This window comes from Ixodes scapularis, unplaced genomic scaffold (genome assembly GCF_016920785.2).
Source record: "Ixodes scapularis isolate PalLabHiFi unplaced genomic scaffold, ASM1692078v2 PGA_scaffold4__175_contigs__length_147842914, whole genome shotgun sequence".
NCBI classification, from domain to species: Eukaryota; Metazoa; Arthropoda; class Arachnida; order Ixodida; family Ixodidae; genus Ixodes; species Ixodes scapularis.
In genome coordinates this window covers 120,052,027-120,184,478 of record NW_024609879.1, presented here as the reverse complement: position 1 = coordinate 120,184,478, position 132,452 = coordinate 120,052,027, and the positions used below count along the sequence as shown (strand labels likewise).

General features: G+C 43.7%; 5 protein-coding genes and 1 pseudogene across 7 annotated transcripts in view; 3 read left to right on the top strand and 3 right to left on the bottom strand.

Annotated features, from left to right (window-relative positions):
• Positions 1-10,768: 10,768 nt before the first annotated feature.
• Positions 10,769-21,121, top strand: LOC120836801. Its single transcript, XM_040205861.1, has 8 exons — positions 10,769-10,856; positions 12,574-12,683; positions 15,298-15,363; positions 15,450-15,583; positions 16,799-16,836; positions 18,211-18,322; positions 19,712-19,750; positions 21,055-21,121. The coding sequence occupies exons 1-8, from the start codon at positions 10,769-10,771 to the stop codon at positions 21,119-21,121; spliced, it is 654 nt and encodes a 217-aa protein (XP_040061795.1).
• A 2,558-nt stretch (positions 21,122-23,679) lies between these two features.
• Positions 23,680-24,783, top strand: LOC120836802 (annotated as a pseudogene).
• A 12,909-nt stretch (positions 24,784-37,692) lies between these two features.
• On the top strand, positions 37,693-69,288 carry LOC115331477. Its single transcript, XM_040205866.1, has 7 exons — positions 37,693-37,786; positions 49,848-49,963; positions 51,518-51,583; positions 51,665-51,798; positions 63,181-63,218; positions 68,688-68,799; positions 69,264-69,288. The coding sequence occupies exons 1-7, from the start codon at positions 37,693-37,695 to the stop codon at positions 69,286-69,288; spliced, it is 585 nt and encodes a 194-aa protein (XP_040061800.1).
• Positions 69,289-80,182: 10,894 nt separating this feature from the next.
• On the bottom strand, positions 80,183-89,323 carry LOC115311981 (sulfotransferase ssu-1-like). Its single transcript, XM_040205862.2, has 2 exons — positions 89,255-89,323; positions 80,183-81,705 (listed from the first exon to the last, which is right to left on the bottom strand). Exon 2 carries the CDS (start codon positions 81,685-81,687, stop codon positions 80,722-80,724), a length of 966 nt encoding a protein of 321 aa, XP_040061796.1. The 5' UTR covers positions 81,688-81,705; positions 89,255-89,323; the 3' UTR covers positions 80,183-80,721.
• A 2,865-nt stretch (positions 89,324-92,188) lies between these two features.
• On the bottom strand, positions 92,189-101,335 carry LOC115331440 (sulfotransferase ssu-1-like). Of its 2 annotated transcripts, XM_040205865.1 has the most exons (3): positions 101,124-101,335; positions 94,162-94,295; positions 92,189-93,723 (listed from the first exon to the last, which is right to left on the bottom strand). In XM_040205865.1, exons 2-3 carry the CDS (start codon positions 94,275-94,277, stop codon positions 93,312-93,314), a joined length of 528 nt encoding a protein of 175 aa, XP_040061799.1. In that variant the 5' UTR covers positions 94,278-94,295; positions 101,124-101,335; the 3' UTR covers positions 92,189-93,311. The 2 variants fall into 2 exon arrangements, with proteins under 2 accessions (XP_040061799.1, XP_029849419.2); XM_029993559.2 differs by having other exon boundaries at positions 92,189-94,295.
• Positions 101,336-125,052: 23,717 nt separating this feature from the next.
• LOC115331433 (sulfotransferase 1C2-like) overlaps positions 125,053-132,452 on the bottom strand; it is an 11,926-nt gene continuing 4,526 nt past the window's right edge. For both annotated transcript variants that reach the window (XM_029993556.2, XM_040205873.1), the window contains one exon: positions 125,053-126,211. In XM_029993556.2, the coding sequence (XP_029849416.2) occupies positions 125,228-126,193 (966 nt within the window). In that variant the 5' untranslated portion in view covers positions 126,194-126,211 and the 3' untranslated portion in view covers positions 125,053-125,227. The remainder of the gene's footprint in view (positions 126,212-132,452) is intronic.

The window sequence follows — 132,452 nt, the reverse complement described above, 5'->3', positions numbered from 1 at the left end:
CAGTGGCATTGCGTATGAGTATCTTTGAGTCCAGTTCACAGTTTATTATTCCGGGATCCGGTTCGGAATAATGGAGTTTATTATTCCGAACCGGGATCCGGTTCGGAATAATAAACTCCATTAACTCCGGACTCGCGCTGGATTTTCTCCGAACCCGGGATCCGGGTTCGGAGAAAATCCAGCGCGAGTCCGGAGTTAATGGAGTTTTCCTTCCCCTTGCCATTATGGTCAGGTAGCTGCGTCGGCCACAACCAACGGCGAGCAGCCATTAGGCGTTTACCGAGAAATCCCACGTTTGGAGGGGGGGGGGGGGGGGGGGGGGGGCGGGGATTCAGGCAGCACAGGCCATTGGGCCAATATTGGAAATATCTTGAAAAAAAAAAAAAACGACATTATTGACCTGTTGTGTCCTCTTTACCCAATATTAGAAATGTCTTGAAAAAATAAAGCCATGATTTTCCCACCTTGATTTTCTATTGGCGGCGAGATATTTTGGTGACGTCCTCCTAAGGTTTCCTCTACTAACGTCAGTAACTTACAAACAACAAGTTCGATGGTGTTTGTGAAGAGCATGGTGGAAGTTTGAAATCATTACACTCTCAAAATAACACTGCCAACACCGTCGAAATTGAAGTTCTTACATTGTTCTTATTTTTGATCATGATAAATCCTTTGCTAACGTCATAGTCAGCATTCGGCGAATTGTAGAAGGTCGATCACAGCAACACTTTCAATCGCTCACGTCGCCAATATCACCAATATCGAGAATCCATTAGAATCACATTGGATAAATTTGAAACCACTTTGTCACAGTCGCCCTCTCTAGAAGTTACAGGCGCGGTTACCCCTTTACAGTTCGCCCGCCGGCCCTTTACAATGAGTGTGAAAAACTTTTTTTTATTAGGGGGCAAACGCAAAGAGCTAAGACGGACACACATCGGTGGAACAAGGAAGAACAATACTTACATGGGAAAAACATGTATATATCCACGATTGGCGCACAGCCAACAATTGCAGAACAAATAAGTCAAGGTTTCAGTAGCACAATTATCACAATTCTGCGATAATGTTATGATCTTTCGAAAATTCGTTAACACAACTGGCAACAATATGCTCCATTACTTTGCATGGGACGGATGTGAGCGATATAGGACGATAATTCGAAACACAATCGATCACCTATCTTAAAGATAGGGACCACACGCGCTGAACACTAGTCTAGGCGAAGGCAACTGTTGCAAATTTCGAAATAATAAAACCAAAAACCTTGATAATGACTCAGCATACCGGATAAGGAGGGCATTTGGTATTTTATCACAACCACTGAATGACTTTGGTTTCAGATTCAGTAGCATGTTAGAAACATATTGAATGGATATAAAATCTTCGTCTAGAAAACTGCGAAAATCCGTAGCAACCGATCTTTTATCAGACTAGGAAAACACTGAGTGTACATACTGAATGGAAGACTGCACAATCTCAGTATCGTTTACGATTAAGGTGTAATATGTGTTAAGTAGCTGAACCGACTTTTTAGTATTAGAAAGGTATCGAAAAAAATGTTGGGGTTCACTTCTTATAAAACGGGATAGCGTATACGAAAAATAAAAGTTTCTAGCTTCGCGCACCTCAGGTGCAAGCTATTATTTCCCGTGCTTCTTCAATGCGGACATCGTCACAAGGTTTCCCTCTCTTCAATCTCATAAGTCGACGCCTCAATTGTATTATATCTCTGTTAAACCAAGGATTTGGCCTTTCTGGTCGTATGATTTTATCTGGAATAAATTTAGTTATGCAGTAATTAAAGATTGATTTAAATGTTTCCCACAGATCATTAACGTCGGACCCTACGCAAGAGTCAAGCTGAAATTCTAAATAATCCAGAACGCTTTCGTCGTTTGCTTTTGAATAATCTTTCACAATTTTGACCGGGCAAGGTCGTTTGACGGATCGCTCCATGGAGTAAAAAAAGGCCACCAAATTATGATCTGAAATACCTTCCTCAATAGTAACGTGAAAGTCTGCCAAGTTCTTGCTGATGAACACAAGATTTAAGTTTGAGCGTGAAGAACCCTCTTCACGGGTAAACGACTTAACTATTTGTGAAAGGTCGAAGGAAAACATCATATCAAAAATAATATTGGATGGCTGTGAAGGGCCATTTGAGGCCTCAACGCAATCTTAATCGGGAAGATGGAAGTCCCCAGCGATGATTAGTTACTTATTTTGAAACAGTGAAACATAATCATACTGTTTGTACAAAAAATCGATAATTGCTGGCGGAGCTCTGTATACAGCAGACAAAACAATCGTCTGACCCCAACAGTTTAATTCCAAACAAAGGCTTTCGTGGTCCCGGTTTTGGTCCAACACCATAACTTCAACGTTGGATTCCGTAATAATAGCAAACCCACTCCCCCCCCCCCCCCCCCCCCCCCCCCCCCGACTTCTCGCGATGTGCCTTCTGGCAAACTTCCTGTTTCGATTCAAAAAGTGTAAGCTTGCATAACATAAAATCGGATGTGAACACTGTTTCTACGCCAAACCTTTTCGCCGACGCTTTTATGTTATGGGAAATATCGTGAAAATACGGTATAGCAACTCGTCAGTTCCTCACAGTTGGTTCATTCCGCTTGTCTCTGATTTGAATAGAAAGTTGCCGTTTTAGAAAAGTTTCCTCATACCCCGCGTCCTCCAGTCTACCCCATTGTCTTTTTAAAGCTTGACTCATGAAATGGGTACATGACCTTTTTAGCGCATTACCGATTAATGATTTCGCAACTCCCGCCTTAATAATTTTAGAGTGACAACTTTGTCTCGGAAGCACCGGTTTAGCCATCTTCTTACCATATTCCCAACATAAGCCATTTTTTACCTGAATGCAACAGTCCAAAAACTGCAACATGTTCTCCTCTGGTTTTTCTACTGTGAAATGCAACTCCGGGGCTTACGCCATGCCAATGGCAAACAATTCTCTCTCCTCTTCATTATCTTAACAGAATTCAAGACTTGCGTTCGTTTGACATACCAGATCCTGTGGAACTGTGCCTTCGTGATGATGTCCCAGTGCTGGAACTCCTTGCGACGCCTGTAGTTCATTCTTAAGAGGAGGTCCCAAAGTCTGTTGCACGCCGTGTAGAGTTTTTGTATTCTCCTGGTGGCTCCTTCCCTGTAGAACTTGATAACTTTCTTCTTTGAACTCCAAGATAAACCACTTTTTGATAGGTGCCTGAACTGCGCTGGGTCGATGAAGTTTTTCCGCAACGATAGCCCATAGTACGCTACATCTGCTTCCAGTTCCGCCAAACGAAGTGCCAAGTTGTCCAGTACCATGTATGCTTGAAAAATTAGTATAGAAGACGACGTAGGAAGAGTGGATTCAGAAGAAAAAGGGATTAAGCCTGCTTCAGGTACGATTAACGAAAAAATAGTCAGAGTGCAGGCAAGCTGGTGTAAGTTGAACATGATTGTAAACCTGTAAACAGGTTTACAATCATGTTCAACTTACACCAGCTCGCCTGCTCTCTGACTATTTTTTCGTTAGTTACGCTGTCATTCAGCCAAGTTTCATTGATCACGGCTACGTGCGGATTGAGTTTCAACAGCGTCGACTCTTGGAGGTCTATCTTATTTACAAGATTTATCGAATTGAAGTTTACAAAACGCAGTTCTTTTTCTGCAGTCACAGGAGCCGGCGTCACTCATTCGGGCGGCTGCTGAGTTGAACTGACAGCGAGCCTAACACGCGAATTGGTTGAACTATCTCATACATACAGCTCGTCATCTATGCGTAAATTATCGCCCATTAAGCGCACCTTTTCCCCTTTCTTTTTCGGCCCTTGCACTTTCCCACAAACACTTCCTTCCGTGTTTGAAGGGAACTTTGGGAGAAGTTATTCTGAAGAAAAATTTTGGATCCTTTCAGTTTGTATGCATTTCGTAGAACCAGCTCCTTTTGATTGAAACTCTGAAAATGCAGGATAACGGATCTTTTTTTTGTTGTCATCTAATTTGTTTCCAATGCGATGAATACGAGCCACCGAAACACTAGGTGTACTTAGTTTAACACTAAAAGAGTCGTTGATGACTTTGGCTCGTAATTGCTCTCCTTCCTCGTTAGGTCTTTCATCTACCCCCAAAAACAAGAAGGTTTGCGCGGCGACCGCGGTCTTCTAAATCAGCAACTTTTTTGTTCTGTTGATTTATAGGTCTTTTAAGGACAGAAATTGTTGTATCCAGAAATTTCATTATTTTGGGCTCAATAACGATACCGTGGAAAGATCAATCGATTTCTTTTACTTCGTCGTCGATTTCAGCGACTACTGTTTCCGTTGCGTGATGCTGGGTTCTAAGATCTGCTATTTCTTTATGAATAGCCGTTTGTCCTTCTATTATACTTTGAAACATTTTAAAGTGGAATGACCTGGGTTAACTTCCACATCGCCACAAAGAAGAGACAAAACTCGTTTCGAATGAGCAACAGCTGCACACAGTAGCAACACCAAAAGAGGGTTATTACTACGGAACGTATAAGCACCTGCTTCAAACCAAACACAGGTTTTAGCATCCTGTTGGTGATGTAGCCACTGTGCCCACTGAAGCAAACTGGCCTATTGCGTCTTCTTATAGCCTCGATGATTGATGTTGATGACGACCACGCTTTAAGACCTCCGACAGCGTTGTAGGGATCGCTGCATACGGTGACGGTGGTGTTCCCCTTTGACTCATTGGTTGGAACGTCGGTGTCGCTGATAAAGCATGGCTGCTAGCAGCTGGCGTGGTCATAGAGCTGTTCGCACGCAACTAGCGGTCCGAGAAGCAGAAACTGGATCAAACAAATGACATTTTTAGCACCCTGGGTTGATGTAGCCGCTGTGCCCACTCTTGTGTTTTGTGCTGTTTTGTGATGTTGGTTGGTCTTGCCTCTTTCTTACTGCTTTAATTGAAAATAGTCACCAATGATTCAATACGTGCCTATAGCATAATATATTATATGACATGATAATTCAATGGTTACTCTTGTTTTCTTCAGCTTCTTCTTCGTTAGTTTTATTAAGGATGGATATGCGTCAACCGTGTGGATCTCTAGAAGTTTAACTCAAACGCCTAAATTAGAATACGTCCAGCGACGATTCGTCAGGCTATTGTAGGATTGTCATATCGGGCCATAATTTTAATATGAATATTTACTTCTTCTCCAAACACCCTCTCGCCTTTTTCAGCAGGGCATTTTTGTGACATTATATTCCTTTGCAAATTGAATAATGCCACAACTGAGTCTCCTTTTCTAATTACTAAGATTGTATTCAATGTTTCTCAACTTCAAAACAGGTTTAGGGCACTTTTATATCCATTTGATTTGCATATTGTGACACACTCTTGTCTAGGATTTGGCACACGTACAATAAGTCCGACAATACATACCTTGATTTCTCTGCTCCTTTTTAATTGTGAAACAAATCTTACGTGTCTGCCCTAACTAAGGTGTGACAATGTTTTCTTGTTGTTTTCTTTTATCTTGAGAAAGTGTACCTTTATTTAAACCTAATAGCTGTGTGGGAACACGCAATAAAACATGACTGGTTGATTCATTTTTACGGAGGTTTCATTGGTTGAATTACTGCATTCAGTAAAGGGAGGTATTTTTTCAAGTAAAAGATTTATAATTGGTTTGGGTTTTTCTCAAATAATGTATTCCTCAATTAATTTTTTTAATCAGTTTAATTTGCTTATCGGTGTCAACAATACCGTATACGCATTGGTAATTACTCTGTACATTATAAGACGCAGCTCCAGCAAAGTGTAGTGAATATTTATTTATTTATTTAGTTATTAGGTGATACCGCCAGCATTCTGTAGAACGCCCGGGCAGGAGGTGTACAAAAACAATATTCAAAAACAAGCGGCAGCAGGGAAAACAAACAGAGTCACTACTCAACAAAGTGTGAGAGTACTGCTTCACTAAGAGTATCTAATAATCTCAAATTTACAACACTTTCAGGAAGCTTATTCCACTCACATATGGGTCTAGCAAAAAAGGATGCTTTAAACAAAGCGGTTCGACACAAGGGTTCGACAAGTGTTAATTGGTGTTTGCCTCTCGAGGGGACTTGTTTCGTTAAATGAAGTGTAATCATAGAGACGCAGACCCCAATTACATTGTATCATATTATAAAGACACATCAGCCGTTCTGTTTTCCTCCGGTTTGCTAAATCACTCAATCCCGATCTTAGGTAGAAATCTAAAACGGATTACATAAACCGTAACGGTTGTACACAAACCGCAATGCTTTTTTTTTGCATAGTCTCTAAGATATCATTTGACAGCTTTGTATGAGGGTCCCATACAATACATGCATATCCTAGCATTGGTCTTATGATGGTTCTATAAGCAGCCAGTTTAGTTTTAGGTGAACAGAGGTTAATATTTCGTTTCAAAAACCAGAGTTTCCTCATTGCCTTACGAGCTATAAACTCAATATGTGCACTCCATGACAAATCAGAGGTAATTAAAACTATGAGGTATTGATATTGTTTAATAGTCTCGCGTGGTACTCTATTGATAGTATATGTTAAAAACAAAGGGTTGTTCTTCCGCGTCACGGCCATTTGAACGCACTTTTTACAGTTCAGAACCATATTCCATTTTAAACACCATGCATGAACCAAAGATAGACAATAATTTAATTCTTCTTGATCACACGGGTTGTTTACCTTAGGAAATGAAACACAATCGTCAGCAAGAAATCGGCTCTGTACATTGGGGTGGTGTATCTTTAAATAGTTAATAAAGATTAAAAACAAAAGCGGCTCAAGGACCGAGCCTTGGGGCACGCCTGAGAAAACGGGTGGCTCAAGGGAAAAACAGAGTCGACACTAACACACTGCGCACGGTTAATAAGATAGGAATCAAGCCATGGTATTATGTTCCCGTTATTGCTGATGTAGAGTAACTTATGCAATAGTTTGTCATGGGAGACGCGATCAAACGCTTTCGCAAAATCTAGAAAGATAACATCAGTCTGTCCGCCAATATCAATAACAACCGGAAGTTCGTGTATCGTATGAACAAGTTGTGTTACAGTTAAAAAACCACGTCTCAATCCATGCTGTTCATCCTGAAAAAAACGTACTGTCCTCAAAAAATGCTATAAGATGCTTGAATACGAAGTGCTCAAGAACTTTACTGGCCCTACACAAAAGTGAAACAGGTCTGTAGTTTTTGACGCATTAACTGTCACCCGATTTAAATATTGGTATCACCCTAGTCCTTGTCCATTCATCAGGCACGTCTTCCGTATTAAGACTATGCCAATAAATCAAATGCAAAAACTTTGCCGACCATTCAGCGTATCTAAACAAAAAAACATTCGGAATGTCGTCGGGGGCCGTGGTTCTTCCTAACGTCAAGGTTAAGAAGGGCCATAAAAACTCCTTCTTCAGTAATGCTGATGTCCGGTATCACTATTCTAGAGCTCTCATAACTTGGAACTATTCCCATTTCCGTAGTATACGTGAAGTACTTGGTGAAAGCATTTCAAATTAACAGCTTGTTATTTTTTAGGATATTGTACAGTTTTATATCCGAGAAAGAACATTTCTTTCGTTTCAAAAACCTCCAAAACTTTCGAGGATCACTAGACAGATAGTTATGCAAGGTGACGTTAAATAAAATTTAAAAAAAACGGTGTTTAGCATTTTTAACAGAAGACCTCAACTGTCTGCGCAAAAATGGTAGAGACGAAATGTTATTCCCGTTACCCAATTTAAGAACTCGCCGTATTTTACGCTTCAAATGTAGAATGTCACGTGTAATCCATGGCTTAAACTTTTTGACTCTCCTAATGAAGTATAAGTAAATTGTTTCTTGACTTACCTTCCTTCTGCTTTCGTTGATATTCTACGAACGGTCAGATTTCAAGTAGGGGTAAAACAAAACCATAATTCATACTTTTGTGAATTATGGTGTTATTTCAGTGATATGCGTATTTCGTCGCAAATCGCTATCAGGCATAAAAAAGAAAGCAACGCAGGGGCAGTCATGTAGATATTACTTTTGAAAAATTGATTATAATTACAATTACTCTGGGTTCAAAAGTATTCAATTCGATTGCTCGATTAATGAAGAGTAAAATTAATTGACCGTTACTCAAACAAGTAACCGCTACTTTTCTAATTACTTCATATTTGCGAAACGGTTTTCGGGCAGGTTTGAATGCGGGTTTTTCGTACTGTGATTTATTGGCTTATAATCACCGGATTACAAATTCGTGTACATCAACCACTTTATGTACACCAAACCCCTGCCCGAGACTTGATTCGAGAATTCGTTGGCAGATAGTGCAAACAAAGGGTGCCATTAGGAAAGGAAATGCAAATTAGTAACGGTTGCAAGTAATTTTATTACTCTCAAAAGTGATCATGTTACTCTTATGATTACTACCTAATAAAGTAATTCAAATTACTGCAAAATTACACCAAATAGTATTTATTTACGAGTAATTTTATTTCCTGTAATGAGTAATATGCAAGCAAGTCAGTGCACGTGTAGAGCATTACCTATAAATTTATTTCTCAGGATCCCGCGCGGGAACTTTAAAAAGAAGCTACATGTTCACTGTCCTATATTTTTCTGGAAGCTTTCTATGACATTTTTAGGCACAGTTGAAAATCCCGAGGCAGAGGAGGAAAACAATGTGCTCTAAACAATGTGTAGGAACCCCTTTCTTTAAATTTTATTTTCCAATGTTGTCTACCTTGTCAACACTATTTGTACTTGAAGAACCACGGTAGTATGGGCGCAATTGGTCCCTCCGAAATTGAGGCGTTTCGCTCAAACGAAATATGCAGTTCCAACAACTTGCTTTTCCAACAATACAAAATAATTACCTTTATTTATTTACTTATTTATTTACATACCCTCAACGCCCTGGGGGCGTTACGGAGGGAAGTGAGTGAAAAAAAAGAAGAAAACGAACAGTAATAGAAGACATGATAGGTCACGGGTCACGCCGGAAGGTGGTTTCACTCTGATGATGTCCTAGGAATGAAAGAATCGTGATAGGCTGAAGTTCGAGAATGAGGAACGCCGACTTTGTACTGATGATCAATGCGTGGAGAAACGCAAGATGGGTCGAGGAAGAGCTTTTTTTTAAGAATGGGGTTAGAATTGTATATTTTATAGAAAAGACATAGACGAGAACACTTACGGCGCAAAGAAAGCAGTGGCAAGGAGAGAAGAGATTTCATGAATTATACACTTGCAGTACGGTGATAATCATTAAGTATGAAACGAGCGCCGCGGTTCTGAACTGACTCAAGATGAGAAGTGAGCGTCGTCTGACCAGGATCCCAGATTGAAGCTGCATACTCTAATTTTGAGCGAACCAAGGATTTGAATAATATTAATTTGAGAGAAACTGGTGCCAGAGAAAAGTTACGTTTTAGGTAGCCTAGCATAGAATTGGCATTAGTAACGATGTGGTTAATATGAATATGCCAGGAGAGGTTAGAAGTAATATGCACACCGAGGCATTTATATGAAGTCACACATTCTAAAGAAACGTTATCAAGATGATAAATAAAAGGCGAAGTGTCACGGCGAGACACTTTCATGGTTTTACATTCTTTACTGTTAAGTTTCATAGACCACAGATTGCACCAATCAAGAACAGTATTTAAATTGTTTTGAAGAAGGAGAGGGTCAGAAACATTAGTAATCTTACGATAAATAACGCAGTCATCCGGGAACAAACTAAGCGGTGATGAGACATACAACGGCAAGTCATTGATGTAAATGAGGAATAAAAAAGGACCTAGAATGGAGCCTTGAGGGACGCCAGAAGTAACAGAAGACACCGAAGAATTAGAGTTATTTACATGAACAAACTGAGAACGATCTGTAAGAAAACACTCAATCAAAGTTAGTATTTGAGGGTCAAGGTTGAGTTTGCTAAGCTTGAAGAGTAGTAGCTGGTGAGAAACTTTATCAAATGCTTTGCAGAAATCAAGAAAAATACAGTCAACCTGGGATCCATGATCAAGTAATGAAAATAAATCGTTAGTAAAGACGAGAAGTTGTGTTTCACAAGAAAGAAATTTACGAAACCCCTGCAGTGAGGACGAGAAAAAAGAGTTGGATTCGAGATATTTAACAAGAAGTTAAATAATGTTTTGCTCTAACATTTTGTAAGGAGTACTGGTTATGAAAATGGGTCTATAATTATCGGGGCAGTGTTTGTCGTCTGATTTATGAGGTGGAACCACCTCGCTAGTTTTCCAATCTTTAGGAAGGACACCAGTATTCTTTAGAAACTTAGTGTTAATATTATACATACCACAAGATGAAGACACTTTGAGGTTGTCAAGCAGCTTGACAATGCCATCAAAATCAACACAAACGGGTTCATAGGAAAGAAATCATGATTACGGTAAGTAACAATAGAACAGCTTACATACCTAGAAAACGATTCCACAAAGAGCTCATTGAGGAATTTTGCAGAATCATCGTTAGACATAACAATGCCATCAGAGTCAGTTCCAACAACTTGCTTTTCCCAGAATACAAAGTAATTATCTTTTCCGGAAGCGATCTTCGCTTGATGCCGGAAACGAATTAATAGAATGGCGACAGGAGGCAATGCCTCTGGGCAATCGAATAATGTTTTCACAAAAAAACAACTGCGGTCTTCCGCATTGCACTGGAATAAAAAGTGCTCGCAATGTGCTCAAGTAATTGTCTTACAGGTACCACTCTTAGCGCTTCAAAATGAGGCTCTTTTTTGGAGCTCTGGCATTAGCATCACTTATGTTTTGTCTTGCTGCTGAACGCAAGTCAAAGCTTCCCAAGCATCGACGTAAGTAATTTGATATACTCACAGTTTTCAAAACTGCGTTGATTTGCATTAAATTAAACGGGATAAGGCTTCATGCATATTTCATCATTTGATGATGGTGGCTATTAGTGCCGCTTTCCGGTGAAATCTGGGAGCGTCAAAAAGCAAAAATTTACGTTATCGCGAGGCGCGGACAGCCACATCGCCGCCGCGCTATCGCTCTCTTCCTATCATCATCGCTCCTCCCACAAACACGTCACCTATGCCAAGATGCGCTGTTGCTCTTTCTTTTTTCTCTCTCGCATCCCCCTTTGTCACCTCCCTAACCGCACCCGCCGCCGCCACTTCGATGGTATGGAAGGTTCTTTGGGGCGTTTACAAAAAAGGCGTGGTCCCTACGGAACCTAGCTCAGTTTTCTCACTCCCAGACCCAGCCGCACTGCGAAAGGTTTTTTTTACCGTCCGGGGAGCGGGAATGACATGTGTACGACGCTGACCAGAGTAGACGGAGGGCAGAAATGCGCCTATCCTATCACAAAACCCTTACTGCACCTCTTTAACTTCTATTCCTTCTATTGCACCAAACACAAAGCTCCTAAACCCATATTCTAAAGCACATTAACTAAAAGCAAATATCCTAAAGCACATTTTTCTACAGCGGAGCCACCGCCTTTCTCAATCTTTGCACACTTTGCGTGGTTGTTCGCAACTCCATTTTTGGCTGTTGTGCTGGTACATCTTATCTCAAGCTTCAAAAAGTTGACTTTTAATTCTAGCGGAGTAAAAGGCATCAATGAATATAAAATAAACTTCTAAATGGTAGGTGTCGACTCACTCAAGCAGAAAAGTCTGTGTGGCAAAACGTCACATGCTCCCAGGAACTTTTAACTAGCCTCGTTTCAAATCACAACTTAAGCACTTCCGGCTAAAATATATTTAGCTGAGATATCAATTACTCTCGCGTATTTATTGAAAAAATGTACTTTAAACCAAGCGCGCTACATTAGAATATTGTGGAGATAGGGATTTCTATTCTGTCTTGAGATATTTTCTCACCAGTATTGTAGCGTCAAGCGGAGTCTAGAACAAAGACATTTTCAACAGCGGCGCTTCGACAACCCGTGCAAAGTGTGCCCCGGACTATAAGGACTATAGTTTTCTTAATTGTGTTTATCGCCTTTACCGCTGAAATAAAAAAGAGTATCATGCAAACTTCAAGGTCCAGTCGCTGTTATGGCGTTATGTTCGTTTTTTTCTTTGTTCTAAAATGTGCATTTACGCTCTATTAGCCCCGCAACCTATGTCAATACGCTGCTAAACAGGCAAAGTTTTGATCAAAGCAATTCAAAACAAACTCATTCGTTCGAGTTAGTGCTATGTAAACCGTGGAAACGCAAATTATAAGTTGAAGTGCTTTCGGTTCCACAGTCTATGGTTTCAGTTGCGTGGGAGCCGCAAACGAGTATTCTTGATAAAATGTTTTCTTTCTGACAACTTTTTTTTTCTTTCGTTATATATAGGTAATACGGTAAAAAATTATTCGTGTATTTGTTGACGAGCGTGGGATGTCATTTCTTTGTGATGCCGTATTTTTTTAGGCTCTGATTATATATATATCAAACACAAATGTTTCTAGTGCTTCTAAGTGGCACCTCAGTAATTTAGAGACTTCAGCAAGTCAAAAGTAAGGATATTCTTTTTGCATCTGATATAACATATTTTCAACGAATAACCATAGCTACAAGAATCATTACCAGTGCCTACCTCTTGGACGGGAAGGGATTTGATGCAGAAAATGCAACACTGGATTCTCAAGTGGGAAAATGGTTGAAGGGCGTCCAAGAAAAGGTAAGAAGTATCTCAGCTTTGTGATACATTAAAACTTTTGATGCAAACACTCTAACGTACTTTATAAGATAACCTTCTTTTCTAGGCATATATTCTAACGTTTAGTGTCGAGCAGGTTTCCACCCACAAAAAGTAAACGTGTTAATAGTACTTGTTCCCCAGATAACGCTTGGCGTTAAAGGTTCCCAAACAATAATCCTCAAAATGTATTCCACTTCTTCTTAGGAGAGGGGAGAGGAAGAAGTTGTCGTAACGCTCTTCCTCAATAACGTTTATTGTGCTAAAACACTACTCGAAAGTGCATTGGGCTAAAATATTCATTTGCAAACATTATGAAATCTTCTTTCCAGAGTTAAGTCTGGACCACAGTGTAAATCACCACAGTATGCCCTCGTCCGTGCCATATTTTACTTTGGACATCATGGTCACTTTATTGATATTTCTTCATTCTATCTTAAACACCCCATGCGGTGGTAACGACCATTCCCGATCTCTTCGAGAGAAATTGTCGTTGTATGCTACAATGTAAAAATTATTTTGGCCAAACATTTTTTTTTTATTTGAAATGTTGGATCACGTGAGTGGTCTCTGAAATTAGTGCTTCAAAGCCGAACTAGGCATAAGTTATAATTCTGAAAAATCGAAGTGATTCAAGTATGTTAGATATTATGCTTTTACATACTGTGCCGAGATTGTTATTCCATGTGGTGCCGGAGTTAATATTAAGTAATACATTTTACATAAATCTTTTTTTAAGTTAATAAGCGGAAAACGGGGCATGTCCACCATTTAAAACAGAAAACACTGTTAAATTTGAAGATATTTTAACGCCTTATCTTGGCTGGGCTGTTGCTATATTTAAGGTTAAAATTATTAGAGTGCAACAAAGGGAACGAATCTCTTGATTTTAAATCACTAGTGTCAAAAACTTACGTTTGTTGAAGATTTGCACACAAATTAAGCATCAAGGCCTTCGGATAAAAATATGCTGGACGGCTGATTAGATACAACAGCTTGTTACCTTGCCACTGATCTAAGCGATTTTTTTTTTTGCTTATTTGATTTTAGGCGATAAAAATTATTGAGCTCCCATGGTATCCGTTTTCGTGGTACCGTACTGTTCCTTTACTGCACAGCACAGATTTGCAGCTAGGAAATTCGAGACATGCCACATGCCTTCAGGCCCCAAGCGCATAGAGTTTCGGTCATATATTGCATGTACCTTGAACTGCTTTGTTGTGCCGTGAATGCTCCATACTGTACAACGAAAACAAATTACGCGGGTGCTGGACTTAAAATATTTGTCTCCTAAAACAAAATTTACTCTGATTTTTTCCTTTACAAGGAAACAATCTAATATATAAAATGAGCCATCCCGAATATTTTAAAGGTGTCGATGCAACAATTTTCGTACTTAGCGGAGATACCCTTAGAACGAATTACTGACGGTAATGACCTATGAAACACGTGTTGGTTTTTCACCACACGCAATCGAAGTCGCAGAGAAATCTAATAGAAAAAAGAGCAGCGTTCATCATCTCAACTCGCAGTTAGAGCAAGTGGCCCCTGATCTGAAGCCGATTATATCTCACCAATATGGATCGATCATAGCCACGCGCTGGGGTGGGCAAATCGCAGGACACGCGGTGAGTTTACAATCACTTTAAGTTGAGTTACTTCGTTTTAAGTAAAAATTACAAAAATTGACCTCCGAGATAACATACTGTTTCAAAAATGAGAAAACCCGTAATAGAGAGTGTTTAATATTGATTTGAACTATTTTTTTTTTATTATTAGAGGGTGTGAATTAGACGTGTTTTTTCGTCACCATGTATTTTTAGATCTGGAGAAATTAGATGTCAGGGATAGTCGTCAAGGTAAGTTAACTAAGGAACAAAATTGTTTTAATTGCCTATATGAATATTGGTTTTAGGGTCATGTTGCACTTTCGCGACCCTAAAAAAAATATTTTTTCAAGAGTCATTAACAGCAAGGACTGATAAGTTTTTTTTTCGCGCAATTTTTAAGTTGGTAAGTAAATTCGAAAATGTATTAATATCTTACAAACCATTACCTTATCTTAAAGTTATTTTAATTGATCTGGCCTCTAAGAGTAATCGCCGTTAATACTCTAATTCCAACATGACCCTTAACACCAATAATGAAAAAGTAAATGAATAAATAATAGTTAATCAGCCAACTTTTCATGACAAGTATCCGCTCAAACATCCGCCGAGCCTGATAAATGCATGGTGAAGGCAGCACCCTAACTTTCAGCCCCCTTTTATTTTATTATTTAGGAATTAAAATTATTCACTTGCCGCATATTGAGAACCTGGAATAATAAAGACCCGTTCTGCAAATAGGTTTAATTAATTATAACTTTATGGAATACTCGACAAATACTCTAGGACACCATTGCTGTATCAATGTATTGCTAATTTTGAAATAAACGAAGCTTTCATCGCAGTGATTATATTTCTTTACATTTGAATGGCGAAAATTTTCCAGTTTCTTTTAATTTGCTAATTACTTCAAATTGCATAAAAACAAGGACAGCAATACAAGTATATACCTAAATATTTTATTATATCAATTGTCAATATTTCCGCAGGCACAAGTGGATTTAAACAAAGAATTTAAGCTGGATATCACGTTTAATATTACGGAGATCAACATCGTAAGTGGCTTGGTTTCATACGCACTGTGTTACATTTACTGGTGTTAGTATGTATTTTAAATAATATTGATTTCGTTTTTGCATAGACTGATAACGACATAACCAACAAAATTCAGTACTGGTCCAGCGACAGTCTAATACACGGTCCTACGTTCCTGGATTACCTCGAAGAGTATTATCAGAACAGAGACAACCCAGATATTATCTGCGTTGTTACAAGGTTTGTACATCCTCTTAGTAAGATGTTAATGTACGCAGACCTAATTGAAAGACAACCAACTCTGTATACAAATTATCGTAACGCTAAACAATTTATCGTACAACTTTGATATTTAGGTGCTTCAAATGGCCTAAAACTTCAATTTGATATATATTACAATTATCTAGCAACGCCGTGGCCATACTTTTTGTATAGAACTCGGAGTGTCTTGTGCTTAGTGTCAGGACAGCTTGTCATGTTTTATAAGCTGGAAGACTTCTTTGTTGTCCTCAGTGCATGTTAATGTCCCCACAAGTACCCCGCCACTTTTCTTTTTAAATCGGCGTTTACATCTCCTGCGAGAAAGAGTTACGCACAATTGCAAAAACAACTTTACTTCATAAATACAAGAATCCTTCCCTCTTAGATTTCAGAAGAAATTATATTGTTAGAGGTGGTAAAAAGTACACGGTCTACTAAACGTGAAGACGCGGTAGTGGTCGTAACTGGCCGTTTGTGTTACAGAACAATTTGTCAAGATATCAAGACCTTGTAACACTAATCGTGACAACACAAAACTAGCGATGGGAAAACAGATCTTTTTGAGCGTTTTCATGCATTAATAATCCGCGCAGGGAGATATTCATTAGTTCAATAATATAACAATCGCACAATCGCAGGGCGATTGTTAAATGTATTTTCTTTAGAAGCCAAGAAATGTAGATGTAAAGAATAGGTTAAAAAATCCAGATTATAATTGATGTATCGGCCATCCTAACTCCAACGGAGCATTGTCAGTACCGCATCTCAACTTTAGGGTTTCCGGATATTAGCATGAAGATATCTTTTCTAGTGAAAACATAGCGCTGTGAATTGCTAGAACTCAAAGAAAACCAGAGACGGAGGAACACATAAAAAGATACAGCCCACAAGGGGTCTCAGACACCGTTGAAAGTTTCTTAACTTCAGCATACGTTCGATTTCGGAAACAAATGTTTGCTCAAGACCATATCCGCATTTTCAACGATCCACGCTCGAGAAGCTTTAACCAGCATACCCTAAAGATGTTTTCGAATAAGATTAAAAATGCTGAAAGCTATATTCACGAAGCAGTAGGCTTCGCTGTCTGAACCTAGCCATTCAACTAGCAAAATATCCACTCGCGTTAGTCTTTTTTAATACCTGCATAACCGTTTCTGTGTGAACATTTGAATATAACAGACTTTTTTTTTTCAGATACAGGATGTACGATTCAGAAGAAGTTAATTATTTGGGTAAGGGTTTCTTGCCAAATTAATGCGAGAATAACTAATATTGGTAAAAGCGAGTTAAAGCTAGGCGACTATATTTTATGAATGCGAAAGCTTGAATGTCGTTCTTCCGCTCCCTCAGTTCTTCTGCGGCGTAGTGGCGTAGACGGCGACCTTTCGCCAAAGGACGGCCGAGCGCGCGCTTTCGGGAAGTGGCCGCGCCCAGCTCGGCGGTGTGACCGCTCTGGACTCTGGACTTTGCCCGGGCGGGCTCTGACCCTGCCGCTACCTATCCCTTCTCTTTCAGACGGGCGAGCCGCTGCGTGCGCTGCGCCACCATGGAGAGGGCTCCTCTGGTGTCTTTTTTTTTGGGGGGAATTACGCTGCAGGAGAGCCAATGGGAGCCTTGTTCATTGATGACGCAAGCCAGCTAATGGGAGCATAATCAATCACAAATCGTCTTCACTAAAAAGGGGGATTTTAGGTGCCGTTTGGCCTGCGTTCGGCGCGGTTTCAAAGCTGATGACGTCAATTCGCTCCATGGGACCAGTTAATGCTTTCACATTAAAAATAAACTCTTTACGGGAACATCGGCCAGCCATGGCGGACGTCGGGGATCGCAGAAAGACAGTAATTAGCTAAACAATGATCTTAAACTTAACTAAATGTTTTATCTGTCAAAGCACGCGGTTTCAATGGGAAACTTGCTAAGCATCAAAATCGACTAATTTAAGAAAAACAGAAAGCACGTAGAGCAATTTATGACGCTGCGAAAAAACACTCGGAGCGCACTTTTGCGCCAACAATCCAAGGATTTCCCCCCCCCCCCCCCCCCCCTCCTTCCCCCACCCCTTGTGGCCGAGGAGCGCCGTACTTGCTTCCGTCCGTTGAGGGAGGCGGTGCGGGAGATCCGCGACAGTTCCACAAGTGGGAGGGGGAGGGGGTGGGGGACGGCGCTGCTGGCGTAAGAATGCGCTCTGATAGGATCGAAATATGAAACTAGAAACGCGTTCAAATTGAACGTTGATTGCAACACCCTAGAATGCTCTAAGTGTTCTACGTCCTTCTAAAATAAGTTGATTTATTTTTTGTGATGAAGTTCATCGAGTATCTGTATTGATCTATATCTTGTTTTCGCTCATTAAAACGTTAATTAATAAGTTTTAGAAATAATGTAGCCAATTATGATGTATTCTGCAATTTGGGACGTCCGCTGTGGCTTGCTGTTTTTTTCCCGAGAAATGTATTTTGCAATCACACTATTGATAGGAATTTATTTTTACATTCTGCGTACGAAAATCCGCTATATTGAGCGTAAAACCTGCACACTGATGAGCTGCCCTAGCATTAAATAATGTCCTGTTATAAGCATCTGTGTTACTAATGTTTATATTTAAGCCTATGTAAAACACACGACTCTGTACCACACCATGGTGCCAATGCTTTTGACATACGTTCCTGAAAAAGAAGCGAAGACCGGAGAGCTTTTGTTTAAACTTGTTCAAAGGAGGTGAGTCACCCCACGTGCTTCATCCCCTAAAGTTTGTTTTGTCGGACATGTCAACTCAAGTCGGTTCTTTTATTTTAGGCTTGTTTCAAGGCAATCGTTTTTAAGATTTCAGTGTTTTTGTTTTTCCGTATAGAGAAGTGCCGCTTTTTTATACTAGATTCTTATATCATAAAGGTGATTAATCCGCTACTGCTATGAGCTGGTACATGAGCTCTAAAAATATACACATTTCTGAACTCAATATATATTTTAGTGTTGCTTCTGATAACCATATTATGACCAATAATGGCCATGATAAATTATTTCATATCGAGAAAAACGCTATAGTTGCATTCAATCACTTTTGCCTTTCAAGTGAATTGATGTCCAGTGACCTATTTTTTTCTCTGTAACCAAGGAAAGCCGTCCACTTCATATTACTAGGAAGATTACTTTTGTTTGTGTATATCAGACTAAAACCAAATAAACCAGTTATTAAGCAGGTTAAAACATTGCTTAGCCACAATATCTACAGCAATTACTTTTATTAACTGTTTTTAAAACTGCCTAATTATTAGAAGTATCTTAGCCAAATTCTTAACCACCCAACTTAAAAAAAGGTACAAAAGTATCAGGAGATTATGGCATTCACATTGTGTTTTTATTTTTTTCGCCTGTGCGCTGCTTATTCATGTGTGCGATTCCCGGCATTTCACACTCTATAATTTAAAATAGAGCTTGCTTTGTACAGAGAGCAAGTGGTACCCTACTGCATTTATAGAAAATTATTGGGTATATATTTTGCAAAGCATAGTGCCAGAAAGCCATGAGAATAAACTAATGTTACACCTTTTAGTGGCCTTAAAAATGTACTTCTTAAATGTAAAAGGAAAACCCAAATGTCTTCTTATATTAACGGTTCTCAAAACACCAAAAGTTACAATCTCACGTCGCTTTCAACATCTAAAATTAACATGCAAATTACAAATTACCTGTTAAATTAAATCTGAGAGAAAACAAATTCTTGACCAGCCTCAGCGACGGGGAAGAGAGATGGGGTATGCGGATCCCTTGCAGAGGCGTCTCAAAACAAGGCGGGGATCCCCAATTTTAGGGTCACCTACAAGGGTGAGGGGCCCTTCTAAAGAAGACGTTGTTTCCATATGGAAATATTCCCATATGATCCACATAAAATCTCACCCCTCCCCTGAATCTGCCAGATGTGCTCAGTTCATTTGTCAGATAAACGTCTAAACATCAAAAATATGCTTCAATGACAATAGCAGTGCATGCATTTAAATGTATGCGACTTTGATCCGTCTAACCTTCAAATCGAAAAATAAGCATATGTATTATTTGAGCTGTGGTTTTACTTAATTGTGTTGCATTTGATACTAATTTATTTTACAGTATTACCTCGAATCAAGGTCGATGGGGAAAATACTTTAAGTAAGCGAATGATTCTCTGTTTTGAATGACACTTTTCGTGTTTTACTCGACAACTTTCGCATTAATAAACAAATTATAATTAGACAGCAAGCAGATGATGTGCACCTTCCACATTAGGTACCTTCCACATTAAGAAAATATTTTAGAGGCAGCGGTTTTATATTTATAATTAATTAAGGAATTCAGGGCAGAGCTTCTCATGCCTTTTACTAAAGTCCGCGGACGAACATTGTAGATAAACGCTGTAGTATGTAGAACAGTGTGTCTTAAGGTTAAGACAAAATACTTGTCTTGCTGAAGTTTAAAACTAGCGAGTATTTTCGTAGCGTGAGCTACCGTGGCTGAAATTGAGCAGTTTCGCGTGGCTCGCATAATGAGCCGTGCTCCGTGCTGCGCATGCGCGAGGAGCAGTGACGTCACACGGCGCACAGCTGGCGCGCCGGAGCCGCCGCCGCCGCGCGCTCCGCCACCGCCGCGACCGCCTCACCGGTCTGCGCATTCCAGAGGAGTGATGTCATAGCCGCGGCAGACGCACTGCCGCCGCCGCGTGCCCAGCTGTGCGCCTCCGTTGCGCAGTAGCCAAGTCTTACGCTGCACCGGAGCTGCTTGACAGTGCCCCTTATTTTGTGCGCATAAACTCATGCTGTGTATATTTTGGCATAGCCGAGCTAAGCCGCCGCAATTTTTTTTACGTATGTCTGTCTGTGTGGTCATTACATGGACACTTTGACTTTGTAGCATTCTGTACTTTTAAATACTTAGCATAAGTACAACCATGCCTGGTAAAGCGTATCCTGCTAAAATGAATGCAGCACTATTTAGACGATATTTTGGGAAAACGAACCGGGTAAACACTGGCATGCTCATCTTGTTATTATCCACAACAACTTACTTAATGAAGGCTTTCGGGAGGAACGGATATATTCATATTAACTAGACATCCCTGTAGGACGTTTAACAGAAAAATACCTACTGGGTGTTAAGTGAAAGGGTCAGATAGATTGCATTGATGCTTTTTGTACAGAAAGTAAATTTTCCTTAGAACGGCAACTTGTATTCCCGCTCTAAAATTACGATTTAAAAAAATCAGTACAATTCCATGCCATATATGTTTGACGGGCAGGCCGCTGTAGTCATTGCATGGATTATTTCTGCCTGCTTTAGTGGGACTTGAGCTCCTCACATTTCAGCGTACCGCGTGAGCTTTCGCTTCGCATGCTGCTCAGCAGCGGGGATTTAAAGCATGTGCTAGTAACGGGTATTTACTAATATCACGTGTCTTCACTCCTCTGTTTTCCTTTCAGAAATTGTAACAAACCCAAGAAAGTTAAAGAAATAAAATCAAGACAATCAATTCAATCTTCCCCTTAGCGGAAGTAAATAAAAGAACTTTTGGGATCTTTTGTGATGAAGATTCATGAAAGATAATTATCACTTTTTTCTGATGGCGTTAGCCCTAAATAACACACCCAAACAAATTCAGTACCTTTTTTCAGAATGAAGTTAACAACGCTGCTCATTAGCTGATATCTATATACGCTTAAATAATAAGAATAATAATTAGGGCTGGACGTCGAATAATATTTTAGCTGATTAATCATCTTCCCTCTACTCGATTAATAAAACCTTTAATCGGTCTCGTTCATTTTCATGCATATTATTTAATCATTTATTTTTCAAGCCAAGCTTTTTTTTTCTTTTGCTGAACACGTTTTAGGCAGCAGAACATATTGGGCCAAGGTTGGGCCTAGGTGATAACGCGCACCTTGAACAAAGTTGTTCCGGCTTCCTCAATATTTACCCAATATCGGTAAATGTTAGAGAAATCTTGCTATAATGGGCTAATATTACCCAGCATGCGCAATATTGGTAAATATTGGGAGAATCTTGGAATATAGCTGTCCAATATTATCCAGTGTGTGTCCAATATTGGTAAATACTGGGACAATCTTCGTACAGCTGGACAATATTAGCAATATTACACAGTGTGTGTGCCCAATATTGGTAAATATGGGAATACTTTTGATATAGTATAGTATATTTATCACGATGTGCTCAGTGTAAACAGTTTTAAACAGTTTTCTGCTTTTTTTTTCTTTTCGTTTTTTTTGGGGGGTTGGGGAGGGGGGAGGGGGATGGGGACCAGGCAGGCTTTGAATCAGACTTGAGCGAAGTTGAGTTGAGTTGGGGGGGGGGGGGGGTATATGTGTGTATAGTACCTCTTGTTGTTTATATTTCCATTTTTCTTTACGTCAGCTCACATTTCGCGACTTGCAGGGCCCCGTCCCACAAGCCACCATAGGCTTTGACGGGGCCGTGAGCATATTTGTACCACAACGTTGACAATAAAATTATAATTATTATTATTGGTAAATATTAGGACATGGTTGGTGTGGCTGAATAATATTACCAATAATATCCAGTATGTGCCCACTATTAGTAAATGTTATTATAATATTGGTCAGCTGGACAATATGGCATATATCACCCTGTATCTGCCTGATATTGATAAATATTCCAGTATACTTGGTATAGCTGTCCAAAATAGCCTAAAACGTGCCTAATATTGGTAAATATAGGCATAATCTTGCTATAAGCCTTTCTAGCGGAAGTCTCGAAAGAAGCAATTTACAGCGCGCGGCCCTTGTTTTGAAAGTACGTCAGTGTTGCCTGACTGCGCTGGGCTGTGGGTTTTCTCGTCAGTGGACTGTGGCCGCCAGTGCAGGCGCGATTCCGGACACTGTTGGAGGCTTTTAAAATAGCATTGTACCATTTTGGGCAACAAAACAAAAACAAGGAAATGAAAGGCCATTTTTGGTGGGATCGTGCGCGACAGGATAAATGCAAAAGAAATGTTCGTTTTATTTTATCATGATATTTACGACGCCATACACTAAGCCGTGTCAAGCTACGAAGGTCTTAACTGTTGAGATTTTTGGAGCTCACAAAATGGCCGAGAGGCATGTGTATTTCCCGCTCACATCATAAAATTCAACGATTCTTATCAATCAAACAACGCATTTTGTCCGTTCCCCACGGTGCCGCGTTATCCGAACAGGTTTGATTTGAGATTTTAAATAACACTGCATATTCAATACACAGTGCCAACGCCAGTCACTCCACGACGATGGCACGGAATCCGGCTTGATTTAGCGCATCGGTTGAAGAGAGTTTTTTTTTTTTTTTTGCACAACACAAAAACAAAACGAATAGTTGTGTCTGGTACGTCCCCTCAGACCCGATCGGATATTCTACGCGAATATTGGGTGCATAGCGGGGAAGACTAACACAGCACCGTTTACTTAGGCGCCGAAACATTCGTGTCTCGAATGACGCTTGCCAGGCTATCTTGATGGACTGGTTGCCACGCTTAATATAAAGTTAAGACGTACGGGGGATTTCTGGCGTAAACTTTCGAACGTAGCATATGCAAGAAAACATAGCTGTGTGAGCTAGCCTTAATAGGGAGCGCGACCGCAGTTGGCCGTTTAGTTTGCAGGGCTCGAAAAGGAGCAGTAACTAAGACTATGTTCTAATACCGCTCTCAGACAGTCACATTAACGATCTTCGAAACGAACTCATTTAAAGAATAGGCGAATGAGCACGCGATCTTCCGCTTATGGGCGTGCGCTGGTCCGCCCGCCCTGTAAAGGAGTTTGTTTTGAAGGCCTTTAATGTGCCCGTCCGACTGCGGTATAAAACGTTCTGCTGGTAGTCAGCCAAGTTCACCTCTACTGAGGAAACGCGTTCCCAGCACCAGCGAGAACGGTCAACTTCTCCGGGCTCCGCAAACCCCGGAGGAGAACGTGATCCCGGCATAAACACTACCCTGATCCGTCGGCCCGCCGCCGCCGCACGCCCGCGGAGAGATCGGCTTGCTCGAGGCTCGTTCTACGAACGGCGAATATCTGCCAGCCATTTGTTCCAACATGAATGTCGTCGTCGAAGGAGAAGTCATCGCCCCGGAGGACATCAAAACGAAGTGGATCCCAGTCCATACGGGCGAAAGGAGGCTCGACAGCCAAAAATATCCTCACTGAAGCCATCCAACCCAACCGAGCGTTCGGCTTCCCGCAGCTCGCCAGGGCCTGTATCCAATCCGCGCCCGCCATAGCTGCCAAGACAACCTGACGACGACTACAAGATCGTCATTTGTCTACGTGGTGGCCTCAACCTAAGCTCCATTAGCACAGGCCAGTTGCAAGACCTTACCTTCAACGCTGCCCAGACCAACTACGGCGCCGCACCCGCCGACCAAATCTGAATCGACGCAACTTAATACTAATCAGCACCCCCTCCAAAGAGCGGCCGCGCACGTACTTCAACCTACACACCACACGCATCGGGGGAGAGAACTATCCCCTGGCCACACACGTGGCAGATCCTGCAAACACTTCCCACGGCATCATATTTAATGAGTCAGGATATACGATATACCGGAGAACAACAGCCGATACCTAATCGAGTACAATCACGACCCGGCTATCCTCCTTGAACGCCGGATGGGAAAAAATAACTCCGTGCAAATAGTCTTCGACAGCCCGGAGGTGCCCCACTGGGTCAGCTACCACGGGGCCCCCTACCGCTGCGTACTCTTCAAACACAAGATGGAGGCCTGCAATATCTGAGCTGGAAGATCAGGCATTGTGTAGATGTTCGTCCCTCACCGAGAACCACTAAGTGCCCACGCTGCGGAACGGACAATCCGCCCACTGACCACGACTGTGATGTGTGAACGCGCCGTATGCCGAGGTCCCCACCCCATGGCAGCCCCGAGGTGCAAGAAACGTTTGCAAGAACACCCTGCCATTCCCCGCCGTCAGGCACAACGCCCGGTGGCCGATTCCAGCAAGAGTTCAACTCCATTGCCCCCCCCCCCCCCCCCCCTTTCCGTGGCAGGTCCGGGGAACGCAAATCAGTTGGCCAATTCCCACAGAGGGCGTGATCCGTTCTCGCGCCCCTCAGCCGGGCTAACGCTGTTCGAAGCACCAACCTCCTTGCTCGCGGCGGCGTGTCTTGCAACAGCCGTTTAAAACACGGCCGCAGCGGGCAAGAACAATGAAGCTTGAAACAGTATTTCCGAATCTAGGGGTTATCCGCTCAAAATGACATGTGTCGACGCATATCATAGAAAGGATCACGCACTCCGTGGGAGTTTGCCAACTCAGCTGATCGAGTAACGTTGGTGTTGCCAACGAAAGCTGCAATTATAGCGCGTCGTCTCACTTACCGAATCTTTTTCAGACTGCGCATCCTTCAAATATTGGGGAGGAGGACAGACCGTGACGCCCCAAGCGGTTAACTTAACAACTACACGGATGGGGACAACAAATACAATAGGGAGTTTTCGTAGATCGTTTTCGCCGTCCCGCAAGGCCCTCCGCAACCCGCTACGATAGCGGGAACTCCACAGTCAAGGCTATCGGCGCGCAGGCGCAGTAGCAACTTCTTCGCTGCGTAACGCTTAGCGGAGGGGGCAACGCGGTCTACGAAAACTCCCTAATGACGCAGCGCTCGGCCGACATAACCGAACGCGGCGTCAGCGTTCGGCTGGAGTTCGTGCTCTCCGGCGAGGGGGAGGAGGGGCTCTTTTGTTTCCACTAGGGCCTGCATGAACAATGCAGCATGCACGATCCCAGCTCAGCACAAAAGCCGAAGTGGGTCAAGCTCGCATTCTCTGAGGATAGATCCGGCACTTAACGTCGCTTCGTCGATTGTTAGTATTTTTTACATTAAACTGTGCCCCGCTCTCTATTGTAGAAGATGACATGCCCATGCCCATAAGGCCTGTCGGCATGTGCACAGGCCTTGTGTTGAGTAAACACCGAGCGTGGGGAAAACAAACGGGTCAGAGCGCCCCCTATAGTTCGATCTCCTGCCCAATAAGGGGCCCGTCTCACAATGGCAGGAGTTACGTTGCTGCGACACGCGCGCGTACTAATCTGAAAAACAAAGCATCGCATTAATGTAACAAACAAATATTTAGGAGTGATCTAAGGTTGAAAGGAAACAGCGATTCTTCAAAGATATTATTCTTGACTTTCCAACAAACCTGGCTTTGGTAGCTGAATATTGCGAATTTAGTATTGTTATGGAAGGAAGCATTTGAACTCTATGGTTATAATGCTACCAGCTTTTCAAAGGATATAGTATGCGCGTTCTGCACGCCGTGAGATCTCTTTATATTTTAACTCTACTTGCCGTTCACACATAATATAATGCAGTAAGATAATTACATGTCTACTTCACGCGGCCTATTTACCTAGAACTGGAATCCAAACATTTCTTTGTACTGTATGAATATAAAATAATTGTATTTATAGAAACTGTATTTGTCGTTTACAATCTAATGTATTTCTTATGTTACTCTCTAACATGACAATGGATCAATGCGCAGTAAAAAAAAATTAATCATTCATATGGAATTGATTAATAATGACCCCTCCTTTGACCCACACTACGCATATATTACAACCCGAGCTTGTTTTTTGTAGATAGGGACGAAGGAAAAGGTGTAGAATTTTATTACTAAATTGGGTTGGTTCCACCTTTTATTTTATTTTTTTATATATTTACGGACTGTGCCTAATCAAACCTTTCTATGTATATTTGTTTTAGCTCATGGTATGAGTTGCAGTGCCTAGGACGTAATATATTCGAACATAATGTGTTACACAATTGAAGGAATCTGTTTTGACCTGTCGTGTTCCACGCGCAAGCCTCATCGGCGTATGTGGCTGTTGAGCGAAATTCAGTTTGAAAAAAAGAAAATTGTACTGTATTGTGTTTCACGCGGACGGGCATCCCCCCCCAACCCACCAGTGACTGTTCTGATTGCATTACAACAATTGTTACAGCAATTCAGACGTATCTCTCTTACCATAGGGAACAAGGTATAACACGCGTTTCAACGTAATAAAACGCTGGCAATTGTATTTATAATTCAGAAGATAGTATATACCATCGCAATTCATGGGCGCATTATCTCCTTTACCCTGCAAGGGGCAGCTACGTGAGTAGGTGTTTGAGTGGCGTCACCACGGACATTGAGCCACGTGGTTTCACCCACCCACGACTGCCTGTGCGTGACGTAGCCGTGCCCAGGAAGAAACTTATTCTGGTGGTTGAGCTGAACTTGAGGATGATTCGGACCCTTAGGGGTTTCACTGGCGACGCACTACATCACCTCGTTTCTCGACTGTCATAGACGGGTGTCCTGGTAAGACCCGGCCAGGATGATTCAGTCAGTCTCCTTTTCTACCCTCTTCTTCCTTTCACTTTCGCCTCTACGCCCTTCTTATTTGAACTATGCTATCTTCCTTCCTCTTTTCACCTTCTTAGGTGGCAAGGGACAACGTTGGGTGGAAGCAGGTCCTGTCCCTGCAACCACACTTAGGTGTCGTGCCTGGGCAGCACTGGTAGTGCACTACTGTCAGCATGAGCAAACCCTTTTTTATCGCATAGTACCTATCCCCAGGTTCGGCTTCGTGGCACGGTGCACCCGGGGCACCGAATCGTTCTTCCGTCTTCTATGCTTCGTAAATCAAAACCTATTTATCGCATCCTGAAAACAGGTTGTATCGAAGTCCTTGTCATTAACACAATGTCAACCGATTTTTGTTTTATATTTTCTAGTTTTGCATTACGAGAGGAAAAATCCACTTGCTGAATCTTTAATATTTTTGATGACCAAAGTCAAGAAAGAGGTTGCCAGCGCAAACTTCAGTTCCAAAAATCTACAAGTCCAAAAGAAGCTCCGCCGTCCCCGTCTCACCACAGTCCCGTCTCCTTCGAGACGTCTGCGTCAGCCATACTTGAGGAACGTCAGCGAGACCATCGGACGCGTCCTTCAAAAACATGGGATTGCGGTCACACACAAACCAGTGTCCACCATCCGTCACCGACTTCCCTTCTTCAAGGACAGTCCTCATCTATCGCATCCCGTGCGCGGACTGCCTTGACGCCTACGTCGGGGACACGAAGAACTTTTCGGAACGCTTCCGCCGCCATGAATACGGCGTGAAGAACGACGTTCAAGCCAGCGCCCTCGCTGAACACGCAGCGAAACTGGGTCACAACCTCTCCTTCGACAAAAGCGAGATCCTGAGCATGAAACGACACTGGCATAAACGTTTGCACCTAGAATCCTGGTATATCCAGACAACAAAACAAAACATCAACAGGTCGTGAGACACTCTCCCAAGCGTCTATAGTCGGTGACAGGTCAAGAACGAAGTGGAAGCTCCTACCACCTCGTTCTACTTTTGTAGTGCGAAGGCTGGAGATGAGGCGACCTCCTCTCCACCATTCGCTCCGCTGAAGTGGAAAGGGGAGGGAAGAGCTTCCGCTTCGTACTTAACCTGTCACCGACTATAGACCTTTTCCACAAAGGCGCCGCCATCTTGAATTGTCGTCACTTCAAGTATGGGCAAAAACGTTGGTTTGCCGTCGCCACTCCAATAGAAGGCGTTTAGTATAAAAGCGTAACCGTCACACATTTTCGCTTTGCATCCCCTCTATTTGTTACTATTTGCAGGTTGAAACGTTTTAATATTTTTTTGTTGCCCATACCGGTTACGCTTATTAGGTGGCTGGGGATGAGAGTACACGAAAATGTCTATAGGTGCCAAAGCATCACCGCTGCATGGAAAAGCCCAAACGCTGCAATCGCAACCGGCCTACACAAGCGGCTTTCCAAACCGCCCAACGCACATTCACCCGTGACCAATGGACCGGGCTGGTCCCAAAACGTCGGAAAATTTTGTTTTGATTAAACTTTGGTTGGAGTTTCAAATTTCAGTCAGCCCACTGAAAAAAGGGGCATCAGAGGACTGCTTGGATACGGCCAAGGCAGGAGATTATATTGGAAGATTTCAGTATAATGTTTTGAGTATGCGTGAAATATGTATGACGCTAAAGTGTATCTTAGCACACCCCAACTCTGCATAATTCCAACCCTGCTTTTGCATGTCAAACAGCCTTGTTTTCTTAACATTTTATATTGTTTTATATATATTCGGGAATACAAAAAATTTACTAGGGGCAAGATTGGGACTGTAAGGTCTGTGGTCAAGCTCATCTGCGAAAACACTCTCTAATTAAACCCTGGAAAATACGAGGGGTATCGGTGGCCAAGTGGTCTGGCGCACACCAGCTCGGAGCACGTAAGGCGAAAGCTCGCGCTGCAGGACCCAGGGATCATGGGTTCGATCTAAACGCCTGCCCGTTTCGATCTGGATTAGCATCATACCGACGTGCTGTCGTGTGTCAACACTGCCAGGTTCACGTTAAAGACCCCAGGCTAGAGGTCGTGCCGCACTGGCAAAATTGCTCATCTAGAGATGGGAGACAAGTCGCTTGTTGAGGCACACTAAGTTTTAGGCTCTGCAAACATAGAAACAACCAAATCTTTTTTTGGACAATAAGATACTTGTGAGCGTTGCTCGCGCATGAGGAAGACTACTCTCGTTTTTTTTTTTTTGTTATTAACACGGTTTGAGACGGTTTGTGGGAAACGTTGGAATTATACTTGTCTGTAATTTTCTGTTGTTTTCCAAATCATCAATAAGCAGGATCTCATTTTCGTCGCAAAAAATTGCCGCAATCACTTTCCTCCCCTGGCGTTGCGTCTTGATTCTTTTTTCGGAAGGGGGCGGGGGAAGGAGGGGGGGGGGGGGGGGGGGTCCCGAACGCCTCCATTGCACAAGCAGTTTCTTTGTCTCTGGATGCCAATTGTAAAGCCACGCCTTTTATTCAGTCACAAGCTTTGAAACAAAATGTTCAGTGCTGCTTTCTTAGAGGCACAAGGGCTCCCTAGACGAATGCATGCGGTGGTGTCGATCTTGCGTAGAAAGGACCCTTCGCACCCGTCGTAGCAAGACCTTCGACATACCTGAAACATCATGAATGATTGTGAAAGCACTGCCATATAAAATGTTAAATTTTGCGTCAACTTCGGGTGATCTTGATTCGGTAATTCTCTATAATAAGGCTTTCAGCTCGGTTTCATTAATCGCAATCAGTTCAAGCGCTGGGCCACCTTGTCGTTGGGTCCTTTTTTACGTCTACATGACCGCGTTCAGACTCGTTTAACGAACGTGTTTCTGCAGCATATGAAGGGCAGTCACTGAAGGACATTCACCATTCTGCTGTGAATTTCTTAGACGCGTCAAAAAAATTCCACATTTCCACCTTTATTTGTGGCTCCAGGCAGGCAGTGCAATCTAGCCGGTGGCTGTCAGCTCAAGCCTAATTAATCCTGAAATACCCAGCTATGTGGCAGTGAAGGGAGACCTCGAAGCCGCGTCTCCTGCTGAGGCAGTCTTGGTTGCATTATGCTTCTACTTCATCTTTAACTATGAGTACCATCACCAGTTCAGGCGCAGATTATTGCACTAGAGTACTTAATTGTTCTGAAACACTCAAATGTGGAGTCACGTGCAACACATTGCTTTCAAACCTAAAAGAAATGCCAAAAAGTTTTTTTGTTTTTTTTAATGCCTTTTTATGCAGGTTTAGAATTTTTTATGTCGTTTGTTTAATGCTTTTCTTGTCTGACATAAGGCAGGATGGTTGATTCTGACAGTTACAGAAGGTCAATGATATTGCTTTCTAGTCACATTTTTGTAATTTCCCAAATCACACCTTTTTGCTTTGTGCAGCATTGACAGGCTTAATTTATTCAAGCCTACTTCATACTCGCTGTTTGATGGCATTCGAGGGTTGTGGTTCCATGTTCACAGTGATTTGTGCTTGCAAGATTTAAATACAAGATGTTTTTTGATGGCTTGGAGGGTTTAAGTACAAGATGGTCAAAACCAATTTTGGCGATTAATTTAAAGTGGGTTAGAATCCTTTGGCCCTCGCGGTTGTTTGTTGCAGCTCATTAGCAGCAAGAGATACGAGCCCTTTCTTCTTTCCACATTAGAGGAGCGAATCCCAGAGTCTGCTTTCCTCAACGTCAGCGTTCAATCCACTACTGTAGATAGGATGGGCATAGTGTACTGCTGTCCTTGAGTTGCAACGCACTAGTCATTGCTAGTCATGTTTTGGTTTGTATTACTGTTTTCAATATGTGTGATACAGATTCTATGTTATATCACAGTGCGTTCACTTTTATTCTGGTTTGTAAAAGACTCAGTCATTTCAGTTCACCCCGGGGAAGCTTCGCTATTCCAAGCAGTGTTCTAAGCATTCATTGTTATTTTCCGGGTAGACACTGATTGTTTATGCACTTTTTTGTGATAATTTTATTGGCTGTCGCGAACTAGAGCCCCGAAAGTGTTGTTCCAAATGCCTTTATTGCGCTTAGTGGTTTCATCTTAGAACTTTTATAAGATATCTAGTCACCCTACTTATAAAACTATTTGTATGAGAAATTTCTCATGTCCACTAAACACATGTGAATCATACAAGATATATAAGAACGTATAAGAACCATATAAAAATTGTACAAGAAGTATATAAGAACTAAATAAGATATATAAGAACCATATTAGCAGCTTATAAGAAACATCTCGCAAATTTCTTATATGGTTCTAATATGTTCTGATATCTCCTATACATCTCTTATATAGTTCTTATATGGTTTTTATATGATTCTTATGCGTTCTTATATATCTTGTATGGTTCATATGTGTTTATTGGACACAAGAAATTTCTCATACAAATGAGATTTTTCAGTAGGGCATGCCGTTGATTTTTAGGCCATTTTTTGTGACAGCCACAATAAAAACATTGTCATTTACTTTCAAAACTAGGCCGTCTTCATTTATTATAAGGCCCGCCATTGAAGCATGTACTATCACACCCACAAAGGTCCATAGTACCTCTCTTTAGGGGGTAAAAGTGATTCCATCAAGTGTATATTTAATCTGTATTAAGGTGGTGAACTGGGCCAGTTGGCTGCTGTTATACATGATGGCGAAAGCAGCTCGGAAAGCGCGGACTACGAAGAACAAGCGCGACAGGACAGTTGTCCGCGTTTTCTGAGCTGTTTTCCTCATCGTGTGCATTTAACCCCAAAGTGGATCAATGTTCCCTCCAAAAGGGGGTAAACGTTGAAACAAGGGGCGTGTACTATTGCCTCCAAAAAGCCGGCAAGTGATCCCTCTATATGGAGCGAAAAACAGCCCTTTATAGTAGGTGCTGTTGCCTCCAAAAGGAGGTAAAAGCAGCCTCCTCAATTATGTAATCTTACCTCTCGAGGGGGTTGAAGTTCTCCACTAAAGAAGGTAAAGGCGGACCTTGAAAGTATGCACTTTTAAGCCCAAAAGGAACTACGGTTACCTCCAAAAGGAGGGAATATGTCATCCTAACCCAGGGAGTAAGTTTGCACTTTCGTTGCAAGGGGTAACGTTACCTCCAAAAGGGGTTGCCCTGTGTGCAAGTCGGTTATCCCCTTAAGGAGGGTACTACAGCACCCTTTTTTTAAGTGCGGAACGCCCTTCTTTGCACAAAGTCTTTATCGCGCACCGATACTCAAGTTTGAATTTGGTGGAGGACGCCATGTTTAATTGAATTATGCTAACCAAGAGAGGAACCGGAAGGCTTGAATTTCAGATCATGGTTGGCTAGAAGATGAACTAACCAAAAGTGTGGAGATATCATTTTCTCATGAATGGTCACTGCCGACTTGCAAAACTTCTGATCACACCTCCTATGCCCATGAAATTCGGTATGACATTGTTTTATTTAGAGCATTGAGTTTAGATTGATTCATAAAACATCGTGCTGCAATTTTAACATAATTGAATACTCTTTTTTTCTTACGACGTGGTCTGACTTTATGTGTAATAACCGCACCTGAAAAAGTCCTACGTATTTGGCGACAAAGGGTTGTTCTGCAGATTATGAGTAAAATCGACGAGTGGACGCTTATGTAAGAAAACAAACCTCTTGTCGCAAACCACATGTTCTGTGGTTAACGAAAAAAATATTTCAACATTTTATCAAAACTACATCTGGAAACTCATGGCAACATGCTACTTCAAGCATTTATACGTATAGCAGGATGCTTCTTTATAGGGGCCATTTCTCGAACACGGAAACAGACACGGATGATTCAGAAAAATTATAATTGGAAACAGCTGCAGTCTTCCAGAATACTCTTATGAAAACAGCTTCCGCGTAGTTTTAAATACCAAGGATTTCCTGTTTCGCTATATGACAGAAAATGAAGGTTTCGACGAACGCGCTCATATTTGCATTATGTGTGTATTGTATTTCAGCAAAACCGAGGTTTCGACGTGCCAGCAGGAAAGGAGGTTCACGTATGTGGTACATACTTGTCTTCTCAGCAGCGTTCTCGAAGAACTTGTCGTCGAAATATCGCACAAAGTAGCTCAATGGTGTGCCGACATTAGTAGGGGGCTCATGGTCCTCTTCACTTGCTGGAAGTTGATGCGTTTTTTCAGTGAAGGTCTTCTTTTTCCATGAAACGTTTCTGGTCTTTTTCTTCAATGTCGCACTTAACGATGAAGGTGGGGAAAGAACCCTTTCGACGTTGAAGGAACCGGGGCGGCTTCCTCGTTTTCTCCTTCATCATCACTGCTTTTTGCATCTGGAGCATGTAGCTGCCAATCGAGATCGTCGTCATCACTGCTGTCTCAATCGACGTCAGACGACTCGAGAATGTTGAGTATTTCCTCCCTGTCAGCGTCGTGTTCAGGATTTAATATTCCTAGAAATAAAATAAAATAAATCTAAGTAATAAGCATTTTTTCATGGCGACGTCAAATGGTGTTTTTGTCGTCATGCATGCCCAACCCACACAAATGTGCGGGTGGCTGTTTTAAACGTGCTCGGCACCTCTGTGCGATATTGATATGGCTATTTGTACGCCTAATGCCGTTTAGCGAGTCACGGGATTGCTTTCTAATTCCTAGTTATGAAAATGCACAAAAAAAGAAAGCAAAATGATGCACTTACTTTTCGAAGGCGGCCAACGTGCGTCTCTCGAGGAAAGCACCATTTTGGAAAAGGTCCAACTAGCCCCCTTGCGGCGCAAACCGGGAACTACTCGTTTCAATTTATTCCGCGCACCCACACAAAGGTACGGGCTGGGTCGGAACACCTAGATTTTTGTCGGATAAAGGTAAAACAAATTCTATTTGAATCCGCACATTTGTGTGGGCAGGGCAGGAAAGGGTTATACGCGACTTCGAGTGGCGATTAATCATACTCGAGTTTTGTAGCGCCGTGCATAGCAACAGTTCCACCAAAGGAATAAACATGAACGGCTATGAAATCATGGGTATATTCGACTGCATCACCATTACGCCCCTTTCACACCGTGTGAATGAAGGACGTAAAATTCGCCCATACGCCCATTTTACACGTTATCAGTGACCATCGCCGCAAGTAGGGCGTAAAAATAGGTGTGAGGGGTGTAAATCATCAGCACACCCTTCTTACACCCACCGATATTCAGAGATCATGTAAGAAGGGTGTTTTTCTAACTTACACCCTGTTTACACGTTTGTGGGTGTTACAATGTTTAGTGTGTACTCTTGTCAAGGCGTCGTGTCCTTTCTAAAGACGCACTTTCACTCTTGTAAAAGCTGCGATGTTTCTTATAACTTGTAAAAACCCAGGGCCCGTTAGCCCGAAGCCGGTTAACTTTAACCGCGATTAAATTTAACCACCCTTCCCTACTAGGTACCTACAAGTACCTAGCTAAGTTTGACGAGGGATGGATGAGCGATAGCTCTGTGTTTTATTATGGGGTGGTAGCTCGTGTCACCTACTGGTTGTAGCGAATATAAGTGGCTCCCGTGGAAGAAAGTTCCCAAAAAGGAGAGACCCAAAAACGCACGCTATCGGGTTTTCGCGACTCAGCTGGGCATACAATTCAGCAGACACTTTTTGTTACTCGTGGTACAAATATAAGGTAAGGTAAAACTAAGTTTAACCTTGTTTGAAAAATTGCTAAGTGCTTGGCTGTCTGAATTGAAGATAAGCCTCATTGAAATTTCCTTCTAAGTTCGAAAGAGGAAGACGAAGTTCAGTCCTAGAAACGATAAGTAAAAAGTGACCAGTGAAAGGCAGGCGGTACATCGGCAGCATGATTGACCACCATGTAAGAACTGTATATAACACCATCGTAAATTGAAAAACCTGTAATTTGGATCCAGTGAAAATAGACCTATTGCCAAATTAGCCAAGCATCTAGGAGAACGCTTGAAGTGTAATTCTACGGTCCGCGCGCGCTGACCTTCCCATATAAACGATTTGAAGTAAATAATCATAATAAGGCTTTGACGAACGCGCGTGCAAGGCACAATTAGTTTTAGGCTTTTTGCTTTAGAACAATTACTACAGCAGACGACAGCACGAGCAGCGCGTGTAACTACACTTGTAGCATGCACCTCGGTGCTTGGGAAATTCAGCAAGAAGTCTATGGGACGCCGTCTGCTTTTGTGTGCTGTCAATACCCGGCCGAATGAATGAAGGCAATCCACTTTCCAAAGTCGCTGCCATGCCGACAATTAGCGCGTTCATTTAGGCTTAGGTATGGCCAGAATCGAAAGACTATTTTAAAAAATTCGGCGTGGTCATTGCTCATGCTCTGTGATTTAAGTGAGATAAGGCAAAGCGAAAGCCTCCTGCACCATTCATTGCTGACTAACACTGCAGCTACAACGACATATTAGTTCCAAAGCGAGTGGCCCTCACTCACCGGGGCACCGCCATGTTTCCCCGCCGTCTTTAGTCTGCCGGTAACCTGACCTAAAATTCCCCCTCGCAGGGAAATGCGGTTAACTTCTAACCGCGGTTAGAGTTAACCGGCTTCGAGCAAACGGGCCCAGATGGGTTTGATCTAGAAACATTAATTTGAACTGTGTTTTTTATATAATCGATACAATACAAATATACGTAAAAAATATACCTAGCAAGCAATCCATTATTTCAGCGGCATAGAAATATAAAATTTAGCCGCCGAAGTGTTTGATCCTTGACTGCTTGGTGGTGAGTCCTAAAAATCATATTAATGCTTCGGAAGCAGTCGAACTTCGGCATATAGTAAATAAGAGTGTCGACGAATCAGTCATTAAGCATGAAGTGTGAACAAAAAAGGCCACACCCTGCCCTCAGTGGCTACTCTCTTAGGAATCCAAAAGAAAGAGTCGCGATTCGTTATGTTCGATCTATGGCCAATCTTAGAAGCGAAATCTCAGCAATCACTGATTCATCGCACCTTTCAGAACAAACCTAAAGGCTGGTAAACGCTTCATTTCACTCCTAAGCGTCGGCCGTGCAGCACTGGCCATCTAAACAATGTATTTTTTTGGGGTAATAGGAACTCCACTCGGTATTTATTAGTAAAAAACTAAACATACTTAGGATTTATTAGTAAAAAACTAAACATATTTAGGATTTATTAGTAAAAAACTAAATATACCGTGTTTTCTGCTAAATTATGCTGTGAAACTGAATTGGTGTATAGAAAACGTAACGTCAGGTTACGCAACATCAATTTACCAGCTAGATATGCGGGGGCAAAGGGAATTGCACAGGTCACGGGACGTCATGAACAAATGAGATAAATTTTCCTGCCAAATTTACCGGGAAATGATATTTGTGTTACGTCATGCGTCGTCAGGTCACGTGACATCAATTTTTCCGGGAAAATTAGCGGGGAAACTGAGTTCATTATAGGTCCCGTGATGGCAGTTCACGGGATATCAATTTTCCCGCTAAATCTAGTGGCTAACCATAATTAGTGTATATATCACGTGACGCAAGATCACGTGATATCAATTCACGTCTCGTGAACTAAACGCCAGTTCAGTTTCCCCGCTAAATTTAGCTGGAAGTGCAAGGACGGGCAACATTTTGGAATTGAGGGTTCCGTTAAAAAAGCCTTTTAGGCTTTTAAAAATATAGGTGCTCTGGTTTTTGCAGTATATTGCTTTGGAAATGTTCTCGGAATGTTTTAAGCACAAACACATATCTCCACGTATATAGACTAAAATTACCATGTTCTAAACATAGTGCATGAAGATTATGCATGGAAATAGCACGGAATACAGAATCCATGTCACATGCTTTTACGGCGATGTTGTCGACCTTGACAGAAATACTTGTCGTTGAGGAAGACTCGGGATCATATTTAACACCATTATTTTCTCCGTAGTTGAACAGTCGCTCAAATACAAAAGGCGACTAGGAAAACCTGCTAACTCCAGCAGTAAAAACCGTTTAGCAGTCCCGCGTTAGTCCACAGTAGTGTCGCAGCGAGAGCTGCGACACGTTACAGCGAAGTCGCTGGGCATCGGCGTTGCGTTCACGCACCGTGTGGTGCGTGAACAAAAGCGTACGGAACAAAATAGACGTCTCACAATTTTATTCCGAATAGTTTCTTTTTTTGTTCCGGAACGCGTGAAGGCGTGTCTCCAGGCACGTGCTCTTGGCATTGATAGTTTTACAACAGTATTTTGGAATTGACTCTTTTTTTATTTTCAGATATCGCGTGCAGTGGACATTGGAGACTACAAGAACCCTAAGTATAAAGCGAGTTGTTAACGCTGTGGAGTAGCTCTGTGGCAACGACTCCGCTTCCCACGCGGCGCACCTAATTGCATTCCCCGCGGGCGGCGGCCGATGTTTTTCAACGATTTGGCAAACATCGACGACGGACATTCTACTGCGCCAATACAACATCGACAACAGCTACGACTACAGCCTCAACAACGTACGCCGTTTCCAGTGATGTGCAGAGCTAATAACAACTACAGCTATAAAACTCATGACCTTTTCCAGTCGAGTTCATTACTCGAAATAGGAAGTTGTCATTTATGTACGAGGGAAGCACAGCCGCTGGAAACAATGAGATGAATATTCATCAGGAACAGTTGCTGTCTTCCGGATTACAGTAGTATAAAAAGGTTGCGCAAATAGAGAAATAAATAATTTTCTTATACAAATCTAAGCGTTTCAAAATGAACGTCTTTTTAGGAATGCTGGTGCTTGCACCGCTTATATTTTTTCTTGATGCTGAACGCATGCCAAATGGTCCCAATGGGAAAAGTTTAGGTAAGTAATTTGATGTGGTCATAGTTTGAGAAGCTTCGTTCCTTCATATACAAGTACGCGAAAAACAACGCTTTATGGCCATTACATCATTTTTGTTTGTAGCGCCGACACTTCTCCAGTTTTATTCAGTTAACCGTCGTTTCTAGCGAAGTGCAAAGGTAGTAAAAGTCGGCAGAATTATATCAAAATAACATTTCTTAAATGGCAGGTGAAGTTTCTCTGAAGCAGCTAAGCATGCACTTGAAACAAAACGTGCTACGTCAGCATATTGTCATGATATGAATGGAGTATCATGACTCGATGCATTTTAGAGTAAGAATATTGCGCCAAAGGGCACCGGTTTGTGCCTAGATACTTTTGACAAAGGTTTTTTGAAGATATTGCTTACCCCGAAATATTAGATAGTGTCAACTTGATTCGGTGCACCGCCTCGTACATTTGAGCTTCGAACGAGCACATATGCCGACTACCCATCGTCAGATATTTGCGACAGGCGCTTCTAGTTCAATTATCAGCCCTCCACAAGGCGTATTCACCTTTAACTTTTACGCCGTGTCGAAATTTCCACCAAAGCGGAGTGTGCCGAGCGAAAAACGAACAAACAAAAACTGCAAAAATAAAAAAAACGAATGAGATAATGGATGTCTTGCTGTTGCAATATACTGACAACTTTATCACTGTCCGTTACCATTTCATGGCGATACTGTGATCTAAGAAATAACATCAAAATTAGCTTCTAAGAGATTTGGCAGACGTCGTCGCGCGCATTTATATAGTTTTTATAGTTGATTTGCGGTGCGATATTGTTAGGTATGTGCTTCAGAGATGACTGTGTTATGAGTGAGTATATGGCATAAAACGTACGCTATTTTTACTGGTTCATTTCGTACAAGGCGTATCTAAGGATGCATTCTAAACTAAAGTATTCTAGGCACATAATTCTTTACGAGTTGGGTTTCATCCACTTTCCGCCTTGTGGAATGTCGTCACCAATAAAAAAAAGCAGGTTCATATGAAACGAAAAATAAATCTTCAATGAAGCGAAATTGTGTGTATCAAAGGTAAAGAGAAAGGTGCCACGCATCTTCCGTCGGCGACGGAAGGATGACACTAGTGAAAAAGCCATTTGTATGAGAAATTTTTTGTGCCCAATAAACACTCATGAATCATACAAAATATATAAGAAAATATAAGATCCATATAGAAACTATATAATAAATATATAAAATATATATAAGAACATAAATGAACCACATAAGAAACTTATAAACGGTTTTTTTACGGACAACGATAAAGTTATCAGTATATTGTAACAGCAACACATCCATTATATCATTCGCTTTTTTATTTTTGCAGTTTTTGTTTGTTTGTTTTTCGCCCGGCACACTCCGCTTTGGTTGGAATTTCGACACGGCGTAAAAGTTAAAGGTGAATACGCCTTGTGGAGGGCTGGTAATTGAAGTAGAAGCGCCTGCAGAGTAGCTTTATAGAGTTTTATAGCTATAATTGTTATTAGCTCTGCACTTCTCAGAAGTTTTTTTATGTGGTTTTTATATGTTCCCGCATATCTTATATAGTTGTGATATGGTTCTAATATGTTCTTATATATATTGTATGACTGATATGTTTATTGGACACTGATATTTCTCGTATAAATGAGATTTTCAGTAAGGGATTGACACAAAAAGCGCGCTATCAATACTTTCATACACGCAGCACGTTCAGGAATGTTCTGAACAAGAATACTTGATGAAAGTCGAGAATGGGTTGGGATGTTATAGAAGATTACGAAATTAATAAAAGAAAGGATTCGGGCGAGCGTGATCCGAACCACATTCCTCTGTGTGACAGCCACATGCATTGTCAGCTGCGTCACGCACGGGGCAATATCACCTTTAATGGGATCAAGCAGAATTAAACAACTTATATAAAAACACCATGTCGCGGACTAGTCGCCTAGTTGAAAAAGGCAAAAGACCAAGAGTGCCCAAAAGAAGCACATAATCATAAAAAACACTCCGTTCGATGTGGCGATCGTAGACAATTCTCACAAATCGTCTCTGTATGCACTCCAACCTGAGCGCCTGACTAACACCAAAGAATTCCATACCGTAGAACAAAAGTCCAACCGTGATAGAATCAAAGCCCGAAAAAGGTTCAGTACACAGTTTTAATTCCGGAAGTCACGGGTAATGCGTGAGATTATCCCCAGGATTTGCAAAGAATCTTTAATAACCTTTGAAACATGATAGTTAAAGTTCAGGCGTGAATCGAACAAAATGCCAAGGTGACGCACAACAGATCTTGAAATTTCAGATCCGCCTAATGTGTAAGGATGTACAAAAATATTTGCTTTACCGGAAGAAGAAACAACCTTAGTTTTGCTGGGGTTTAAAACCAGCGAGTTCGCACAGCACCACAAATGAATTGCATCAATATCTTTTTGCAACAATTCACAGTCCACAGGCGTGTGGATACTACGATAAATTTTCACGTCATCAGCATACTGAAGTATCATTGAGTCACTCACACTAGTTACAAGATCATTTTCAAAAATATTAAAAAGCAAAGGTCTAAGGTTCGACCCTTGTGGTACCCCAGAGTTCAACAGATAAGGGAATGGTTTGCATCCTAAGTAGGAAACCATGTTTGAGCGTCCAACAAGATGACTAGCAAACCAGTCACCGAAAACCGAAGGAATACCCATATGTAACAGCTTCGACAGCAATAATTAGTGATCTACGAGGTCAAACGCCTTCGAACAGTCAAAATAAATAACATCAACTTGACCACGGGACCCAACGATAGGTTTTGCGAACTCCAAAAAGGTTAAAAGATTTGTTTCAACGGATTGTCCACGACGAAAACCGTGCTGATTTGGACTGAGCGTCTGCTTAAAACGAAAACTCACACGCTTAAAAATGACTTTTTCAAAAACTTTCGAAAAAACGGAAAGCAACGCAATTGGTCTGTAGTTATCAATACACGTGGAGCTTCCAGATTTGTGTACTGGAACAACTAAAGCAGTTTTCCAGGCTCACAGAAATGTACTTGTTATTAAGAACATGCTAAAAATGTGATGCATTACAGGAGCCAAGATATCAGAGCACCCTTCAACAATAAAAGTCGGGATCCCATATTTCCCACACGACTTTTTTGGGGCAAGTTCTTTTATGGCCGAGACCACGTCATCAATAGTCAATACGGGAATTGGCATCAGAAGGGGATTTTCAGAACACAGGGCTGCGTTGTTGGACTGGAGGACATTCAGGTTTCCTATTGAGGAGAACTGTTTTGCAAAGAGATTGCACAAACTGAATGAGTCAGAGACATGACCTGTTTGAGTCTTCAGAGTTACATCATCAGCTCTACTGGATGGCCTACTATACCTAACATATTCCCAGAGGCGGTCGGGACAGCGCTTAAGGTCAGACTCAATGGAGTCATGCAGTTGGCATTTGTCTCTTTTAATTAAACGCTTCACGCCAGAGCGATACTCATTAAATAAGGAGTGCCATTTGTCCAAGCCAGACGACATATCTTTTGTGATAACGCGATTTCAAAGTCAGTGCCTGCCAGAGATCACTTGAGAACCACCAAGGAAATTTGCCTCGGCTACCACGTTTTATCGGTATAAAGCGGTCCATAGCAGAGTTTAAAAGATCTGTCAGCCGAGAGACGGCACTGTCAACATCAGCACACTTGTGAAGAGTGTCCCAGTTAATATCGCTCAAATGCGTATACAATCCGAAGTGGTTACTGTTGTATTGCGTCGGCAACCTTGCCAACTCTTATATGTTTTGTTTTGTTGCTGAAACGCTGACGTCATGATACAAATAAAATATTGCGCTGCTTGAGTCGAGCAGGCAGAAAACCACGGAATACGACTACTGCGTGTTTGCTACCGACTGGCTCGGATCGCTTGCTCGGCCGCCTTCCTTTAGCCGATACTACAAAGGGGCGATACTACAAAGGAAAAAGCAATGAGTTTCGCGGGACTTACGCCGGCTCCGACGTTCCTACAAACACCGGGGCAGCCGCCTATTCCATGGAATCAGTGGAACAGCCTCTTTTTCACCTACTTGGAAGCAACGGGTGCAAGTGACCTCGCTCCGCAGAGACGTAAAGCAATTCTTCTGCATTCGCTCGGCGTGGAAGGGCAACGCCAGTTCAGCAACGCCCCTGCTCCTTCAACTACGCCTGGACTGCCTGCACAACAGACTGCGGTCGCCGCTTCTGGAGACAGCAGCAAGGAGACGCCCACCGGTGGGAAATTGCCGCCCGCGGACGATACGTTTAATGTCGCGCTGGCTTCATGCGACCGCCTGTTCTCCACGGCGACGAACGTCCTCGTCGAGTGAAGCAAATACGGAAATCGAGTATGAACGCGGCGCGATTACGGGACTCTGCTGCGTCACGCTCTGCTCCGGCGCGGGACGCGAAGGAGCGTCGATGTTATCGCTGCGGGTCTGCTCAGCACATGGCCAATTCTACGAGTTGCAAAGCCAGAGATAAACGCTGTTCGAAGTGCAAAAACGTGGGCCATTTTCAAGCGGTGTGCCGGAGTACGAAAGACGAACAGAGCGTCATGCAAGTTCGAGATAAGGGAGAGGCGCGCACGACGCTCCTACACGTAGCGACGAGCGCCGCGCGCCGCGGCATTTACGTCGAAGTTCAAGTTGAAGGCGTTGAAGTTCAGTTTTTAGTAGATACATGGTCGTCGGTATCTATTATCACCGAAGATATCTACATGATGCACTACCAAAAGACCATGCCGTTGACCGCGCCGTCTGTAACCCTACTCGACTACTCTAGCAGCGAGATTTCAGTGAAGGGTTGTTTCCTCGCGAACATGTCCTGTATCAGCAGAGGTCCACATGCGTGCTTTTCTACGTTGTCCGACAAAAAACCGCAGTGCTCGGACTGGACGCAATTCGGAACCTGGACTTGTGCATTCACGGGTCTACCCTACAATGCCTGCAGATGTCTGCACAGCCAAGTACCACTTTTGCGCGTCTTCCGATGGAATTCCGTGAAGAATTCGGCCATCTGTTCGTGGATGAAGTTGGACTTGTTAAAGGGTTTGCACACCATGTCAAGCGCAATCCTGGCGTGCCTCCCGTCGAAGCAAAATTGCGCCGACTTCCGTTAGCTCTTCGAGAGCAAGTGTCTGCAGAACTACGGCGTCTCGAGCAATGCTGCATCATTGAAAGCGTGGACGCTTCCGAATGGATTTCACCCATTGTTGTCGTTCGCAAGCAAGATGGCCGCATCCGCCTGTGTGTGTACTTACGTGAAGCCAACAAAGCCATCACTGTCGATGGCTTCCCTCGACCTCACACGGAGGAGCTCCTGCACCAGCTGGCTGGTGCAACCCACTTTTCAAAAATCGACTTAGCGTCGGCCTATCACCAGCTGGAGTTGACACCGGAGAGCTGGGACCTCACGACCTTTGTTACTAATGAGGGTCTGTTTTGTTTTCGGCGGGTGTGTTTTGGCCTCGTATCTGCTCCTGCTACGTTCCACAAGATGATGACAGCGCTACTAAAGGGATGCAAGGGGGCACTCTGCTACATCGATGATGTCATCGTCTACGGGAAGTCAGAGGTAGAGCACACCTCGAACCTTCGAGAGGTCCTCAGCCGCATCACTACTGCAGGACTACGTCTTAACAACAAGTGCGTCTTCAATGTCCGGGAGCTTACGTTCCTGGGACATGTCGTCAGTCACAGGGGATTGGCACCTCTCCAGTCGAAGGTCAACGCCATCGTCAATGCACCGCAGCCTAACGATGTCACCGAGTTACGTTCATTCCTCGGACTCGTTGGCTATTATACCAAATTCCTGCCCCACTATGCGGACATTATGGAGCCTCTGCGCAAGCTGCTGCGGCAGGGTGTCGGATTTTCTTGGGATGAAGAGGCGGCGCACAACGTTCGTCAGGTGACGCTACTTCTTTCTACCTGCAGAGCCATACATATGTTCGACTCCTCACTTCCCGTGGTAGTGACCACTGATGCCTCAGAGCACGGACTGAGAGCCGTGTTGCAAAAGGAATTTCAAGGCGAACTCCGCACCGTTGCCTTCGCATCCCGAACGCTAACTCAAGCCGAACGTAATTATTCGGTTGGGGACAAGAAAGCCCTGGCGTGCGTCTAAGCATGCAAGTACTGGCACGTTTTTTTTTTTTTTTTTTTTTTTTTTTGTGGGGACGGAAATTTGAGCTTTGTACGGATCACCAGGCCCTGGTCACCCTACTGTCATCAAGAAGAACAGGTCGCCGGTCGACATGCATTGCAAGATGGTCAGCTCGCCTGCTTCATTACAACTTCGACGTGCTGTACCGTCGCGGGAGTGACAACAAGGTAGCGGACGCACTTTCGCGGCTACCTTTACCGGGGCTTCAAGAACAGGGAGAAGAGATTGTATCTCTGGTATCCTCTTGCGTGACGAAACAGCAACTACAGGAAGCGGTCAAGTCAGACTCCATGCTTCAACTGGTAATGTCCTTCGTCAAAGCACAGTGGCCTTCGAAACGCAACCTCAGCTCTGAGCTTCTGCCCTTCTATCCTGTCCGGGAGGAATGTACTCGCCGTCATGGATGATCTCCTGCTGCGGGATAAGCGCTTGGTAATTCCGGTCTCGCTGACCTCCACGCTACTGGAAGCTGCGCATGAAGGCCACCCCGGCATTGTTAGTACCTAACAGAGACTTCGTTACAAGTATTGGTGACCGGGACTTGATAAGCAAGTGGAGCAAGCAATCAACTGTTGCAATATTTGTCAGTCGGCCGACAAATCCGCCAAACCTGCAGTGGCACCCCTGCAGCCAATTCCATGGCCTGAACGTGCTTGGCAAAAGCTGGCGTTGGATATCGTCGGGCCCTTCGGAAGGGCCAAGGAGAGTTGTAAGTTTGCAATAGCATTAATAGACTTTTACTCAAATTGGCCAGAGGTGTGTTTCGTCTCGAACGTGACATCGAAAACGGTGATGAAGTTTCTGACAGCGGTCTTCAGCCGTGAAGGATACCCCGACAAACTTGTGACCGACCATGAACCACAACTGACGTCTAACTACGTTCGAAGATTTTCTTCGACAGCGAGGGATTAAGCACTCCTGTTCCTCCATTTACTACCTCCAGAGTAACGGGCAAATAGTGCGCTTCAATAGGGTTCTAAAGGACATCGTTCAACTTGCATCATTGGAGCAACGTCTCCTAGAAACTGCAGTACTGGAGTACCTTGCTGTTTATCGGAGTACGCCCCAGGCAACGACAGGTGTGCCACCGGCGGTACTGCTGCACGGTCGTGCCCCACGGACCATGCTGGACATCGTTGGGTGGCCTAGTTCAAGATTCTTTGGTGACCCCAGTTCAGAGATGGCCAAACTACGGGAGCGAGTGAAGACTAAGCAGAAATACAGCAAGGGGTATACGGACCGAAAGAGAGGTGCGAAGACTACAAAGTTTCAACCAGGCGACTCTGTGAGGGTGAAAAAACCCACTATCGCCAAGAAAGGTGACCTGTCCTACAGTAAGCCACAAAACATTGTGGGACAGAAGGGTCCAAGTTCCTTTATTCTTGAAGATCACCACACGTGGAAAGCTTCAAAGTTGTCAAGTGTACCGCAGATGCCTGCAGGTGATACGCAGAGTCCAGTCAAGCCCATGTCATCTCCCTCGACAAGCGTATCGAGAGATTTTAGTGCTTTCGAAGTTTCAGATGAGGCCGAGGACGTGGAGCTGCTTGAGACACCCCCGAATGGCGGAGGAGAGCCTGTAGGGGAGCAAGTGCTGGGGGAAGATCAAAGCAGGCCGCAACCGAGGGAGTCGACTCGAGAACGGCGACAACCAGCATGGCTTCAAGACTACGCCAAGAAATAGACATTCTTTTGATTGAAGTTCACAATGCTTAGAAGTTAGATGTTGCATTGAAGTTAACTTTTTGCAAGGGGGGAGAGATGCTGTATCGCGTCGGCAACCTTGCCAACTCTTGTATGTTTTGTTTTGCTGCTGAAACGCTGACGTCATGATGCGAATAAAAGATTGCGCTGCTTAAGTCGAGCAGGCAGAAAACCGCGGAACACGACCACTACATGTTTGCTACCGGCTGGCTCGGGTCGCTTGCTCGGCCGCCTTCTTTTGGCCGATGCTACAGTCACCACGGGCATAGTCAAACATCGGAGCCCGCACATCCGATCTGACAGTAAAGGAAAATGAGACCATCACTGAAAAAGGCGGATGCTATTTGTCAACAGGAACGACTGGAAAGGAAACAACGCTCTGCGAGACCGCTCCAATGTTGGTTATGCACAGGTCAAGGACGTTACCGGCAGCACTTACAGCACGACTCATTTCTTGAAAACCATTCAAATTCACGAAATCGAGTAGCTCCTGTTCACATCCAGTGCTTGAATTTGCACTGTACATGTTCAAATCCCAGTTAACTCCAGGTACGTTAAAGTCCCCTAATATGAAAACGTTGTAATGAGAAAAATCGGGCGCATTAGAGATGTGGCTGAGAGCATAACCTTGCATGGTAGAAGCAGAATGAGGCGCAAAGTAATAGTGCCCGATAAGCAAATTTGGTCCGTTCGCGATTCGAACTTCAATCCAAACGCATTCATTTATCTCATGGTCAGACCGCCGAAAGCACGACAAGGATTTCCGTACAGCCGTAAGTACGCCTCTCCCGAGGGTGTAGGAGGAACCTGTCGAATCCCGGTCACATCTAAAAACCTGGTAATCGGAACTAAAGTACTCAGAACTAGATATAGAACTGTTTAGTCAAGTTTCAGTGATAGATAAAATGTCAAAATTTGAGGCCAAAACCGATGTAAAAAAGATATCAGGCTCTTCGTCCGCAAACCACGCACATTCTGATAATTTGTGAGCTATTTATTGTGTTATGGTGCATTATCTCAAGGCTCAGAAGATGCAGAATCTACGAGCGGACCCCCAGAAAGGCCTAATCAAGCACCCCTCAGGCCACAGGCCAGCATCGTTGATAAGACTAAGGTTATCAACGGTGGTGCTTACATGAAACGAAGCATACGTGTCATATTTGCTACGAAGCTTCTTGCAAGGGAAAGAGCCCAGCTCCAAAGTGGAGGACACAAGTTCACTTAGCTCTTCACATGTAGTACACGGATGTAGCCTCAAGACGAACAGGGCACGCCTGGTAGGTGGTCGAGGCACAGAAGACACACGTGCGTTCTTGCGGGCGCCCATTCCTGGTGGCGGACGACGCTTGCGGTAATTGACGACCTTGTAACCATCGCCCGGTTGCTCCAGTACTTCCGCTTGTTCGACATCGCCCGAACTCGGCGCGGCGGGGGTGGGAGGACCGGCTGCGTTTTGGTGGTGCCCAGCGGAGCTTGGCGCGGCCACCTTGTTCCTTGATTGAGGACGACGAACACAAGAAACGGCGCTTCGTGCCACTTTGACGTAAGTGCGCCTACTTTAAGTAGTTTCACTGGAGTCGATGTCGTCAGGCGTGGCAAGCGTCAGCTCCGAAAGCCGTAGGCTCAATTTTTGAAGATCACCTCGAAGGGCAGCGTTGCCATCGCGAAGGAATCGAACCGTACTGATGAGTTAGTCCACTTTTCGTACGAGCGTTGTTCAAAGCCCGCCGAGTCCGTAGGCGCATTGCCCAGTAGCGTCCGGTCCCCACGAGCTTCGCCATCAGCACTCACGAAAACTACGGTAGGCTTGCTATCGAGAATCCCAGCACTGTCCGGGTCACGGCGCTATTAGCCCCGAGAGCGAACACAAGCGTCGCTCCGGTCGCCGCGCCCTAATTGGGTGAGGTGTACCGTGACGTCAGGGAGAGGACTCCGCTCCGCGATCTCGCATCGGCTCGCTTCCCAGCACCGGTTTCCTGGTTTGGCGTTGTGTGCCGCAAGCTCGTCGAGGAGCTGGACTTCGTTTACCCGGTGTAGAGGACGTTGAGTTAGGCCGATATTGACGTGCTTCCGTACCTTTCATAAGCCTATTTGTCCCTTTTACCTTTAAAATTGGGTTACAAATCCCGAAAGCTATCGGCGGAGGCAATTCTGCTGATGAACCTCTCCGTCCGTCCACACGACACAAGGCAATCCTGCGAGGGGCCGGTGAAGCGGTGGCGCAAGTGTCTCAGACGCTGGAATTCTGTTCCTTGCATGTTCATGATTTAGGACGAGGTTACATCCCGCTTTCAAGGCATCTGAAGTGGCATTTATATCATGGGCCTTTGGGTGGTCGTCAATTTAGCTCGCGACCCCGACTCTGGGCTGCCACTCTGCATGCGCTGGTTCGCAGACGTTTTAAAGGTTCGCGTCTGATTATCTTTGAAGCGCTCGTGGAACAGGGTTGTTTTACATAAATGTAGCTTTTTCGTGAATTAATGATACAGTTCATACCCGTGCGCAGGCATGTTTTATTTTTTTTAATGCACAATTACTGGAAATTAGTTCGTATGGTAGCAGCAAAAACGGCCGAATTAACCCCATTTGCCTGTATGATATGTATCTAACTGCCCAAAATATGCACCGCAATAGCGCCGTAATTTGGAATGTTTATACTTTTTCCTGACATTCTTTATTCCAGCCTTGGGTATTCGGAAAATACACCGTTTAGTTTGAATTGTCGTTTCCAATTAAAAAAGACACTGCCGCAGGTACCCAAAAACTTCCTCAGCCTCCAAACTCCCTACAGCAGAACGCTCCGACAACAGAGGAAAACAGAAGTAAAAGCAAGCATTCGAACGGCTGTCCAGTGGTAGGTGCAGCACTAGTAGCAGAAAATGTGGAACCTGTGAAGGGCTACAGTCTGCCTGAGAAAAGCTTCTGGTATTTTAGCTTCAGTACAGTTCGATTGAAGTAAAATCTCAATTTTAGGGCTTAAGGGACTAATAACGAGCTAGACACCTTCACTTACGTTTGTTATACATTACTTGAGGGTTGATATAAACAAGTCCACAGATACCACCCATGTAGTCCATTGAAATAATATCCGAATTCAGCAAAGGAAATGTTCCTTGTTTTTTTTTTTTTTTACTTTGCCCCTGCACTTGGGCTGTCTTACTTGTGATTCTCTCCCCATGGCCCAGACTGTATTTAGTATGTTGCTCGAGCAGCATGCAGCTTTTCTGTTTCGGCGATCTTGTTTAAAAACAGATACAAAAAAAAAGTATGCATAACCTGCCGATTCATTCAGACCATCAGCAGCATGTATTGTGCGAGATGGAAATCTATAGTGATGCTCCTGCAATTGTGGCCATATTTCTTTATCTTCATATACTAACCGTAATTCATGCGTCGCCTGCCCTGTCAACCGTGCTTACAATGTTGGTTGAAGTTTCGCCTGTAGCTATAGGCCATACCTCAATAAAGGCACATATAAAAATTTACACTTCCTACGAAAAACAAGCGCATAAAAAAACAAATAAAAACGAGCGCGCCGACAGCTAGCGTCGTCACAGCCTCCACAGGGCGAGCGGGGCGAGTCGGGGAAAAATTCTCTCCTCGCCGTGACGTCACCCTGGTTCGCCGTAAGGGGGCGCCACGCGAACTACTCGGATCTAATAGGTACACGAAGCACATTTGTACGTGCTCACTCCGCTGGACATGTAGAAGCCGTAATCATCCCCTTAGACATTAAGGCATTTACAGTGAAAATGGCGCTTGCAGATGCCACTACAAGCCAGGAATTATTGACGGCCGAAAAACTGGGCGGAGCACTTTCCGCAAACGTCTTTGCTCACAGTCATTCCGGCACGGAATGACTGGCCTAAACGTGTATTTATTAAAAAAAAGACTTCTTTTTGAGGGCTATCCGTATGTTTGAGACCTATTGTTATTCTGCCAAGAAATTCTGCTCATAAGGTAAAATTATCCGCGTAATTAACGGCTATCGTAAAACATTCTTTTTTGCGTAATCATATTTCTACTTAGAAAGGCCGATTATGCCATCAAACCCGAATATTATTATTGCCTCTAAAACTACTCGCCTATTTCACGGGTTTATGCAAATTAAATGAAAGGCATATTTTTATTTGTATGGGTAATTTTTTTTTTATTTTAGGCAGGCGTGAAACGAGGATTACGATTGCCTATCTATTGGATGGGAACTCATTTTCAACAGAAGAAGCAGCACGGAATTCTACAGTTGGAAAATGGTTGAGTAGTGTCCAAGAAAAGGTAACATACCTCCCAGCATGGTTTTATTAAAAGCGATATGACCAACTCTGCAAGGTTTGTAATAAAAACTTAGGCTCCGTGATTTAAGAATTGTTAACACAAAAAAAGCTAGCGCGGTGCTCACCCATTTAAAAAAAAAATTGAGCTTTAATTGTTCTTGTGACTCTGATCAAGCAGTGATAAAATACTCTGAAAACGAAATCCTCATATTGTATTAATCTCTTTTATGAAGCAAGAGGAGGGAGAGGGGCTGTGAAAGTCAAAATATACATTGCGCTGTGCAGTTTAGCATCTCATTAGAGCCCAGCAGCTGCTAAACTTTAAGAAAATCCAAATGTCGCAGACCATAAAAGGTTTCGCTTCGTGCGCCATGTGATTGATAACTGTACAAAAAAATGCATATATTTGTTTTCGGGGGCCGGGGAACGACAGCGGCTCGGTCGTTCAGAATAATATGCGAGAGAAGCATGTTGCCCCGAAATTTCTGTGGCATATTCCATTTAAAAAACGGCAACCGAGAATCCTTGTAAAATTTCATTGATTATTTTTTGCTTATTAAGGCATATATGTTCACTTTTGTTGATTAGAAAACGCACTTCTGTTATTAATGACAGAGCTACTGAAACCACATAAACTTTGTTAGTAAAAGAAATAACTCTCTAATTTACGAATATATTCGTCCAACATTGGCAATACAAAGGTCACGGAAGGATCGAGTTTTGTGTTATCCTACGGTGTACGAAGATGCTTTCAGACGTAACCTGTGATAGTCGACCGCCCTCTCAGAATTTCTTAAGAACGCGGGTGCAGTGAGGGCCATCCAATTGTCGTTTTTGAACTAATGTGACACAATTACTTTACATTTAGTTAATACGGCTCAGAATAAAATTTATGAGATTAAGCTCCGATAGTATCTAAGGATAAAAGATGATCATACACAGACAAACTCCCACCCTAACCTAATAAATGCCTCAAGTAATACAGGCGCCGTACATATTAAAGATTGGGAATAACGAAAGGACACCAAGAGAAGAGAAGGAAAGCGTCCCAAACAGAGCTAAATGTTTATTGTGGTCTTTCCCTTTCCTTCAGTTTGTTAAATCTTTATATGAGGGGTTCTGTTCATAACACAATTTTATCTGTGTTTGAGACGTCCCCCTTCTCTTCTGTCTGTGTCCTTTCCTATTTCCTCAGAATAAGGTTGCTTCAAAATGTTCAGTGTACACCTCCTCACTCGCGGCCTTAGGTTCTGTTGCGAATAAGTATTACTTCATCAAATAATTTCTCCTATATTTGATGGCACCAATAAATCAAGCTAACGCTCCTTTTAAAAAGAATTAAGCTTCCACCGCAGCCACCTTCTTTGTTCTAAATAATAAAATGTTTGGACTACTCGTTCCAAGCGAAATGTATTTAAAAAAAAGAATACATTTTATTGGTATTGTATTGCATTCGACAAAAACGAAATAGACGAAAGAGACCTCAAGTGAGTCAATTAAATTGTGTATTAAGTTATTTGTGCATAACATTATTCTATCCCAAATATATCTACAGGCGCAACACAATTTAAACAAAGAGCTCCAAGTGAACATAAAATTTGACATTACGGATATTAATAGAGTAAGTACCTTAGATTCAAATTGCTGCTTTTACTGGTGCTGGTTTGCTTTGTTATCACATTGATGAACTTCTTTCTCGTAGACTGATAGCGACCTGACGCAAAAACTTATAGATTTGTGTAGCAACAAACTAATAAATGCTAGCGCGTATCTGGATTATCTGAAGCAGTCTTATCAAACCAGAGTGAGCCCCGACATGATTTGTGTTCTTACAAAGTGAGTACAGTTTTCTAATATAACGCCATTTTCCGTAGACTTCCATAAAATTCTCAATCACCTCCATAGGATGTTATTGTAACGTTAAACAAAATCTCTTGCCGGTTTCGCTTTTCAGTGCTCCAAATTATCTATGTACTCAATTCAGACATAACTATCGTTCTAAGTTCTTGTTTTTTAGTTAGGAGGCATGGCATGCTTTTTAGGAGAATCCTACTCCTATGAATTTGTCTGCTCATCCGTGCGTATGTGCGTCCGTGCGTACCGTAAGGTAGGGGATATCTGCACAACCAATTTAATTACCATTTATTTTCTATTACCATTTATTTCCCGAGACCTACAGACAGATATGCCCATCCCCCACCAAGAAACGGAACCAAGACCGCTCTGATTCGCAACCCGATGCGCTACTTCCTTGCCAGCTGGAATACACTGTACTTGCGCTGGTTAGGGCGTATACAGTATGCGCCTGCTGATACAGTTCACACATGCGGGTGCTTTCAGTAGTGCATGCATAATATTATTGAAGAGGCGAAAGGGACAATGCCAAAAAATAAAACATATTTTTTGATCCCCCGAAACGACTCCGTAATGTAAGGTATAAATCCAAGAATATATTTTAAAAAAACACATTCTAGGAATAATAAGACTTATTTGCAATATAGGGAAATGCAGTGCTTCGTATTATATGAAAATTTAACTAAATTCAGGAACTTGAATACACCTCGATTGGAAAAAAAAGAATTGTACGCACGAGATACCGTTATAAAGTTTTCATAACCTTTATTATAACGCATTATTAATAATCATATTATTATTATATAATTAAGAAGACTAATATCACCTTTATTATGCCTACTTTTGTGTGCTTTTTTTCGTCTTCCTCTTGGAACTATACACAAGCCGGGGCTTTCGTCTTCGTTTAATCCTAAGCATTACAGAATATTGAGGATTACTTATCGCCTGCAAGTATTGGCTACCATGTAGTGACCAGAAACGGCGGCGTTGGGGCCTTGCAAGCTTTTTCTAAAATATTCTCGCCTGGTTCATTATCAGCGACTGCACTTTAGTGTTGCTTGTAGTAATTTCTTTTTATTTTTGATCATTTTTATGTCTACTTTAGAATTCTTTTTAGTTCTTATTACGTTATTTTGATAGTCAAGGCCAGAAAGTAATCGGCAAGCAACCATTGGCTCACCTCGCATTTGGCGAAGTGAGGGCTACATCCTAATCCAACAGTATGGGAGCTGTGTTGCGCGATGGTTGCTTCAAGCAAGCACTTCCACCCACCTGTAAACTCAGGTTAAATTGCCATAAACTTTGATATGTAACGTAAAATGTGTTCTCCTAAGGAATCTGATTAAGCATAATAAAGAGCAGAAAATCGAAGGTTCATTTCTCTCTCCTGCGCCCATCTTTGAACTTCTTGCTGCAAAAGGTTGGTTAATTATTTGGAGCAATTGCCTTTGTATAGAAAATTACATCTCGTTCCATCAGCGAAATGACGGAGTCGGTGTCTCTTCGGTCAGCATCGGCAGACTACACAAGCATGGATTTATTCATGACGACGAAAAACGCTTGCATTTTCGTGACTCCTGCCCTCTTCTTGATTTCCGCAAAATCAAGATGATTGATCTCAGAGGGAACGTCAAGGGTACTCAAAAGTCATAATTTCGTCTGCCGGATGTTGGCAATATGCCTTATATAAATGGCAGGTGGGGCAACTACGGATACAATTGGTGTCATTTTCCCTCATGCTCTTCTATATGAACTTTCGTTTACATATCCAGTGAGTCCTTTAAAACCTATGGTGTTTTCCAAACCAAGGACTCTCGTGATGAAGCTTTAGGGTGGTGAGGATCTTTACACTGACACATGGGACTTTCCATCTTGTAAGTTCACGTCCTTAGTATCGTCCCACAATCGGACATGATTGATGCTTTAGGCGTGGGTATCCATACAAATGCCGAGCCTGGAGAAAGCATCTGCATCGGGAAGATTCCCTCCAAATGGATGGGTCATTTCAAACGCAAACTGTTGAACCTCTCTGATCCCCCTGGTCCGCCGTCTAGTCGGTTGAGCTAAGTTCAAGACGTAAGTGAGAACTTGGCTTTCCTTGAAAAGTTTAAAATGTCGATCTTCGAGGTGACTTTGGGAATTCCTTAAGGCCAAGACCGCCGCTAGATCTTCCTTTTCTGTCATGGTATATTCTTCCTGGCTCTTGGAGAACGGGAATGAGTAGTAGCCAACTACTCTTGCCTTGCGGTTGGGCAATGCTGTCAAGTTGCTTTGATAAAAGACGGCTCTTGTGCCATTGTGTGAAATGTCTATACAAAGTGCAAAAGGCAGTTCCAAATCAGGCAGTACAAGAACTGGATCAGAAGGGATGACATTGACCAGGTACTCAAACACCCTCTTGAACTCCTCAGAATTTTAGGGTGTAAATAAATGAACCTGAGTCAGTGCCGCCAGCCATTTTGTCTTTGTGGAATAGTTTTTACTAGCGCCCAAAAATGTCCAGCAACATGCGAGGAAAATGCGTAGTGAGTGTAAAACGTAGGGCTCTCTGGGTTTTGAGCTGTTCTGCATTAATTCATTTTAATGCTTCGTGTTAAACCATGAGAAACTCTCGAGCTACGCTATTGTTTCTTTTTTTTTAAGGAATTTACTTTTCTTTGTGTTAATTTTCAGAGTAATGGAGCTCGAGAATAATTGATAATCTCATTGATATAAACGGTGCACGACCCAAAAAGTCATAGAACACTTCATTTGTCATCTTCAGAAACAAGGCTCCAGAGCTCCTTCATCCAAGTGTGAGCCACGGTTATACTCGCACACCTCTAACTGGGTCACAAATATGTGATTGCGTTACAATGCCTCTCGCAGATAACAACCCTCGACAACCATGAGCGTCCTCCAGTATGACTAATGATGTCATCCACACGTGGCATTGGCAACGGGAAAAGTTAAGCCTGGCTATTAACTTGACGATTATCGCTATGAAGTCGGAATATGCCGTCTAAAGTATGTTAGGGGTGTCGCGAACTTTTGTCGAACCGGATTTTTAGGTCGAACTTTCGGAGTTCGATTGGGTCGAGCTGCTTCGACGAACCTTCGAAACTTTTCACCAGATTAGACCGGTTCGACTTTGCGGACAATTCGGCCAGACCTTGATACAAGCATGTCTAGGCTTGGTGAATTTGATTTATTTTTATGCAAAGGGTTATTTGATATTATGAGCAATTGCAGTTAAAAGAAACCAATTCTATTCACTGAAGAAGGTAATAACTTAATTTTTTTCTATTGCATTAACTGAAATAACCAATCAGTGGTGCATGCGCTTAACTCATCCCTTAGCCATCACCATCCAATCCGAAGCCAACTGGCCAGCCTGTCGCGCATGCGCACAGGAGTCGAACCTCGATATAAGGTTTGTCGAAATTTCCACAAAAGGTTCGAAAAAGTCAAACCTGGTTGAACTCGAACCTCGACCGGTTCGCGACACAACTAGTTTAGGTGTTAAGGCACGAAGGTAATCGGGGAGGCAAATGTTGATCTCGATGACCTGTTGATCTCGGCATCTAGCATTCCTTGAATTTTGGGCTTTAGCTAATTTTGTTTTTCTTGGGACGTATGGCTTTTTTGTACAACGAAGGTGTCGTGTAGCGTAAAGAAAACCCAGTAACTAAAGTCGCTGGTGTGCAATATTTGACACCTGGCCGTTCCAGGCAGGGGGCAGCCATGTCTTCAGCACTTTTCACAATAGGATGTTCGAAAAAAAAAGTCCCCGGCTGAACTTTTGCACCCTGGTGAAGGGTCACCTCGTCTTTCCAGGATACGTTCATTCTAATACTCTCCATTTTAGGCTGTAATAAATGAACAGGAACTTGACCCCTTCCACAGCGAGTGCCTTCACAATAAGTTTATATCCCTGGAACTCAACTTTTAGTGTCCCCCAACAGTATCGACACAGCTGTGAACTTCGATGAGCGTTCCAATCTGTATCTTTCACGTGTCCACGATATACTTATTAACAAGTATGTTAGGTTCACCATTGTCAACAACGGCATCAACATGTCTACCACTGACGATAGCAAAACATAGAGAATGTTCTACTCTTACAGAGTAAGCGGTCCTTTTCTTCGTATAAGGTGGAACTACACACCCTTTTAAATTTGATGTTTGGCTTAAGTATTGTCGTTTGTGATGTGATTAGGCCAAATGGGTCTTAACTTGTTAATTAAAAGCGTGTTACTTGGTGCTGGAAGCTCGCTTTCGCTACAAACGTTGAAAGTTGCATTATTCGGATAGAACCTGGTCGTTGGTGCTATCAAGTAGTTATGCAGTCGGTGCTTACGATCTCACTTAACGCGGAAGTTTCTGGGTGGCCTTTAAAGATTTTCCTTGCGTTGGTTTTTGAGCATTTTTGCTCATGCCAAGGATGACCAGTGGAATGATGGGTTTTCCAGCTAAGTAGAGCGAGCTGAAGAAGTCTTTTTTTTTCTGATAGAAGTCATCTAGCCTGCTGTCCTTTTAATGTTTCTGAAATATATCCATGTCCCAGCGTTCCACAGCATGTACATCAAATGAACTCGTAAAGCTCTGTTTACAAACTTGGTAAAAATAGTTTGTGGTAAGGGGTCATGAAGCATTTTCAAAAATTCGGAGCTATTTGGAATCCTGACATCTAATATGAAACCCACATTTATTCGTTTTATCGCCCAAATTTATTTACTAACGTAAAGATAATAATTTCGGCTTCAGTTTTATAAACACGTCACAATAAGTAACACATAGCTTTAAGGAGCTCGTGTCGCAGAAAAGCCGGCGTTGGTGGCGTGACGCCAAAATCCTGATTGGTCGACAGGGCCACAACCACATGAATTTGCGCGGGTTTCAAACAACCCCAAAGTTCACGTCAAAGTCGCATCGAGCTGGAATGAATGTAATTAAAATATGGCATGCAATCCGAATTATTAAACGTCGACCGCATGTCTCAAATATTTTACTTCATAAAGTACTGATTTGACTGAGAAACAAATTTGAAGAATTTTAGGCGTATTCGAACCCACAACCCGGCGGTTGCTACGCAGACACGCTACTGACTACGCCACGCAAGGCACGCTTGACGTGTCCTTCTCTTAAACGCGAAACTTAAGCCTCCTCCAAGTTTCTATTGCCCTCGGAAAATGGCGACGTAGACCAAACTTGATGGGCAAGGTCCCAGCGTCAGATATCGCTCAAACAAGGGCGTTATAATGACGTTAAGCACGCAAATGAACCGGTGATATCTGACGTCTAATATTATGCTCAGATATTTCTAAGATGGCCGGCTTCATTTCGCTCTAGCGTCGCCTATTACGCCGCGGTCGGTTTTCAAGTTTAGAGCAGAAGGCCGACAAGGTATGTTTTTCGTGCAACTGTATGTTGTGCTACGAAGGAAAGTTGGAGGGAATTATTGGCAAATTTGATCGGTCGATCAAGCCGCGTCCAAGCGGAACTATCTAATGACGAGCCGCGAATAAGTTCTTGCTTCAAACAAAAAAATTACGTATTCGCTCGCAGAAAAGAGAGGACAAGGCTTGATAACATAAGTGAAATTAATCGCCTCTGCGTATTTGGGGATCGTCATGCCAAGTTACTGCAGAGGAGTATCGTGGTGAAGGAAAATTGTAGCAAAAATATTGCAGACGCCGGAAGACACTATAATTAAATATGTACCCCGACTTTTCTTAACAGGCCAAACCAACGTTACTAAAACAAAGAGTTGGCAAACTCACCCTTGAAACTTGAACCGCTGGTGTCCACCGAGACCGAGCTAATTACGATAACAGCGCCACCCTTTAGCGACGACTTGAAACATGAAAGTTGCTTTATATGGCTACTGCTAGAGCCAGAGGACCGAAACTCTCGGGCTCGAAATGCCGAAATGGCAACTCAATCTTTTTTTTTTCTTTTTTGTGTCCCCTATGAGCTTTTAGAAAGCATGTTTTTGTGCAAAAACAAGCGGAAAAAGATTTTTAGTGGGATATTTTATTGGAGATAAGCACAAAATGCCAAGAGAGTGATGTTTCATAAAAGTTCTGTTTACAGGGTTTTGCGGGACAATTAACTCTGTTTTTATACAGCCATGCCTCACTGGTGACTTCAGGTAGCGCGTCCTGACCTGTGTGCGTCCTAACTTTGGTGATTGATCCCGGCGCGGCCGCTGGCAGCCCTGAATCCCGTTCTACTGTATACGTTTCGGCGCAAATGTTGCTCGTCAGAGCACACTTGAACAGTAACAGCGGATGCTATCGAAAGCGATTTGCTCGCTAATGCGAGATGGCGCGAGCAGCCCTCGCGTGACTCGACCTGAAAGAATACGTAGAGCCGTGCAGTTCCCGTAGTGGCCACTGCGGGAGGAATGGCGGCGTTGTGATCGCGTTTATTTCGGTTCTTGAGTACTGATCTGAGCCACCTGTTTCATGCAGGTTCCAATGGCAGTTTCTCAACTGAGTTAAAATTAACTGTTGGGCTAGTTGGTTAAACATCTTAATTACAAAAGCGCAAAGGACAAGGACAGGACAAAGAATGAACAGGACAAGCGCTTACTAACAACTGATTGTTTAATGCATAATAAGAGAAAGACGAAAATGAGAGATTTGATAAATTAAGACTCCAATTGTTTTCCAACTTAAAATGATTAAAAATTATTTGAGAAAAATTAGGACTGATAGAAAAATAAAATTAAAGAAAAGCATCCAGATTAAGAAAAAAGGTTGAGGTACCCTATCTCTTTCTCAGACAGTGAAATTGATGGTGTGCTAATGCACGTGTCTCCTTTTTCAATTATAGTTTTTGCCTCGAAAATTTCTCTGGCTCTCTTGCTCCGAAAGCGTTTGAGTATTTGCGTTTGATTAAAAAGGGGAGTGCACTTATGGTCTCTGGCATGTATGGCCAAGTGTCCAGACGGTTACGCATGCAGGGAAAGCTCATGCTCTCGTAGTCGCACATTTACGCAGCGCCCAGATTGACCGACGTACACTCTCCCACATGTGCACGGAATTTCGTAAACGATGTTGACGTTGCAGTTGATATATTTATGTGTGTGCTGGACTGAGCAGTGTTCTTGTCTTTCGTTCTGGGAGTTGATTTTTGGACACAGTTTTTTAAGTTTGTCAGGAGCTGATGTTACAACCTGTACGTCACATTTTGACGCTATTCGTTTCAGGTTGTCTGATACTTTGTGTTGGTAGGGTATCACTGCCGGGCACCGTGTCTTATCTCTTCTTCTTCATTCGTTGTGACTGCTCAGGCTCTCTGCTACATCGAACATTAAAAAACTGGTATACCCAGATTCCTGTAGTTTTGACAAGAATTTTAACATTTAACAAATTGACAAGAATTTTAACTACTTGGAAGGGCTTAAACCCAAAGTGATAAAAGCAAAAGGTCTCCAACTTTGCAATAGATTGGACTTAACTCAGAAAACAGATTACTGCGGCAAAAGGTGTCCAATTGGAAATGTTTTTTTACGGCAAAAACTCATAAGGAAAGTTGCCCATTTCGAGTAGTGGTAACAGAAAAAGGATCATGGCAGGGAGCTATGTCTAGATTCCTTCTAGACCACCTTAAAAATCTTGAAATCAACGATCCTTTTTTGATTCCCGACTCGCAGACATTGATAGAACACCTTAAACAAGATGGCACGACAGTGAGGTATGGGTTTTCGCTAGACGTGGAAGACTTATTTTACTCTGTCCCACACAAGGAAATGTTTGCGGCAACTAGTGCGTGCATCGAGAACCATGGAACTGTGTCCTTCCAAAATCAGCGCGGTATCTCCGTGGAGTCATTCATTTAGCTTCTGAAGTTCTACCTTACCTCCACTGTAGTGACGTTCAACAACAACACATATATCCAGAAAAAAGGAATATGCATTGGCTCATGCGTGGCACCAGTTCTGTGTAACATCTTTTTAGCCCAATGTGACAAGAACATAGCCCAGAAGCTCCCAGCAAACCTGATATCACGGGTGTTCAGATATGTTGATGATTATCTGGTCCTACTGCATGAACGACCTGAACAAAATGACTCAACTGTAAACAATATCTGCACCACGTTCCTTACTCAATCTCAGGGACTAAGCTTTACCCACGAGCTACCAGATGAAAGCAAGCTTCAATTCCTAGATCTTCAGCTGTCCTTTGAAGACAACCATACTTGCTGGACATACAAACCACGGTCCAAAAAATCACTTCTACCATTTGATTCGGCCCATTCTAAAATAATCAAGAGAGGAATTGTAAAAAGCTGCTTTATAGCAGCCTTGCAAAAATCATGCGAGCACACAGCCAAGCAGAGTTTTGAGGCACAAGTTCAAAAACTACAGGAATCTGGGTATACCAGTTTTTTAATGTTCGATGTAGCAGAGAGCCTGACCAGTCACAACGAAAGAAGAAGAAGAGATAAGACACGGCGCCCGGCAGTGATACCCTACCAACACAAAGTATCACACAACCTGAAACGAATAGCGTCAAAATATGACGTACAGGTTGTAACATCAGCTCCTGACAAACTTAAAAAACTGTGTCCAAAAATCAACTCCCAGAACGAAAGACAAGAACACTGCTCAGTCCAGCACACACATAAATATATCAACTGCAACGTCAACATCGTTTACGAAATTCCGTGCACATGTGGGAGAGTGTACGTCGGTCAATCTGGGCGCTGCGTAAATGTGCGACTACGAGAGCATGAGCTTTCCCTGCATGCGTCACCGTCTGGACACTTGGCCATACATGCCAGAGACCATAAGTGCACTCCCCTTTTCAATCAAACGCAAATACTCAAACGCTTTCGGAGCAAGAGAGCCAGAGAGATTTTCGAGGCAAAAACTATAATTGAAAAAGGAGACACGTGCATTAGCACACCATCAATTTCACTGTCTGAGAAAGAGATAGGGTACCTCCACCTTTTTTCTTAATCTGGATGCTTTTCTTTAATTTTATTTTTCTATCAGTCCTAATTTTTCTCAAATAATTTTTAATCATTTTAAGTTGGAAAACAATTGGAGTCTTAATTTATCAAATCTCCCCTCATTTTCGTCTTTCTCTTATTATGCATTAAACAATCAGTTGTTAGTAAGCGCTTCTCCTGTTCATTCTTTGTCCTGTCCTTGTCCTTTGCTCTTTTGTAATTAAGATCTCAACTGAGTGTTCTAGTAAGATTGGTAGCTACTGATGATGTATTTCGTATGGGAGGCGAAACTTTTACGAATTAATCGTGTCTGCTATGTGAAGTCGATATCCTTGTTTTAATTAGAAAAAATAATGCAAAACTCACGGTCATCCAGCTGTTCGTGGAAAGACTACGTCCTAGGACTACAACCGCGAAACTAAACGGACCAAGACGCATGTGCGGATAGATGAGAGGCCACGCGCGCGCATCCCTCCTCCCTACTATATTTTTAAAGTTCTGAGTCCGGATACTGTCGTCATTATATAATATTGTATTGATAATTTTATTTGTTATTATAATTTTTATGAACAATCAGTTCCTTCAACGCATTCCTCAACGATTGGGAGCCAGGATAGGGCGAGCAGCATGGTTATGATGGTTACCAAACGACAAAACATCCGGCTGTTTGAAACTGAAGTTGTATCGCAATCACGATATACAACTAGTACAAGAACGCCAATAAATAACTAATCGTTTTTATCACTCTCGATTTAATGTTCTAAAAAAGAAAAGGTTTATACCTGTTCAATATTTTTAGACCACGTCAGTTTGTCATGGTTTAAACTATAACAGTCCCATGCTACATTAGGCTTACGCATGGTCGTCCCAGACAGTTCAAGAAAGCGATATTTAAGAACGGTTTCTAAAACGCAGACGCAATATTCCGCCATAATTCTTAGTAATCAATATCTTTCTGGTTTAATTAACTTAGAAAAACTAAAATCTGGCGGATACGTTTTTTACCCTGGCCCCTTTAACTTAAAGAGCGAGTGTATAAATATAAAAAAATTAAAATTGAGGGTAAGCGTGACCTACTCGATTATTTTATATTTATCCCGAAGTGATTTGTCTCACTGGTTGTTGGTAGGCATGATTAAGGTGGTAAGTGGTAAGCCGTTCTATATCGCATATCTGTCTTAATGAGGTGATGGGAATTGCCGATCTTTGCCGGCTTGCACCGCCGTGGCTCTATGCAAATGTGTTTTCCCCGCACTCGCAGTGTCCTGTCCTGCAGTGATGTGACCCCACGCCATGTCTTTCAAGCTCGGCGGCTTCTTCTTCGTTCTGTCTACTTGTTGAAATCCCTAAATCTCGCAGCCCCTTTTAGATGTTTTATTTATATTGCCTGCGAAAGTTATTCACTACTGCAAGAACAACTTGTCCCTCCCTTTTGTACGAAGACTCGCCTCCCCTATTTTATCTCAGCAGCAAATAATACACGAACTAAAAAATACACTTATGCTAAAAGTTAAGCGGAGTTGTATTCGCTACAGATAGTTCACAATACCGAACATTTCGACAGAATATCACGATCTTGATGCTGAACCAGTGACGCCACGGGACTAGTGATCACGTGTGATCACACGAAACTAGCGATAACAGATGTCGATTTTTAGCATTCTCACGAAATAGTAGTAAGCCTTAGCAAAAACGACTCTGAAATATTGAGGAAAACAATATGGTCAATAGCACTCCCTTTCCATAGCGATCGTTATAGCTTGTTATTTTTGAAACTTCGAATTAGAAACCAAATAATAGATCAAAATCGCAAATTACGTTTAATTTGTTTGTCATTCTACCTAAATCAAAGCAGGTGCTGAAAGCTCAGTCATATGCAAAACAACCTACAAAAAACTTAAGACTGAGGGACACGTATAAAAGAGGACTACACATATACGGCGCCTCAGACATATCTGAAGGTTCATTAACTCCGCCATACGTTTGGTTTACCAAACATACATTTCTACTCAGACAACTGTTTCGTTTTCTTCCATCCACTGTCTTGAAGGCTTGGATAAACATACCTTAGACATCCCTCTTATAATTGGTGACATATTAAGAGTTCAGGGGAAGCTCCTTCCGGCCTCCCACCCCTTTCCACTTTAGCGAAGCAGACGCTGGAGAGGAGGTCGTCTCCTCTCCAGCGTTTGCTCTGCTAAAGTGAAACGAGGTGGGAGGAGAGTCCCTTGAATTCTTAACCTGTCACCATCTATAATAAGTGGAAATCACGGGAAAGATGTATTCTCGAAGTAGTACGTGCATCACACTGAACGGAGTAATTCAATGGGCAACACATCTATCCATTATCGAGTTATTTTTATACGTCCAAAACCGTCTCAGTGTGTATCTCTAAAAAAACAGATTACGATGTTTTTTCAGCTACACAATGTACGACGAAGAATTGGATGGTTATTTAGGTGAGTCTTTATTGTCAGAATAATAATAATAATAATAATCTTTATTTTTCGGGTGCCCTAAAACGGCCGAGCGGCCTTCTCTTAGGTACACCAACTCGTACAATAAAACTCTTAAACAAAAATCCTACTCATTAAAAAGAAATAGATATGCATATACACTGACGCGCTATGAAGTGACGAAAAGTTCGTCCAACTGACAGCGAAATGTAGGCAGGGGTGTGGTGATGTCAACTTGAGGTGGCACAATGCTGTTATACAATGTCTGTAAACGAGAAAGAGGTGACACACGGCATGGTGAGCAAATATCAAAACAGGTGAGCTGTCTCGTCGCACGGAAAGGAACATGGAAATGGATTTTACTAATAAGCCATGAAGAATCAATGGCACCATTAATGATCTTATGCAGGAATACCAAGTCAAGGACTGTTCTTCTGTGTGATAAAAGCTTCAGCGAAAATCTATTCAGTAAGCATTCATAGTCATAATACACGCGTCGTCCAATCCATCTATCATAAACAATTCGAACAAATCTTTTTTGCACACGTTCTATGATCAAAGCCTGTGTTACAGAAATTGAATTCCAAATCACAGAAGCAAACTCAAGCCTTGAAACCACTAAGGATTGAAAAAGATGTATTGAACAATGGGGCTTTTTAAAATGCTTGGTCAAACGCGATATAACTCCTAGAACTTTCATTGCAGAGCTGACAACAAAAGAGACATGATTTTTAAAAGTTAATCCGCAGTCAATTAACACACCAAGATCCCTTACAATTGACACTCGTTCAATCGGATTTCCCTCAAGATGATAAGTGTTATTTATGATCGCGCGGCGTCTGCACAAAGATATCACTTTTGTTTTTAAAGGATTAAGAAATAACTGATTTTGTTTACACCACTGTGCTATATTAGACACATCATGTTGTATCAGATCACAATCTAAATGACAGTGAACACTCTTAAACAACTTGATATCGTCAGCAAACAAAAGCAGTTCAACGTTCTTTACACATGACGCTATATCATTTATAAAAATTGAAAACAGTAGAGGACGCAAAATTGAACCCTGGGGCACGCCTGATATTGAAAAAAAACTCTTTGGAATAACTGTCAGCGACCCGAACACTATTTGATCGAAAAGACAAATAACTCTTAAACCAGTTACACAATTCTGTACAGACACCATACAGATGCAACTTGGACAAAAGCAACACGTGACTCACTTTATCGAAGGCTTTTGACAAATCAAAGTATATTGCATCTACTTGTTCTCTGTTTAAAACAAACGGCACACAGTAATCTAAAAAGGTACACAAATTTGTTTCCACAGACCTACCCTTTAAAAAACCGTGCTGCAAGGGCGTTATTTTTTGACGGAAATAAAAAGTCATCCTGCTATGCACAACAATCTCAAAAACCTTGGAAAAAGCACAAAGCAGAGGAACTGGACGGTAGTTCGCAACTACAGATGCGTCACCGCCTTTTAAGATAGGAACAACAACTGTTTTTTTCCAGAGCGAAGGGAAAACGCCTGAACTGAGTGACATATTAAAAATGTGCTTCAAAATAGGAATGAACAACTGACCGCAACCTTTGATAACAAAACCTGGTACACCATCTACACCAGAAGAAAACTTCGGTTTTAACTTTCTTATCGCCTCGGCAATATCAAGAGAGTCCACTCTTATAGAACTCAAAAAATCGTGACAAATCAGCTCCTTATCCTCCGGTAGAACGGATTGCTGATTGTCAGAGAAACATTTGGCAAAATAATCAGCGAAAACATCTGCAACTTCATGAGGTGATGAAACATAACCCGGGGCGTTATCTGAACAGGCACGTAAGCAGATGATAGGACTAACGTCACGTGTATGTTGCTTCGTGAACTTCCAGAAAGTCTTCGGGCGGCGAAACAAGCTATTTTCTACGCTGTCAAGATGCATGCGTTTATCGCGCTTGAACAGTTTCTTCGCCAAGGCCCGAAATAAACTGAATTTGGTGTACATAAGTGAAGAGCCGCATTTTTTATAAAGACGGTGGAAATGTTCTTTCTTGACCAAATAACATTTTAAATCCCTGGAAAACCATTCAGGATATTTGGATGGCCTTGTTGAACGCTTCGGTACAAAAGTGTCGATGGCATCTTTTACAATTGTCGTTAGAGTCTCGGTAGCACGATCGACATCAGACATGGCGAGAACGTTAGACCAGTCGAAAGTTTCAATATATTTATACAAGCCAAGGTAATCTCCTTTTAAAAAACTGTAAGCTAATGGCTTTGACGATATCCGCGACTTCCGCGGAAGAGATAAATGGACTATTAAAGGTGGATGAAACTTATCAACTTGAACCAAAGGATCGGAAGCCAGACATAAGCTTAGAATGTGGACATTTGAAAGAACGAGATCTAAGATCTTACCTGCGCAATCCGGTATTGAATTTAATTGTTCTAGACCACTCAAGTTAATAAAAGACAACAAAGAAAAGGCCTTTCTAGCTGTTAACGTATTATTGTTTAAAGCTTGCAATGACCACTCTACACCCGGAAGATTAAAATCTCCGTATATCTGAACACGAAACTTGTCAAAATCGATCTGCTTTCCGAGAGATTCAAAATGTTCAATAAAAGTAGTTTCATCAAATAACGGGGGAAAATAGTACGTTCCTATCAGGTAATTAAATCCGTCACTTGCCTTAATCTCGATCCAAACACATTCTGAATAAGTTTCAAGATCAAACCGCCTATGCGATGCCACGGAAACTTTAGTTGCAATTAAAACGCCCCCTCCCATCGTTTGCCCCGTACACAAGTAGTCTCTATCCCTCCGATAGACCGTGTAGCTGGGGTTAAAGTAACTAGAGACTGATATACCATCACAAAGCCAGGTTTCAGTAATACATATAATATCATGACTTGAATTAGTTGAATTGTACAAAAACTCGTCGGCCTTAGTCCTCAGGCCTCGTACATTCTGGTAAAACACGCTAAGTTTGTGCGTCATGAACGTTTTCTACTCCGTCATCAGTATGAACACGAGACTTGTCCAGTCGACCAAAGAACTGATGAAAAATGCTACCTTCAGGCCACACCTCGGATTTGTTAATTGCGTCGAAAACTGACTCGTCACCCGAGATGTGGAACGAAGAGTATGTGTCAAATCGTGTAAACATTTTTGAACACAGGACCTAGCTGCCTCCCCGCTACAAGAGGTTCGATAAGTGCAAGAACATCGTCCACGCTCGTATCCGGAACTAGCCTAGATACAAAAAGTGCCAAACGACGATTCTTCCGAGGGACAGCGGTCACCTTACTTGGTTTAGCAGTTCCAGCTGACGGCTTGGTTCGCCGCCGGGGCCCCACCGTCGTGTAGCCGTCGTCCACAGCGTCCTTCTCACCCGCAGCTCTCGCACCCCTTGAGGGACTCGATTCCAAGCCAGCCCCACCCAGATTCGTCCCTGGAACTGTGTTGAGGAGCGAATCTGCAGCTCGAGGTCTCAACACTGACGTTGGTGCAGCAGGTGGCAGCGCTGCGACGGACGCGTACATGGTTGATGAAGAAGACGGAAGAGGCATTCGTTCATGGACACTTTTACGGAGATGAAGCACTTCGGAGCGAAGGCTGTTGTTGTCCGCCCTAAGGCACTTGAGTTCTGCCGTAACGATGTCCAATTTGCTTGACAGGCTTTCGATGAGGCGCAGCAGAGCGGGCGGAACGGAGCCGTCATCGAGCGTCACATTCGATGGTTCGACGAACGCCACAGGAGCGGGAACCACACCTCCGATACCAGCAGCGGCGTCATTCCTCGTTGACGCACTACTCCTTCGGGTGCAGCCCGAGCACTTGAAAGCGCTCGTACCACTCTTCATGTAGAAATTGTACTCTTCATGGGTGACGTTCAAGCACTTACAATGAAAACGGCGATTGCAACCTGCCGAGCAGACAAGAAACTGCTGCTTCGCGTAGAAGCGAGCCTCGCACGAGCCACATACGTCTTTTTGCGGAGCGCAGGCGGACACGTCCTTCCCGTCCTGCGTCATTCCGCAGAATGAGCGGTCACCTTACTTGGAATTGTAAGGTTTCTCAATAAAAGTTTGAATATCTTGGCGAAAATGTATGGTGAACATTATTACATGGGGTGTCCGAAATTAACTTTAACAAAGTCTTCAAAAGAAATGATAAGGAGTATATAAAATTCAACATTGAACCTATCTTATGCTCTTAAGCGGATATGAAGTGCAATATGATAGTAGCAGTCAATTTATCAATTAGCTCACGTTCATTTTTAATATTTTTAGGTCTTGAGTTATGGTGCCATGTGTCTAGATTGGAAACTTGAAGGCGGCCGTATTCCTTGACTGTTATAGCCTCTATTTTTTTTCGTAACCATATATGCGTTCCGAGATTTCCCTCTCAAACTTGCAACTCAGTACGGTTATTTATGCATACAAAACCAGAAACATTGGTTCAAAAGCCCTCCTCAATGCGTCCCAGGTAAATCATTGCGGATGACATTTTGTTAGGGACCAACGCAAAGCCGATTAGTTGTTTTCCAGTCATTGTCTAAATAATAACTTTATTACTTCGCCCCGTTGTCATACGGAATGTCATACGACATGACCTGCGTCGCCCTCGGAGTGCCTTCGTGGTAACCTCCACTGTTTTATTTGCGTAATTAGCCGAACTGAGTGGCAGGCTCGGAAAAGCAGATGTAACTTCTTGTTACCAACACTCTACGAAATGTAACATACAATACGGCAACCTTGAAGTTTTCAACATTAACACAGGCTATTAATGCATTACTTAAAAAGCTCGTTAAGGAATTTTAGTAGCTTAGAAAATGGACGGCTATGATAATTTTAACACTTAGTGTGTGCGCGGAAGCATAACCTAGGCCTAAGGAAAAGAAGTTTGCGTACCATGTTTAGTTTGTTTCTTGAATTAATAACCTTTCTATTGAACACTCTGTATGAATAGTGATAACCTTGTTTGAAAATGCTACTCCTTTTGTAATTGTGAGTTATACTGAAGGGACCTGCCTCTCACCCCCCCCCCCCCCCTCTCCCTCAATACGAAGGACCCACTCGGAGCGTGTGTGCGAGACGGTGGCGAGAAGGGGCGTGTCACACGTTGTGGACAGATCTGCATCACTTCGAGTGGAAAAAAACTCGATAACACAACCAAACTGACGAGACGTAATCTATTATATTGGAGCAAGATAGAATAGCCCAAAGCGTGAGCAGTGCCACCGCCATCCGCCGTCTCGGCCACGCAATTTCAGTGCGTTTTTCATATTGGTGGGAACTGTACAACGTACGAACAGAGAGGAGCTGCCGTAGCACAAAATAACAATCCTACGAATAGCGTTGGTGTTTTAATAATAGTAATAATAATAATAATAATAATAATAAATAGTAGAGTTTGATTTCCATCCCAAATTGATGGCGGTGTGTTTATGTTTATATTCAAGCATATGTAAAACACAAAACCTTATGCGAAAGTATGGTGCCAATTCTTCTAACATACAATCCGAACCAAGTTAATAAGACTGGAGAGTTTTTGAGTGAACTTGTTAAAAAAAGGTAAGTAACCCTACTTTGTCCTCCAAAGTTTCAGCCGCCGCATTCATCAATTTGAGCCGGTTATTACACTTTTCGGGTTGTTTCAAAACTTTCATTTATCAGATTACAGTATTGGTATTTTTCAGTAAAATGGGAAAATAATGCTTCGTGACCGTACTGAAAAAAAAGGGTTTATACGGGTTGACCACTTCAAATCATACGATGTTATTGACATACAGAACCTATATTCAAACTGGTTTAATTGTATGAATACAAGTTTTTCAAAATTCAGGCAGGAGCCTATACACAATCAGGTTTGCCTGTTCAAAAGTTGGCCTAAGCTATCCAAGTGAAATTGATTAGATCAGTATTCTACAGTCGACGAGGAAGAGATAGAGTCTATCAACATTACAATGTGCAACAAAAACCAAAACTCGAAAGTATTGAAATTAGCTTTAATATTTTTCATTTAATGTATCGCACAGGTACAGCACGCCAAATTATTTCTAATCCTTGCCTCCTCTGTGTTCGTCTGACGTATTTTGTAAAATAGGGCCACGCCTTTCTTGTTATAGTCTTTGTTGTGCTGCAAAACATCAAAACGATTGATCAATACTCCGATAACTTTTCAACATGGTTCTTCATCTGTAACGCAAATTCTAGCTTTCCGAAGCGTCTAAGCATAAGATTTCTCGTGGATCTAGTTATAAAATTTGCGAAACTTGTTGCACTCTCACAAATATATCAGATTCCCTCGTTGAAGTTCTAGAACATCTGAAGAGGACATGACCACAGCAAAAGGGTAGAGAGACATTCGCATAAATATATATCGAAGCACGTGTTTTAGTTTGTTTGAAAACTTATCTGAAATTCAAGGACAAAACGATTTGTCTATTTATCGAAAGTACTTATAAAAAACGTGGTAAAATTTTACACAGGTTACATAGAAACTTATAAAAGTAACAGTAATAAACCTATCTTATTTTACCACATTTTCATCCAGTTTTTGTCGTAGCCCACTAATGAGGAAACTCGTTGGGTCGAGCCAGCAATTCTAAAAACATAAAAATAGCAGATCAGGAATTCAAACAGATTTGCGGTCAAATATACTCTTGTTAAAATACGATTCACCCAATTAACATTTTCCAAAGGTTTAATGTTTATAGACTTGCATGAATACAAATATATGTGCGCAAAAATAAAATAAACATTTTTTGCGTCATCTGGAAATTCTGGGAAGCCTAACCTCCTACCTACATTGCGTTATTTTTGGGCAGTCTTGAGATTTATCTTGGAGGGTACAATCGTTCCTTCGGGTGCACCGAGTATATATGTCAGTTTTTCTTTACCTCATGTATTTTGAGATTTTCAAGAGCGCATGAAAATGGACATTGAATATGAGATATTCTTGAAGGGAATGCCGGGTAAAATTTTGAAATGCTGGGCCGGTGTGCTCGTATGACATACCGGCCTAGCGGCACAGCCTACCGGTGCGTTACTAAAGGCTAAAGGTAGTGATATGGTCAACTCAATGAAGATGACTATATCGGTACGATATACTGCCGTTTGTGATATTTGATCGGTCCCCTTAATTATTGACACGGCGTTACTCCTATCCCTCTACCAGCGACCAGTAAACGTATGGGCGGCCGGCGTCTAAAACCGAATGGCCCGCACTCGAGCACCGGAAACCGGTCTATGCATAGGGGTGGCCGGTACGGTGATACCGGTGGCCGGTACAAACCTCCGTAGACCAGTATAAAATCATACAACTGTTTTCAGTAGGGGATATGAGGTTCACTTACCATAAACATCAGAAGCCTGTCTCTCTATAAGGATTATTGAAATATATAAAATAAATTTTACTCTTCAGAGTTCAACACATTGGTGGCTTCTAGTGACCGCACGATAATTAATATTTATAAAATAAAATAATTTCACTTATTGAAAACCTTATGCAAAAGGTGTTTTTTATTTGTCGCTTCTCTAAATGAGATTATATCTAACGGTCTATATTTCTTATTTGGTAATCAAACAAAAGATCCCATGGATTATCACCAGGAAGAATCATTTATTTTCAACGTCGCAAAATAAATTTAGATAGTGTTATATGAGAGCCTGCCGAATGTGTTTTATTTTTTGCGTCAAGAAAGGAAATGTTTACTTCACACTGTGAATATTATTACCGCCCAGTGATCAGCCGAACTTCATTGTGGTAGACATGTGCCATAATACATTGTGTTTACGAACTTGATGTGAACGCTGAGTTTACCTCAAACCTTCGTACAGAGAACAACGGTTGTAACGCAGGTCAAGTAACTGCAACACCGGAATATTTATACCATTTAATTTTAATAGTCGTTATAAAACAACTTCTTATCAAATGTGTCATAATATAAGTTTCCACGGACCAACTTCATCAGCTACAAAGACATCTAGAGCAAATGCACATACGCATGGTTCCGCTTGTCTGCACGCTGCTGACGCATGGATATGCAATTATTGGTACCTTACGCGTCATAATAAAAACGTCTGCTTGCTTTGCACCTCAAGTTAGTGCTACCCTACTGAATTGGGATAAAATATTTATATATACTTTTCAAAGCCAGTGTGATAAAACCAGGGGATATTAAACTCGTGATCCGTTTTTATTATACTTAGAGTTTATAAATTCGTTCCTACAATTACAAAAATACATCCAAGAATGCCTAACATTGAAAGAGATCACAACAAAACAACGCTTATATGTTGCTTTCAAATTGTTAAATTTAAAACAATTTTATTTGTTAATAAGTTCTAAAACGAGACAAACCACTAAGGCTGCTTAGTGGTTTGTCTCGTTTTAGAACGGCTGCGAAAAAAGACCATGGTTGCAGGTTTTTATTTTGTAGGTAGGTTTCAAAACAGGCAGAAGTACCCCGATTTTGATGGTAAACAGTCGGTGTGAGCGTGCATGTAAGTAAGATGTCGGTTTTCATAAAACGATATTCACGTGATCGGCAAGTAGACTAATCTTGAAAACTTCCCTGCAGCCTGCCAGATGTGCTTAGTTGATTTGCTAGGAGGTTTGAATAAAATTTAAAATTTATTTAAATATGAATGCGGTTAAATTAGTACTCCACGGCTTAGAAAAATATTGGCTTCAGTTGTAAAGCATTATAAAGGTGATGTACAGGGTGTCACAAAAGAAAATTTACACGGTCTTTTTTACCGCAAAAATAAACTAGACTTCGCCAAACGCTCATTCTCCGCCCAAAGGTAGAGCTAAAGGTCACAACCAGATGCCAAAGTTTCAGCCCGGTCCGATAATTTAATCAAAAGTTATAAATGATTTCCTGAAAATTTCAATGGGAAAATGGCGGCCGACGGAGTTTTCAAACACATGGGGCTCTATGGCACCAGAAACCGAAAACGGGCAAAAATGGGCTCCATTTTCCCATTGAAATTTTCAGAATATCACTTATAACTTTTGATTAAGTTAACGGATCGGGCTGAAACTTTGGCGTCTGGTTGTGACCTCTAGCTCTATTTTTGTGCGGAGAATGAGCGTTCGGCGATGCCTAATTTGTTTTTGCTGTGAAAAAGACCTTCCAAATTTTCTTTTGTGACACCCTGTACTTATTAATAGGGATTTGGTATGAATCAAGTGTGTTTCAACTGAACTGAATTTGTTTTTCAGCATTACGTCAGAGCACGGTAAATTGCAGAAGAGTGATTTTAGGTAAGAGGATAATTCAATGCTTTTAAAAGTCACTATTTTGGATTTAAACAACCTTTGGCCTATGCAAAACTTTACATTTGAACAGTACACAGTTTATGTGAAGACTCGCGCCTCCTTTTACCTTCCCTATTGTAGAAAAAAAAAGTTTAGTGGATGCGAATTTATATCTGGAATTCATCAATCAGTTTAGAGCAGGGCCAAATATGTCCTTCAACAAAGTCCACTGCTGAAAATTTTACAAAGAACGCATTGTTTAAATTCGTGCCACAGTTAGAGCTTACTTCTTGTTTTGTTTAGGTTTAAATATTAGGATTATTGTTGCTCTATTTTGAAACGTTAGGCTAGTCATTAGATTGGAAATTTTATGTTATAATATTTTGAACTTTTAAATTTTTATCACTGAAAAACCTAGGTGAAATTAGAAAAACTAGGTGAAATTAGAAAAAGGGTCTAAATGGGCCTAATACGGCTTTGCTCTTGGGCATTAGTTAGTACCAGAGAACTCTTCTTTGGCGTTTCTATGGATTATGTTTGGCTCTCCACATGATTGTTGAAGTGTCAGACTTGAACCAAAGGTGCCATGTAGGAACTGAGGAACATGCAGTGAAGCCGAAAATGGGCAGTTTGGCAATTTAGGCACGAAGTTCCTACATGAAAACCGAACAACCAGAAGCGAAGCCTAACTTTCACACTTGTTAGGCGATTGAGGCCCCAAGATGCCTAATCACAGCTAAACTACCAGCAGTGAAACCTAACATTGACGCTTGTTTCGCGAATTAGGGCCGGATACCAAGACTGGCCAAGAAAGGTCAATTTTGGCTTTCCCTTAGATCTCTTCGCGCGTTTTAATGCCCTAAATTCCCAGCCAAATACCTCATTTGACCCAAAGGGCTGTGCTATCGGAGGCTGTTTTATACATGCAAGTCTTACGAGTATAGAATGAAGCAAGAACAGGATAGACTGCACTAATATTTTTACTCCGGAGATTCCATTTTTTTTTTCGAACAGCGTCCCAAGTGTGAGCTGTAGAACAACAATTTGAACTGTCAAACTGAGTCATTCAACTCGTACGACGCTCACGTTATTTGATGAAGAATTGCAACCGGCGGTATTGAGACATGACATCGTAATTTTTAATATTTTGCATGCGCTTTTGGTTTACGTGCGTTTCAGCATAGATGAATTTATGCCTGTGCGGGTATTCACTCTAGTGCATTTTCTTTTATATTTGCAATAACAATTTAATATTTCATATTACGTGTCTTCACTGCCCTTTTTCATTTCAGAAAGTGCAGGCAAAATAAGAAAGCTCGAAAGACTCAGTCAAAACAATAAAAGCGACGTTTGAATTAAGAAATTTAAATAAAACAATATTTAAACTCGCTTGTGAGAAAGCTTGTAATTAAATAGTTTTGATAATTGCTACCTTGGTTCTCACTTTGACACCCCTTACACATACAAAGGCGTTTAATACAAACGGTTTTGAAAATTTCTGCTGGGTATCTTGGTATGTCAATAACTGCACTGCCTTGATTCAGAGAATATTTGTGTTATGTGGTATAGGCAATGAAGCACCTGGTACATTAATTTAATAAAAACCAATGGGGTGTTTTCCTCTAAACTCAAGCACATTTTAGGGTCGAATTTGTAATGAAAGATAGTTTAGGATAATTCTTGATATAAACGCCAGCCCAAACGGCAAGACTAGCGCATTTTTAGTTTTCGAGGTATTGAACGTTGAAGAGGTCGAGGCGAAAATTGACATTTCTCCCACCTGTCGGGGATTGCAGGTTGGACCGCTCGCTATTTTGTCACTTCTCGCACTACTGCACTACAAATCTTCTGTTACACTCAAAATAAATTTCATTATGGTCAATCTATTATTTTAACTTGTACTTCAAAATAGTCTTTTTAAAAAATCGAGCTATCTCCTTTCATTACTTTTGGCAAGTTGCATGTGTGACGCCTCTAGGTGTTACATCTCCGTATTTATGTGTTGCAGAATGCCATTTTAAATTGAAAAACCTTGTCAAATTAACTTGTGTCAATTTGGGAATCAGCATAAAATTTAAAAAAAAGAAAGAAAAATTTGGAAAAATTAGAACGTAGAGTTACATAAATGAAGAGGAAAAGCTATTTACATGAAGCAAGAGTGACTGTCAGAGTTAGAGGATATCGGGTCACGGCAGTCCAATGTAGGTGACTCAATTAGTTCTCGTCCGCACCACTCACGGCCGGCCGACTTCTTTCCGTCTTTACCCGTGGTTGCGAAGAATGGGGATCAATGCCGATGAGAACCTTTCGAAGTTCCAGGGTTGGAGATGGTGTCTGTCCTGACTCCTTGAAGGTTGCCTTCTACCGCTCCGCCCAACAGGCCCCTTTTAATCTTGCAGTTCTTCCGTCTCTTCTATCTTACTTTCTTCTTCAGTGGCACCGTTCTCACGCTCAATACACAGATTTGACAGAAACATAAAAAAGTCAAACGAAACAAAGCTTTGTCACACACGCTCAACCAAAAACAAAATTTCTTCTAGACAAATTGTAAAATTTTCTTTACTGTTCCCGAAACAACAATCACCCTTGTCTTTTCAGTTAGGCACTTAAATATTCAGGTAGGTACAGTACAAAACCAACTTTTACACTAGGAACTCAACACTATCTACGCAAATTTTATTAAAAAAAGGGCACCTTAATCCACTCACGAATAAATATCTGATAGTGTAAGAGAGCTCTGTTCACACAGGTCCACGGCTGCGGAGGGCTTAAGAATGGGACATTAAAGAAGATTCCTGGTCGCCATTGGCAGCTCCTCCACGCGTTCAACTGAAGATATTGAGGGCAGTTTTTCCTGCACACTGATCGACATTCTTCGAGTCATCTCGAGCTCCTCTAAAAACCCCAGCGCAATCAGTTCCTCCTCTGGATACCCGACAGTTGGCATTTGGTTCTCGGCAGATTCTCGTGGAGCCAATAGGTGACCGGCGTTTGAGCCGGAAGTTTCGTCATCCGAAGCGAGGCACCATGTGACTTCACGGTTCCGGTTCGTCCGGTGCCGGTCGTGGCGCGTCCAGCTGCATCAAGAGCCCTTCTAGGCGTGGTAGCCGTGCTGTTTTCGCGGTGAAAACGGTTCGCAGTTACGCGGTACGTTGTTCTAACGCAAGCCATTGAGGGCATACGATGTTCCAATTCCCGTGAAACAAAGCATGGAAGCAACGATGGGTCGTCGCTGTTAAGCGAGTGATGGAGCGAAGTGACCTGTGACAGACAAACGTCGGTGACCGTTTATGCGTGGCCAATATTGTTACAGGCCAGTAGAACGTGTTCTGTCTTGAGGTAGGGCCGCGGGAAATAATGATCTCTAACAGTCTTTTGGCACCCACCAAAAAGGTCTCGATTAAGCCGCGAAGGGGTGAGCACTGCTTGTTGTACAAGGCATACGCGAGATGCGATCTCGCAGGCAATCAGTTCATGGCATGACGTTTCGTCGACATACCGTGCCGTCGCCAGGCCGTTTAATTCTTATATCGACAACTCGGATTAACTTTTTCTGTAATGAGCCGCCGCAGACTGTTCCCGCGAAGCGGCGGTGAATGGGTGGCTTACTATAATATAAATAAACAAAAGAACAGGTCAGCTTGCTGTAATATAAAGCAGTAAAAGCAAATGGCAGCACCTTCATATTGACCGATAATAAAGCGGTAGTACGACCCTGCGTAGCTCATATCACAATCGGTGCTCGTTCATGCATGCTTTCTTATTCGACATCATTAAAAAAAATAAAAATAAAAAAAAAAACGTGAGAGGGGGTGGGGGATATGGTAGTTTACGGGGGACAACCTAGTCGAAGTACCAATAACGCGTGAGTGTTAAAAAGCAGGGGAGGAAGTGGCCGAGTGGGCTAACGCGTCTCAGCTCGGAGCGTGGAGCGAAAGCTTGCGCTGGGAACCTCCTGGGTTCGGTTCCCCACCGCCCTCGCCCGTTTCGATCTGGATGAGTTTCGTACCGGCACGGGTCCGTGTGATCACTACTGCGTGATTCACGTTAAAAACCCCAGGTTAGTGGTTGTACTGCACTGGCTAAATTTCTCATCTACTGCTAAGAGACCGATTATCCGTTGAGGCGCATCTCCATCATGGCTGTATAAACATACAGAGCAAACCAATTTTTAGTGTTAAAAAGCAAGGATTGTCACGTAGTCAGATGTCATCGAGACTGACTTGTGTACGGAAGTGGCGTTTCAATCGCTCGAGAAAACATATTACCTGAGTTTAAAACGCCGTCTGACCGACTTCTTTCCCTGTCTTCAACTTTTGATTGCTTCAAGATTTTCTTACCCAGTCTCAGGTGTTCTAACAAAATGAGAAAAGTACGCCAGACCTCCGATCGGGCATTTCAGCTGGCCGCGTCCTACGGCTTACATTCGCACCTATTTCAGTCGTGATGTGATCTAACGTAACCATCAAAAATAAACAGTACCCAAATAAAAAACGCTGGCTCAAAAGGAAAACGAAACATCTAACCTGAGTTTTCATGCGAAGACCCGGAAAGCGCGGTGCGAGTGCAGCTTGCCGCCGGCCGCACTCGCTCTGCGCTTTCGTGGCCGTTCTCGATGCTTCTGCGTACCGACTACTACTTAACATATCCGTAGAAGTAAGTTGAGACGTTCAGAACTGCGTAAGTCACCCAGCAGCAGAGGAAGGTGGCCCGGATTGATCGGGTTTCAACACCCGCACACGCTTCCATAGCCGTCCTGGGGCTGCGTCGGCTGCTAGCTACGAACCGGAAGTGAAGAATACCCGGAGTGCTTTGCGGCTGCTGCCAAACGCCGGTCACCTATTGGGGCATTCTGCATGAGAAAGAGCCTCCCTCGTTCTCAGAGTGATCGTAATGGTTGTCCGCAAACTTCAGGATTCGCGTTTTGCCTGCCGTTATTTTTCTCATCCTGTTCACAAAAAGCACTTTCCGCTCCCCAGTGCGAGCATTCCTGACACGGCACGTAGCATCATATAACTATTCAATCACGTGGTACGGCCCTTCCTACTTTGGAAACATTTTCTTTGAGATTCCTCGTTTAACGGCCATTACTTCAATGTACACGAGATCGCCTACGTTGTCGATTAGTCCTCGGGAATTCCGATCATACAGATCCTTTCAGTGTCCAGCAAATTTCGCTAGTTTCTCTCGTGCTGTTTCATGAGCCATTTTAAGTTTGTGACGTAATTCTTGGGTATAATTGTGCGGTGTGTCGTTATTGACGGGTGGTGTGGTTTATATAAGAGATCGGGTAAATCAGCGTCACATCCATACAATAAGTAAAAAGGCGTCTCAACTCTACTTTCCCGTTTAGCTCTACATGCAAAACACACAATATAAATGCATTGGTCACTGTATTTCTGGTCTGCACGCACATAGTGGGATAGCATTGAGACAAAGGTCTAACTAAGACGCTGTTTTGCTCTGTCGCACTATGAATTATAGGCTGCTGTTTAGAGCGTCCGTATCCTAAGCAGATCGCCTACATTCCGGAAGAATATTGATGTAAGAATAGTGCATTAATCTGTATAGATTTGCTGTGGCCCTCCTTGGCGAAGGATAACGAGTTCTACTAAGGTTTTAGCTACAGATTCAGCTTTCTGGTGTGGCATTGCGACGACGTTTGCATAATTAGCAAGAAGATCTTCAAATCCCAGCACACAGTGATTTCCTTCTGCCGTAGTTAGAAACGCCCCACAATATTCATTCCTACCCTTTCACATGGTTGTGCAACCTCTTCAAATGCTTGCAGAGGTGCTGGCCTGCTATTGTGTGACGATTTATGAAGCATACACGACAGACGTTGGGCACAGTAGCTCGGTATCTTCTTATTAAATCTGTTTCAAAAGTTCTTTTCTTCAACCCTTTCACTTGTTTCGCCCGTCCCTCGGTGTCCAGAGCAAGGCTTTTTTTATGATATAGTTGTTTCGCGAAATTTTTAAGCGATGCAGGGACAACACTTCGGTTGTTCACAAGACGTTCTTGCTTCAACGCAGTCTGTTCTCTCCGACAAAAAGGGTTTCGAGAGTCGATAACATAGCATCCCGATGTCTTATAAGGTTGCTCTTCGCACTTCGCATTGAGTAACTTCTCTTACTACATCTGGTTTATACGTCAGCGTTCTGATCGTTTTTTCACCCGCGTGTTCCACTTTAAAGTTATGTTCTTGCAGTAGCAAGTTGAACGTGGTAAACGAGAATTGGGGTCACGGGCGTAAATCAGCCATTTGAGTGCACAGCAGTTGGTTATCACCTTGAACATTCTTCCGTACAAGTAACATCGGAAATGCTTAACTGCCCTGACTACCGTGAAAACATTCTTGTTCCGTTTTAGCATATTTATGTTCGGCCAGATTCGACTTCCCGCTGGCATATGCAATTGGGTGCTCGTTTTCCTGAAACTCTTGAGCAACCACTGCTCCCAGTGCACTCTGAGAAGCGTCTGTAATCAGAAAATGAACCCTTTAGAAAAGTCCGGTAAGCTCAACAAAGGAGCCTGTGTCAGTCCATGTTTCAGAGCATCAACTGCCGCTTCAGCTTCTATGCTCCAGCTGAAAGTGACCTTCTTTGACGTGAGTGCAGTCTTTTAGAGTGCCCATTTTGCATTGTGACGTACGGGCAGAAACAGGGGAAGGTTGGCATCTTTCTAAGCACTCCGATATTCACCATTCGCAACAAAAAGAATAAACGTCGGTCCTAGATCTTCTTGCAAGAGTGTGTTTTTCTTAAATCAACAAACCCTTGGACGTTGCGACGTGATAAAGCATCGCGTACTAATGTTAATAGATGATCTTGTTTACAAAAGAGCCGATATAATCCCCTACGCGAAGCGAGAAGATATGAAACGTCAGGTCAGAGAAATGCTGGAAAACAACATAATTGAACTCTCCACATTCCTGTGGGGAGCTCCTGCTTTGTTGGAAGAGAAAGCATGTGGGTCATTCAGGTTTGTGATCGACTACAGAGATTTGTACAAAGAGGCTTCAATTGATTCTTACCCATTGCCCAATATGGAAGAAACGCTTGCTCTTTTTGGAATATGCACGCTACTTTCCTCTCTTAGATATGGCCGCCGGTTACTGGCAAACAGAAATAGAACCAAGTGACGAAAAGAAGACCGCTTTTAACACACCAAGTGGACACTATCAGTGAAAAAGAATGCCAATGGGACTGGTTAATAGCTCCGCCCTTTTTCAGCGTAAGGCGGATGCAATTTTGGCTGGTATTCTGGGCAAGACATGCTACGTCTATCTAGGTGATATCGTCATCTTCAGTCAAAGTTTAAACCGACATCTTAAAGATGTTGGGACTGCCCTGAGGCGACTGCAAGTGGCAGGACTAAAATTTAAACCGTCAAAATGTCAATTCCTTACCCGAGAAGTGAAAAACATAGGGCACATTTTGTCAAAGGAAGCGGTTCAGCCAGATCCAGGAAAGACGCTCTGTGTTAACGAATTTCACCGACCAAAGACAGTCAAAGAAGGCCGCTAACTTCTTGGTTTCATTGAATATTACAGATGTCACAAACCTGATTTTGCCGAAAAAACCGTTGACTGCGATAAAATGCTTAGAGGGGCCAGCTGGTGCATTGCAAAGGGTATAAAACGCCGAAAAAACAAGGACCGAGACACGAAGACAACGACATAAGGCGCACTCTCAACTGAAGTTTATTTGAAAAAGTACACGATATTATTCCCAACAGGAGCGCACAGTCATCAGTTACTCCCTCCCTCATCTAGTCACATTTTAAGTACTCGTACCGCCCGTAGATAGGGCCAGTGACGTTTCGCTGACACACTCATTTCCCCTAGCCCGAATCTCAAAAGCCTCACGCAGTTCGCGAGACACCTTGTTCTTGTGTGAGGTGGCGTTCCTTGGAACTTTGCCGCGAGCCATGCAATGGGAGTTTTCCATCGATTCGCTGTTACAGACTACAGGCTTCACTCCATGGGACATTTAATGCTTTCGCATTGAACCACAAAAACATAAAATAATCAAACTGTATAAATATCCTATCAACTACCTTGTTGTTGTTTTGGCTATTCCCCTCCTAACTGGCAGTGACGTGTAGGGTTCACGTCGCAAGCAGATAAAACCATTCAGAAAATGTTAAATGCTAACACACATTATATCATCCTTGACCATACAACAAAAAACTGTAACCCAAATTTAATTGTTAGGGCGAACCAATCAAGGCAGCTCAATATCACTCCACAAATTCATGACGTCGCTTCCTTTTGTCCTAAACGCAATCCAGTCCTTCATTCGTTGAATTTGTTCGGGTGAAAAGTGGTTTTTGTAGTCTCCAAAAATACCCTTGCGAATGAAGTTTCCTTTCTGCACGAACATTCTCTTGTCACTAAACTTCTGACCGAAAATTTTCAAAGATTTCAGCTGCCTTTCAGGTGGAAGCGCAAGGAGATTCGGTATCATCTGCTTCGCACTGTCGTTCACTTCCTTCTTGAGGCCTTCCAAGCTGGTGGATTTGACCACTTTCTCGAGCAACGTGTCGTCGGTTCTCAGCTTTCGACCGTACTGCTCACCTAGAAAGTCTGCAATCTTTAGCACGCAAGCCACGGTGTCCTTTTTTAAGTCTTCGTATCTTAAGAAAAGGACATTCGAATCTTTCCGGTTTTTGTACCAGGAAAGCAAGTTGTCAAAATACTCTCCGCAGCCAACTTGTCCGGTGAGAAACAACTCGAGGAACTGGTCGAATGTTGCGTCTTCTAGCCCGTAGTGAGGGATACCTTTGCAATGGTGGTAGAAGGAGACGCAGCAGTCGTACGGATTTCTAGCCACGTATATGTATTTGGCCTTCTCCGAATAAGGCTGCTTGTCAAAGGGAAGGTGGCACTTGATGGCACCCGGTCGCGTCATTTTCTCCGCCGCTTCGGCACCCAAGAACTCTAACCAAGGAGACATCAGCGTGAATTCCGTGAAGTCCTTCGGGAGGGCACCGTCGTTCAAGATGCAGTACACGATGTACTGAGTCCAAGTCGTGCCAGACTTTGGGTAGGTGACGATAAAGATGTCGTCGGACCGGGGTTTGTAGGACAGAGCGGATCGCACTGTGTCCTCGTCGAGGAAACTGCTGATGTAGAAGCCATCCAGGTCTTTGAAGAGGGGAGCGAAATCTGCGTTGAGTCCAGATGACATTTCTGCTTCTGCTTTATCCTGTGAATCGGGACAGAAAAAGGTGGCGAGTTCCGGGCATGTCACTAGCACTGTTCTGTTAATAAGATGGAAAAATGATGTAACAAGAATTAAAAAAAAAAAACAATCACGAAGCAGGAAGAGATAACTTAGTTTGCCAAGCCCAACGTTCCTTAAGTTGTTCGCGCTTTTCATGTGACCCGGATCTTTAAAGAAACATTTCCTGATTGCTTCCAAAAAAAGGTTCTTAGAATATGAAATAAAAAAATAGATACGATAATCTTTACCTAGAACAAGGTCATTCTACAATTTTTGTGACAATGATACATATAATATTAATATTACTGATTTATGAACTGCGATTTCAGACAAGACAGACTGCAGGGTATTAAAAGCCGTCAAAGACTTGTGCGTGAACTAAAGTGGTGAGTGTGAAAGGATGTGTACTCTAAGGGGAAAAAGTCAAAATAAACCTCAAAAGTGCACTGGAACGCTACTAAACACCGTTTCACCTTACGGCGTGCGGATATACGAGTCTCCGGAGCCAATTCATAGATCGAACCATGTCACGTGACGTTCCCGTTGCGAGGAGCAACGCGCAGTACACGAGTCACGTGACACGCGTGACTCGTGTCCCCCATAGCTCTATGTCTACTAACAGAAGGTATGTGCACTGAATTCTTTACCTGATCTTCCTTTATTGAGCGCGGGGCAAAGATTGGGTACTGATTGAACACCAGCCTGAAAGTAACGCTGACGCACCGTTTGACGACGTGGGTAAAGCGCAGTATCAAAACGCAAACAACCTACGTTGTTGTCCCGATCGGTGTAGTCTTCAATTTAGCTACTAGAGGCGCGACGGCTGGATCTCCTTCCCATTGCGGATGCACGTCACGACGTTTGCCATCACTCGAGCTTGACCGGTCAAATGTTGCTGTGCTAACGCTTGTATCTGCACTGATATTAAATCAAGCATGCGGTCTTTTGCTATCAAAGGCTTGAGAGCAAAGTTTATTTCATTAAATCGACAAGTTGATTACTCAGTGTTTTGCTGTTTTAGTGTTCGTTGATAAGGTCGTGAGAAAATGAATGAGAACGCAGCACACTTTATCTAAAGTCAGCGCCTAAATCAGCACAGAATCAGCAATGAATCAGCAACCTTGTCACATAGTCCAGCTTTGTACTCTCAGATAGTGGTGGTTGCTTTCGAATCCATGAGATGGCTCTGCCCTTAGAATAACTTATCCGTCTGTACATTAAATGTTCAACTGCAAGCACCTTCGTGGCATGTATTCAGATGTTAACGCAAGGACCCTCGCATTTAAATACGCCTTATTTATTCATTTAATGCCAATTGATACGCCAACGCTATTTTATTGTTCTACTTTATAGTTACAAAAGGCATCCAGGACACAGCCCCAGCTATGGGAACTCTGCCAAAAACGTTCCGGTGAAATAGCGCCCCAGATCCAGACACTGTCACAATATGGTGTATATTTAGGAGAAACCAGCTGAACAAACCAACCATGCAAATGAGAGGAGAACGTTCGAGACGGATTCAACCACTGGACTACCAACTGCGTTTAATGATACACTGCATCTTTATCGCCTACTAAGATCATTCAAAACATAGCTTGCTTGACTTTTTCCTTTTTTTTCTTCATTTTTAAACACGAACATCCGGCTCGTTTGTCTACTTGTGGGCAGAACTTCCACCTCGCAAGAATATACTCTCGCTCCTGGTTAAGTTCACAAGTAGAAAAACGAGCAGGATGCCCTAATTGCAAAAAAGAATAAATAAAAAAGGAAAAAGTGAAGCAAGCTATGTTTTGAACAATCTTAGCCAGTCGATGAAGATGAAGTGTATTATTAAACGCAGTGGCGATCTAGCGGTTGAATGCGTCTCTCACGCTTTCCTCTCACTTGTATTGTTGGTTTTTTCAGCTGGTCTCTGCTAAAGATGTTCTACCAATGTGCTTAACTGTTTCCCGTGGTTTATACGGCCCACGACAAAATCGTCCTGGTTAGAGCTACCATAGGAGCTACGCTTAGAATATCGGCACTCTGTTCCCAGATATTGTTCTAATTGCGACAATATGGTGCCTGCGCAGAGCAGACGCAACTGACGATCGTCGTGATTCAAATGTGCGACTTTCTCAACATTAGCTTCGGTGTTAGGAAGCTCATTTATTATTGTTTTGCTTTGTTGCGAACTATTAAAAGATTTCTGGAGGATGGAAAAGCGTTTCTTGTGATTTTAGATTAAGATTGAAATAGCTGGCAACCATGATTTTAAGACACAAGACGGGTAAGTGTCGTTACTCTGAAGAGTAGCTTATTTCGTGGTACTGGTTCCTGTCATAATGGTTTCGTAAAAAATGGCTAGTCAAAGTTTTTTTTTTTTGTCAAAATAGCCCCGAGGACCAAACCATGAAAATGATCCTGAATGAATTTTGCAGCATTGTTTTTTTGCTCTCCACCGGTTTGCCCGTAGCTTGTACTAAATATTTAAAGGGACCATGAAATTACTTTTTTACTTTTTCCAGATAGCTTTTACATTAAGCCATCAATGTTCACTGAATGCCGAACAGGCATCCGTTTTCGTCTCGGTTTATTAACTTCTGCACAAAAAATTAATGAAATATCGACTTTTTCTTTCTCTCCAACTGACCGCAAAACAAGCCGTGACGTTCGCTGTTTCTGGAACCGGAAGTTGTCTCGGCAGTAGGAGAATGGGAGCGTTAGCGGCGACGAGTTGGGGTGCGCCGGTAGGTTTTACTGCGCTGATGTCACCAATGTATTTTCTGAATCGGCGCCTCTCAACGCCGCATCGCAGCTGAGCGAAATTCAACGATATATGTTCCGCTACAGCGATAGCATGGGACTAGTCCCATACGCCGGTATGCCTGTTGGGAAGTGCAGCGAGTCTTCCGGTGAAGTCTCCAGAAGTCAACCCAACTGTCATTGTTGGTAAAAGGCGGCCCGTGTCAGTCGTTTGCAAAGCGACGTAGATGGAAACAAATTGCTGCGGCGTCTTTCGCGGGTTAGGAGATGCAGGAGCGAGCCGACGTTAAAAAAGATACGTTTGAACTACGAGTGTCAGCAAGAGCCACGTAAATACCTGTTCACACTCGGAGCAGACGCGCGCGTTTAATGGAAGTGCTGTATTCGCGCTGTTGGTAAGCGCTTCGGGACCGATCTTTTAAACCGTGTTACGAAGGTAATCCATATGGCGTTTATTTCAGCTCTATATCACACAAAACAAGAAGATAGAATCGGCGAGAGTCCCTTTTCAACGAGTGTTCGTCAACACTGCCTCGGAAAACAAGGGGAAGAGATTGACCTCACCTCTTAATCTAAAATTGAGGTCAGCGATCAAACTATAAATGCGGAAAGGGTCCACAAGGGTAGCGCGGGCATATTCCATTCAGCACGCCAGCCGGTCGTAGGCAGACGGTCTTGCGACGAAGCAACGCTGCGCCAAGTCGGAGTGCCTGCTAGGCCTATATTCTGAGCAGCTCGCTTCGTCGGAGTCGGTAGATTCGTGGCCAGCGTTCTTGTTCGTCGTGGTCTGTTTTAAGTACTTTTTTTCTTGCGGCTTGAACTCAGCACGCGCGAGAAGAACACGTAGAAAAATAAACGTTCAGTCAGTCAGAGTTTTGAGAGGAAGGAAATCAAAGGAAAAAAACGTTCGACGGCCGTCGCGACCCTGCCCTACTGCGCACGCGCAGTAGTTGCTTCGTTTACCACACGATAGATGGCGTTTGGCTCTCAGCATTATCAAATTTGGAAATTTTCGCAACACATCTCTAATTATGCTACAAGATGTGGATCTAAATATTATTTAACAAAACTTTTAGGAAACATTCGCCGGCTATTTATTGTTTACGATCGCGGTGCTGGTGAGGTAGGCTCTAACCCAATAGGCGACGTGGATTCGGCTGACGTGCCCCGTTTCCGCGGATGCACCGTAGCGAAAAGGCGAAGGGAAGAAGGCGCAAAAGAGTCCAGTTTTCTTTTAAAAGTTCAATAGCAAATACTTTTTTTTGGCTCCCTATTTTTGTGTTTTTGTGTTTCTTTTCACACCTTTTACGACGTGCGGTGGATGAAATTCGATTTTAAAATCATTTCATGGTCCCTTTAACATATTCAACGAAAAGGTTTGACAATTACGTGTGTTACAAAATATTTGTCATGATAAAGGTATAGTGCAATTTAAAATGACGCTTACTTTGCAGTTCAATAATTGGGTAAACTACAAGATAGAAGTATTTTATAGTCTACAAAGTACATATAGCACAAATAGTAAAAGATTAACTTTTTTACGTGAGCAGCCCAAGTTTTCTATAATTCAAGCTACTGTTTCTGCATTGAGCTTGCAAAAAAAAACTTAGTGAATGAAAGTTTATGTTTTAGAATATTGGCACTTTTCACATCCAATCATGCGTTTTAGTTTATATTGTGAGATCGCATCGAAAAAAAGAGAAAGGTTGCCTCCATTAATATGGCGATTTGGGCCAGTTGGTTCATGATCGCAGGTGATCGTGTAAAGGTTGACTCCACATGAACCACGAAAGAGTTTTGTGATTCAACTTCTTCTGTCCATTACCAGCTTCTAACATTTAGTTGTCATGTTTTAATTAGAAGTGAAACAAAATTTAAATGGAGGCAATTCGCTGAGGATAGGTATTTTCTACCTTAATTTTCTGCTTCGGAACAGTATCACTGTAAATAACCCGCTTTCGGTCCACTTTTTTAAAACGAAAGAAGAGATTGAATTGACGCTTGAACGGCAGTATGCCGTACTAACGATTCCGCAAGAATATTTCAAGCAATTTTTAAGTATAACAAAAGATGGTATGCACATATGCTAGGTTAATATTCCGATCATATACAAATTGCAAGCAGCAAAGTTTTTATAAAAAAGTCTAGAAAATTACAATTATATTTCATTTTGCGGTTTGAGATTGAGATTCTTTATACCGGAGCCGTTTTGTGAGGCACCATTTCGTTCGCGATGCATTTTTCACACACACGTGGTGTCCATGCCAGTGCACTGGTTTCAGCGCAGCCCCATATGTCTAAGTTATTTTTATCTTGCTCTTGAAAGGTACAGAGATCCAAAAGAAATACATAAATTACTTCTGCTAGATCTTCTGGAACGTAAAGGGCTGTTTATACTCCGACGTTCAGCGCAGTGAACGCACCGTAGCACAGAAAGCGCGTGTTTCATTGGCCGGAAACCAGAAACTCGATATGTCCGACCTATCAGTATCTGTGCGCGCTGCGCTACGCCACGCCCGTCGACATTACGTTGGAGTATAAACGTACCTTAAGTCTAATAAACATTTTCTCTTTTGGAAAAAGGCATTCCTGATTTTTTTTGCTGTAATTGATTCCAACTGTTGTGAAGCATATAACTGTCAAAGCATATAACCAGTCGCATTAAAATTAAAATTCAATACAGAGCACTAACGTCCCCCTTTCAAGGAAAAATGAAAAGACTAATTAGGAAAAATGTACCCTATACACTAACTCATGCTTACAAACAAACCGGAGCGCCCCTAGCGGACGCCACCGGCGCCGCTCATGCGCCGTGGATGGTGGGCAAGAAGCCCGCCGTCGCCCATAAACAAACCATTGAATTGCGTTGTTGTCGGCGTCGGTGGGAGTCCCCGTGCTCTTTTTCGCGTTGGAATTGTTGATTCTACGTCCTCCTAACAATGTCTGACTACTTGAGCGGCTTCAGCAAAACTATCGAGGCAAAACTTTGCGTGAATAATGTGACTTGCGGCGATTCATTTCACGTGGACGCCGCAGAATGGGCGCTAAAGCCTGACTCCCACGTCGAGATTCTGCTCGCTATTTTCAGTCGCGACGTCGCTCGGACTGCAAAAGCGTGGACCGTAGCTGAGATGGTGGACATCGATACTGAAAACCTCAAGTAGAATCGGGCATTACAAGTCGGTGATGGCCACTGGTAACAATGACCAACAACTTCTTGTATCTGTTTACACTTAGCCGACTTACCCCAACCAACCTTCAAAAGTGTTTTGAGGCCTGCACTTAGTTCTTATCGCAATTACCGGGTCAATGATTGGTTTACGAGCCGCTGTCGTTTGAACGAACTGACGACAAAAAGCAGCCAAGTTTGAAAGAGCAGACGACAGTTGGAACGCACGCGCAATGGAGTACGGGCAAGACGCACCGCGTCCCGCATCAACAAACCATTCGAATGTCACGTTGTCGGCGTCTGTGTGAGTCTGCATACTCTTTTTCGCGTTGGAGTTGTCGATTCTACGTCCTCATCGCAATGTCTTACCACTTTAATCGCCTGAGCGAAATCATCAAGGCTCGTTACGCTGCTAAACTTTGCATAAATAATTTGACGTGCGGCGATGTGTTTGCATGACCGCCGCAGAATGGACGTACAAAACCATGATGAGACTCTTCTAGCTATTTTCGGTCGCGACGACCCTCGTGCTGCTAAAGTGTAGAAGGTAGCGGCGATGATCGACGTCGATACTGAAAATCGGAAGCGGGAACAGACAAAGCGTAACAAGTAGGTGATGGCCACCGGTACCAATGATCAACATCTTGTATCTACTGCTTACACCGAGCCTACTTAAGTCTTTTGAGGCCTGCAATTACTTCTTATTGCAATCACCGGGTCAAAGTTTGGTCTACGGGCCGCTTTTGTTTGAACGAGCAGACGACAAAACAACAGACAACTTTAAAAGAGCAGACGAAAGTTTGAACGATCAGGCGGCCGTGTGAATTTGAAGACGCACTGAATCCGTCGGTGGTCCGGACAACTTGGGGGTTTTCTCTCGGTCATGTTGGAACAAAGCAAATACATCTGGCGACTACAAATTGTGGCCCGCACACGCAATCGTAGTTCGACAGCGTCAGGTTTGCCCTTTTCACGGCTGCTATCGACGTTCTCGGACGAACGGAGGGTGCAAAAACACATGAAAACTGATCTTCAAACCTTCCCAGACTCTCTTTGTAAAGCCGCCATCACAGCATTTTGACGAGAAGGCAGGTTTTTTGTCTCGTTTCTTCCAAAGGAACACAGGAATGCATGTCTGGCACGGCGACTTCTGCCCACCGCCCCAGACCGGAAGTGCGTCCGGCGCGCCACCACCGCGGCGTGACGTAGGAGAGTTGAGTTGGTGTATATAACCAGCGCACTGACATTTTTCCTCTTTAAACTCCTTTGCTATATGTTCGTTTTTGTTTCCTAATTGCCCTGACTGCATTGAGAGGCAAACGATTATAAGTAGTCGAATCAACCTTATTACAACCGCATCTGTTCTTGAACTACAAATTGCAAGCTAATCAAGGCGACATTGCTTATTTAAGTAATCAAACTTTAAGTCCACGAAAGAATTTCGCCGTACATTTTCCTTAACGTCTTCATTTGTTTTCAAGTGAGAAACCCGTGCCATTACGTATGCTTCCAAAAAGAACGTTTTAAGGAACGACCAACAAAAGCATTAAGTTACAATTTTCAACATGCACATTCAACTGAGTACACGCAGCGCTTGATTTCCGTCCGCCGATTTACCTGAGAACAAGGAGTTCCAGCGAGGAAAGTAGCTTGGTAAAGTAGGCAATCCTCTGGCAGCTCGCGGTAAAGAATACATTTTATTGCAGATGAAGGCAGGCTCCGAGAGATATTCTTATCATTATAGCGGTCATTCTCCATGTTGATATGAGCAGCGCGAAGAAACATTGTGCACTTATCCGCTGGCTTGGTAAAGGGTATACATATATACAAAATATAACGATTGGGTTATCTACCGATCCCCGTCTAGTCTGCCCGATACCTCAGTGAATGAAGCTCAAGGCTCCCCGCGCGACAAATAAACAGCAAAAGCAGCACGCACAAACGCGTCGTTTTATCTGCTAAGGGGTTAAACTGAAATGTCAAGGCCGACGACACAATGTAGCAGGTTTTAAAAGTTTTACTTTTGAGACAGCAGTGCTTTGTAGTTATTATTAAAACATTATGGTGGCTTCTACCCCTTTTTCCCTCCCTTTATTCAATGTTTTCAAGATTTTGTTATTTTTTATATTTTCAAGTAAAACCTTCATTTCCAAATGTTCGCATAAACCATTCGACGAACATGACTGGCACTAACCACATAAGATCAAACAGACGAATCCCATCGCGCTTTATTTTTCAAGCAGGTTTGTACCAAGAATTTCGCACCACATATTCTATTCCCATTTATGAGCCAAGCTCATAAATTGTTTATAGCGGCTATAGATATTCTAAAGAAAATGTATTATTTTTCTATCCCCTGTCTATAGGTTTTTGGCTTTTTCCTGTTGACTTTCAATAGAACTATGAATCCTGAACATTCCTTTTAGGTTTTTTTTACAATGTGTCCATGGAAATATGCATTCGCCACTTTCCTTGTGCACATACGCCGACATCGCGAATACACAAGCCACGGATCTCTCATGACACTAATAATTCAGTAGACATGATATAAACAACGCGACTGACACGGACGAAGGAAGACTGTACGACACGAGCGCTGACTGGCAACTGACGGTTTTATTGTCATGAAACCCAGAAGAAACAAACATAAAAATGACTCCCCAATCAAGAAGAAATCGCGACCGTGCATCACAACGGCGTTTAACGCCGTCACAACACTTTGTCTAATCCTTAACGCAGTGCACCACCCATAACCCCTGTCTAAAAATTCTGCTTGCCCCGCTCTCTAACAGCGCCAAAGATGCTTGATTCACGCAGGTTGGGCCTGCCTTTCTTATATTGAGTGCCTCGACAATCTTCCGTGCCTTTTGGTCCTTTTGTCTAAACAACACGGCGGCCTCCTCCAGTATCGGGTGGAAGGAGGGGTCCCTGCAATGCAATGTCAGGTGGGAGCACGCTGTCCCTGCCAAAAAGCTACGATGCTCACGCAGGCGAACGTTAAGGCACCACCCCGTCTGCCCGATGTAAGCCTTCCCACATCTGGTAAGTTACCCCCTTAGTGCAAGACACGGAATCAACGTAGTGCTTTACGCCACAACCACCCTTCTCCGGTTTCTCCCCTACTCTTACGCGCGTTTCCACTGCGGAGGAAATCCCACTTAACTTGTTTCATGTCGAGAACACCACGTCCACCCCATACTTTGAGGCGGCCCTTTTGAGCCCGTGCGGCACGCGATGCATTGGAAAAGCGCGTGATAGGGGGACATAATCCGGAGAAGGGCGGTTGTGGCGAAAGGCGCCGCGTTAATAAACTGTTTTGCACCAATATGGTAGTTTGCCGGATACCTTTCTCTTCTGGAAAGTTTTACATCGGGCACACGGGATGGTGCCTTAACGTTCGCCTGCGTGAGCATTGTAGCTCTTTGGCAGGGACAGCGTGCTCCCACCTGGCATTGCATTGAAGGTAACCCTCCTTTTACCCGACACCGGAGGAGGCCGTCGTGTTGTTCAGACACAAAGACCAAAAGGCGCGGAAGATTTTTGAGGCACTCAATACAAGAAAGGCAGGCCCAACCTGCGTGAATCAAGCATCTTTGGCGCTGCTAGAGAACGAGGCAGAATTTTTAGATAGAGATGATGGGTGTGGCATTGCGTCAAGGATTAGATAAAAATGTTGTGATGGCGCTAAAGGTCATTATGATGCACGGTCGTGATTGCCTTTTGATCGGAGAGCCATTTTCGAGCTTGTTTCTCGTTGGTTTTATGAAAATAAAACCGTCAGTTGTCAGTCTGCGCTTGAGTCATCCAGTCTTTCTTCGTCCTTGTCAGTCGCGTTGTTTATATTATGAATACGTACCAGCTAGCCCAACTATCCGTTCTGTTAAAACTCAGTAGTGTTGACTGCTCCACGGCAATATACACCCTGGGCGTAAAGGCAAATATTCAAGAGTAGGCCAGCCCTGAAGATTAAAAAGACTACAAGTGTGTTGGTTTTTCTTGCCAAGACTTAGTACGAAATGTACTTGCTAAGGGTTCTTGAACTGTATCTCTTATTATAAAGTAATGCAAGAAGCGATAATTATTTGAAACATTCAAAAAAGTTCCCCCCCGTGAGGAGGTTCTAACTGGGTTAGATTAGACTTCGGACTGCATTTTATTATTTTATTAAACCTTGTTTATAAATATTCTACAGAACGATGGTGACATAAGGTACGTTGAGCAGTGGCGATAGAAATTATATAGCTTTCTCATTGTTTGTAGTCTATAGACCTTGATAGAAAATGTATTTAAGTTGTTGATACGACGTGACTGAATATGAAGCGGACAGACTCGTTAGATAGTGGATAAACTTTTTATGTACTTCCTGCATCTTTTTTGGGGTTTTACGTAATCTGAAAACAGAATTTTCAGAAATGTGTATTCAGAAATAAAATGTTATGTTCAATATAATTCAATGAACTGGTTACGTGAAAACATACACTTCTTCAAAGTTCTTTTTTCAAAGTTCTGATGCTGTCAAAAGCGTAAGATTAAAAAAAATATAAGATCGAATTTTTTTTTTTACCAGGAACCTCTACCAACTAATCGCTTTTATCGTTCCCCTTCTTGGTGATTATTTGTAGGTGAAATGAGCACAGTGTTCCACAAATATAATTTCTCTAAGATAGTGCTTAAGGCTAACGGAGTGTTTGGTTTGCTGATTTTCAGAAATGCTCAAATGACAGCTACGTTTTCTAAAGTTCATTTAAAGCTGAGCTCTCCCAAGTTAAACACATTTACTATACTCGGAGATAACTTTCTGCGACTATGCAGTCGATGTCACAGGCGCTGGGAAGTCGAGTAACTCGAACGCCACTTCAGCTGTACATGAGCGCTCTTCACTCCTTAATCACCACAAAACGTTGTCCATGAGTGTGAATAGCCTCACATGAAATAAGTTGAAGGATGCATTCCATTGATCGTCCTGAGTCACTTTTCTAATTTGTGAAAGCTCGCTGCAAGCTTGATTCGTAGTGTTCGCTAAGCACATAAGTGTGTGAACACTGTGAGTTGAGCACCATAATATCAAACGTACGTCTGCTAATAACAGATGACCCCTCCCAAACGTTTTACAACCCTCAGCTAGTGGCTTTGCGAATGTCCGCATCTTTAAGCAGTATTGATCATCAAGAACCGCCAGAAATCTTACGTTGCGTATATGCCTCAATCAAGAGAGCATTATTTTTCATGGCAGCAAACAACATTGATCCACTCACAGTCTTCTTCAATAATATTTCATTTTCAGGATAACTGCCCCTCCCCCTCCTTTTTTTTTTATTTGGCCAGCTCCGTATCTGTTTAGCGCTAAATCGACCCCTTCTACGAAAGGGTTGTCGACCCAGACCTTGAGCTATGGCGTTTAGAAGAATGACGCAAAAACTTCGATACTGGGGACACCTAGCAGCGTAATCCGTGACTAAAAAGCATATGCACCGCAAATTTAAAATTCCAAATACTTCGGCGCACCTTAATTTATTTTTTTTTTACTTTTGGCAGTTTTTGTGTAATATATGAACATGATCCTAGCCATGTACAAGTGTCATGATTCAGGGGCACTTTTTGCCAAGGAATGAATATTGGTATTTAAATAAAAGAAAACAATGTTATCGCGAAATACGAATCCACCGGAATGTTATCATGGAAGTCCAATATCAATCCACAAATTCATAACATCGCTTCCTTTAGTCTTAGATGCGATTCTCCCCTTCATCCGTCTAATCTGTTCATCCGAGAAGAGGTTCTTGTAGTCCCCAAGGATACCCTTGCGAAGAAATTCCTGCTTGAGCTCCAACTTCGGTCTTCCGCCAGATCTTTGACTGTATACTTGCAAAGACTTAAGCTGTCTCTCAGGGGGAAGGGAGAAAAGATCATGCATCAGGGTTTTCATGCCGTCATTGACAGTTTTCTTCAGGCTTTCAAAGCTGGTGGCTTTCACAATTTTGTCGAGGAGCACGTTATCATGTCTCAGCTTTTGACCGTACTCCTCACCAAGGAAGTCAGCGATATTGAGCACCCAAGTCTTTATGTCCTTTTGTAAGTCTTCGTACCTGAAGAACAAAACATTTGAATTGTTTCGGTGCTTGTAGAGAGACAGCAAGTGATCAAAATAGTCTCCGTAACCAACTTGGCCACTGAGAAACAAATCTAAAAATGTATCAAATGGTGCATCTTCAAGCCCATTGCTAGGGATGCCTCTAGCGTGGTGATAGAAGGAGACGCAGACGTCATACGGGTTTCTAACCACGAATATGTACCTCGCGTTCTCAGAGTAAGGAAGCTTATGGAAGGGAAGATGGCACTTGATAGTGCCTGGGCGGACCATTGTTTCTGCAGCCTCGGAACCCAGGAACTCAAGCCAAGGTGACCTTAGAATGAATTCAGTGAAGTCCTTGGGAAGGACACCGTCATACAAGATGCAGTGGGCAATGTACTGTGTCCAGGTTGTACCGCATTTGGGGTACGTGACAATGAAGATGTCGTCGGACCGGGGCTTGTAGGACATAGCGGACTGTACGGTGTCCTCGTCCAGGAAGCTGCTCATGTAGAAGCCATCCAGGTTCTTGAAAAGAGAACTAGCATTCACATTTGGTGCAGCTGACATCTGTTCCAGAGGTTTCTCCTGCAATTATAAATAGAACAATAATTGCACACTGTGACGATTGCACCCTAGACATTTAATCTTGAGATAATATTATCACCCTCTGTCAGTTCGATATTTTGGGAGAAATGTGCGATAAAAAATGAAAGATTAAATATGGAATCCTTAGTTCCAAAAGTTTTTTTATAATGCGAGAGATAACACCCACACTACTGCCGTATTGGATAGTGAAAGCATAGTTGGGACAAAAAAATTTGTCACCGACAAAAAAAAACGCCAAGCTATATTTACACAGGTGCACATTATTAGCATAATTTACATAGTATCATTATCGTCCACTTCATTGAAAATGTTGAAGAAATAAAATATTTATTCTTTAAATAATATTGCTAAGTCAGGTTTTGGCTGAACACTATTAACTGTTCGCGGCGCAATGCGGCATCGAACATCGCCATAATTAGGAATATAAATCTCATAAAAACTCTCCATGCCATTTTTAAACAGTTATATATGAAAATTTCTTACGTGCGATGTTGAACAATTGAAATATAGAAGGTTACAAAAAGGGCCCAGAACAAGTCCGTGTAAAATACTCTTTTGTAAAGTAAATGCTTGAAAAAGCGTTATTTATGGGATCGCTGTTGAAACGAGATGATCACTAACTTTTAGCCCAATAACACAACTTTGAAGGACCATATAACAACACCTTTGTCTAACAGCTTTCTGCTTATATGATTAAAAACTTGTTAGGCTTCAAAATATGTAAAGCCATAATTTGGCATCATATATTATTACTATACATTTGCACAATCAAACCACAAAATTTGATTAGTTCGAAAAAGCACAGACTAGCCTCAGCTAGCTGACCATCGCTCTGACTGTCAGTAAAGCTTCAAACCTTTACAGAAAAAAAAATCCGTTATGCATACGCCTCTCACACGTTTTTTCAACCCCACGAATATAAAACGATACGGTCAACCAATCTCGAGATTCTAAAAAAATGTAGATCCACCGGTCTCTGTTATCACAAAAGAAAAACACCTCAACAAAAATAATTGTGAACGACGAGCATCAAATTAGGAAAGTAATTTATCATTGCCTTTATAAATAAATACTGAATCACAATAAGCATATATATAGAGAGAAATAATTTCGGTTTGAGATTTAATTAGCTTCAGCGATTTCTTTGGAATACACTCCAATACAAGGCAAAAACTCGCAATAAATTTCAACATTCCGAATGGTGTATCTGCGCGGTGGAGAAACAGTTGGTGGAGGCTCTGGAAAAATATTTCCAATCTCGATGGGGTATTTAACGTTGGTGGCATGCTTTCCTAAACTATATTGCATTGGTAAACACCTCGATTTTTATTATACGTCCGCTGTTGTACAAACCGTCGAAAGCATTTCGAGCACGCAACTCTTACGAATTACGCTGAAAATGATGGAGTATGCGAAGTTGACGTTTTTGACGGAAAAATATTTTATTATAATTCGTTACAGTTGTGGTACACCATACTAATGCAGCATATGATATTTTCAGTAACATTAAGAATAATATACCTTTTTACCCATAGAAAAAATAATTTATGAATGCTACGCATATATCCATTTGCAGTACTTAATAAACCATACACCTAAGAATTTTTGTTCTATAAGTTGTTTTAAAGGCATTCCTTCGAAATAATAAGTATTGAAGCTTTATCTTGCTTGTTAATCGGGCGAAATATTATGAAAGGTATTTTGTTTTTCAGCATTAAGTTGTAATGTGGAACTCAAGCCAGTTCCAGCTTTTCCAAGGATTCGTTGGCCATTATGTGTAATGTATCTTAAGACTATACTGTCAAGGTCGCATTCGTGTCGTTTGCGTACATTAATAGTTCCGGGGTATCCTGCATGTTTGTCATATCATTTACATAAATAATAAATAGCAAAGGGCCTAGAATGGATCCCTGCGGCCCGTCCATGTCCGTACACCTAACTTTCAGAGGCTACTTCATTTAAATGCACATATTGAAATCGATTCATAAAATAACTTTCAACTACTTTTAGTCCCAGCCTACGTATTTCCCAATATTGAAGTTTAATTCATACGATATGCTGTATTGTGTCAGAAGCCTTTGCAAAGTCTAAAAACAAACCTCATTTATAACATTTATCTTCAATCTATTTTTTTATAATTTCAACTTTTATTTAGAGTAGGCCTCGCTCTGTAGATCTATGTTATTGAAATTCGTTGTGCCTCGTTCATTATATTCTACAAAAAAAATGCATCTCATCTAATATAAATTACATTTACAAATATGTTTTAAACATTTGGTAGAATCGAAATCGGTCAATATAGTTATAAAGCTTTTTTCCCCGCATTTAATTATTGAGCTAACTCTAGACATTTTTAACTGGTTCGGAAATGTTCCTGTTTGTATCATAATAATTGTTATATATGACAGAGTGAGTCCTAATATTTGTGAGAAGTTTTTCACTGGAACCGATTTAAAACAGTAAATAGCATTCCCAACATTGCTTTTTAATCTTTTAATAAGTATATCAAATTTAATAGGCGTAATTGGTTTGAAGGGAAGCTCCGGTCAATATTTTTGAATTTGGGATAACGACGTTTTCAGCTAAAGCTGCGCCCCTCAATTATATGGTATAATATTTTGTTTCAATATTGTGTGTTGTTTTCTGGATATCACGGGCTCAAAGTTTGGTTTTTGGTGTCTACGGCAAGACCTAAACTAGATCTGCTAGAGGGATGGCAATACTGATCATCAGCCGTACGGCCGCGACGTGACGTCCCAAGGGTGCCGCACCAGCGTTGCTTGACTAAAAGCTAACCCGCATGCCGCCCGCTAAAGAGCAGCTGGTCGCGTCTTTGAAATCAGTTTTAGTGGAGAACGTGGCTTCCCTCAGGCGTAATATTTCGGCTGTGATCATATTTTGTGCCACTAAATCGATACCAGTTATTTAATTTCGTTTTTGACTGGACTTGCTTTTTTTAAAGATTATAGAATAAATCAGTCTTTGTTCCGTCGATGCCGAAGTCGCCTGGGTTATCCTCTTCTCTATACATTCACTCACACTAACAAAATATGCACTCATAATATTTGGAAGATCTTTCCCGAATATATTTTTTTTGTATTATTGATAATAATTTCATCGATACATACTGAAGACTTTCTATTTGTTATATCATTCACTGCGTTCCATATCTTCCTGTTTTTTCTTTTTTTATATATTGTTGAACATACCTTTGCTTTTTCATTTTTTTATTTTATCTTTTCTTATTGTTATGCGCGTCGCCGAGCGACCGCGTACGTGGCCGGGCGGTTACAATACGCGGCTCTGGGCGGTTACGGTGCTTGGCTTTCGTGCGGAGGCCTCGGGTTCGGTTCCTGGGAGCGGCGCGTCTTTTGTTTATTCTTTCAATTTAGCGTTCTCGTAAGTTCGAGAACCTTGTCGTCTGTTCGAGATCGGAATGTTCTACGCGACGAATGTTCTACGCCGATTGTTCCATGAGCCCACGGGTGTACAAAAGGGGCTCCACGGGGCGAGCCGGAGTCAGTCTCGCCCCAGCGTTCGATCCTGATGTTTTGCACCATCGAAGCCTGCCACGCTAACCTTTTTTTTTATTTTGTTTTAAGGACAGGTTCGCCCCATTAAATGCTTAGCTTGCTTCAGTCTTTGTCGCCTCATCAATTGTTATTCGTGACAATATCGGCTGTTAATGCGTTTCTTTTTTTTTTTTTTTTAATCGACTCAGAAGTTGCTGGTCTCGTGTTTTCACAAAGTCGTGGTACACGTTGTCTTTTCATTTATTATCTTATAAAGACAGTCCTTTATTCATGTCCTCGTAACTTCCAGCCTTTTATTTTTAGATTGTACGAGGGGGTATGCATTATCACATCATATTTTAAAGATCTTTGAGAAGTGATTATATGCCACAGGGCTGTCAATTAAATAAGGGAAGTGGGATAGAGTTTCCTCGTTTATTTAGGGTAAGAAACTTAATTCTCTTTGCTTACTCCTTGTTTAAACAAGTATGTTAAAATAATATAGAATGGCAGTGACTGATATCAGTTGAAAAAAAAAACTGAAGGCGGCGTCGTGTATATTTGTTATACACAGGTAAAGTAAAGAGGCACCTCCTGAAAAAATCCTGGTATGTAGAGCCATCGCATTTGTACATAGTTATTGTAAAATCAGACAGGTTTGTGGCGGTAGTATTATTCAAGTTCATGTCAATTTGTATACTCTGCGGCAATATGAAAGACCCATTGGGATCGCGTGGCCGAGGCGGTGGCTGGTGGGGGCGCTGCGAGCGCTCCGGGCAGTTCCAATCTGCTTCGAGGAAAGGATCTAAAGCGAAACGCGATTATCAGATTGTGTTGAGCCCCGAGTGAGCGTCCTCCCCTCGAAGCAGAATGGAATTGCCCAAAGCGCTCGCAACCCCCCCGCCAGCCACCGCCTCGGCCACGCGCTCCCAGTGGGTCTTTCATATTGACGGAGACTGTACCTGACCCATAATAATAAATGGTTGGAAAAAAATGCAAGTTTTTCAAGAAATGTTAAAATTCGCCTTTATCTCCTGTTGGTGGTCTATATATAACAACTATTGCTGCGTTTCCCGCATACAAAACCAAACTTTCAACGTACGAATTAACAACAAAAACATATTTAACCGCGTGGTACAAGATACATGCTCTTAACCTAAATGCAACACCACTTCGTCGCTTTTGCGTTCTTGCACATTGGTAGTCTTCAAAATATGGTGCTGGATCATTTTGCTTAAGCAATGCTTGTGTAAACGTTATTATATCAAGACGTAGACATAGCGAGTCAAAAGAGGTTTCAAGATCATCTGATTTATTTTCATAGTTTTTATATTGAAATATATCACAGAAAAGTGTCATTTCTTGTTACGAACGTGTTTATTAAAAACATGACTGTTGTAATAGCCATGCTCATTTATCCCATCCGGCGTGGGGCTAATAATATTTACCACCATTTGAAAAACTGAGCAGAAAAACAGGTCTTTCAGTTTAGGTAGTCCATATTTAATTATTTCAAAGTCATCGACATGCTCGATTCGAAGAGTTGCTTCGTCGTCTTGTTTCCTGACGTATGAGCATACTTCTTTGTACCAAACAAACATGTAGCCAAGGTACCTAACCTTCATCCTGACATCGTAAAAAAGCTTCCTGTTGGACGCAATCATGTTCTCTTGCAGATACAGATTCTCTAGACTTGCCCCGCTACTTACCTTCTGCTTGTTCTAAGGTCACGCATTTCGCTCATCCCGGTTTACAAAACGCATGACTAGCGTGTTATTTTTTTTTTTTTTTGCTTTAGTTGGGATGCGATGAACAGACTCTGCGTTACTCTTAGTCAACCTTGGCACTTCCCTTGATTAGAGATCTTGTTCAGGTTTTCCAGCAGATTTTCATTTAGTGTTTCAGTGAGTCCCCTTACTTCGAGATCATTTATTCGTCCATACTTCTCCAACCTATTTAGTTCTCTTTTGATCTGGGAAGTTTCATCAGTCTTTCGATCTTGCTTGATTTCGTTTACTTTATTTCTTCACTTTTTTTATATCGCTTTCATGTTTTTCATTTTTTTAGTACTTCATCGTAGCTATCCGACATCGACTGTACCGATTTTTAAAAGTGCATCACGGTTTCTTTAATTTCTGCCAGCTCGTCAATTTGCTGCTTTATTGCTGCAAGTACTGCCCACATCCACATAATTGAACTTTACTGTTATTACACGTCTCACGGCTGTTCGAGTGACTGCTTATTGTCCTGCGAGCTCCTAGTTATTGCTTTTGCTCCCTGGAAAGTCTGGCATTTCCAGGTTTCTTTGAACCCCGGTTGTTTAGTTCGGAAAGCGATTTCTGTCACACCCGCACAAGTGCCAACGTTATAACTAAACGGGAATTAGTTTCACTCGAAGACAACAGGGAGTTTTAGAATAACGTACGCAATTTTAGCGCACGCTACTGTTAAATTCAGCGCTTGTGTTACCCACGCTACGCAAGAGTGTTTTAGAATAACGTTTCTCTGCCGCGACGCAAGAGCCCCAGCATCTCGCCGCTGCAACGCCACCAAGATACAGTCACAATTCTTATTTCACACATCGAATGCTGTAACATGAAAAAAAAAACAGGTTTTGGTGCAAAGTAACATTTTAGATTAGTTTAAACATGAGCATGCGACGGGAGCGGTCGGCCGGTCGTGTTCGCTTGCATCGCCTCTAGAAAGGTCTCCTGTACTAACCTTCGCACACCGTACCTTCGCCGAGAAATATTACCGCGTCGGAAGCAAAGTTGCCGCTGATCGTTGCCGATTTAATTGCGTTTTCCAAACCGAGTGCAATGTCGTCCCGTATTTAAAATTGCCGTCGCGAGGATGCCGCCGACATCGCGCTCACGTCGACGCCAAGGCGGCCGCAGCTATGGTCCTGGGAGCCGCCATTTTTGAACTGTGGTCGTCTAGGCTTTAGCCAACTTCTCATCACAAATCCTCCTTGGAGCTCCTTGCTGACGCACGCAATTTCCAAAAAAAATAGCATACAGTAAAATAGCGCACGGAAAGCGCAAAACTTGGTTAGCGTGCTGCGTGAGCTCAGTGGCGACGACGCTTTTCAATGCGCACGGAAAACTTTAGCGTGCTCTATTCTAAAGCTCCCTTATGTTCTCATCATCAATTTCCGTCTTACAATGTAGACACAAATCGTTTTCGGCATGGAAGTGAACACTCAGAGGCAGCAGTCAGCGATTGGGATATTTGTGATTAAAAATAATAAAAAAATGGTACTGCTCCTACCTGCAAAGTCAGATGATTAGAGTACCGCAGACAGCCCTGGTCGCTGACTCCTCCCGTCGACGCTGCACTGCTTCTTTTATAACCTCTGTCGACTTGGTGTCGTCTTAGCCGCGGTTGTCTTGGATTCCGTTGTCGCCACTGCTGCCGCTGTAGTTCCCTTGGGCCTGTTGGCTTGTTCTTCTGGCTGACCGAAATGGACGCCAGCTGGCCCGTGTCGCTGACGCGCAGCTTTTCGGGGGCGGAAGGCGGAAGCTGCATAAACAAAGGAATAGTCAACGAGGTAGAGGGCCTTAGAGTGATAAACTAGTATACCGTTCATCAGGCAAAAGTGACCCCCGATTGGCCGCCGCCATGTTGTACAATTTTGACCACTAGACACGTGACCAGGCCAAATCTATGACGTAACCAGACCAAATCTCTGGCGTCAACGAAAAGATGGCAGCGCCCAGTGCGTGTCGGAAGCGTTGTGGGCGTTGATCGGAGTGTGTGGATTTCGTGAGCGGAATTCGGTTTTTCAGGGTTTTGTGTGCTCTCCCGCGTAGGAATAACGTGAAGTACGAGCGAATGAGGCTTTTCTTTTTTATTTAATTCAGAGTAAGCCAGATTCGGTCCCGTGCTTCTCGTACGGGCTCGGATCACTACCTCGGACATCGCTCGGTCGTAAAATATCCGCAATCGTTAACCACGGGAGCTCCTCCATAATCGCTGAGTCGAAGGATACGTCGAACCCATCCGGAACGCGGAGTCTAAAGGTATATAGGACGTAACCAGAACGCGGAGTTCTAACGGTACGGCGGACGTGCCCGGGCAATTTTCTTAGCTCGACCGTCAAGATTCGCATTTGAAGCAGCGAGTGAAGTGTTGAAATCTCCGAACTGCTCGGTGCTGAGCTAACTACGGACCACTTCACTATGTGATCCGTAGTGACGTGAAAAAGACCGACGGCGGTCACTCCGGGCGGACGGCGGCTCCCGGCCGCCTGCCGGGTGCCTTCTGTGAAGGGGCCACAGTCGTGTAAGCAGTACTGTACCAGCTTCTCTTATAGTTATGTTGTTCTCGAGCAGCTTCCCGATCACTAAACCCCGCAAACGCGTGCCGAAATTTCAAAAGGTGTCTGCCAACCTGGAAAGCCTTGAACTCCCAGGGAATTTCGGATCATCTGGTAAAGTCAGGGAATCATTCAAAAAGTGGGCTAAATAAGGGAAGACGACTAGTGAAAGCGGCATGGCGGTTGCTCGTCGGCACGGCCATGCTGAATGACATTGCCGAAATGTCATCCTTCGACTCAAAAACTCGAGGAATTTGATCAAAATAGTCAGGGAAAAACTTGACAAAGTCGGGGAATTTGAAATCAGTAGTTTGTTAGACACAATGTTTGATTTTCTTGGCACTCCACGCGTTTTTACACACGACAGGCACACGCCCGTGTATCACACGGCAGCCAGGCCAAGCGGCTGCCAGCCACTTCTGCAAGGTCGATAAGACGCAAGCGTGGAACGCTTTCGGACTGCTGTAAATACACCAGCGGGAGCGTCCGGCCGCAGTCCGACTGCCCACGCTAGGACACCCGACACAGACTCCGCGTCCTGGGTACGTCTGACGTATCTTTAGATTTTGCATCCTGGGTACGTCAGACCTATCTTTAGTCACAGCGCCTGATAATAGTAGTGAATAGGGTCACGTTCAGTGCGCAAGTCACTTTATTACACTCGGAGAGCGGAATTCCATTCCCGTTGCGCAGGCAGTTCCCAAGCTAGGCATGCACTTGAAGACTATGTTTCACTCTTTCATAAAGCAAGCTTTGCGGGACCCCTCCGCCCTTGTGCACCCATTCGCAGGTCGTGTCGCCAACTCCCGCAGGTTCAGTGAGTTGCCGAGCCACTGCAGCCCTGGCGTCGCTTGGTACATACAAGAGGCGGCTCACGTCGGTCGTCCAGCAGCGTACTGGAGGGACGCAAAGCTAGCAGCCTCCTTGGTGCACGCAAGACGAGGCTGAGCAGAGCTCCAAGCTCTTCTGACGCACATGTGCACTCCAATGAGACCGGTGTCGCACCCCGATTCCTAGAGATGTGGTCGCACTGGCAGTCTTATTGGTCCCTGGGGGCCGTCGAGGAGTGCCAGAAAGCAAAATTCCATCCTTCTTGCGCAGGTAGTTCCCCAGCTAGTCACTTCCTTGACGACGTCGCACCCTCTCTGGAAGCAAGCTTCGGGATGCTCTTGTGCACCCATTTGCAGGTCGTGTCGCCTTTGCTCACGTAACTCCCGCAGGTCCAGCGAGTTGCCGAGCCGCTGTAGCCCCGGCGTCGCTGGTCGTGCATCCTGGTTCTGGTCGTGCATCAACCACCGCTGCCCATTTCCGCTGACTGCTTGGGTGTGGTAGCTTGACGTGCTTTCGCAGAAAGCTGTATGCCTTTGCCGAGTAAAAATGGAGCGTGAGGGCAAACTTGCGCACATCCTCTGTACATGCGTTTTTGTTGCGCCTGACTCTTTTTAAGACGAGGTTGCGCATTGCGTTGGTGAATGCATTGTCAAGTATGTCAACTGCTGGCTTAGGAAGTCGTTTCCTCAATTCACGGAGCAGCGTGTTCAGCTTCCTAATCCTGGCCGTCTTCCGATTGATCTTCTTCTTTGCCTGTTTCAACAGTTTCCTCGCCTTCTGCAGCTTTTGCCTACTCGTGGCCAGGACCCTGTGCAGTCGTGGTGACACAGCTGCGTACGAGTGGTCACCGAAGGAAGTGTTGCGTCGCTTGAACACAGCTTCAGGGGGAGTCTCTGACGTCGTAGCCGGAGAGGGGGAAGTAACAAGCTCCAGTTTTCAGGTACTTCGGGCGACTAGTTGCACAACTTGCAAAGGTGTGTCTCTTGTATCTGAAAGTGGTGGTCAACGAATCACTAGAAAAGTGGCATCTTTGGGATCAAGTTGATAGGTTCGAGTAAAACATTCAGGTTCTTTGCAACACTTTCAACCACCACCATTATAATAATTCCATGGCATGCTGTATGCTTTTTACAATCATTCAATCATAAGTGGGTTACGTGTTTTCAGTATATGCTGATATACATAAAAATATGACCTCCAAACTATTTTTCTTGAAATCTGCAAAAACCGAAAGAACCCGAATTGAGCTTGCTTTGAAGAGAAATTGCACTTTCCACGGCAGGGAACCTTGATAAACGCCTGTACTTTTGTTGAACCACAACACCGACCGCACTGAACTGTCTGCGAGGCTGCTCTTTTTCTTTGGAAATTGTTTTTATGTGCTCCATTTAGCAATGAGTAGTGCATATCATGTTGTGTCTCCTAGAAACGCCACAGATATGCATTTGCTTTTACCACATAAGTACCGTGACACTCCGAGTTTTAGTCGATATCAAAAAAAGACACCGATAAGCTCAAAATTCGAGAGAACAAATAAGCACCAAAAAATCACCCCCATTTAAAAAAAAATAAAACTACGAGAGCACCTCAGCTTTCTTTCATGATGTGAGAATGCGTGAGCATTACTTTTGGCCGAGTTATATTGACGTCAATGAGCAAGGTTGACCCAATGAATAGCACACTAGTTTTGCGATCATGAGAGCCTAGGTTCGAAACCGGGCAGGGGATAATTTATTTCCAGGTTTATTTTTTGTTCGATCACGTGATTAATAATTAAGTCACATGACGAAAATGATAACGTGAGCACAGCTGTTTGTTTTTCTCTTATTTTCTTTTTCCTTAGATTGCGTCGCATTGGTCATGGCATTTGGACACAACTTTTGGTTACAGGTTTTGGCTGCACCCTTTGATCACGGCTCTTCTTTTGCTCACTGAGCCAGGTAATACTCACAAATTAAAAAACACCCAAAACATGGAACCCTATTCATAAGCCAGAACTCCAAGCACCCCCTTTTTGTGGGTCAGTGCCAGTTCTGGCCAACGCATAAAAGGTGTGGTCACATATCACGCTGCACAGTATAACCTGCCAAGAATGCATGCCCTGGCACACAGTCTTGTGGAATACAGGCAGTCTTGAATGTCACCGCTCGTTGTTCTGCTGACAGGTCTCACCCTCCAGAGAGGCAGCCTGGATCGACGACTGATCAGCCAACCCCAGGAGAGGCCCAAGCTGCTGCTGGTTCTGGAAGCAATGTAAAGCTGGTTACTTCCCCCTCTCAGGCTACGACGTCAGAGACTCCCCCTGAAGCTGTGTTCAAGCGACGCAACACTTCCTTCAATGACCACTCGTACGCAGCTGTGTCACCACGACTGCACAGGGTCCTGGCCACGAGTAGGCAAAAGCTGCAGAAGGCGAGGAAACTGTTGAAACAGGCAAAGAAGAAGATCAATCGGAAGACGGCCAGGATTAGGAAGCTGAACACGCTGCTCCGTGAACTGAGGACACGACTTCCTAAGCCAGCAGTTGACATACTTGACAATGCATTCACCAACACAATGCGCAACCTCGTCTTAAAAAGAGTCAGGCGCAACAAAAACGCATGTACAGAGGATGTGCGCAAGTTTGCCCTCACGCTCCATTTTTACTCGGCAAAGGCATACAGCTTTCTGCGAAAGCACGTCAAGCTACCACACCCAAGCACTCAGCGGAAATGGGCAGCGGTGGTTGATGCACGACCAGGACCAGGATGCACGACCAGCGACGCCGGGGCTACAGCGGCTCGGCAACTCGCTGGACCTGCGGGAGTTACGTGAGCAAAGGCGACACGACCTGCGAATGGGTGCACAAGGGCGGAGGGGTCCCGCAAAGCTTGCTTTATGAAAGAGTGAAACATAGTCTTCAAGTGCATGCCTAGCTTGGGAACTGCCTGCGCAACGGGAATGGAATTCCGCTCTCCGAGTGTAATAAAGTGACTTGCGCACTGAACGTGACCCTATTCACTACTATTATCAGGCGCTGTGTCTAAAGATAGGTCTGACGTACCTAGGATGCAAAATCTAAAGATACGTCAGACGTACCCAGGACGCGGAGTCTGTGTCGGGTGTCCTAGCGTGGGCAGTCGGACTGCGGCCGGACGCTCCCGCTGGTGTATTTACAGCAGTCCGAAAGCGTAACACGCTTGCGTCTTATCGACCTTGCACAAGTGGCTGGCAGCCGCTTGGCCTGGCTGCCGTGTGATACACGGGCGTGTGCCTGTCGTGTGTAAAAACGCGTGGAGTGCCAAGAAAATCAAACATTGTGTCTAACAAACTACTGATTTCAAATTCCCCGACTTTGTCAAGTTTTTCCCTGACTATTTTGATCAAATTCCTTGAGTTTTTGAGTCGAAGGATGACATTTCGGCAATGTCATTCAGCATGGCCGTGCCGACGAGCAACCGCCATGCCGCTTTCACTAGTCGGCTTCCCTTATTTAGCCCACTTTTTGAATGATTCCCTGACTTTCCCAGATGATCCGAAATTCCCTGGGAGTTCAAGGCTTTCCAGGTTGGCAGACACCTTTTGAAATTTCGGCACGCGTTTGCGGGGTTTAGTGATCGGGAAGCTGCTCGAGAACAACATAACTATAAGAGAAGCTGGTACAGTACTGCTTACACGACTGTCGCCCCTTCACAGAAGGCACCCGGCAGGCGGCCGGGAGCCGCCGTCCCCCCGGAGTGACCGCCGTCGGTCTTTTTCACGTCACTACGGATCACATAGTGAAGTGGTCCGTAGTTAGCTCAGCACCGAGCAGTTCGGAGATTTCAACACTTCACTCGCTGCTTCAAATGCGAATCTTGACGGTCGAGCTAAGAAAATTGCCCGGGCACGTCCGCCGTACCGTTAGAACTCCGCGTTCTGGTTACGTCCTACATACCTTTAGACTCCGCGTTCCGGATGGGTTCGACGTATCCTTCGACTCAGCGATTATGGAGGAGCTCCCGTGGTTAACGATTGCGGATACTTTAATTAAACTCGAACGACCGAGCGATGTCCGAGGTAGTGATCCGAGCCCGTACGAGAAGCACGGGACCGAATCTGGCTTACTCTGAATTAAATAAAAAAGAAAAGCCTCATTCCCTCGTACTTCACGTTATTCATACGCGGGAGAGCACACAAAACCCTGAAAAACCGAATTCCGCTCACGAAATCCACACACTCCGATCAACGCCCACGACGCTTCCGACACGCACTGGGCGCTGCCATCTTATCGTTGACGCCAGAGATTTGGTCTGGTTACGTCATAGATTTGGCCTGGTCACGTGTCTAGTGGTCAAAATTGTACAACATGGCGGCGGTCAATTGGGGGTCACTTTCAGCTGCCAGTTTATCACTCTAATGCCCTATACCTCGTTGGGAATAGTGCACTGCAGATAGCCTGTCCCTGAGGAGATAGCTTCCTTTTTTATAGCCTCTTTCATCTTGGTGTCGCCTCAGCCCTGTCTCTTGTGCATAGATTCATTTTTTTTTCCACAACACAGGAACCAAGAAAAAGGAACGAACGCGACTGATCTGTTGCCCACCCCAACACGGACAGCTATTTTTGGGGATGACTGAGAAGGACCCTTTGTGGATAATGTTTTTTTAGATTGGGGAGAACAGCTGTCATGGTTCACAAAATTGTGTCGAGGGCCGTTCGACTGTTTTTTCCTTTGGTTCCCGTGAACGTCTAGCAGAAACGCAGAAACGGCAGGCACTTCTAAACCCTATTTCTCACAGTGCAAAATAATTAAAAAAGGATAGGCAGCACGCGCAAGAAAAATAAAGTGGAAACTTCCAAAACAAGTCGGAATACTTAGAATGCAAAACCGCAAAGCATAGGTGGAGAATCGCGCTTAGCAGGTCTCAAGAGACCAAGAGAGTGGCAGAAATTGCCTAGCTAATAGGGGACGCGAGAGTCACACTTACTGCGTCATCATAAGCAACATGGCGACGCCCTAGAAATATTGTTTTTTGAAAGGTGTAGAGTAACCTTCAGATTTAAAAAAGCCAAGGCATGGCGAGATTTGTGCCTATCATTATCACTTTGTTGCACACGAGAATGCGACATCGGCCGAGGAGAACGTCTAAGAGCGATTGCAAAGGAAGAAGACTGATCATAATGAATTACGCATTCCCGGCGTTTCTTAAGAGGAACCTGAAAGCGTTCTGCAAAGAAAACGGGTTAGAGGTGAATTTTAGCGTATTTTTATCCTGTGAATATGAGTGTCACAAGCATCTGACCCAAAGGTATTATTAGACGCGAGAAAAAACAAGAAAAACAACCGCTGTTTCTGTCGTCATACCCAGAGGTTTCAGAGCTGTCTCGCGCGTGCCACGTGTGAGGGAACACGTGCGCCGCTTTTTGCTGCTCGGGTAGTGCTTGCGGAAAGCATCGAAATGTTGAGGTTTAGCTACGACACGTCATGATTACTTTTTCGCACCGAACGCGCCGAGAAGGAGGGGCTTCGGCGCTATCTTGAAGGCGGTATTGGGGCAACTTGGCGCGTCAATCTAAAGTATAATTTTGATGTTCGTAATCCTGGAGGCCAAATAAAGACGATTTAAATGTTCTTTTTCTTCTCAAATTCAGTACCGCTTCAGTTTTCCTTTAAGCTGCCAGGTAATATAGAATATTTAGTTAAAATATAAATTACGAAGTTCACGGATTCATTTAATAGGACACGATAAAAGACATCTACCGGGTTATTATTCATTTGTTAAGGCAGTCACAAGAAAAACGATTAGAATATCCAGGTTCCAGTATCAGTCATAAATCCCAGCAAACGAGGGAAGGCCTGTTGATTGATTTTATACTAGGACACCTCTGAAAGACTGGAAGTCTATAGCCTTGTACATCCGTTGGCAAATCATAGAGTCGCCACAAATATTTTTTTACACTTTCCACACAAGGTACTATCAATTATTTAAAAAAAAAACATTTTCTTGTGCAATATCAATCGCAAACTGGTCCTATTAAATAAAACAAAAAATGACTTCAAAACTCGATAGCTCACGAAGCAGAGGCTTCGAGCAGTTAAAAAAAATCTTATATTACTTACTTGAGAACCAGGACTCGGTAGCGAGAAAGCTTCGAAATGTGTCCAATCTTTCTTCTCGCAGTAAATGTTGTAGTTTTTTTTTTCCTACAATATATTAGGTTAAGTCGGGGTCGTTGTCTACCACTCTTAGGTGCTATTCCCGTTAATAACAGGAGCGTAATAAAACGTTATAGAGCTACGCGCTATCTCTTGAAATAGACGTCTATAGCGATTGTAGTTGCTGTGCGCTTGATCCTTGACTAATTCCAAATGCGGCAAACTTTCCAGATGCTTGTGTGAGTGAGAAACAATAAAAAATAAAAATGTTTCACAGGTGCATGGCTGTGCGGCAAATCATACCAGTGTATTGAGCATCCGTCTGCACTTGTTGCCTTGTTTACGATGCCGAAACCCCAAAAAATACGCGTTTCTGTTTCCATAGAATCAAGCAAATTTATTGTTGCAAAGTCAGAATAAAAGACTCAGGTGTAATTTCTTTTCAGTTTAGAAACAGCGGTATTTTGGAAGTATCAACCATACAATTTGTTCTTCTAGTTCGTCTGTTTTCAGCGTATTTTATTCCCTTTTTAAACGACCGGGTTCTTTTCTGAATCCCTGGTAAATTGTAGTTTTGAATTTGCTTCTGGTCAGTCATTTTTCAAGCTGGCCGATTAGGTTGACTCTGTGTAATGATGTATGTGAGTTGGTTAACCGCTTCCCTTTTAAATAACGGGGGTGCGGAGAGGGAGGGGGCGACCGCTAATTCTTCGGGGCGTATTGTGACTTTGGGTTATATGCAAATGTAGAGTGCATTGATCACCCCTCTGGAAGCGCCAGTAGGCAACTGAAAGAGAGATGAAAAAATCAAAAGGCTGTCGTAAAAATTTCTATTGCAGTGAAAAGTGTTCATTTGGAGCACAACTTACGCGATAAAATTTGAGGCTCGTCAATTCAACAGCTGCGCCAAACAAGGAAAAGCTCCAGTGTCGTGTTCGCGCTAGCAGTGTCGCGCAGCGTTCGTTAGATAGTATGAGTGACTGTAATTAGCCTTGACCAAGTCCTGAACTGTGCAAAACAGGAAGTGGATCTCGCTTGTGAGCCGCTCGTACCAGCTGTTTATTGGCCCCGATCAGTAGAAATAGAGAACTTGCTTTACAAGCACGCCTAGTGCGTGAACGCGTATACTCCCAGGACTCGGTTGCGCGTCAGACAAGCTGGAAGGGCAAAACTTCCATAACATTCGAAGTATTTACTTTAACCGTTTTCAGACGGTTTCATTGTTATGCCCTCGCTACAGCGCATATATACAGTTCTGTCTCCGCTTGAATTATTGGTTAGGACACCAGAGTGGCAGAGGCGCACGCCACATTATTCAAAAGCTTACGTTGCACCCAAGACTAATTTTCCGGGCTACCCAAACGAAGCAGCGCTCTTTTGTCATCTTGATGTGTTGTTATGCCTTGACTTTAGGCACATTCGCACAGTTGCGTTTTCGTATTTTTGTACTACGTAACTCCGCGTAGGCAAACCCTACACCATATCAGCAACCAGAAACGCATTGCGTTTTTGCACAGCAAACGCACGGTGGCCAAGTAAAGTGACTATAAAACATAACATCCAGTTTTGATTGTTTCCCTGAGGAAATACACGACCGGCAACCGCACGAACGACGTCCTCCACTCGCATTTCCCGTAACAACTTAAGGGATGCGAATGATGCATCTGGGCCAAGAATATATCCTTCACAGATGCCCTTAATGACAATAATGACTCGCAGAGGCAAACTAAATACGTCATATAGAAGAAGGAACGAGTTAACACCAAGACTCAGTGTAAGATTCGGTATTTTATTTTTGCATCCCGCGCTACCTTATTGGAAAAAAATAAACAATTTGAAAACAGTTTGGATATAAACTGGCCAAACCGGAAATGAACTGGTTGTAGCGAGATTGTACCGGGCAAATTGTAAATCAAACTGTCGAAATTGGCCGAACTTGAGGAATGAACTGGACAAGCTGGCAGTTGAATTGGCTGAACTGTTGCTTGTACAGTTCAAACTGGTAGCTAACCAGGCAAAACTGATGGCTTTAACCGGCGACACTGGTGTCGTAATGTGCAAGCTGTCAGCCAAACAGTTTGAACTGGCAGTCGACTGCCAATGATCTACAACAAAGTTTCACTATTATCAGCAAAAATATCGCGATAGAATATTAAGCCACAATGTAAACGATAGTTTATTATTACCAGTCCAGTAAAAAAACGGTTATTTTATTGTTCTTATTTTCCACTTGCGACATCATGGCAGACCGTCCTCTTTCCAAAGCGTCATAGCATCACTTCCTTTCGTCCTAGAAGCAATACGCTCGTTCATTACGGATATCTGTTCGGGCGAGAAGGGATCCATGTTTCCACCAACCTCTCCTTTGTGGACAAACTCCCCGGTGAACCTAAAATTTGTCCAATCCACGGACATGCTCCTGTATACATTCAGAGATTTGGGCCTCCTCTTAGGAGGACGGAAGCCAGCGACGACATAATAGTCTTTAGATCATTCTTTAACAACTCTTTCATGATTTCAAAGCTCGGGGCATCCAGTATCTTATAGAGTAAGACCTCGTCCTCTCTTAGGACTTTCCCGTCCTAAGAAACAGAGTGTGACAGATTGGACGAGAAAGTCAGCAGCCTCCTAAAAAGCAACGGAAAACTAGAAATCGAAGCCGACGTTTTGCGGTCAGAAGTTTCCAGCCTGGAGGAGCAAGCGAGATGCTCGTCAACGACAACAAACATTTTCAACAGCTAGCAGAGAACTTAAAACAGGCACGACATTGCCTCGAGGAGGAGCTGAACACTCAGCGCGAGCACCACGTCAAGCCCACCAAGGAGGTGGAAAACGAGCACTGCACTGCGCTGGACGAAGCGGCCAAGTTGAGGCAGCGCAGTCAGCGCTAAAGACACACTACTCCCAGCTGTTGGACAAGTATAACCACATTGTATACCGACACAGGAACCTACAGGAAGAGTTTCACGCGGCAGCCCAAGAGAAACGCAGTTTAGAGGACAGGTGCGCACAGCTTATAGAAGGGTGGGCAACAGCCAGACGAGTTCTCGCCGTCTTCGAGGAGCAGCAGGGTGCAGTGGGACAAAAGGCCATGCAGGAGCTGCAAGAGCTGTTTCAAGCAAACCAGCAGTTGCAAGAGCGCTTTAGCGTCCTCGCAGAAAAGCATCTCAAGGCTGAAGAACGGTTGGTACAGGCGCCAAACCAAAAAGTGGGAGCCTCGATGGAACATGTCACCGAGGGCACTGGGGGTACAGCGAGAAGTTTGGAGGCACCAGCAAGCCGAGTCGAGATAGAGGAACTCTCCTGGCGGTGTGAGTCCCAGGTGGAGTAGTCTCGATCTGGGGAGAGCAAGTGGAACCAGGAGAAGAAGCAGCTGAAACAGATCGAGGGCTTACAGGCGCAACCGATACTACATCAAAGAAGCACATGGAACAGCAGAAACGAATACAGCTGCTGCAAACTATTTTCCTACAGTCTCAAACGAAGCTGCTGAAGAGTATGTCCCGTATACAGTGTCAAACGACGAATCACTTGAAAGCATTTCCACGTCTACAAGGTCAACAGGATAACAAAAACAAGGAGTGGACGCGTCGTGGTGAAGCAGCTACGATACCGAGACTGACAAGTGCCGCACTCGCACTGCGTTATTTTTAAAAAAAAAGAGAGGGGGGCATGTTATGATGTAATGAGGATCTTAGAAAAAGAGGACATCCAGTGAGCACGCTCGCATGGTGCGGCACGCGCTGTTGCGTTTGGAACTGACGAGCAATCGCCATAGCCGCTGCTATGATCCCGTATGTTACATATTAAACAGTTTGCTTAAACCATCCTCCTGAGCTTAACTAGCAACATAACACCCACCTCCTCCCCGACCGCCGCGCCCGGCTCCACGACACACGATGGATCCCTCCCTGGGCGACCCAGCTGCCCCGACTGCGGGGGCTTCCCGAATACCCCTCATGTTCTATCGGAGTGCCCCTCCTTTCTCCCCTCACGTTCCAAAGCTCTTACACTCCTCCCCCACACCAACGCCCCGGCACTCTGGTGAAGTGGCTCACTCCACCGGACCTCCTTATTCTTCCGTACCAGCGGGCCCTGGTCGTTCACGTCCAGGTGACAGCGAAGAGACCCGACCATCAGATTCCTTCTTAGCGCCGCACAGGGCGTCATATTGTTAATAAAGTTTGACACCACACCCCACACCGTGATCACGGTGTAAGATACACTCTTTAGGTAAGGACACGGCGGGGCTGAATGCGCGGCGTGACGAATCAGATAGCGTTCATTCGACGGGCATCCGAAAGGCTGTATCATTCCGCGGCCACCGTGCCCGCGGCTGACAGTGTCAGCGGCGGCCAAACGGCAAAACTCTGTGAGAGCGAAAAAAATTATCTCGTCGCCATGACACCCCGGTACACTGTGGTCTTTCTGCACGTGCGACAACCTCGCTGGAGCTCTGTGCGTGTAGAGCATGAGGTGACACAAGCCGTCTTGTGCAGTGCTGCCTGCCTCCTGGGGTGCTATGTTGCGCTTTTTGCACTCCCAGGAGACTTGGAAGAAGAAAGTGACGTCAACGACTAGAGCAAACGCAGATTGGATGTTGACAGAAGAAAACAAAATCAACATCCAATCTGCATTTGCTGCGTTGTTGACGTCACTTCCTTCTCCCTCCTCTCCTGGGAGTGCAAAAAGCGGAACATAGCCCCTTTACGTCTTACACCGTGCCCACGGTACGGTCGACGAGTCATCTGCCGGCGCCGCTTGAAACCATAGTGAGAGAGAGAAAGAGAGAGAGTGAAAAGCTAACTTTATCGGCACGTCGCGAGGAGCGCGCTGTGCTCACCTGAAGAGTATTATATTACACCGTGTGTAGTGTGTGTGTGTGTGGGGGGGGGGGGGGGGTGGTACTGCTCGTGCATGCAGCGTTTATGAGCAGTTCCGTAACTGAGCCAATCTAATAACGTTAGTGCGCCTCATAGATTGCACGCGAGCACTGCGTGAGCAGTAGCTTGATTCGGGCTCGTGATGATGAATAGCTCCATAGGCATTCGGGCAATACCATTCGGGTAGGGGCCCGTGTCGAATCGTTTCAATGACCGTGATTGCCAACTATATCAATGTATGGAAACAAAAAAATGGGTAGTGTATGTCTATAAAGCCTAGAACTTGGTCTGCCCCAACGGGCGACGAGTCTCCCAGCTGTAGATGAGCAGTTTAGCCAGTGCAGTACAACCGCTCGCCTGGGGTCTTTAACGTGCATCACGCACTGATGATACACGACCGCACGCCGGTACGATGTTCATCTAGATCATGATCCACATAGAAAAGGGAGGGGTGGGGATTGAACCCAGGAGATGTGCAGGGCGAGATTTCGCTCCACGTGCTCCGAGCTGGTGTGCGCTAGCCAACGAGGTAGAGGGGCTTAGAGGTATAAACCGGGGTTCCGGTCTGCACTAGTAAGTGACTTCCATAAGGCGGCTGCTATTGTAAGCCAATTTGACCGCTCCTCACATGACCAAACCGAAGACGTGACGTCACAGGAAAGATGGCAGCGCCCATGCAGCGGCTGGCCCCAGCTGGGCCGGAGCATTGGCCGGAGCGTGTCGGATACTTTGTTCGTTGTCGTTCGTCTTGGCGAGTTGATTTTAGACGCGGAAGCCGTCATATGAGGTTGTATGAGGCCGGTCGAAAGCGACTTCAGAGTTCAGCGTGGTGTCTGACGTAGGTATGACGTGAAAATACGGAGGAACGGTGTGCATTTCGCCAGTGACCTACGCGGATATTGCCACGAAGAAGACAATCGGCCCTACGTTGCTCGGACCTCGGATTGATTCGGATACCGCTAGGATAAAATTTAAGGCGACGTTTCTGTGCTCTCGTTGACCATCGGAATCTTCGAGGTATGCAGTGAAGCGTGTGCAATATATTTGGATACACAGTTTAGCGACGGAAATTGCGTGAGTCGTGCTTGGCAGTGTGCAATCGTGGTGCAGCTTCGTTCAAATGATTGAAGGCTCACTTTGGTTGTGCGGCGCACCAGAGAGCTGTCTTGAAGCTGGTAGTTCCCGTGCCGTGCTAAATGATGCTGTGCTCCTTCCCAAATTGTTCCGGCGTAGACGTGCACTTTCACGGAGCACAGGTGTTGCAGTTGGTATTGATTCCGCTGGTCTGTCGTGCGCTTCACTCAAAAGTTTCAACACTCCTTACGTGAATTGCAAGCCGTATGGACATTTCATCGCGCGTGTTACCTACCCAGTCCACGGGAACCCGACAGAACAGCACACGACAAAACAGCACGCGACAAAACAGCACGGTCAAAACAGCACGCGTCAAAACAGCACAGCGTCAAAACAGCACGGCGACAAAACAGCACGCGTCAAAATAGCACGCGACAAAACAGCACAGCGTCAAAACGGCACAGCGACAGAAGAGCACGTGCCAAAACAGCACGGTGTCAAAACAGCACAGCGACAAAACAGCACGTGTATAGCAAGTTCGAGCGCGCTTTTCACCTCTCTCTGCGCGAATAATTTCGAACCTCCTTGACCCCTTCATTTAATATCGCTAGGTTATAAAGGAATTTATTGCCTATTTCAGTGCTTACCAAACTCCGCAACCCGGAGACACCCCCACGTTTTTCACAAGTCTACAAGAGGCAGTTTTAATGATTCAATGATGATTACTAGTGTCAGTCAACATAATAAAATGTATGCTGAAACGAGCTCAACTGAAATCCATAAAACAAAATACTGCGGGCAGCAATTGCTTCGCGACCCCCCACTGGATCTGTCAGACCTAGTTTGGGAGGCAGGGAAGTTGGTAGTGAACCACAATGTCTAGCACAACAAGAGCTACCGATCGGCATCCATCGTAAAGCATTCCCGTATAGGCGACAGGCGGAAAGCTTTAAACAATTAAATGGAATTGTTCGAACCTCCTTTTACACTGAAGCTGTTGCTGGTGCGTTTGTAGGATTTTTTCCATGTCGTTGATAGTCAGAAAAAAAAGGGTAAAATGTCAAATGTACTCATAACACCAATTGTCATTGTGTTCATCAGCTTCGCTAGCCAAACATGTCAGCAAGGACGAGTTTCAATCGAGTTTCGCATCTTAATTCAGATGTAGTAGGGAAGAGTGTCTTATTTGTCAACCGCTTAGTTTTACACCCACAATGAACTCTGAACCTCATGGACGATAGCGGAGTCTGCGAAGTGAATGAAGCCATATTTCTGACAGCTCCTTAAAGTTAGAGATTAATCGTACGCTGTTAAGTTTTTTGTAGTTAGGACACTGACATGAAGGTCTTGCAAATAACGCCCCGTGTAATCGAGGGTTTAGGTATTTCCGCAGAATATCAGAAGAATTCAAGGTCCTCACTTGGCGAATTCACCATCAGTCCTTCGCTAAAGTGCGCGATATGTCCATCTTTGGTTTGGCACGTAAATTCCCAGAGGTTACTTTTGCAGCATATTTATACTGTAATAAGGTGGAGGACTGGGCCAGTTGGTTGACGTTATACATGATGGGGAAAACAGCTCAGACAACACGGACTACGAAGAGGAATACACACGACAGGACAATGCTGTTTTCTGAGCTGTTTTTTTTCCATCAATCATGTATAGCATATTTATACTGCTAAACGTCTTCTGGCTACCGATTAATATCCACGATAGTAGGAAAAACAAACTTGGAGACAGAGACAAAAGTAAAAATAATGTCCTAAAGAATAGATTTTATTTGACTCGCTTTCTCCTTTAACATTCAATTTACGTAGTGTAGGAAAAGCGACACCCAAAAAGGGTATCAATGAGGGGCTGAGCGTCATACTGGGATAAGATATTTCGTAGCTTTTGCGAGATCTTTGCATAGGGCTTTGAGCCCGACGGTCTGCATCCCCTTTGGCTGTCTAGCAGATTCTGCTGGCTGAGGCTCTGCTCGGTTTTGAGTGCCTCGATGGGTCGGTATGGATCTGGATGCTGAAAACTGAGGGAAGACTGCAGTCTTCTGTGCTGTTTGTCATATTGTCAATGTCCTGTTTTGACGCTATGCTGTTTTTTCGCTGTGCTGTTTTGACGCTGTGCTGTTTTGACGCCGTGCTGTTTTGGCACGTGCTCTGCTGTCACTCTGCCGCTTTGACGCTGTGCTGCTTCGTCGTGTGCTATTTTGACGCGTGCTGTTTTGTCGCTGTGCTGTTTTGACGCTGTGCTGTTTTGACGCGTGCGGTTTTGACCGTGCTGTTTTGTCGCGTGCTGTTTTGTCGTGTGCTGTTCTGTCATGGTGCCCACGTTGCCCCAGTCCACTCGTTCACGCCGCCTGGCGACGACAGTCTGCAGAGGCTCATTACCAGAAAAGTGGTCCCGCATCCATTTCAGTTCAGTTCGCTCACGGCAGTCGCCAAACTCCGAGGGAGAGAATTTATTCGGACAGAATGCCACGAAAGCAATGCAGCATTTTTAGTGGGCAGGGTAGTCTCTCTTCTGCCGGTTTTGTTATATTGTTACGGATGCTTGCTCCAGTCCTATCTATCAATATTTACTATTCTGAAAAGTTTCAGGTTATGCTCAGCAGTCATCGTATGTTCTGGTGGAGGTGCTGAGTACTTTACCCATAGCCCTTCACTCTGTGTGCACCTTGATGGCTCCTCAGCCGAGTTGTCCGATAACGGGATACGGGTGGCGGACTATCCCGCGTCTTAAACCCCCGGCGAGCCGTAAACCAAGTCCTATCCCGAGCCCAGCAGAAAGACCGCTAGATGAGCAAGTACCACAAAGACGAACCTCGCAAATACACCACGAAGAACCTGAAATCCGAGTCGGCAGCTGCTACCTGCAGGAACCGCTGGAATTCGGTCTTTTGCCAGAAAAACCGAAGCTGACTAAGCCAACAATGACAAACCTGTAGCAGCGAACCGCGTCCACTCCCACCATTGTTTGTAGGCCCGTCGCCCCTCACACTCCGACGCCTTTTCACGCATATTATATGAAGATGTCGAGGGCTGGATGGAACACTATGACCGTGTTGCCCGCCACAGTGGGTGGACAGACCACCAACTCCTGCAGAACCCATACTTCTCCTGGAAGAAACTGTCAGGCACTTGTTTGAGAACCACGAATCCTCCTCGACGTCATGGGAAGTTTGCAAGATCGAGCTGAAGTGCATGTTCATCAGCCAACATTCACAAGAGAGAGCCGAATTCCTGGTTCTGCACAGGACACGGCCCCAACAAGAGCGTCGCTGCCTTCGTGGAGGATGTTTTGCGCCTGATCGAGCACCCACGCCAACCCTGGTGCTACAGAAGACGAGAAGCTGAGAATCCCAAGCCCCTCATGTTAGGGACAGCACCTTCGACAGTTTTGTCCGCAACCTCACGACAACAGTCGAAAGGTTTATATCACCGAGGTTTCCAACATTGACTGTACACTGCAGGCCCGAGCGCTTTACTATCAACAACTCCCCAGTGTCTCGACACTCGAGTCATCCAGCTGCCTAGCGTTTATTTTGATTGCCGGGATTGTTTCGGAACAAGTTCGACAGGCATTTCAACTGAAAACTTTTTTGAGCAAAGAGGGATCTGACGAACCGAGGGCGACTTAGGCCACAAAGTTACGACGTCCACCACCGGCTACCTGTTAGCATTCAATGCCAATTCAACGAGACACCCCAACGCCGAAGCATTCCCTACATCGGAAAGAAACAGTGTAGGTTCTCGCTGAACAAAGTATACCGAGGAAAACGGAGGTGCTGCGAATGGTCGACCGAAAACCACTCTGCCACCACTGCATGAGGCCAACCATGTCTACTGGAGGTGCCCGTACCAATGAATTGGCTTGCAAGAGTTTGTGCCGAACGACCTTCGACCACGTCTCGAGGAGCGTCCGCGGGACATTGAGGATTATCTTCGGCGACCTTTGCCCCTGGTGCTGACATTACACCGAAGCTCCTGATCTCCATCACCTCGATGGGAGGTATGCACGACAAAGCAGGTGAGCGGCAATGCAAGGACAGTTATTTGGTGTTGGTTGTCGTCCAAGGACAATACCTAATAATTTGCTGACACCAATTATTTGTGTCCACGCAATGAAGCACATAATTTCCAACTTTGACGGAGAATGCCGCTGAGTGACTTGAAGAAATAGAATGGTTGGTTGTTCTCAAAAGTGGACACCAAGCATCACCCGACTTCACTTTGCCACACAAGACTTACACAAGTTGCAGTGGCTGCAGGATGCAGAAAAAAATCGCCATTACTAAATGGAAGTGAAATGGCTTGGATAGCAAACAAACACTGTTGCCAGCCATCAAGTCCATGCTGCAGGGGAAGGCACAGCCACGTAAGCACCACATGCCCGAGCTTGCCGCATTGACGCAGAGAACTACTAGGAAAATTTGCAGATTAGAAGCCAGCTCTGCAGCGTCAAATGTCAGTGGCCGCACACAACTTATGATTACAAGACGGCATCTGTGGGTCAAATTTGCCACTCGACCAAACTGAACACCGACGTGCCAGGAGCATCATCCGACAACAAGGAGCACAATTACTACGACTGAACGCCTGACACGAGACTGTGGCAGAAAGAACTCGTTATGGAAACATTTTCTAAGAATATGTAATTAAGTGGAAATAAACATATTTGATACACTAACCAGATAACTATATTTCCTCTCGCCTTTACGCCTTCAGAGTCTCTACACAAAAAAATATGTTCACCACTCGTGCTGGACCTTTTGAGGACACCCGCATCTATGACCGCTCAATATTAATTGTATGAAGGCCCAAAGTATGAAGGCCTTAGTAGTAGTTACTGTAATCCGTTTCATCACAATTCGGCAAACAGCGAAGGCTACAGTCTCGGTCAGTCAGTATGTACGTTGGAGAGAGGAACATGACAACATATCATCACAGTGCTCATCTACACAGATTTGTCACACACCTTCACTCCGTCTCTCCGATTGGGTTGAGGGTGCTGTGGCGGTCGCCCTTTTCAAAGTTATGGTGAAACAAAGTATAGGCGGCCCACACTTTTTAAAAAATTATATTGAAGAGATTGAAAGGGATGGTAGTCAACATTTTTCAACTTTCTCACGAGCTTCCTCGCTAAAAGTTGCAGCAATTATGCAGTTGCCTAGGGCTGAAACAAATTTTTCTGGGCCCTACGTCCGACGCATACATTTCGCGTCGATTCTGAGACATTGCAACGTTCAAACAAAGCTAAGAGAATGCGAAAATTTCATTCTAAAAGCACTCAAAGTTCTATCGATCCTCGGACATATCTGGGAATCCGAGCACCGGTATGGCGATACGGCTGACGCTGTCTCACAGGTGTTAATATCCAGATGATCCAGAGCGATCTTGCGCGAAATAGGTACGAAGTCTCATTCCTTCATACTTTCACATTATAACTGCGTCAGCGAGCACGAAAAAGCCCGAAGTCGTCGGAAAGCAGCTGCACATCACGGCTACCGCGCATCGAACTAACTCGCATTCGCCAGCTCTGGGCGCTGCCATCTTCCTGATGACGTCACGGCTCTTGGAAGGTCACGTGACGAGTGGTCACATTTGCGTACAACATGGCGGCAACCGGGGGGTGCCACTTCGGAACTTCCGGTTTATCACTATACCTCTACCTCGTTGGTCCAAACTCAGCCGACTCTATGAGGTGAGGGCTTCAATCAGAAAGCGTCAAAATTGCAATATCATGGTGTTCGTCATGTTTCTGTGCGTGTTCTATTATCGCTGAACCAATAATAAACAAAAAAACTCTATTCACTTTCGCGTTTAACGCTGCTTCATTGGTCCCATTACCTCGTAGAGTCAAAAGTCCCTTGATTCTTCTTTTTACAGGTAACGACAACCAATACAAATGACAAAGCACATTTTGCTGGAACTAAATGGCGTCATTCAGTTCAGTATTCTGCTGCGCTCCGCCATTTGCTTTCTAAAAGCTGCACCGTCATGCAGTCGGCGCTTCAAACAATGCCCCTACCTCCAGGTAGCTTTTATCTAAGAACTTTAGGAAGAGGAAGCCAGCTGGACGCAAGACGTGTCTTTCCCATAGTCAGAGAACCAGCTGGACTAGTGGCACCCACTGCGTCTTCGATCAACCAGGTGCTCAAACTGCTCGTTTACGAGATCGACCGGAAGCTGGGAGACATCAAGGTCCGCTTTCGCGAAGACCGCCGCCCGGTCAACACCGGCGGCGTTTAGCACCATGGGGGTGCTGGACTCCCTGCGTCACCGGAAGTTTGGCCGGCTCGTCTACAAGCTGTGCACGCAAGCAGCCCTCACCATATGCTCGAGACCGGCCAGCTAGAAGTCAGCAGGCGATGCCGGCCCAGCGAAGACCACCGTCGCGAAGTCCGCTGCTTGGCCTGACGCTCTTCACCCTCTTCATCACCTCATCATCATCGCCACCATCCACACAATTCATTTGAAAAAAATCTTTCATCCTTTCCACTTTGCTGATGAAGGAAGACCAGTAGAGCTGAGCAACGGAAATTAATAGCCGGCCGCAAGTCGGCAAGCCAGAGTGGAAAGGCTGCCGCCATCTATGAGCGCCAGCGGCAACCAGATACGTGGCTTGCCGCCGTCGCTCATAGATGACGGTAGGTGTCCAGAGTTTGGTGTCTTCATTTCTTTGTGGGGGACACGATCCCGGGAAAACTATCCCTTAACAGCTCCGCTGTAAAATATCTTTTCATCATCATTACAAGCAGCGCCGCAGGTCTTCAAGGTATGGGCGATTTTCCTTTCTGCGTCACCGTGGATTTTCTAAGCTGAAATAAATATCTCAGATGTGATATTTAGTAGTGTCGGCTGCGTCTGAACTTAAGCTAGAACGAAGTACAGCTGTCTGTAGTCGCAGCGGAAAAAAAATACTCCTTTGTCCTCATCGCGTGAGAAGATATGAGGTGGGTTTTTCCATGGCTGCGCCGCGCAGACAAGAGGACGCACGTAATTGAGCGCCGAAACTACACCGTACACCAGGTACACCAGGTTATTGCCATATCAGATTCAACTGAGTCCTTTTCTAAAGCATCGGCCTTTGTAGAGGATTGTCAACTACCGTTTCAGTTGCTCGGCATCTCGGTAAGACAAGACAAGGTGAGCAATGGCGGCTGTAATTTGGCGCGTTTGTAAAGCGTCTATTATGTTCGTGTTTGCATGTATTTTGATCTTCGAGTACGCTCTGACTCAGGTTGGCACCAAGATAAGAAAACCATTACTATCTTGGAGCGGATATGGCGGCACAGCTATCTTCAACGTGCAATTGCGAATGAGCAAAAAATAAAGCTAAAACGTGGGCGCGCCATAGGGGAGACAGACGTCACCACTAAGGGTTCGAAGGGCTTCGTACAGCCTTCACAGTACTGGAGAAGCCGATGACATACAAGCTCTCTTTGCACTGTTAAAGCTAAAAATGACGCTGAGGTATTCAGTTCAAACCCCTAATCGCCCACACTCTGTTTCACCTCATGATGTACAGCATGAAAGGCTACAAGCGCGAGCTCCTTGCTCTAGGGCACATCTCGGCGGCACGAGCTCTCGTGCGTTAAGAGCAGCTCCCAACGGTATGAGCTTGCGCTTCTCGCCTTCTCCGCGGTACACCATAAGGTGTACCGCAGAGCCCATTCTCGGCCGTTTTCGGTTTCTGGCGCCCATAGAGCCCCATGTATTCGAAAACTCTGTTGGCCGCCATTTTCCCATTGAAGTTTTCAGAAAATCACTTATAACTTTTGAAAAAGGTATCGGATCGGGCTGAAACTTTGGCATCTGGTTATGACCTTTAGGGCTAGCTTTGGGCTGAGAATGGGCGCTCTGCGACGCCTAGTTTATTTTTGCGGTAAAAATGAATGTGTAATGTTTTTTTTTTTTTGTGTGTGTTTTTGTTTTTTGTGACACCCTGTATATACTCATCACATTATCATGTTCACTAGACGCGGCATCGCGGACCTCCATGGTACGCGATGCTGCCTTTCCGCGGTGCCGCGGCTCTCCAGAGCAAAATAAATAAAGACTAAAGGCTGAAGACAAAATGCTTCGCTGACCAACAGTCGGTAGTGCCTTAAAAGAAAGAAAAATAGTCTTTCCTCGTTTATAGGCTGATAATTCCAAAACTACACCACACTAGTGGCGCTCATCTCTGAAATAACATACGCATTACAGAAAATAAGAGATTGTCTTTTGAACGCAAAACGGGAAAATACACATAAATGGAGAGAGTTTTGTTTCTCAAAGCCAAATTCAGAAATCGAAACTAAACTAATGTTTGCTGAAATTCGGGGTATATCATGTGCATTGTTTCTAAAAAGTATCGAACGAAAACACCACTTAGCGGCGAGATGTTTCGGTGGCGCCCTCCTATGGTGCCCCCTTGTGACGTCATTACCTTGCGAACAACAAGTTCGATGGTGTTCGTAAGTAGCATGGTGGAAGCCTGAAACCATTGCGCTTTCAAAGCAACACTGCCAACACCGTCGAAATTAAAGTTCTTTCATTCCTCTTATTTCGGTCGATGGTATACCCTTTCCGACGTCACAGTCAGCTTTTGGGCCAATCGTGGAAGGCTGACCACAGCGACGCTTTCGGTCGCGCACGTCGCCAATACATTTGATGTTGTTTGACACCTCGAGACACTGGCTTGCCCTGGCGCACCGACCGCCAGCGTAGCGTAGCGCGTAGCTGTATAATGTCTGCAACCGATGATGGTGATAGCTTATTTACGAAAAAAAAATAAAAAAAGAAGAAACGACTCGGAGCGGACCTCCCTTCTGTCAGGGCTGGATTCGGCGTTGTAGGGGTTCTCTCTAATGCAAATTAGCGGGGTGGAATGTATTTCCCTTAGTAAAGTATTTGGTAGAGCCCCAACGACCGGCAAATATTGGCGCGACAACGATAAAGCGTCAGAGGAGCGTCTTCCCCTGTCGTCTGCGAACGATAACGTTAATAAAATAGGTCTTTTTAGACATTACTCGAGTCATACGAAATTTCACATTGGCAGTATCCACTTTTTACGGGTAATGCTGAATGGTCTAAATACTTGCACCGTTTTTAATTTTAGTAAAACATCTCTACTCTGGAACCTAAATCGAAACTTAGAATATGGTGTGCCAAAACTCATAGCCTTGCAACCGCCTTCCACGCAGAGCTTCGCCTCGTTTCTCTGCCTGCCTACTCCCCTCCGCTCATCTCTCAACGCCAACCATTACCTTCTCTACTCACCGCTCAAAACCACCCAGAAAACTTGTGTCTTCGCTTGCTTGCGTCGTCGATTCCGCCGACTCTTATTATGGCGCCGCCGCGCTAAGGCCGTACTCCGTCCAAGGAGCAAGCGCGGCGTGAACGGCTGTCTCTCGCGGCTCTACCGGCGTCGCGCCGACACTGACCACCAACGTCGTCGTGCCCACACTGACCACCAACGATAGGCCAACCGTGCTACACGTGCACGTCGACGCGAGAATCTCGAGGCACGACTACGCAAAGCGGAGGAGCCTTACGGGGCCACGAGATTATTCCTTAGGGCGCGACATTTTGGGCGAAAAAGGCCCCCTTTTATGTAGCAGAAGGCGCTTCCAATATCGTTCGTAATTAAAACTTCCTCGCTTTTTAACGCCTTCCTTCAGAGATGACTACTGTCACGCTTTGTGCCATTGTTTTTATGGTCTATCTATCTCGACGCACAAATAACAGTTGCCAGAGGTGAGAACTATAGGTCGCGTACTTGTGTTGTGCACGTTTCCCTCCAGAAGTAACTAAAGGCCGCTAGCCGTTACTTCATCCGAAGTTAACAAAAATGCGTTACTCTGGCCTTCTTCTAAAACGTGACATGATCGTTACTTCGTTAACAAAAAAGCAACCAGGTACAACCAACACGCTGCTTGTAACACGTTATATACAAATCTGGCTTCATCAATGTGCACATTGCTTATGTTTTTATCCTATTAATTACATCAATGTGTTAGGATGTTTAAAATGTGAATTTCCACGTTCATTCGTTCGGTGTTACTGTGTATTACAACAATGTCTTCCACTTTGACACTTCGAGAAAGTTCCACTTTTTAATGGCCAAAAAATAAAACTCTGTTTTGGTAAAAACAAACAAACTTCACGTGTTCCTTTTTTCTAGTATGCTACGTTTAAGGCAACTCAATATCATTCCACAAGCTCATAATGTCGCTACCTGCTGTCTTGACTGCGATTCGTTCCTTCATGCGTCGAGTCTGATCGACCGAGAAGTGGTTCTTGTAATCCCCGATGATACCCTTACGTACAAACTCGCCTTGCGGCACAAACGACTCCTCTTTGTCCAGGAACGTTTTGAATACTTCTACAGATTTTAGCTGCTTCTCACGGGGAAGTGAAAGAAGCTTTGGCATCAAAGTTTTCATGCCCTCATTGACAGGCTTCTTCATGCTTTCGAAGCTTGTGTCTTTCAGCACCCGGTCGAGCAACGCCTCGTTCCGTCTCAGCTTCGCTCCGTAGGCTTCACCCAGGAAATCGGCAATCTTCAGAACCCAACCCCTGGTATCCTTTTTAAGGTCTTCATATGTGAAGAAGAGGACATTTTCGTCGTTTCGGTGATCAGACCAGGATAACAGGTGATCAAAATAGTCTCCGAAGCTGACTTTCCCGCTAACAAACATGTCGAAGAACTGGTCGAATGACGAGTCTCCAAGTCCATACGAAGGCGCGCTCTTGATATGATGGAAGAAAGAAACGCAGCAGTCGTAGGGATTCCGAGCGACGTATATGTACTTGGCATTCTCAGAGTAAGGCTGCATGTTGAAGGGTAAGTGAGTTTTGATGGCGCCGGGCCGGATCATTTTCTCTGCTGCCTCGGCGCCAAAGAACTCAAGGAAGGGGGACCTTAGCGCAAAGTCAATGAAGTCCTTGGGAGGCACACCGTCGTTCAAGATGGAGTGCACAATGTACTGAGTCCAAGTTGTGCCGCATTTTGGGTAGGTTACGATGAATATTTCTTCGGGTCTGGGCTTGTAGGAGAGAGCAGACCTCAAGATGTCTTCGTCGAAGAATTTGCTGATGTAGAGGCCGTCCACTTCTCTAAAGAGATCGCTGATGTCCTCGATTGACTTGCTCGTCATTCTTGGGTGTGGTGTCACCTGGAAAAAGCAACATTAATGTGCTACAGTTAAACAAAATGCCGGATTCTTCGCCGTGTTTCACAAATGAGCTCCAGTGACTGCCGAGACGCTGCGCACTGTTGTGTTTAAATTTAGAGAATTTACGTCGTTCTAAATTTGGCGGACGGTGTTCAGGTGACAATGGGACGTTACGTGACGCCATGAAATCACGTGACACTGTGACATCATGTAGCACTATGACGTCACACAGCACAAACATTCCCGCTAGATTAGCGGAGAAATTACGCACTAGACTTAGCCGCGACGTTTTGGCAATAAATTTGATGCCATGCGACATGTCATTATGTGACGTTGAAGCGTCCCATTCTTGTGACACCTTTTACTTCCCGCTAAATTAAGCGGAGACATTAGGAAGTTTTTTTTAGATCGTTTTGTCGTTTCGCAACGCTCTCCGCTACGCGTTACAATACCCGGAACAATACAGTCAAAGCCACCGGCGCGCAGGCGCAGTAGCAGCCTCTTCCTTGAGGAGGGCTTAGCGGAGGGGAAACGCCGATCTACGAAAACTCTCTATTTACCCTCTAAACTTAGCGGGCCCCAACGTACGTACATGAAACACAGACGGGATTTGCTGCGAAGCCTCGTCAATGAGGTTTGATTTACATTGTGCGAATTGTCTCGCGATTTAGCAGCTGCGGCGTTGAGCCTGGTATACTCTGTTTCACCTTATGATGTACCGCAGGAAAGGCTACGAGCGCGAGCTCCTTGCTCTAGGGCACATCTCGGCGGCACAAGCTCTCGTACGTTAAGAGCAGCTCCCAACGCTATGAGCTCGCGCTTCTAGCCTTCGCTGCGGTACAAACATAAGGTGAAACGGAGTATAGTCTCTGCCACGATTTTTCTGTTGCACGAGCGACGTCGCAGCTGCGAAACCGCGAGCGAATTTACACCATGTGAATCACATTTAACAGCAGTCACCGTAAAGAGTCTGTAAATTCAGTTTTCTGCATAACTCAGAAAGTCATTCACACCGAAATATAATAAAATCCAAGCGAATGAAGTCCAAAATGCAATTAGATCCCAAGAATGAGATTTCCAAAGCGACAAGGAGTATTTGTTTCACCTGCTTGTTATTTCTGCGCGCATCTCATTCTTCAGATTTGATCTTATTCGGACGTTCATTATTTGCTGGGACCCTTGTATTGTTAGTTGTGGTTGACTGTCTAGTGTATTCCGTAGAAATATAAACGTATTTTGTTAGGAATCGATGAGCGTTGTTTATGTATCTTCTTGTATAAATTCGACGCTCAGTCGTCTTTCAAAAACCGCCGACAGATACACTCTTGAATCTGCAATCAATGCTGTTGATTTTCTTTAAAGAAGCGGGGTCATTAGTTAATTGTCAGGTAATTTTTATGGATCAACACCAGAGAATAACACCTTTATTAATCTAGACATTCATAAAACGTATAAAATTCAGTATACAAGAGACCCTAATGTAGCACTTTTAAATAACCCTATTAAATAATATTAAGATGTTTTAAGTGCACATTGTTCCTCTTGAAGACCATTTTAACAAGAATTCATCGCGCCATTACATGTAGATGACCGCTTGGTGGCAGACTGAAGTCGACAAAATCGAATTCGCATCACGCTTGGTATTCAATCACGGCATTTTAATTACTTCAGTTTGATTTTTAAATGTAACTTTTACTACAAGTAATTAAAGTTGCGACTTTAATTTTTTTATAGCTACAGTAATTGCGAACTTTTCATTACAAATACAAGCCTTTCACTCCCGAGCATCCTTGTATTAAGTCACTGCAATACTAGGAGAGATCAATATTGGTTATGAATTCAGGATTAGGAATCATACCACCTAGGGCTTCAATGAAACATCCGGAGGGTAGCCAGGGGCGTCGCTAGGATCTGCGGCAACCGGGGCCCGCCATGACCCCCCTCTCCCCTTTCCCAGCTCTTGTGGCCCGCCACAACACACCTCCCCCTTTCCACGGCCTAGTTGCACCCCCCCCCCCCCCCGGAGCTCTGCACCCGGGGCGGTCTACCCCCCCCCCCCCCCCCCCGCCCCCCTCCTTGGTGAGGCTATACTGGGGATAATGCACCTTTCCATAAAATTGTCAAAGGGCGTTGTTTGCTCTGTTAGTTCGTTCAGTACAAGAAATTTCTAGCTGGTTGCAGTTGCGAACGCGGGCTGGCTGACAAGGTTGTCATATCATCTGCGCAATCAGGGGGTAAAATGACTTATTCCGTGCTGAAGTGGTATTCATAAAAGCGATGCTTTCCGAGGAGGAATGTGCGTGAAGTCAGCGATGGCCGAAACTAGCAGGACTACTTCCCCAACTCCTTAGCATTTACACGAAGGGCCTGGAGAGCCGTGAAGGATGTCAATGTTATCAGACGCATTTAGTAGTCAGACTCGCGGCAACAGGGCTTGGTTACTCATTGACGGGAGTAGAAAAAAAGATGCGTGGATGAAACGACGGTACACGATTATTGTAGCAGCGCTGTTAGATGCAGAAGATGACGAACTGCTTCCTGCTAAAACAAAGATGCTTCTTGAATGGGTGGATGAAACAAAATATCCAGTTTGTCATATATAATTATGGCGAAATCGACCAGCAAGGTGTCGGGCAGTACGTCGAAAATTCCGAGGACAGCTAAGCACTTCTTATGAGTTGTGAATGCGAAAGCATGAATGTCGTTCTTCCGCTCCCTCAGCTTGTCTGGTGTGTACTGGCGTGGACGGCCAGGTTTCGCTACTGCCCAGGTTCCGGCCGCCGACGATAGAGATGCCTCAGGCGCCGCCATTTTCCTCGCACCGAGAGGAGCGAAAGCAGGCACAGTTCCCCCCCCCCCCCCCTCTTCGGCCGAGCGCGCGCTCTTGTGAAGCGGCCGCAGCCCCCCCCCCCCCCTCCCCCTCCCCCCCTATGGCAACCTCTGACACGAGAACGGCGGCCTAGCAATAGCTATCTAGGAGCCGTATCGCTCAGCCAATGGGAGAATGGGCATTTTTTTTCGCATTTTTTTCGCGGTTACAATCGCCACAGACTCCGCTCCATGGGATAGTTAATGCTTACCCATTACAAAGGACGTGTAATCAAAAACCAGTTTTATGATGAGCGGCTTGAAGACGGCATTGATAAATATCGAAGACTGCTTCGGGTGCCTCGGACGACATGCGCAGCAGTGTAAGCCACAAGTCAGCCGATCCGGATGCCACCGCCGGTCTCTGGCCGAGCAAAATCTATAAAGTTGACTTATTCCAAAACTCTAAGCGCCTCATCGCGGCGTACTGCCACGTTATGCATTATGAGAAACATTGCGAAGCAAAATCCGTACGCCCTTCGTTCCTGGTCCACAGGTTCCCAGAATGCAACGCGCACGGCGGCAGATCTGTAGAATTACCCTAATAGGCGGGGAACGTTTGTTCAGCCCGACCATAAGCTCCCCCATGCCCCTGGGATGTCTACGTGATGCGTATCCCAGTTAGCGAAGGGCCGGATTTTCCCCCCGTGTGAATGCTCCTCGACATCCGTTCACATAGTCTCGTTTCCTTAGATATGCGGAGAGCAGGTTGGTCTGCTTCTTTTGCAGGGATTGTGGTGACGTCAGAATGCCGAGCTCTGATTGGTTCTGAATGAAGGATAGTGGGTAGACGTCGAGGCAGCTTGCTTTGAGGTCTACCCTCTATACTTCCATCAGAGCCAATCGGGGCTTGGCCTCTTCCTGACGTCGGCGCAATTCCTGTGCAAGAACCAGACGAATTTCTCTCCGCATGCCTCCGTTAACGCATGCTATCGTCTGCCATCGTCTGCTTATGTCGAGCTACAATCAACCCTCACCGGGACCTCCGAGCATTGCATGAAGCGTGGTAACCAACTCAAGGGAGTAGTTTTGCACGAGGCTTATGAAGAACGGATGTCCCGGTGGCTCCCAGTTGTATAGGGAGTATTCACTGGCGGCCATATCTATGTGCGCGACTGCTGAGCACGTGCTGACGGTAAGCTTCCACAGTTCTTTTGCTACGCGCATTCCGCACCATCAAGATTGCCGGTCTTAGCAAGCGAATTTAATGTGAGCTCGTTCTGAGCATGCGCTCTAAACATCGCCCTCAAATATGGCGTCCAGTGAATACCCCTTATTACAACGTAATGTATTAAACCGTAAGCGAAACAATATCCAGCGACCTGCACTTTCAAAGCTCTACAATGCATAATATGCAATATAGGGAATTGGTGTGACGTGTGACGTATATCTTCCCGCTAAATTTAGCGGGAAAACTGAACGGTTGTGTATGTCACGTGACATAAGGTCATGTGACGTTACGCCGATTTCCCCCGCTATATTTAGCGGTGCAACTGGATTGGTGATTGGCGAAACCCGATTAGCCCGCTAAATTTAGCGGGTAACCAAATATGTGTATTGGGCACGTGACGTCAATTTCCCGCTAAAAATAGCGGGGAAACTGAATTGGTGTATTGTTGACGGGACGTCAATTTTCGCGCCAAATTTAGCGGGGAAACTGAATTGGTGCATATCTCACGTGACATCATTTTTCCGCCGTATTTAGCTGGAAATCCAGGGACGGACGGACGGACGCAATTTCGGGATTGTATGTTAGCGTTAAAAATCATTTCACGCTTTGAATGTGTAAAGGAGCCTTTAAGAACAACAGCTTTAGGGTACGAAATGAATCTGTTGAAGGTTTCCAAATAGGCGGAGTCATGTCCGCCAGTGATGAATACAGTTACACAGCAGTCCCATTGGCCATACATCATACAAAAGACAGGGTGTCCGCTGCAAACCTGTATCACAAGTTCATGTATACAGACACACCTTACGGATAATTCCAAGCATATTTGATTCATACTGTGGTCTCCACTTGTCCCGTCCGTCCGTTTCGGTGCTCGTCCATGTCCACGGCTCATACCCTCTAAAAAAAGCCCGTGCGTCTGCTTTCCCGCACAACACTCGGAGAGCCAATCACCGCAACATACGGAGGCAACTCAGCGAAGGACAATGCCGAAACATATTTTTAGACGAAAAAACGCAGTCTGAGTTGTGACATTAAGCAATGCAAATAATGCTGAGTCTTAACATGTTAATATCGTGCCCTTCATTTACTTTTTTTTAATTATTTTTGGTGTTTATTTGTAATTTTATTGCTGCTCACGGGTTTGTATTATTAGGTTTTATATTAAAATGTTCAGTTTGTCATTCATTGTGTTGCTGCTCACGAGCTTGTATTACTGTTTTTACATTGAAACTATTAGTGTCCCATCCCTTGTGTAATGCCCTGTAACGGGGCCTTCAAAGTATTATGAAATAAATAAATAAATGCAAAACGTCACGCTTTGCATTGCTTAATGTCACAACTCGGACTGCGTTTTTTGGTCCAAACATACGTTTCGCCATCGTCACTCGCCGAGCTGCCTTCGTAAGTTGCCCTGATTGGCTTTTCAAGTGTTGTGCGGGAAAGCGGATGCACGGGCTTTTTTTAGAGTGTAGAGGAGGAGGAGGTACAACAGAATTGGAGGGGCTTTTCGTCTTGTTTACTTCACTCCCCGCCGGCGACTCCCTGCTAGGGATGCCGCGAACTTTTTTTGAACCGAAGGTTCGATGATCGATTCAAGCGGTTCAAAAGGTTCGAAAGATTTCGAATTTTTGAAGTTTTCATATCGAGAAATCCGACGGAAGTCGAATTTCCCAACTTGTTAAACTAAGAAGTTCGACGCTTTTCGAAATTTTGACCTTATTACGCTGCAAAATTCGATGCTTGTTGAACTTTCGACCTTGATAGACTAACAAATTCGATTATTTTTTAGCGTTCGAACTTCTTGTACTAAAAAAGTTCGAAGCTTTACGAACTTACGAACTTTCGACCTTCCAATGCTAAGAAATTCGCTAATTTTCGAACTTTCGAACTTATTAATCTAAAGAATTCAAGAATTGTCGAACTTTTGATTCATGAAAAGTCAAACTTTCGACGAACTTCGAACTTTTAGGGTAAAGTTTCGAAGTCGTCGAACTTCAAAAGACCGGCGTTTCATTTGGATTCAAGCGGTGAGGTACATTCGTAATTTTTTTTACGCATTTTTAAATGCGGTGTTGTATTCCTTGCGAAAAACAATACCGTTTATTTCAATCATCTGGCATGCTTGGTTTTAAAGAAATCGATTCCCGATGGAGCGAGGAAGGTCGACGGGTTTTTGGCAATTGACGTTTGTGCCACATCTGA

Excerpts from the sequence above, each read along its gene's own strand:
- LOC120836801 (XM_040205861.1), top strand. The coding sequence starts at position 10,769 with ATGAGGCTCTTTTTTGGAGCTCTGGCATTAGCATCACTTATGTTTTGT. Across the intron at positions 12,684-15,297 it reads TGAAGGGCGTCCAAGAAAAG|GCACAAGTGGATTTAAACAA; the intron begins GTAAGAAGTATC and ends ATATTTCCGCAG. Across the intron at positions 16,837-18,210 it reads AGAAGAAGTTAATTATTTGG|CCTATGTAAAACACACGACT; the intron begins GTAAGGGTTTCT and ends TTTATATTTAAG.
- LOC115331477 (XM_040205866.1), top strand. The coding sequence starts at position 37,693 with ATGAACGTCTTTTTAGGAATGCTGGTGCTTGCACCGCTTATATTTTTT. Across the intron at positions 51,584-51,664 it reads ACATTACGGATATTAATAGA|ACTGATAGCGACCTGACGCA; the intron begins GTAAGTACCTTA and ends TCTTTCTCGTAG. Across the intron at positions 63,219-68,687 it reads AGAATTGGATGGTTATTTAG|CATATGTAAAACACAAAACC; the intron begins GTGAGTCTTTAT and ends TTTATATTCAAG.
- LOC115311981 (XM_040205862.2), bottom strand. The coding sequence starts at position 81,687 with ATGTCATCTGGACTCAACGCAGATTTCGCTCCCCTCTTCAAAGACCTG.
- LOC115331440 (XM_029993559.2), bottom strand. The coding sequence starts at position 94,277 with ATGTCAGCTGCACCAAATGTGAATGCTAGTTCTCTTTTCAAGAACCTG.